This window comes from Trachypithecus francoisi, unplaced genomic scaffold (assembly GCF_009764315.1).
Source record: "Trachypithecus francoisi isolate TF-2019V2 unplaced genomic scaffold, Tfra_2.0 Contig00291, whole genome shotgun sequence".
NCBI classification, from domain to species: Eukaryota; Metazoa; Chordata; class Mammalia; order Primates; family Cercopithecidae; genus Trachypithecus; species Trachypithecus francoisi.
The window spans coordinates 1-135,733 of NW_022680547.1; the positions used below are offsets into that span (position 1 = coordinate 1).

Here is a 135,733-nt window from a genome sequence, read left to right on the forward strand (position 1 = left end):
ACATATGCTGGTCATGGTGACCCAAGATCTGAGACCTGGAGCCTTAGACCCTGGTCCCTGGTCTTCAAGACAGAGAAGCCCGTGGCCATGTCAAATGGATGTTGCTTGCTTCCCACAGGCAGTCGACTTGAGGGCTGATCAAGAAGCCAAATGCAAGCATATAATCCACCTGGTCCACCCTAAAGCCTACATGTGGTGCTCGGGGATGGAAGCAGTCAGACCCAGTTGGAAACTCATCACATAAAACCGGCCCACCTTTGAGGCCATCTAACTCTGAAGATCTGCCAGCCATTCCCCCACGGTCCACTGGGGGACCAGGGCAGGGCAGAGGAGGAAAAACACAAGGGTGCTGACTGGCAAGTTTTCATCCCCGCGCACCTGGCACGTGGAAACGGACTGTGACCCCAACGTCCACCCACGGGCACGCGCGAGCACTACTCGGACAGGGACTGCAGGATCACAGCCTCCAACACCCGCGCCTCAGCTGTTCTCACCAGGCTCAAGGAATTCGGTCCCAGCTAATGGAGCAATTCCCAGAGGGCTGGTGGGAAAGAAACTCATTCAGAGAAGTGGAACGTCCAGCAGGGGCGCCAACTCTACCTCAGCAACCCCCCGCACTGCATCCTGGAAAGCCCGCGGGTTTCGACCGGCGCCTCCCAAATGCACAGTGGGCACAGAAGAACTCTCGAGCAAGACACCCAATACATGCTCCAGGGCTCGGGGGCGGGTGGGCATGAGCAGTCCCGGGAACGAAGTTCCCACGGGCAAAAGGAAGGAAGAAGGAAGGTTGATGTTGAGGGCTCAATTACACAGGACAGGTCACAAAGCCAGGTTTCCCTCACACTGGTTGGGGGACCCTTGTGTGAAGGACTGACTTTCAATACGTTGCAGTAAGGGAGCTGCTCTGCTCCATAGGAAACTCTGACCCAGAAGCAGGGCGTCTGCTAATAGTTTAGCATCAAATTCCCCATAAACGCGCTACGTGATGGGCAAAGGGGCAACCGCCTTTCTAGCCGCAGTCCTTTTTGAGGACTAGAGGCTATCTGCACCGGAGCCTGGTCTCCGGGCGCAGCGGGGCGGAGCCCCGGGCCAGTAGAAACAGTGGGGGACCAGCTCTCTGAGGCCAACCGAGGCTGGGCAGGGCTGCCACATCCTTCCTCCTTGGTAAGATTCTGACTTAGAGGCCTTCAGTCATAATCCCACAGATGGTAACTTCACCTCATTGGCTCCTCAGCCAAGCACATACACCAAATGTCTGAACCTACAGTTCCTCTCATACCGAGCAGGATTACCATGGTAGCAACACATGGGTAACAACACATGGAGAACACACGCAGTAAAACTCACCTGTCTCATATGGGTCAAACCATGATGCTTTCCAAGGCATGCACTCCACTTTCGAGTGAATCCATTCCACCTTGCCTTGCCCTGCACAAAGAAAAGAGAACTTGCCTGGCGTCGTGGCTCAAGCCTGTAATCACAGCACATTGAGAGGCTGAGGCTGACAGATCATCTGAGGGCAGGAGTTCTAGTCCAGCGTGGCCAGCATGGTTAAACCTTGTCTCTATGAAAATACAAAAATTAGGCGGGTATAACGGCGGGTGCCTGAATCCCACGTAGTTGGTAGACTGAGGCAGAAGAATTGCTGGAAGCCAGAAGCTGGATGTTGCAGTCAGCTGAGATCGCTCCATTGGACCCCAGCCTGAGCGACTGAGTGAGACTTCATCTCACTCATAAATCAATAAATAATAAAACAAAAGAGAATAGGGAGACAAGCGACATCAGCCAATCGATGCAAGATGTACATTGTTTTGGTATGCAAAGGTGGGACAACTTAGCAAAGGCGGGAAGACTCAAAGTGAGGCGGGCACTTCCCAGTCATAGGTAGTTAATAGACAAATGGTTGCATTCTTTTGAGTTTCTGATTAGCCTGCAAAGGAGGCAATCAAATATGCATTAACCGCTGTGAGCAGATTGACTTTGAATAGAATGGAAGGCAGGATGGCCCTAAGCAGTTCCCAGCTTGACTTTTCCTTTTGTGGAGTGATTTGGAAGCCCCAATATTTATTTTTCTTTCACACAATTTTTAAAACACAGATAGAAGTGTTCATGTTAATTTAAAAAACAAAGAGAAAAAGAAAAACAAATGATAGGTCAGGTGCTCTGGCTTCTGCCTGTAATCCGACTACTTTAGGAGGCCTAGGTAGGTGGATCACCTGACGTTAGGAGTTGGAGACCTGACTGGCCAACATGGTGACACCAAGTCCCTAGTAAAAATACAAAAATTAGCTGGGAGTAGTGGCGGGTGCCTGTAATTCCAGCTACTGGGGAGGCTGAGGCATGACAATCCCTTGAATCCGGGAGGCAGAGGTTGCAGTCAGCCGAGATGGCGCCATTGCACTTAAACCTGGGCAACAAGAGGGAAACTCCTTCTGAAAAATGAATAAATAAATAAATCAGGCCCAGCCAGGGTGAAGGTTTCCTAGGCAACAAGGCATTGGGGGAGGAAGGGAAGAAGTGTCTCTGAGATCTGGGAGGGGCCAGAGAGAAACCAGTTTTCCCTGGCTGTTCGCAGGTAGCCAGAAGTTTGGGTGTGATGCCTACATGTTCAATAACAGTGACCGCTAGGTGACGCCAAATGACAACCGAACGACATGTCAGCCTGCAATGAGTAGGATCCCTGGTTTAGGGGTTGTGGAGGAAGGAGAGGGAGATGGTGGAACATGGGGTCGTCGGTCTTCTGATCTCTCCTGGATTACCTTTCTGGGCCCAGGGCACCCTCCCAGACAGTACCCACAGCTCTTCACCCAGTGCCTCTGGGAAAACATTATCACTTCTCAGAAAACACTCAGACACGCACGTGCGCTCATTAAACACAAAATATGCACAAAAGTTTATATCATGATAGTGAGCTGTCTTTTGCAAAATGCCTCTGTGATGCATTTCATTAGATAATATTGTTGAAAATATCCAATTATAGGACTCAGCACAGTGGCTCATGCTTGTAATCCCAGGACTTCTGGAGACCAACGTGGAAGGATGGATAGAGGCCAGGAGTTTTGGTCCAACCTGGAAACCACATCGAGAGAGATTACCACTACTTAAAAAAAATTGCCGAGCATTGTGGCACTTGTCTATATTCTCAGCTACTCAGGAAGCTGAGGCAGGAGGATTGCTTAAGCCCAGAATTCAACGTTTCAGCGAGTGAGCTATGCGCGGGGCGACCAGAGCTTTTCCTGTTCTGTGATGTTTATATTTTCAATAACGGTCGTCGCTAGGTGTCGCCCAACGACAACCAAAACACGTGTCATCCTGGAATAACTGTGATCCCTGATGGAGGAGGGGTAGGAGAGGAAATGGGATGGACACGGGGTCACCCGTTTTCTCGTGATTCCCCTTGTACAACATTTCTGTGTGCAGAGCATCCTTCCAGAAAGTTCCCAAAACTATTCAACCAGAGCCCCTGAGAAAAACAGTCACACTCTCTGCCCATCGGATTGGATCATCTGGAACTTCCATTTATCCAGAGAGGAATTCTCCACTGGACTGTGGCACAGTTTACGGGTAGAGGCAGGGGCTACCTCAGACAGAAATCCAGTCTATAGAGTTTCACAGTAGACCCTAGGTTCAATCTCTCACAAACTCAGAGTAGCAATATCTATCACTGTAGAATGAAAGGCATGAAATGCGTGCTCTGAACAACGACATTCACAGAAAAGATGATTTACACACTCATTCTTGTCCCTAGGGCAGTTGTTTCTTCCAAAATACCCATTACTCAATAGTTCACGGTCTCGTGAACCAGTTAGGAATCTTGTTCTATGAATCCTGGGGTCTCAATGTTTCACATCATCAGAAGAACATGAATGTTATCCTAGCCTGAAAGCAATGAGGTACCATTTCTCGGAAAACACACACCTGTGCAAACAAGCAAGCATGTATATACACACATGCACACATCATATCTACAAAATTTTACACTGTGATAGTGAGCTTTCTTTCCCTAGAGAACTTCATAATAAGTTTCGCTAGATAGTACTGTTTAAAATATCAACTTATAGGTGCTCAGTGTGGTGATTTATGCCTCTAATCCCAGCAAGATGCAGGCCAAGCTAGGAGAATTGCTTGAGGTGGGGAGCATGAGACCAGCCTGGAAAACAGGAAAATCTGATCTCTACTGAAAATAAAACAAAATTAGCTAGGTGTTGTGGTTGTGCACCTATTGTCTTAGCTACTTAAGAGGTTGAGGCAAGGATTGCTTAAGACAAGGAGTTTGAGATCCTATGATACCCATTCCCACAACGCTGCTGTGGCTCATGGATTTGCTACATGGTCAGTGAATCAGAAGGTACATGATTACAGAATTCATGGCAAAAAAAGAAAAAATTTGTGGATAAACCTCTCTCACTGGGTAAATTACAAAAATATATGTATGTTCTATATGAATGCCCACCAAGGGTTAACAGCATCAGAGCAGAATTTTGATAATCATGTGGACAAATGACTTGTTCTGTGAGTATTGGTCATTCTTATTTCCCTGCCACCCTCATCATCACCCGATGGACTTATAAACAATGTAAACATAGTAGCAGAAATAGAAGCAATGCATGGGCTAAGCAACATAGACTTTGAATCCCAAAGGCCAGTCTGGCTACAATCAATTCTGAATGTTTAATTTGACAGCAGCACAGATGAACACTGTGCCTTTGATATGACATCATTTCTAGGGTGATTCACCATGCACATGGTAGTAAAATTATTACATTGAATAACTTTTATAATATAGGGGGCAACAGTTTGTACTCACTGCAGTAGGCTCGTACCAAGGATAGAAATTTGCTTTCCTGGCATGGAATTCTTCAGTCTAAACTACCCTCCATGGACTCACAGAATCCCTCATCCATCCCCATGATATTCCACATAGTATTGTTCAGACCAAAAAACTCACTTCACAGTCAAACTGTAGCAATGTGCTCATTCTTATGGAAGTCGATGGACTTTGCGTGCTTTCCATTACCCTGAAGTAACCGACTTAAAAGAATGATGAAATTACCTTTTGAAATGTTGGTTACAGCACCAAGTAGACGACAAAACTTCTTTTTTTTTTTTTTTTTTTTTTTTTTTTTGAGACGGAGTCTCACTCTGTCACCCAGGCTGGAGTGCAGTGGCCGGATCTCGGCTCACTGCAAGCTCCGCCTCCTGGATTTACGCCATTCTCCTGCCTCAGCCTCCCGAGTAGCTGGGACTACAGGCGCCCGCCACCTCGCCCGGCTAGTTTTTTTTTTTTTGTATTTTTAGTAGAGACAGGGTTTCACCGTGTTAGCCAGGATGGTCTCGATCTCCTCACCTCGTGATCCACCCGTCTCGGCCTCCCAAAGTGCTGGGATTACAGGCTTGAGCCACCGCGCCCGGCCGACAAAACTTCTTAACAATGAAACCAGGTTCTTCGGAAGGTGATACGTGCTCTGCATCAGCATTCAACCTATGGTACCATTTCTCCCATAGTCAAGATTTATGAGCCTAAAACCGAAGAGGTAAAAATGGGGGTGGCATCACATAGTTCTCATGTCATGGTTTTCATCAATATCAGTTCGTTTATGGCCTTCTCTGCATTGATTATTCTACTTATCCATTTATCCTTTCTTTTTTCAAGGTTTTTAGTTTCTTTGCACTGGGTATATAATTCTTCCTTTAGCTCTGAGAATTTTGATCGACTGATGCCTTCTTCTCTCACTCATCAAAGTCATTCTCCATCCAGCTTTGTTCCATTGCTGGCGATGACTTGCATTTCTCTGGAGGGGGAGATGCGATCTGGTTTTTTGAATTTCCACCTTTTCTGCACTGCTTTTTCCCCATCTTTGTGGTCTTATCTGCCTTTGGTCTTTGATGATGGTGACGTACTGATGGGGTTTTGGTGTGGGTGTCCTTTCTGTCTGTTAGTTTTTCTTCTAACAGTCAGGACCCTCAGCTGCAGGTCTGTTGGAGTTTGCTTCAGGTCCATGCCAGACCCTATTTGCCTGGGTATCAACAGCAGAGGCTGCAGAAGATAGAATATTGCTGAACAGTGAGTGTTGCTGTCTGATTCTTGCTCTGGGAGGTGTACCCTGCTATGTGAGCTGTGAGGTGTCGGTCTGCACCTAGTGGGGGATGTCTCCCACTTAGGCTACTCAGGGGCCAGGGACCCACTTGAACAGGCCGTCTGTCTGTTTTCAGATCTCAACCTCCATGTTGGGAGAACCAATGCTCTCTTCAAAGCTGTCAGACAGGGACTTTTACATCTGCAGGGGTTTCTGCTGCTTTTTGTTTAGCTATGCCCTGTCCCCAAAGGTGGAGTTTACAGAGGCAGGCAGACCTCCTTGAACTACAGTGGGCTCCACCCAATTTGAGCTTCCTGGCAGCTTTGTTTAACTACTAAAGCCTCAGCAATGGCAGGCGCACCTCCTCCAGCCTCGCTGCTGCCTTGCAGTTAGATCTCAGACTGCTGAGCTGGTAATGAGGGGGGCTCTGTGGGCGTGGGACCCTCCAGGACAGGTGTGGGATATAATTTCCTGGTGTGCCATTTTCTAAAACACTTGGTAAAGTGCAGTATTAGGGTGGGAGGTACCCGATTTTCCGGATGTCGTGTGTCTCAGTTTCTCTTGGCTAGGAAAAGGGATTCCTTTCCCCCTTGCACTTCCCAGGTGAGGCGATGCCTCACCATGCTTCGGCCCTCACAGGTTGGGCTGCACTGGCTGAACAGCACCATCTGTCTGACATGCCCAGTGAGATGAACCCAGTACCTCAGTTGAAAATGTAGAAATATCCCATCTTCTGTGTCGCTCACACTGGGAGCTGGAGTCTGGAGATGTTCCTATTAGGCCATCTTTGGCGCTGCTTGTTCTCAGTCCAGCCCTATGTTCTCATGAACTGTGACCCTGGGGTATCCAGGTTCCAGTTTGCCTGCTGTGGAAAAACTGCACAGTTTTATAAGCTGGTCACATATCTCCACATTTAATGTACATTGTCTTTTTAAAGCAATGTTCAGACATTTATATATTCTTTCTTGCTGAGGTTTAAGCACCCCAAGGAGCAGTCACATAACGGAGAGATTCTCAACAACAGAGTGAGTCTCTGCCATAATTGGATTTATTATGTGTTAGAAACAGCAGTTACATACTAAATGTTTTACAAAGTGTTTTTAATAATTTTTGTTTCATTAAATATTGCAATTTAGAAAATTTAGAGGTCAAACATTTATTTAAAATTTGGCTCTTGTAATTTGCAAACAATGGAAAGCTTATGTGAGTATCTATCTTTAAAAAAATTAATTAAAAATGCACTGGGGTTAACTGAGCACCAAAATATAAGAAAATTTTAGTTCAGTGAGAAAGTCTAAGTAAGGACTAGTTAAGAAAATAAAAAGGAAATTATACTTTCAACCCCTTTCCCCCGCAATTCCTCTATTTTTTATTGCCATGTTGTACAATTTTCTTTTTGTCCTTGTTAATTGTGCTTTATTTTAATGTGACTAGATTTTATTTTATTTTATTTTATTTTATTATAACTACATTTTGCCACACTCCAGACTGGAGTACAGTGGCATGATTATAGCTCACTGTAACCTCAAGTTCCTGAGCTCAGGTGATCCTCCTGTCACAGCCTCCCAAGTAGTTGAGACTACAGGTACGTGCCACAATGCCGAAATAATTTTTAAAACATTTTTAGTGACAGAGTCTTGCTTAGGCTTGTCTCAAACTTCTGGCCTTAATTGATTCTCTTGCCCCAACCTGCCAAGTAGCTGAAATTTCAAGTGTGAGCCACTGAGCCCAGCTCTTTATTTTTATAAAAAGTGATGTATTTAGTTTTTTCTAAAGCATTTTCAACACCTTCACCTGAACTGTCAGGCTTTTGACTCACAGTTGATTTCATCCATTTTGCTATTCATCCCATTTCTATTGCTTATATACTTTTGTAACATATTTAATATTTTGAGTCTTCAATTCTTGCTACTTATATGTGTGTATGTATTTTTAGCTGGGTCTTTTGCAAGGCCTTGTGTCTGCGATTCTCTCCAGATAAGAGAATGGGCTCTATGCTTTCTTGAGAAAAGCATTTTTAAAACATGAAACTAAAACCCTGTGGAAAATTAACAAAATAAGAGGCATTTTAATCATGATTTTTTATAATTGCTATCTGGGAGACACAAATTTAGCAAGAAGCTATATCATGTTCCATTCAGATGAGGTCAGGGAGGGGCTTATAAAGTTTTACTGTGAGTTTACTCAAGTGAAAGATTTTAGCACAGTCTGAGATGGACAATGGTTGGTTGCCAGCTTAGAATGTATCTAGGCAATCATCAGCTTAATTTAGCACAGCTGTCTCTTGAGGAGGTGTGTGATCAGGATCAGTATAAATAATTCAAGTCAAATGCAGCTGTTTTTAGGACATCTGTAATTTTCCCAGTTCAAACAGGTTAAATTCCACCTGGGCGTGTATGAGTATTAATTCAACTCCTCATGCCATCTGCCATCCTAGTTTGTCTTTAGATACTTTTCAAATAACTATCTCCATTTTGGATTTCTTTTAATCAAAAATAAAGGGTACAGGGATTATCACTGGTGAGGAATATAGAAAAATATTGCTCACTTGTGATTCATCGGACCCCAGCCAGGAAGAAAAGGCCAAGATGTGCCTGACAAAAAGGCTTGAGGACTTTCTGATAATTCATTCCTTGGAAACAATTGGTTCACACCTGTAATCCCAGCACTTTGGGAGGCTGAGGTGGGCAGATTACTGGAGGTCAGGAGTTGAAGACCAGTCTGACCAACATAGTGAAACCGAAAATACAAGATTTAATAAACATGCAAAAAGTACATAAAGTAGCTGAGCATGAAGGTGGGTGCCTGTAATCTCAGCTACTCAGGAGTCTGAGGCAAGAGAATCTCTTGAACCTAGGAGGTGGAGAATGCAGTGAGCTGAGATTGCACCAATGCACTCCAACCTGGGTGACACAACAAGACTCCATCTCAAATAAATAAATAAACAAACAAATAAATAAAAATAAGAATTGGATAAAGAATTGTCCTAATGCTGGGAATTTTACTTCATAGATGGCAAACATGTTTACAGAATAAGGCCCAGGTGTAACCATAAAGTGGCATTACAATTCTTTCATCCTAGATAAGAAACAAGCTTAAGAAAAGAATAGAAATTCTAAGATAAGAGACACAACTCTGGGAGGATTTACATCTAAGGTAAAGGCTCAATCAGAGGTGCCCAGAAGAAAATTGAGAATGCAGTTTTGGTGAGAATTCTAGTGTGTTCCTACATTGAACAGAAATTAAAGGAAACTAGAGTGTGTAAGCAGAAACTCAGTTGTATGTAAGAAAACCCAGGTCCCCCTAAGAAAGAGAAAGAGCTGGAGTCCTTTAAAAACTAACTGTGGCTAGTGAGCCTTATTTCTCCTCCCTTCCCAGGCATTGTGAAGACCCTGTTTCCCTAGGTGTGCAGCTGCAAGGTCACTAGACAGATAAACTCAAGTTGCAAAACATGTTTTTTTTCTTGAAAAGTAAGGAAAGATGTAATGCATATCTCAATTGAATAATGGTCTTTGTTTCTCACTTCTGTAGTATTATTCCCCCTGCACAAAACTCCCCCAATCCATGAAATGCTTAAAAGGTAACTTAACTCTTTGCTCAGGACTCACTCCTTTGGATGTTAATCCGAGTGGGCCGGTGGACCTAAATAATTAATAAGTATCCTCCTGAACCCCATCAATCTCTCTAATTCCTTAAAACTCTGCTACATTTCTGGAATTGGAGACAAAAGATTTACTTTCTCCTTTGATTGCAAGACTAGAGCCCTGGGGCTGGGAGACAATCAGCAACCTATCCAAGGCAGGGGAGCTTCACCCAGATGGAAACCAGCTCTTCCTGAAACCCAGGCCCTGCCTGGCACTGCAAAGGAACCAGGGATGGGGCTGCTAGATGATACCAGCACTTCGGGAATCACAGTAAGGAGTACGGACCAAAGACAGGAAAGCCTGTCCCATAAGAACAAAGGGGAACTTGATCACCTCCCAGGGAAAATCCAACTCAGAGTGACGGGGGTGGCAGGAGTGACTTGCCAATTTGGATGAACCTCGTGTCCCCACTAACACTGGAACTGGTAAAAGGGAGGAAATGGGCTGACAGAGGAGCAAGTGCAGCAAGGTAGAGCTTGCTGGCAAGGTGGCAAGAGTGACTTGCCACCCCAACTGGGAGTGTGTGGGTGCATGTGAACCTACCTGGGACATGACAGAGGCTCATTTCATCTGATGCGGAGTCCTGGGGCAGGGGAGGTGTATGAAAGTGTGTGAAAGAGGCAGTCTTTCTAGAGGCCAATGCTGAGAGTGACGTGGGGCAGCACAGATCCCTTAGTGCCGGCTGTATCCTCTGAGTTGAGTGTGGGGGAAATCAGATCTAGGATGCTGCATATGGCTGATAGCACCAGCTTTGCAGCTGCAGCAGGCTGTGACAGGGGAAGGCACGTTTCTGGCTAAGCAGCATCTGAAACTCCCGTAATAGGACCAGTCTGGTGGACCCAAAAGTGAAAGTAAGAGTGAAAGTGCACCACAATGGAGGAAATGAGAAGGAAAGCATCAAAACCAACTCCTTTGAAATGCATAATAAAGAATTTTTACAAAGAATTGAGGTGATTATAGGATGAAACTGAATGTTCAAAAATTAAGGACATACTGTGAATTAGAATAGCCCTCTTTTAGTGTCAGATGGCTTGCCAAAGGCATTATAGAGAATTTGGCCATATGTTTTAAGATGATGACTAGGATCAGAGAACAACCAGGGCATTCAGACCTAGTCTTTTATATTGACTCATGGCTAAATGAATGCAGCCCTCCCTAGCAGTTTATTGAAGAATGCTCACAGCTCATGCCAAGAGAAATGAGCTGCGCTGGCAGATACAGAGTTAAAGGAGTCACAGAGGCTTGTAGCACCTCCCTCCCAGGCAAAACTGAAAGTAAAAATCAGCTGCCCCAGAAGCTATGGAGACAAATAAAGAGTCTCAGAAAAGGCAGAAAAACTGGCTTTGCAAGAATCACAGAAGGGAATAGAAACCCCTCCTCCTTACATTCCAATCTACCCCCTTTACCAAGGCTAACTGCCCCTAAGGAGTTAAGTTCAAGTGGATACATGCTCCCAGTCTCATCCAAGAAGGTGAAATCAAAGTGAAAAATCTGGCAGGCTGTCTTAGGTCTGGTCATGCCCGAGTTGTGCTCATGCCTCTTAAGAGGACAGGAGGACTCCCACTAGGACCCAGATGATGCAGTTCAACTTCAGCACCTGCAAAGGTACCGAGAAGCACTTCTGCAAAGGTTAAAGGATGATAAAAGAAAAAGGCAATCAATATTTTAAAAATCTCAGAAACTTCTTCAGGGTGCAGATAAAAGCACCAGCAAGTTCTATGAAAGAATTTGTGAGGCATTTTTTTTTTTTTTCGGTTTCAAGAATTAATAGAGTGAAATAAAGTGAAAACAGAGCTCCCATACAAAGGCATGGGACCCAAAGAGGGTAGCCATTGCCAACTCGAATGCCTGGGTTTATGACCAGATCATTGTCCCTCCCACTGTGCTCTCAGGCAACAGATGATTGGCTATTTCTTTACCTCCTGTTTTTGCCTAATTAGCATTTTAGTGAGCCCTCTTTACTATCTGATTGGTTAGGTGTGACCTAAGTTGCAAGCCCCATGTTGAAAGGTGGAAGCAGTCACCTTCCCAGCTAGGCTTAGGGATTCTTAGTTGACCCAGGAAATTCAGCTAGTCCTGTCTCTCAGTCCCTCCTCTCAACAGGAAAATCCAAGTGCTGTTGAGGAGGTTGGCCGATGACTGCTTTAACTGCTTCCTGCTGAATTAGGGCATAGAAGGGTTTGTGCAGTTGAGATTTCCTCAGGAGGGGTGCCTTTGATAACATTAACATCGGAGCATGGACTAGTAGGCCGGTCCAGGGGTCCATGGTAGATCTTAATCATGGACTGCATCTGGGGCACCATTTGAAGAATATTTGTAGTTTTACAGCTTCAATTCTGGAAGAGACAAACTTAACAAGGAGGTTAAAGACACAGGGATTGAAATATACAGCCTGCAGTGCAGGGGATTATTTCTTTGGCAGACTTCACAGGCCCTGACTATTTGCTTGATAGCTTTGAAAAGGCCTGGTCCAGTATATAATAATTTGGCCATCTGATAGGCTCTATCAATGCCTCTGTTGAAGGTTTGGCGAAGGGTTTTAAGTAATTTCTATTGGATAACTGCAGGCATGGGTATTTTTCCTTCTTTGGTGGTTAGCCATCCAGAGGGGAGGAATCTGTGTCCTCATGAGGTTCCTCATTCTATTTCTTCTGCTGAATACTGGGGCTTGGTTTCCCGGAGGGGATTACCCCATACTAGGGGTTCTTCTATAAGCATTTCTAATGGAGGATCCTGCCTTGTGGCTCTTTCAGCTTCAATATCCGCTTGGTGATTCCCTTCTATTTCCCTTTCCTTTCCTTTCTGATGACCCGGCAGTGTAAGACTGCTACCTCTTTAGGTTTCTGTACAGCTAATAATAATCTCCTAATGGCTTCCTGATGTTTGATAGGCATTCCCTCGGAAGTTAGGAATTCCCTTTCTCTCCATATTGCTGCGTGGGCAGGGAGGACTAGGTAAGCATACTTAGAGTCTGTATATATATTTACCCTTTTTTATTCTCCTAATTCTAGTGCCCGAGTGAGGGCTATTAGTTCTGTCAGCTGAGCATTAGTTACTGAAGTGAGGGGATTATTTTCAAGTGTTCCATTATCACTGACCACTGCCTACCCCACTGTTTGAAGTCCTTTTTCTACAAAGGAACTTCCATCAGTATACAAGTTGAGATATGGATCAGACAAAGGAACCTCTAGAAGGTCTCCTCGAATGATGTAGGTTTGAGCAATTACTTCTTGACAGTTATGTTCTATCTTTTCTTCATTGTCTGGAAGAATTGTGGCTGGGTTAAGAGTTGCACAATTGTGCAGTCACAGCACTGGCCCTTCAAGTAATAGAACCTGATGTTTAAGTAAACGGTTGTCTGACAACCACAAGTCTCCTTTAGCAGTGAGTATGCTGTTCACATCAAGAGATGTCCACACAGTAAGATCTCTTCCCTGTATCATTTTAACTGCTTCAGACACTAAGACTGCTACTGCTGCAACTACTGTAAACAATGAGACCAACCAACCCTTTGCCACTACATCAATTTCTTTACTCAAGTATGCCATGGGTTGCAAGCTCATCCCTCAGACCTGTGTAAGGACTCCTAGTGCTATTCCTGTTTTTTTCTGTGACATATAAAGAAAAGTCTTGCCCCATTGGCAAATTTAACACTGGGGCTTGGGTTAGGGCCTTCTTTAGGACCTGGAAAGCTGCTTCTGCTTCAGGTGTCCACCTTACTAAATGGGTATTGGCTTTCTGAGTTTCCTTAATTAGTATTTATAATGGTCTGGCTATTTTGCTGTACCTGGGAATCCATATTCGGCAGAAACCAGTTATGCCAAGGAATCCTCTTCGTTGCTTTAGGGTTTTGGGATGAGGATAAGCCAGTATAGGCTGGATACATTCTTCACTGAGGGCACTGGTGCCTTTGGATAATTTAGCCCTAAGTATTTAACCTGCTGTGAGCAGAGCTGAGCCTTTGGTTTGGAAACCTGTAGCCACAGGTGGCGAGGAAGTTAAGAGCACTTTGGTGACTTGATGGCACAAGGTTTCTGAACGGGTGACTAAAAGCAAATCATCCATCTACCGAAGGACAAGAGTGTCCAGGTACGAGAACTAGCTCAAGTCTTGGACTAATTCTTGGCCAAATTGTTGGGGGCTATCCCTGAAACCTTGGGGTAAAACAGTCCAGTTGAGTTGAGATGTTGGGTTCAAAGGATCTTCAAAGGCAAACAAGAATTGAGAGTCAGGATGTACAGGGCTTCAGAAAAAGGCATCCTTAAGGTACAGAACTGTAAACCACTCTGCTTCCTCTGGTATTTGGGAAAGCAGAGTACAGGGGTGAGGTACAGCTGGGCATAGAGAGACAACAGCCTCATTGATAATCCTGAGATCTTGCACTAACCTCCGCTGACCATTGGGTTTTTGTACTCCTAAAATTGGAGTATTGCAGGGGCTACTGTATGGTTTTACTAGGACTTGGGCTTTTAGGTACTTAACAATTTTTGGAGACCTTGTTGGGCCTTGGGTCTAAGAGGGTACTGCCTCTGGTAGGGAAAGGAGGTGGAATTCTTTAGCTTAATTTGAACAGGATGGGCATTTTTTGCTCATCCATATTGTCCTTCTGTTGCTGAGACTTCAGGATTAATTCCTTCCTCAAGCAGGGGACAACAAACGGGTGTTCCTTCTGTTATGTTCAGGTGTATACGGCCCCTGCTTTTGCTAGAATGTCTTTCCCTAACAAGAGAATGGGGCTTTCAGGCATAGTTAGAAAAGCATGTGAAACGAGTAAAGTTTCCCATTCACAACTTAGTGGCTGGGCGAGGTATCTAGTGACTGGCTGTCAGCTGTCCTAGAATTCCTCAGATACTGATAGATCTGGAGAAGAGTTTCCGGGACAGGAGAGTAAGACTGAGAAGACCACGCCAGTGTCCAGGAGACAGTTAACATCCTGGCCCTCAATGGTCAGGCATACCCAGGACTCTGGGAGGGTGATGGCATGGGCCGGTGCTTGCCCCCGACACCCTCAGTCCTGCTGCTGGATGATCTGATTAGTGGCTTCTGACTCAGAGGACCTTTGTACCCTGGGGCAGTGGGCCTTCCAGTGATTCCCTTGACATAAGGAGCATGGACAAGGGGGCAGCTTACTTCCACTTGGGCAGTCTTTCTAAAGTGTTCTTGTGGACTGCACTGGAAGCAAGCCCTATTAGGAATTTGATTTGCCCAGCTTTTCCCTTTTCCAGAGCCTCCAAAGTCCGCTTGCCTGAGGGCCATGAATAAATTGGTGGCCTTTTTAAAAATTCTGTTTCTCCCTTTCTGCCTGCTCCTTCTGATATCTATTATAAAAAACAAAGGTTGCCAAGTTCAATAGGGTTTCTAAGTTTTGCTCCAGGCCTAAGACAGACTTTTGTAGTTTTTTCCTAATGTCTGCAACTGACTGAGTGATAAACTTATCCTTTAATATTAGTTGGTCTTCAATAGAGTCAGGTGACAGAGAGATAATCTTCCTCAATGCCTCCCTTAGTCTCTCCAGAAAGACAGTAGAATTTTCTTCCTTTCCCTGAGTTATAGTGGACTTCATTGAATAAGTCATAGGCTTCTTCCTAGTTGTCCTTAGTCCTTCTAGCACGTAAGTTAGCAAATATCTGCACCACCAATCTCCATGTTATGATTCTGTGTCCCAATGAGGGTCTACACTTGGAACTTCCTGATGGCCTGTGAGGAATTGTTCTCTTTCCTCTGTTGTCATCCTGTCATTGACCTGACTGAGATACCAGAGATCACCAAACTCTCAGGCTGCAGTTATGATGGCACTTCTCTCATTTGGAGTTAGTGTCTAATTTAGCAGTAACATTATATCTCTCCATGTCAGATCAAAGGATTGTCCTAACCCCTGTAAAACATCAATATAGTCATCAGGGTTATCTGGGAATTTACCTAGGTCTACTATAATTTGCTTTAATTCTGAGACAGAAAAAGGTATACGCACTCTGGCCGGACAGAATTCTCCTCCTCCCATTGCTTGCAGGGGGCATAATCGGGGAATATTGGCACTCTTTGGTTCATTGTGTAACCCTTTGTATATCTCCTTTTGGACTGTTTGGGTTGAAGGGGGATCCTTATTAGTTGGAGAAGGAGTTGGGGGGACGCTGGTGTAGGGAGGTAGACTCTGAGGGCTACCTGTAGGGCATAAATCATACTTTTTACATAATTGCGAGTTGTCTCTTAACGAAAAGGAAGTTTGTGCATATGGCACTTCACTCCATTTGCCTTTTTTTCCTACAAAAGATGTCTAGCTGTAAGATGGTGTTATAATTTATACTTCCCTCAGAAGGCCAGATTTCTCCCCCTTGAAAAAGATATCGTGGCCAAGCAGCACTGCAGAAGAATATAAGTCATTTCTTTCGTAGCCTCTGAGGGTTAAATTGGTTCCAGTTCTCCAGAATACATCTTAGGGGTGTTTTTGCCTTGGGGGGAACATTTCCCATCTGAAAAAAGAACATAGGGATGTCAGCACTCCTAGTCATTTTCCAATGAGCATTAGTCTTAGAGCGTCCTCTATGGTCCTAATGCTTATTCCTTTCCAGGGTGCGTAACCACCCATGGACCTCTCCTTATCAGATTAGTTATGCTCACCAATGTAGCAGTCCTGCACCCCTTTCCCCACCTTTCTTGACCACAAAGAAAGGGGACTGGACTGCTGGATTCTAATGGTCCTTTACCAGCATGCCCAACATTGCCTTTGCGTTCAGAAGTGAGTTGCTTTCCAGGGTGCATAACCACCCATGGACCTCAGCTTATCGGATTAGTTATGCTCACTGATGTAGCAGTCCTGCATCTGTTTTCCCACCTTTCTTGACCACAAAGAAAGGGGTCCAGGATGCTGGATTCTAGTGTTCCTTAACCAGCGTGCCCAACTTTGCCTTTGCACTCAGAGGTGAGTCCTAGAGCTGGGCAGTAGGAGAAACAACCTGCTTAGGGAAACAGTATTATGATGAGACTAAAAACAAAACTCTATGGAGAAATGTCCGAACGACTCCTACTTATCAGATCCAAACTCTTTCTCCCCATTCTCTACTCTAAGCTACACTTGGCATCAGCTAGAAACTCCAAATGCTTGAAAGGCACCTCCTGGCCTATATTGGATCTGTGGATCATGGGCGTATTGGCAACTGCTGGCTGGCTAAATGGACAGCGGCATGTGTGTTGAAAACAAAGACGTCAACCTTCTTTCTAATTCCTCTGAAGCAAGGGGAACCCTTAGAATATCCAGTTTATAATAAAAATAAAAGAAGAATTTTAAAAAGCATAATGACAAAAATAAACCCAAATATCAAAAAAAGATGTGGACATAGGAGACTAAAAGGATAGTATATGGCCTCCTGAAAGAATCATTAAATGCTATGGGCCAGCTACCTGGGGGCCAGACAGGTCATGAGGGTACCACACCCCAATCTATATCCTCGACTGCATCATAAAGTTGCAGGCAGTCCTTGATATCATAATCAATAAATCATCAAGGGCATTAGATTTATTGGCAATACAAGCAACACAAATGAGAAATGCTATATATCAAAATAGGCTAGCTTTAAATTACTTCTTTGCCTTAGAAGAAAGAGTATGTGGAAAATTTAATTTAACCAATTCTTGCCTAGAAATCCATAGTAGTGACCAAGAAATTCATAATAATGATCATAGAAATCACAGCTAGAATGCGTAAGCTGGCTCATGTTCCAGTTCAGACTTGGTCTAGGTAGTCCCCGGATTCCTTGTTTGGAGGATGGTTCTCAGTCTTTGAAAACTTCAAAACTCGTATTAGTAGGTTATTGCTTGTTCTTGGCACTTGCCTCTTCCTCCCTTGCCTTTTGTCCGTGTTTGTTAGGAGTATTCAGTAAACTATGGAGGCAATAGCTGCCCAACACACTGCCACGAAGTTGATGGCATTAACCAGCTATCAGCCACTGCCAGTAGAAGAAGCAGCTCAGCTCCGCAAAGAGGTGGCAAATAGTGGTGCATTCTATTAACATCTCTGTTTGAAAAAAACACTGAAGTGGAGAATGAAATAGGAATCAAAAGAAATTAAAGAGTGTGTAAGCAGAAACTCAGTTGTATGTCAGAAAACCCAACTCACCATGAGAAAGAGAAAGAGCTGGAGTCCTTTAAAAATGAACTGCTTGTTTTTCTGTGGCCAGTGAATCTTATCTCTCCTTCCTTCCTATGCATTTTGAAGACCCTGTTTCCCTAGCTGTGCAGCTGCAAGGTCACTAGACAGATAAATTCAAATCACAAAACAGGTTTTTCCTTGAAAAGTAAGAAACGATGTAATGCATGTCTCAATTGAATAGCTGTCTTTGTTTCTTGCTTCTGTAGTATGATTCCCCCTGCAAAAATCTCCCCCAACCCACAAAATGCTTAAAAGGTAACTTAACTCTTTGTTCAGGTCTCAGTCCTTTGGATGTTAATCCAACTGGGTTGGCACACCTAAATAATTAATAAATATCCTCCTGAACCCCATCGGTCTCTCTGATTCCTTAAAATCCTGCAACATACAGACTTCTCAACTATTGACTCACACATTCTTTTCTTGCACACAGGAAGTCCACATGTAAAACTGTGCTTGAAACTATTCTATTTGAAGGGTATCTCTGTGCCCTAGGATCCAGATAATCCCTTACTTTTTAAATTCTTGCTTTTTTTAATGGCTCGCAGTAAGATGTTATCAAAAATTGGGCAAATATTCTCATATTTTCTAAATTTTACAAGGGGAGAATTATTGTCCTCATATCATTATATTCTGGAAAGACAATGAGCCCCTCTGGACCTGATTGATTGTTATTTTGGGGTCCACTGCAGGGCTGCATACTAAGGGACAGTGGTCATTCTGAGTTCACAGAAAAAACCTGACACGAAAGGGGACATTTTGCTAGATATGCGATCTGGTGAACAGGGCTAAATAATGAGATCTGCTGATGACTTTCTCATCCAGCTTAGGGTCTTGATGGCTCTTTTTAATCAGAGCTTTAAAAGCTGGCGTCACATCCTGAGTTCAGAAAAACCAAAATTGTTTATTTCCTATAGACTTTCTGGTGGAAAATCTCTTTTTCATTGACTTTTAAGCTAATTATTTACTACACATACACCATGTCTTGTAATAAAGGTGTCAGCCATCTTCAAAATGTGTTTTTACAAATACAGTATTTTTAAGCTGTATTAACTAAGGATATATTCATTAATATTCACTTTGAGTCTCTAGGATAAATATTAGACTTAAATTGTTATTTCTCATAAAGTCTCAGTGTTTGCTAAATTCCAGTGTTTTGCACATAAAAAATCAAGAAACTGTTTAAAATAATATTAGGAAATATTTGTATTTAATTAGATTTTATAGTAATATTTTTCTTTTTCTTTTTATTTCTTAGATATAGATACTGAAATTTCTATAAACTGAAAAATGTAATGTACTTACTTTAAAATACTACCAGAATAATTGAAGTTGATAGTTAAAAATGAAAAATAAAAATATGATAATTGCTGAAGCCTTGTGATGCTATGTATGATAAATGTTAGTGTATAATTCTTGTTATGTTTGCTAAAAGTTTTTATTTTTATAATAACTTTTAAATAAAAAATTTAATAATTTTATGGAAACTTTCACATACTGTATATTAGCCATATTTTTTAATAAAAACAAGTCATACATCTTCTCACATGTTTTATCAATAAATTTAGGAGTTCAATAATGGATTCAAGTGCTGAAATTGGTTACAAATGAGGCGAAAAAGCACAGCTTTCTAATTGGCCTTACACTAAAGGTAGCTGCAACTATGGACATGGGTGCCACCAACACACTTTACTTAACATTTTTTCTCTGAGTCATTTTTGGTAAGGATATTTTAACCTTATGATGACATCATTACAAATTTCTGATAATCTGTGACTCACTCAGAGTGATCTTCTATAAAGTACTATTATTTAATTCACATTTCTGGCCTGGAAAATTGAACCAGATAATTTCTATCTATTAATGCCTTTTACAAACTTAAATTTTTTCTTATAACTATTTGCTATGAACATTTTAATGTTATAACTATATCTTTGTCTTTTCCTCTTTATTTAACATGCATTGAGATGAACAATAAATGGGTTTGGTTTTTAGAGTCTGTGACTTAGTTCTCCAAAAGTCAACAGTAGTACATTTTATTTTTGGCATGTTTCCTTTGGAAACATTTTACTGGGATATGATTTTATAACAGAATCATCACATATTTTAAGTGTACAATTCCAAGTTTTCAAAGTATACTTACAGACAGCCGTAATCACAATCTAATTTTGAAATAATTTTATTAATATGGAAAAATAAATTCAGCACTTTTGTACTTACCGATTTTATTACCCTGGTCACAGGCAATCATTAATCTGTTTTCATATATAATCCTTGTATTAAAAGTTATTTTAAGTGAAATCATAAATTGTCTGCTCATTTGGGTATGGTTTCTTTTAACTTACTTTGATAATTTTGAGGTTTGTTCCTGACATGGCAGGTATCATTACTTCATTTTATTAAATTTGGCAAATAGTATTTTATTGCATGGACACAAGCACATTTTTTCTTTTACTATTGGATGAATATTTTGCTTTTATTCCTTTGGGGCTATTATAAATACTACTGCTTCGATCATTTACATTTGATTCTTTGTGTAGTCATAGGCTTTCATTTCTTTTGAGTACATAACAGAGAGTAAAATTTCTGAGTCATATGGTGATACTATTTATAACATTTTGAATAATTGATAGTTTTTTTTATTATTATACTTTAAGTTCTAGGGTACATGTGCATAACATGCAGGTTTGTTACATATGTATACTTATGCCATGTTGGTGTGCTGCACCCATCAACTCGTCAGCACCCATCAATTCATCATTTATATAATGTATACCTCCCCAATGCAATCCCTCCCTCCTCCCCCCTCCCCATGATAGGCTCCAGTGTGTGATGTTCCCCTTCCCGAGTCCAAGTGATCTCATTGTTCAGTTCCCACCTATGAGTGAGAACATGCGGTGTTTGGTTTTCTCTTCTTGTGATACTTTGCTAAGAATGATGGTTTCCAGCTGCATCCATGTCCCTACAAAGGATGCAAACTCATCCTTTTTTATGGCTGCATAGTATTCCATGGTGTATATGTGCCACATTTTCTTAATCCAGTCTGCCACAGATGGACATTTGGGTTGATTCCAAGTCTTTGCTATTGTGAATAGTGCCGCAATAAACATACGTGTGCATGTGTCTTGTAGTAGAATAATTATAATCCTTTGGGTATATACCCAGTAGTGGGATGGCTGGGTCATATGGTACATCTAGTTCTAGATCCTTGAGGAATCGCCATACTGTTTTCCATAATGGTTGAACTAGTTTACAATCCCACCAACAGTGTAAAAGTGTTCCTATTTCTCCACATCCTCTCCAGCACCTGTTGTTTCCTGACTTCTTAATGATTGCCATTATAACTGGTGTGAGATGGTATCTCATTATGGTTTTGATTTGCATTTCTCTGATGGCCAGTGATGATGAGCATTTTTTCATGTGTCTGTTGGCTGTATGAATGTCTTCTTTTGAGAAATGTCTGTTCATATCCTTTGCCCACTTTTCGATAGGGATGTTTGTTTTTTTCTTGTATATTTGTTTGAGTTCTTTGTAGATTCTGGATATTAGCCCTTTGTCAGATGAGTAGGTTGCAAAAATTTTCTCCCATTCTGTAGGTTGCCTGTTCACTCTGATGGTAGTTTCTTTTGCTGTGCAAAAGCTCTTTAGTTTAATGAGATCCCATGTGTCAATTTTGGCTTTTGCTGCCATTGCTTTTTGTGTTTTAGACATGAAGTCCTTGCTCATGCCTATGTCCTGAATGGTACTACCTAGATTTTCTTCTAGAGTTTTTATGGTATTAGATCTAACATTTAAGTCTCTAATCCATCTTGAATTAATCTTCGTATAAGGGGTAAGGAAAGGATCCAGTTTCAGCTTTCTACTTATGGCTAGCCAATTTTCCCAGCACCATTTATTGAATAGGGAATCCTTTCCCCATTTCTTGTTTCTCTCGGGTTTGTCAAAGATCAGATGGCTGTAGGTGTGTGGTATTATTTCTGAGGACTCTGTTCTGTTCCATTGGTCTATATCTCTGTTTTGGTACCAGTACCATGCTGTTTTGGTTACTGTAGCCTTGTAGTATAGTTTGAAGTCAGGTAGCGAGATGCCTCCAGCTTTGTCCTTTTGACCTAGGATTGTCTTGGCAATGCGGGCTCTTTTTTGGTTCCATATGAACTTTAAAGCAGTTTTTTCCAATTCTGTGAAGAAAGTCATTGGTAGCTTGATGGGGATGGCATTGAATCTATAAATCACCTTGGGCAGTATGGCCATTTTCACGATATTGATTCTTCCTATCCATGAGCATGGTATGTTCTTCCATTTGTTTGTGTCCTCTTTGATTTCACTGAGCAGTGGTTTGTAGTTCTCCTTGAAGAGGTCCTTTACATCCCTTGTAAGCTGGATTCCTAGGTATGTTATTCTCTTTGAAGCAATTGTGAATGGAAGTTCATTCCTGATTTGGCTCTCTGCTTGTCTGTTACTGGTGTGTAAGAATGCTTGTGATTTTTGCACATTAATTTTGTATCCTGAGACTTTGCTGAAGTTGTTTATCAGCTTAAGGAGATTTTGGGCTGAGATGATGGGGTTTTCTAAATATACAATCATGTCATCTGCAAACAGGGACAATTTGACTTCTTCTTTTCCTAACTGGATACCCTTGATTTCTTTCTCTTGCCTGATTGCCCTAGCCAGAACTTCCAACACTATGTTGAATAGGAGTGGTGAGAGAGGGCATCCCTGTCTTGTGCCAGTTTTCAAAGGGAATTTTTCCAGTTTTTGCCCATTCAGTATGATATTAGCTGTGGGTTTGTCATAAATAGCTCTTATTATTTTGAGGTACGTTCCATCAATACCGAATTTCTTGAGCGTTTGTAGTATGAAGGGCTGTTGAATTTTGTCAAAAGCCTTTTCTGCATCTATTGAGATAATCATGTGTTTCTTGTCTTTGGTTCTGTTTATATGCTGGATTACGTTTATTGATTTGCGAAAGTTGAACCAGCCTTGCATCCCAGGGATGAAGCCCACTTGATCATGGTGGATAAGCTCTTTGATGTGCTGCTGAATCCGGTTTGCAAGTATTTTATTGAGGATTTTTGCATTGATGTTCATCAGGGATATTGGTCTAAAATTCTCTTTTTTTGTTGTGTCTCTGCCAGGCTTTGGTATCAGGATGATGTTGGCCTCATAAAATGAGTTCGGGAGGATTCCCTCTTTTTCTGTTGATTGGAATAGTTTCAGAAGGAATGGTACCAGCTCCTCCTTGTACCTCTGGTAGAATTCAGCTGTGAATCCATCTGGTCCTGGACTTTTTTTGGTGGGTAGGCTATTAATTGTTGCCTCAATTTCAGAGCCTGCTATTGGTCTATTCAGGAATTCAACTTCTTCCTGGTTTAGTCTTGGGAGAGTGTAAGTGTCCAGGCAATTATCCATTTCTTCTAGATTTTCTAGTTGATTTGCGTAGAGGCGTTTATAGTATTCTCTGATGGTTGTTTGTATTTCTGTGGGGTCAGTGGTGATATCCCCTTTATCATTTTTTATTGCGTCTATTTGATTCCTCTCTCTTTTCTTCTTTATTAGTCTTGCTAGCGGTCTGTCAATTTTGTTGATCTTTTCAAAAAACCAACTCCTGGATTCATTGATTTTTTGGAGGGTTTTTTGTGTCTCTATCTCCTTCAGTTCTGCTCTGATCTTAGTTATTTCTTGCCTTCTGCTAGCTTTTGAATGTGTTTGCTCTTGCCTCTCTAGTTCTTTTAATTGTGATGTTAGAGTGTCAATTTTAGATCTTTCCTGCTTTCTCTTGTGGGCATTTACTGCTATAAATTTCCCTCTACACACTGCTTTAAATGTGTCCCAGAGATTCTGTTATGTTGTATCTTTGTTCTCATTGGTCTCAAAGAACATCTTTATTTCTGCTTTCATTTCGTTATGTAGCCAGTAGTCATTCAGGAGCAGGTTGTTCAGTTTCCATGTAGTTGAGCGGTTTGGATTGAGTTTCTTAGTCCTGAGTTCTAGTTTGATTGCACTGTGGTCTGAGAGACAGTTTGTTACAATCACCAAGACACGTAAGTATCAGATTCTTCAAGCCTGAAATAAAAGAAAAAATGTTAAAGGCAGCTAGAGAGGAAGGTCAGGTCAACCACAAAGGAAAGATCATCAATGTAAAAGTAGACCTCTTAGCAGAAATCCTACAAGCCAGAAGAGACCAATACCAATATTTAACATCCTTGAAGAAAATAAATTCCAATAAAAAATTTCACAGTTGGCCAAACTAAGCTTCATAAGTAAAGGAGAAATAAAATCCTTTTTAAACAGGCAAATTCTGAGGAAATTCATTACTGTAAGACATGCCTTACAAAAGCTTCCAAAGAAAGCAGTAAATATAGAAAGAAAAAACCATTATTAGCCACTAAAAAAGTGCACTGAAGCACACAGACCAGTGACACACAAGCAAGTCTGCATAATAACCAGCTACCATTATAATGACAGGATCAAATGCACACATATCCAAGCACCCAAATTCATAAAGCAAGTTCTTAGAGGTCTTCAAAAAGACTTAGAGTCCCACACAACAATACTGATAGACTTCAACAACCCATTTACAATATTAGATTATTAAGGCAGAAAATTAATTAAGATATTCAGAATCGGAATGCAACACTGGATTAAATGGATGTAATAGACACCTACAGGACTCTTCACCAAAACAACAATATATACATTCTCATTGCCACATGGCACATCCTCTAAAATCAACCACATATTCAGACATGAAACAATCCTCAGTAAATATAAAAGAATTCAAATTATGACAATCACTCTCCCAGACCACAGTACAATAAAATTGGAGATAAAGGTTGAGAAAACCAAGACTCAATACCACATGATTACATAAATATTAAATAACTCACTCCTGAATAACTTTTGGGTAAATAATGTAATTACAGCATCAACCAAAAGTTACTTGAAACTTTTGAGAACAAGCACAAAACATACCAGGATCCCTGAGACACAACTAAGTCAGCGCTGAGAGAAAAATTGATGGTGCTGAACAACCACCACAAAAAGTTATAAATATCTCAATTTAGCCACTCAACATCACAACTGAAAGATCTAGAGAATGAAAAACTAGCCAACTCCAAATCTAGCAGAAGAAAGAAATAAGCAAAATCAGAACTAAACTGAAAGAGATTAAGACACACAAAACAATCTGAAAGATTAATGAATCCAAGAGTAGGTATTTTTTTTAAAGCTGGACTACTAGTTAGACTAATAAACAAGAAAAAAGAGAAGATTCAAATAAAAACAATCAGAAACAACAAAAGGGATATTACCACTGACTTCTCAAAAATTCAAATAAACATCAGAGAATATTATGAACAGCTTTATGCAAAAAAACTAGAACACCCAGAAGAAATAAATAAATTCCTGGACATATACACCTTTCCAAGACTGAACCAGGAAGAAATTGAATCCCTGAACAGACCAATAACAAGCTCCAAAATTGAATCAGTAATAAATAGGCTACCAATTTTAAAAAGCACAGGAAGAGATGAATTTACAGCCAAATATTACCAGATATACAAAGAAGAATTTGGTACCATTCCTACTGAAACTGCACAAAATTTGAGAATGAAAATCTCCTTCCTTATTCATCCTATGAGGCCAACATCATTCTGATATCAAAACCTGGAAGAAACACAACAAAAAGGAAAATGTCTTATCTTTTATGAACATCAATGCAAAAATTCTCAATAAAATACTGGCAAACCAAATACAGCAGCACATCAAAAAGCCTATCATGTAGGATTTTTCCCTGGGATGCAAGGTTGGTTCAATATATGTACATCAATAAACGTGATTCATAATACAAAGAGAACTAAAGACAAAAATCTCATGATTATCGCAATAGAAGCAGAAAAGGCTTCTCTTAAAATTTAAAATCACTTTATGTTAAAACTCTCCATGTACTAGGTATTGAGGAAACATGCCTTGAAGTAATAAAAGCAGTCTATGACAAACCCACAGCCAACATCATACTGAATGGACAAAACTGGAAGCATTTCCCTTGGAAACTGGCACAAGACAAAGATGTCCTCTCTCACCACTCCTATTCAACATATTATTGAAATTCCTGGCCAAAGCAATCAGAAAAGAGGGGAAAAAAAGAGCATCCAAATAAGAAGAGAGGATGTAAAACCACTCATTTGCAGATTGTTTTAGTCAGTATTCTGTGTTTACAGAATGGAAGAATCAATATTAAAATGTTCATGCTACACAAAGCAAGCTATGGATTCAATGCAATTTCTGTGAAAATAGGCTTGACATTCCTCACACAAATAGAAAGAGCAGGTCTATAAAACAGTCTTAAATTTGTATAAAGGCATAAAAGACCTAGAATGGCCAAAGCTATCTTGGGCAAAAAGAATAAAACTGGAGGAATCCCATTACCTAACATAAAATTATACTACAGATCTATAGTAACCAAAACAGCATAGTACTGACATAAAAACAGAAACACAGACAAATGGAACAGAATACAGAACCCAGAAACAAATCCATACATCTACAGTGAACTCATTTTTTACGTAGGCACCAAGACAATACATTAAGAAAAAAAATCTCTTCAATAAATGGTGCTGGTAAATCTGCATATATGCAGAAGAATAAAACTAGATCCCTATCTTTTGCCACATGCAAAAATCAAATCAAAATGGACTAAATGTTTAAATGTAATACCATAAAACTTATGAAAGAAAACATTGGGGAAACTCTAAAAATTCTTGGATTAACAAATATTTCTTGACTGATACCTCACAAGCACAGGCAACCAAAGTAAAATGGAAAATTGGGATCACACTGAGTTAAAAGAAGCTTTTGCACAGCACAGAAAACAATCAACAAAGTGAAGAAACAACCCACAGAATGAAAGAAAATATTTTCAAACTACCTATCTGAAAATGGATTTGTAACCAACATGGAGCTCAAATAACTCTATAGAAAAGAAAATCTAAAAATCCTATTTTAAAAATAGACAAAATATGTAAATAGACATTACTAAAAAAAACTAATGGCAAATAGGTATATGAAAAGATGATCAACATTATGAATCATCAGAGAAATGCAAATCAAAACTACAATGAGATATTACCTCAGCCCAGGTAAAGTGGCTTTTATCTAAAAGTCAATAACAAATGCTGACAAGCATGTGGAGAAAACGCAGTTCCTATACACTGTTGGTGGGAACATAAGTTTGTAGAACCACTATGGAGAACAGCTTGAAGTCTCCTCAGAAAACTAAAAATAGAGCTACGACATAATCCAGCAATCTCACTGTTAGGTATATACCCAAAAGAGACAAAAATCTGTGTATCGAAGTGCTCCTGTGTTTATTGCAGCACTATTCACAATAGCCAAGGTTTGGAAGTAACATAAGTGTTTATCTCAGAAGAATAAACAAAAAAGTGGTACATATACACAATGTGGTACTATTCAGACATAAAAAAAGAATGAGATCCTGTCATTTGCAACAACGTAGATTAAACTGAAGGTCATTGTATTAAGTAAAATAAGCCAGGCATAGAAAGACAAACTTCATATGTTTTCACTTATTTGTTAAAGCTAAAATTTAAAACAATAAAATTAATGGAGATAGAGAGTAGAATGATGGTCAACAGAGGCTGAGAAAAGTAGTAAAAGATTGGAGGTAGGGAGGTGGAAATGGTTAATGGGTACAAATATATAGTTAGGAAGAATGAATCAGTTCTATTTAGAAAGAATGAATCAGTTCTAGTATTTGACAGCACAACAAGGTGACTCTAGTCAATAATAATTAACTGTGCATTTTAAAATAACAGAAATAGGCTGGGCGCTGTGGCTCATGCCTCTAATCCCAGCAGTTTGGAAGGCCGAGGCAGGCTGCTCATGAGGTCAGGAGATCGACACCATCCTGGCTAACACAATGAAACCCCGTCTCTACTAAAATAAAACAAAAAGAAATTAGCTGGCCATGGTGGCAGGCACCTCTAGTGCCAGCTAATAGGGAGATTGAGGCAGGAGAATGGTGTGAACCCAGGAGGCAGAGCTTGCAGTGAGCCAAGATCGCGGCACTGCACTCCAGCATGGATGACAGAGTGAGACTCCATCTCAACCAACCAACCAACCAACCAACAAACAAGCAAAAAAACAGAAATAGTATAATTGGGTTATTTGAAATCCAAAAGTAAATGCTTGAGGTGATGGATACCCCATTAACACTGACGTAATTATTACACATTGTATGCCTGTATGGAAATATTCCATATACTTCATAAAGGTATGCACCTATTATGCACCCACAAAACTAAAATTTAAAAATTAGGATATACTTTAAGACAACAAATACTATTACTAGAGATTATGACAGATTATAATTACAAGGGTAAATTCATGAGAAAAATAAATTATTAACATATATGAATGTAACAAAAGGGCACAGAAATACATAAAGCAAAACTGACAGAAATAAAGGTAGAAATAGTTGCAACAATAATAGTTGCAGGCTTCACTTCCCTACCTACACTATTCAGTAGAAGAACTAGCCAGAAGAGAAACAAGGAAATAGAAGACATGAATAACCTTATAAGCCAAATAAAACTAGATATATGCAGAACTCTTCACCCCAAATCAGAATATATATTCTCCCCAAATGCACATAGAACATTCCATAGACTAGACAATATACTGCATCATAAAACAAACATCAATAAAATTGAAAGATTGAAATAATACAATGAATATTTTCTAATCAAAAAAGAGAAAATCAGAGACTTAAAAAAGCAAGAAATTTGGAAATGCGAACATGTTAACATTAAATGACAAACTCCTAAGTAATTAATGAATAAAAAAATTAACAAATAGGGTCAGAAAATATTTTAAGATAAATAGAAAAGTAGACAAAACATAAAATTTATGAGACTTAGCAAAAGCTGAGAACTGAGGGAAACAGAAGAATTACTTTATAAAAACCAAAGAAATCTTAAATTAATAGCTTCATGCTTATTGAAGTATTTAAATGAAAATGAACTACCCAGTTCACAAGAGGCAAAGACTATCAGTGGGGTCAAAAGATAGTCATGCTGACAATTGCTAGGAGGAAATACTTGTAGACAAGAGACTGAGAATTGGGTTTGTGATAGTACTCCTTAGAATCTAGAAAAAAATGGGGATGTTCTGGGCTAGATAGATACTCAGGAAAACCCCTAAAAACCCTAAGCTCCCACCTCTGTCTTTTAAACTCTACAGAAGCAGAAAGTATAGGAACAAGCAGAGTTAGAAATTTATGGCTGATTGGTAAAGGCACAACCCAACATACACACACAGATTCCAGATGAAGGGTTCAGAAGATTTATATTTTGAGAGGGCTAAAATACCTAGAGTCTTGCTGTCCAATTAAGGTTTAGTGAAACTATATTGCAGATTTGCATTGCTCACTTCTTAAAGTAATCCAGTAAAGTTTGATTTTGCCATTTGAATCCTCTGATGAAAGAAGGCAGCCTCTACCTTGAGGTACTTTTTGGGATGCTGGAGTTATGGCCACCATGATATTACTATTGGTTTCACTAATTTGTAAGTCAACGATGAGCTTGTTACAGAATTTCTGTGAAACTGAATTCTGATCCCTGTGGGAGCTCTTTAGCTTGATCTTTCTGTTTTGAGATTAGTTGATTTGAACTCTGTGAAAGACCTCAGAAAGTCACTTGGTAAATAGAAATAACATTCTAGAAGGAAATTAGACTAAAATAGAAACAGCACTAAAGTAAAAATTAAAATTCATATTTGGTTGAAATTTTATGCCACCCACCACTATCTCAAGCAAGCCTTCTGCCTCTATGGGACTCGCCAATTCACTGAATATTTCCTAAATATCTGTTCCTGGTTCACTCATGAGCCAGGGAAGATGGCACCTCGCAGTGTTCACTGGGCTGCTGTGGGTGTTTGATCTCATTGCCAGTCAATGAAGAACCTGAATCAGGGGTGGTTATTTCACTTAATTGTCAGAACTGAGAGTTCTGGGTCATTGCCACATTCTATGTGTTTAGGCTTCCACATTGAAAACTATCAACTGCCTAATTAAGAACGTCTTCTTTGGGGCTGCACTTTGGGAGGCCGAGACGGGCGGATCACGAGGTCAGGAGATTGAGACCATCCTGGCTAATACGGTGTAACCCCGTCTCTACTAAAAAATATAAAAAACTAGCCGGGTGAGGTGGCGGGCGCCTGTAGTCCCAGCTACTCGGGAGGCTGAGGCAGGAGAATGGTGTAAACCCGGGAGGCGGAGCTTGCAGTGAGCTGAGATCCGGCCACTGCACTCCAGCCTGGGCGACAGAGCCAGGATCCGTCTCAAAAAAAAAAAAAAAAAAAAAAAGAAGTTCACAATTAGGGTTACATCTCTGAAGAAATAAACCACAATCAAACTTAAATCCATGTCTACTGCAGAGATCATCACTGAATTCCAAGTTGGTAGTTCTTTGTGAAAGGTGATCTATGTTTCTCATGGTTAGGGAAGTCCCAGACCATTTCTGGCACAATGACTGCCTTAGACTTTTGACCCATGACTTGAAGTATTGGTCATTACTGTTGACACCTTCAGCATAAAGATCAGCTGACTCCAGCCACATTATGTGTTTCTTGAAGCTAATCCATGTCATCTTTTAGGTTCTTGAGACCACTTAAATTCTGTCTTTTTTGGGGGTGGGGCTTTTATCACCAAATCTGTTAAAATGAGTCTACAGTCTGATTTTAACTTATTTTCCTTATCTAGGTCCACACCTTTTTGTTAGGTAATGCATTAATTAAACCGTTTATTAGTCACCTTCTTTCGTCCCAAAAGAGATTATCTCCTGTTGACTGCCTCTAAGGTATAGATAACATTGTTAATGAGTAAAAGGAGCTTACTTCTTGAAGTGCTGGAAGTTAATACTATGACACCAAGGTTTTAAGAGAAAACAATTTTGTCTCTCTGTGTTGGCTTTATGGTAATAATATTATTAGAAAAGACTTCCGGGTGAATTCTGAGGTTAGTAGGTGATTGGTGGAAGGAAAAAGAAAGTATGGAAGGTTCTCAGGCAACAGGACTGATCTCTTCTTGCCTCCTCATGGATCTCATGTGCAAACTGAGGTGGAGTTGCAATAATACATGTAGTGAAAACTCAGGATGTGACCTCAGCAAGGTCATTACTGCAGAAACACCATTTGGCCATATTGATTTCACCAATTTAAGCCAGTTTATTCATCTCATGAGTGGAAGGACTTTCAGTGTTTTGGCAAGTTGAGTTTTTTTTTTTTTCTTGTATGTTATCCTGCAAACTCAAGACTTTCTGTTAGATACTGTCTTTCTTTTAACTCTGTAGAACAGTTGCAAAATGATTGGGGCTGTAGGAATCTATTTTCCAAATTTGAGGCTCCACAGTAACATCCTGGGCAAGATGTGTTTTCTCCTAACTGTAACCCCCAGTCAGCCTGGTTTGTATGCTTTCTGAGTAGCAGCCCAGTCAAAAAAGGGGGTTATGGAGCTCCAACTTAGTTCTGACTTTGTTGTATTTAACCTTTTTTTGGTCTCTATTACAACTGGCTCTACTACATAAAATGTCTAGAATAAAATAGGAGGGGATTAGATAAAAATACAATTATAAGTATTCGAATGGATCACATTAATTCTGAGGATATAGAGGGGACCAACAACCTGAAACCTGGGAAGAGAAGACTTAGACCTCATGTGCTATGGGAAATGGAGAGGCATGAACAACCTCTTTTCTTTCTGAATTACCCCTGGCACACTCCAAAAAAGGGTCTGGCAATAATTTTGGGACAGGATGAGAGTAGAATTAGTTAGATCACATGGAAGGGAAAAGACTGGGTTTATTTTCTTCATTCACTCCCCCGTATCACCCTTAAGAATCATTTGGGCTGGGTACAGTGGCTCACACCAGCAATCCCAGCACTTTAGGAGGCCAAGGCTGGTGGATCACGAGGTCAGGAGACCAAGACCATCTGGCCAACATGGAGAAACCCCGTCTCTACTAAAAATACAAAAATTAGCTAGGTGGGGTGTCATGTGCCTGTAGTCCCAGCTACTTGGGAGGCTGAGGCAGGAGAATCGCTTGAACCTGTGGGGCAAAGGTTGCAGTGAGCTGAGATCATGCCACTGCATTCCATCAGGGATGACAGCAACACTTCATCTCAAAAAAAAAAAAAAAAAAAGGATCCTTTGGAATTATCCTATTTCTCTACAATGTAGTAATGAAATTCTAGTGAGGAGCATCCATTCTCAGTGCCCAGGTGTCCAAGGCGACAGTTGAGTTGCTTCAGGAAACAAACAAACAAAAAAACCAAAAAACAAAAACCCAAAACAAACAAACAAACAAAAAAAGCTATTACTTGTTTTTCTTAAAAAATTCAATACCCTATGGTTTAGATTAGGCTGGAGCTACAAAGCATTGAATTCATCTTTTATTTTCTCTGTGGGCAGTGGCTTCTCCTGTTTTTCTACCATTTAGAGATAAATCTGTATTTGTCAGTATTTACATAAAACAGAGACACAAATCACGTAAGAACCCTAGACACGGCCTCCAGAATAATGTGACTCTTGCCCATTTCTCTTCTCAATTATGCGGTCAGAGAGAAAAACCTGAGATGAAATCTCTCAGGAATGGTTAGAACATTACACTTCTAGAGAAACTGGTGAGACAGAGCAGGACTCACAGTGAGAATTAAAGCTTCTTCTAAGTCTTCCAGTGCATATGTTTGTGTAGATGAATCCGGAAAAGATTCCAGAGCAAGGGAAGAGCTATTTAAGAGAGTAGAATCCCTGCAGATCAGAGTACTAGGTCAGATGTTTATTAGTCACCTTATTTGGTCAAATTCTCATTGCTAAGCCTCTGATAGGGCTTCAGAGTACTGCATGCCTGTGAAAACCTCTAATTCTATTTGAAAGATGAAGCTCTGGCTCTGGGAGAAGTCTCCTATCTGACAGAACATCATGCTTCTGTGGGTGTCAGATTCTGTGCCTTTCCTCAGCAGACACCACGGACTCAATAATTATTTAAGAATCATGCATAAATAGGCCTCCTTTATTATGAATTTCTTAAATAATAAAACAGAGAAAACATATTTATCCATGTTCAAATTGAGTAAGAGTGTGAGAAACTTCACAGGAAATGTCATAGAAGGAAACTCTTGGGCTCTGTCCATCCCCACAAAATTTGGACACAACCTTTTATAATTAGTCTTATCAGAGCTTGATTTTTTTTTTTTTTTGCTATATATATTTACCTTTAGTTGGACCTTAATTTTGTAATGGGCTTTGTTTTCTTATTTTTATTTTTTTTACTGAAGTTTTCTTTTTTTTTATTATACTTTAAGTTCTAGGGTACATGTGCACAACATGCACGTTTGTTACATATATATACATGTGCCATGTTAGTGTGCTGCACCCATTAACTCATCATTTACATTAGGTATATCTCCTAATGCTATCCCTCTCCCCACTCCCGACCCCAAGACAGACCCTGTTGTGTGATATTCCCCTTCCTGTGCCTACGTGTTCTCATTGTTCAATTCCCACCTTTGAGTGAGAACATGCGGTGTTTGGTTTTTTTGTCCTTGTGATAGTTTGCTGAGAATGATGGTTCTCATCTTTCCAGCTTCATCCATGTCCCTACAAAGGACATGAACTCATCCTTTTTTATGGCTGCATAGTATTTCGTGGTGTATATGTGCCACACTTTCTTAATCCAGTCTATCATTGATGGACATTTGGGTTGATTCCAAGTCTTTGCTATTGTGAATAGTGCCGCAATAAACATACCTGTGCATGTGTCTTTATAGTGCATGATTTATAATCCTTTGGGTATATACCCAGTAATGGGATGGCTGGGTCAAATGGTATTTCTAGTTCTAGATCCTTGAGAAAATGCCACGCTGTCTTCCACAATGGTTGAAATGGTTTACAGTTCCACCAACAGTGTAAAAGTGTTCCTATATCTGCATATACTCTCCAGTACCTGTTGTTTGCTGACTTTTTAATGATCGCCATTCTAACTGGTGGGAGATGGTATCTCCTTGTGGTTTGATTTGCACTTCTCTGATGGCCAGTGATGATGAGCATTTTCTCATATGTCTCTTGGCTGCATAAATGTCTTCTTTTAGAAGTATCTGTTCAAATCTTTTGCCCACTTTTTAATGGGGTTGTTTGTTTTTTTCTTGTAAATTTGTTTAAGTTCTCTGTAGATTCTGGATATCAGCCCTTTGTCAAATGAGTAAATTGCAAAAAGTTTTTCCTATTCGGTAGGTTGTCTGTTCGCTCTGATGGTAGTTTCTTTTACTGTGCAGAAGCTCTTTAGTTTAGTTAGATCCCATTTGTCAATTTTGTTGCCATTGCCTTTGGTGATTTAGACATGAAGACCTTGCCCATGCCTATGCTCTGAATGATATTGCCCAGGTTTTCTTCTAGGGTTTTTATGGTTTTATGTTTTAGATTTAAGTCTTTAATCCATCTTGAATTAATTTTTGTATAACGTGTAAGGAAGGTATCCAGTTTCAGCTTCCTGCATATGGCTAGCCAGTTTTCACAGCACCATTTATTATATAGGGAATCCTTTCCCAGTTTCTTGTTTTTGTGAGGTTTGTCAAAGATCAGATGGCTGTAAATGTGTGGTATTAATTCTGAGGGCTCTGTTCTGTTGCATTGATCTGTATCTCTGTTTTGGTACAAGTACTATGTTGTTTTGGTTATACTGTAGCCTTGTAGTATAGTTTGAAGTCAGGTACTGTGATGCCACCAGCTTTATTCTTTTGGTTTAGGATTGTTTTTGGCAATACCGGCCTTTTCTTGGTTCCATATGAACTTTAAAGTAGTTTTTTCCAATTCTGTGAAGAAAGTCATTGGTTGCTTGATGGGAATGGCTTTGAATCTATAAATTACCTTGGGCAGTGTGGCCATTTTCATGATATAGATTCTTCCTATCCATGAGAATGGAATGTTTTTCCATTTGTTTGTGTCCTCTTATTTCATTGAGCAGTGGTTTGTAGTTCTCCTTGAAGAGATCCTTCACATCCCATGTAAGTTGGATTCCTAGGTATTTTATTCTCTTTCAAGCACTAGTGAACGGGAGTTCACTCATGATTTGGCTCTCTGTTTGTCTGTTTTTGGTGTATAAGAATGCTTGTGATTTTTGCACATTGATTTTGTATCCTGAGACTTTGCTGAAGTTGCTTATCAGCTTGAGGAAATTTTGGGCTGAGACGATGGGGTTTTCTAAATATACAATCATGTCATCTGCAAACAGGGGCAATTTCACTTCCTCTTTTGCTAATTGAATACCCTTTATTTCTTTCTCCTGTCTGCTTGCCCTGGTCAGAACTTCCAAAATTATGTTAAATAGGAGTGGTGAGAGAGGGCATCCCTGTCTTATGCCAGTTTTCAAAGGGAATACTTTCAGTTTTTACCCATTCAGTATGATATTGGCTGTGGGTTTCTCATAAATAACTTTCATTATTTTGAGATACATCCCACCAATACCTAATGTATTGAGAGTTTTTAGCATGAAAGGCTGCTGAATTCTGTTGAAGGCCTTTTCTGCACGTATTGAGATAATCATGTGGTTTTCGTCTTTCATTATGTTTATATGCTGGATTACAATTATTGATTTGTGTATGATGAATCAGCCTTGCATCCCAGGGATGAAGCCCACTTGACCATGGTAGATAAGCTTTTTGATGTGCTGCTGGATTCAGTTTGCCTGTATTTTATTGAGGATTTCTGTGTCAATGGTCATCAGGGATATTAGTCTAAAAATCTTTTTTTGTATGTGTATCTCTGCCAGGCTTTGGTATCAGGATAATGCTGGCCTCATAAAATGAGTTAGGGAGGATTCCCTCTTTTTCTATTGATTGGAATAGTTCAAAAGGAATGGTACCAGCTCCTCTTTCTACCTCTGGTGTAATTCAACTGTGAATCCATTTAGTCCTGGACTTTTTTTGGTTGGTAGGCTATTAATTATTGCCTCAATTTCAGAGCCTGCTATTGGTCTATTCAGGGATTCAACTTCTTCCTGGTTTAGTCTTTGAAGAGTGAATGTGTCCAGGAATTTATCCATTTCTTCTAGATTTTCTAATTTATTTGCATAGAGGTGTTCATAGTATTCTCTGATGGTAGTTTGTGTTTCTATGGGATCAGTGGTGATATCCCCTTTATCATTTATTATTGCTTCCATTTGATTCTTTTCTCTTTTCTTCTTTATTAGTCTTGCTAGTGGTCTATCAATTTTGTTGATCTTTTCAAAAAACAAGCCCTTGTATTCATTGATTTTTTTGAAGGTTTTTTTGTGTCTCTATCTCCTTCAGTTCTGCTCTAATCTTAGTTATTTCTTGCCTTCTGCTAGTTTTTGAATGTGTTTGCTCTAGCTTCTCTAGTTCTTTTAATTGTGATGTTAGGGTGTCCATTTTAGATCTTTCCTGTATTCTCTTGTGGGCATTTAGTGCTATAAATTTCCCTCTACATACTGCTTTAATGTGTCCCAGAGATTCTGGTATGTTGTGTCTTCGTTCTCATTGATTTCAAAGAACATATTTATTTTGCCTTCATTTCATTATGTACCCAGTAGTCATTCAGGAGCAGGTTGTTCAGTTTCCATGTAGTGGAGAGGTTTTGCTTGAGTTCCTTAATCCTGAGTTCTAGTTTGATTGCACTGTGATCTGAGAGACAGTTTGTTATAATTTCTGTTCTTGTGCGTTTGCTGAGGAGTGTTTTACTTCCAACTATGTGGTCAATTTTTGAATAAGTGTGATGTGGTGCTGAGAAGAAGGTATATTCTGTTGATTTGGGGTGGAGAGTTCTGTAGATGTCTATTAGGTCTACTTGGTGGAGAGCTGAATTCAATTCCTGGGTACCCTTGTTAACTTTCTGTCTCGTTGATCTGTGTAATGTCGACAGTGGGGTGTTAAAGTCTCTCACGATTATTGTGTGGGAGTCTAAGTCTCTTTGTATGTCTCTAAGGGCTTGCTTTATGAATCTAGGTGCTCCTGTATTGGGTGCATATATATTTAAGATAGTTAGCTCTTCTTGTTGAATTGATTCCTTTACCACTCTGATTTTTTGAATTTCCAGCTTTTCTGCCCTGCTTTTTCCCCATCTTTGTGGTTTTATCTGCCTTTGGTCTTTGATGATGGTGATGTACTGATGGGGTTTTGCTGTGGGTGTCTTTTCTGTTTGTTATTTTTCCTTCTAACAGTCAGGATCCTCAGCTGGAGGTCTGTTGGAGTTTACTTGAGGTCCATGCCAGACCCTGTTTGTCTGGGTATCAGCAGCGGAGGCTGCAGAAGATAGAATATTGCTGAACAGCGAGTGTTGCTCTCTGATTCTTGCTCTGGAAACATCATCTCAGAGGTGTGCCCAGCCGTGTGAGGTGTGATGTGTCGGTCTGCACCTAGTGGGGGATGTCTCCCAGTTAGGTTACTCAAGGGTCAGGGACCCACTTGAGCATGCAGTCTGTCCATTCTTGGATCTCAACCTCTGTGCTGGGAGACCCACGGCTCTCTTCAAAGCTGTCAGACAGGGTCATTAACATCTGCAGAGGTTTCTGCTGCTTTTTGTTTAGCTATGCCCTGTCACCAGAGGTGGAATCTACAGAGGTAGGCAGGCCACCTTGAGCTGCAGTGAGCTCCAACCAGTTTGAGCTTCCTGGTGGCTTTGTTTACCTACTCAAGCCTCAGCAATTGTGGGCGCCCTCCCCCAGCCTCATGCCACCTTGCAGTTAGATCTCAGACTGCTGTGTTAGCAATGAGAGAGGCTCTGTGGGCATTGACACTCCAGGCCAGGTGTGGTATATAATCTGCTGGTGTGCCATTTGCTAAGACCCTTGGTAAAGCGCAGTATTAGGGTGGGAGTTACCTGATTTTCCAGGTGTTGTGAGTCTCAGTTTCCCTTGGCTAGGAAAAGGGATTCCCTTCCCCCTTGCGCTTCCCAGGTGAGGTGATGCCTCGCCCTGCTTCACCTCTCACTGGTCGGGCTGCACCAGCTGACCAGAACCAATTGTCTGGCACTCCCCAGTGAGATGAACCCAGTACCTCAGTTGAAAATACAGAAATCACCCATCTTCTGTGTTGCTCGTGCTGCGAGCTGGAGGCTGAAGCTGTTCCTATTTGGCCATCTTGCTCAGGATCTCTCTCTTTTCCTTTATATATACTTGCATTAAGACTTTTGTTCAGCTGTCTTCACACAGTTCTTCCCTCGGAGGGGCATGCAGGCATGATGTAATCATTTTCTGTACCACATGTTGGGCCCACCATGGTAGCTGGCAAAGGGTGAGTGTAAGGGAAAAAAGACTGGCTAAGTGGACATTGTGGAAATCATTGATAATAACACGAGGTGTGTGACTCTTACTTTCTCCAGCTGCTCCAGCGAAGCTCAATAGGCACCAGAAACACAACAGGCTGTAATCACCTCAAGGCCATCACTAACACTGCAACCTCATGCAGGAACATCATGGAACAAATCAGCTACCATTGTTTTTGTGTACTCAGGACACAGGCTTTCTAGAGTTCCAGGGGGCAATGGAGCAGAATCTGAAGGCTGAAAGTACAATGAGTGACCATGGAATCCGCCATTGTCCTCTCTTTGCCTCCACCCTTTGGAGTGTGCTATTTACTCATGAGGCACTCTCCCATTACCCAGGGAAATTATTTAATACCACTTTCAGGCCGGGCGCGGTGGCTCAAGCCTGTAATCCCAGCACTTTGGGAGGCCGAGACGGGCGGATCACAAGGTCAGGAGATCGAGACCATCCTGGCTAACACAGTGAAACCCCGTCTCTACTAAAAAAAAAAAAAAATACAAAAAACTAGCCGGGCGAGGTGGCGGGCGCCTGTAGTCCCAGCTACTTGGGAGGCTGAGGCAGGAGAATGGCGTAAACCTGGGAGGCGGAGCTTGCAGTGAGCTGAGATCGGGCCACTGCACTCCAGCCTGGGCGACAGAGCAAGACTCTGTCTCAACCAAAAAAAAAAAAAAAAAAAAAAAAAAAAAAAAAAAAAAAAAAAAAAATACCACTTTCAAATGAGGAGCTCAAAAACCCAACAAGAGCTGGCATTTTCCTGTGACTTCAGACTCAGAGTCCAGTGCTCTGGCTCATTTTGCTCTATCCCATCTTTATCTACCCAAAATGCCTCTGAAGTGGCCATGCCTCACTCCAATTTGAAGGGTCTCCAGGGAGTAGAAGTATTTTTGCAGAATCTCAGAGCAAAGAGTCTTAGTTCACCAATGAAGAACCAAGACTGGCAGACACTTATGAGTATGTGAAACCATCAAGGTCACCGACTTAAAGCAATCCTATTTATGAGGAAGAAAACAGGTTTTCCTGTAGCCCTTGTCTACATTAGGCTGAGGTGGAGCATAGCTCATTTTGCTTCCAGCTGTCCACAGAGGTGGATGGCAGAACCCCATTCCTGTCTTCTTGAAACCGACCTGAAGAGGACCCCAGGTGAAGCAGAACCCTGGCTCTGCTCATTCTCTGTGCCCCTGGATAAGTAGCTAGGGAAGTGGGTGCCCCTGCCTTATGGCAGAGCTGCCTGCCCAGCTATTCATTTGTAATACATGGCCTCTAATGCATTGAAGTGAATTTATTTTATACCTAATTTGTTGAGCGTTTTTATCATAAAGGGATATTACATTTTTAAGAATGAAAGTTTTCTGCATCTATTTAAATGTTATGCTTTGTCCTGGGTCTGTCGTTCTGATCAGAAGCTGAGAGGTTCATCCATTCCTAGAGGAGAGCATGAGAACATCAGATCTTACATTCTGTGAACATGATCTGCTTACGATGTCTGCTTTGAGCATCTGACTCCCTAAAATAAGTTGTGGCTCAGGAACTGTCATCTGCTTTCTTCACTGAACTATGCCAAGTGTCTGGAAAAGTGCTATATATATATGTTATATATGTATAATGAATAAATAAACCCTAACTACAACATTTTTAGCTATGTCTGAGTGAACCTGGGGCCCCTTTCTCAGCATGCAGGGGCACAGAATCTCTCTGTGTGAAAGACAAAGTCCAGCTACCAGGAAGCTCGAGTGCCCTTTAGAAATGTAAGAACAGGTTTGTTTTCTATATGCTTTTCCAATCATAGAGGGACATGAATCATTGTGACATGAAAAAGCTTCTGGGGTGAAAGGAGAAAAAATATAAATATGAACAACCAGAACATACTCCAGTAGCACAGGAGAAGATCTTGTGAACACAGAGATAGCAGATGATCATCTATAAGCCAAGGATGGAGACCTCAGAGAAACCACCCAGCCAGTAGCTTGAGGTTGTATTTCTAGCTTCTAGAATTGTGAGAAACTCAATTTTTGTTGTTTAAGCACTTCAGCCTGTGGTACTGTACTATGGAAGCCATAGCAAACTGTCACAGCCTATTAGGACACACATAAGATGTTCCCTGTAGCATGGTTGAAATGGAAATAGAATTTATTATGTCAGGCTCCGCCAGTATTAAAAGGCTAAATTACTGAGGGAAAGGCCCCATTTATGGAATCTTATGAAGACATGAGGGCACAGCTCCTGTCCTGTTGAGGCTATAGAGATGAGCTCTGTGAGATACATATATAGAGTCACATTAGGCCCTTTTGTGTAACTCCCACTTTTTGGGTAAAAGCCCTCTCTAGTAACAGTGTGAACCTCTAAGTCTTAGAGAAGGTCTGGCAAGGCAGTGAAGTTGCCTGCTACAGGAGGTATCTGAGGTGGGTAGTTGTAACAATAAAAATAGCACCAACATGCAAGGATACTCACAGCCTAATGTAAAGTAAAAACAACACAAAAGTGTTTCTTTTTATATTCCTGCAAGCATATGACTGGTGACTGAACACCTAACTAAGATGCCGTTATGGACTAATGGAGGCCATATTCCTCTGTGAAGGGACTGTAGGTCCTTAATTGAGAAAGCTCTAAAACACTTTCCAGGGAATCCTCATATTTGGGTCTGGGTCCTGGGCTTCCCTGGTCTTTTTCCATTTGGAGACCTCACTGTGCCCACCTTGCCTCCAGACCAGCATGGGCCATGGTTACTGGCATGTTGCACCTGATTTTTGTTCAATGAAATGGAGTAGTTGGACTCATCAAACAGTTCCTCAGGGATCTCCTGCACAGAGTTCTGCAAAGAGAGCACCTGGAGGGCCGGCCAAGAGTAATCAATGGCATGCCTGGCTTTCACCACAGGGGAAATCCCCATTAGAAAGTCTGCTCCCCAGATCAGGGACATAGGAGCATTTGGGTAGACCTCCAGCCAGGGAGAAAACAAGATGACAGCTTGAACTCGTAGAATAAATGTCTCAACAGACAAAGGTGACCCCTGGTACTCACCTTCCCCTTATGCCAGCTGTAACCTGCAGTATAAATTTGATAGACCTTTAGCCTCCCAATACCTGGAAACATGCTCCTGTCAAGAAAGGACCCATTATCTCTTTCTTTCCCACAAAACATCATCATGAGGACAGGTGTGTGGCTGCCCAGATGATATCAAATGTGAGGCCTGGCCAGGATAGGCCTGCCAAGAGTGGCCTTGTTTTATCTATGGGCAATCCCTTCCAAATGACCAGAAGAGCCAGTGGTGAGGAATGAGCCAATGTCTCCATCATAAGAAAAGTCTCTCAGTTTAAGCCTTCCTGAGATGAGAGCCCCAGAAATTCAAGACACAACAAGAGAACATCTTGCTGTCTTTAGAGTCTCTCAGTAAATACAGGCTGCCTCTAGAATGGGTGTTCCAGATTACAGAATTCTAAATTGTCTTTGAGTCTTTAACTAAGGAAGTGGGGTCATTTTGAGATTTCATCACCTGGCCTCCTATGCAGGAAATGCATAAGGGGAAAAGAAAAGACACACACAATACTTTTAAGGGTAAACAGCCTTTATTCCAAGTATATGGCAATACAGATATAATAAGTAAATAATATAATAAGCAAATTATAATGGAAAAGACAGACAGGAAAAGATTTTATATATATATATATATTTACACTCTCCAGATTGTGGAGGATTCATCGCCAGACTGGGAAGCAACAGCCTGGGCTCCAGAGTCGGCCACCTGTCCATGTACAGATGAGGAGAGGTCTCATGAAGCTTCAGCGAGGTCTGGGACCCTAACTCTTTTTGTAATGAGTTGTTTGGCAAGAGGCCCATTCACAAGTGCCCTTCACAACTGGGCTCAAAGAACACAGAAAGGTCAACTTGATTTTGCGATTGTCTGTTTTATTTAAATAACTAATGTATAGGAATAGATCGAAATAAAGATTTCTCTGAAACAGCACTGGATGAATGCCTTAAGGGCCTCATGCAACCTGTTCCAGGACTTGGTGGCCATTGTTTGTGTCCATTTTCAATTGACTTCATATTTAATATTTAAGTTTTCCTCCACATTAGATTCCCAATTCTCAGAACCATGTCCACTGCCATGGGCCTTGGCTGGGGATATTGTCATCCATAGAGTTTAGACAATGGAATGCTGATCAGTGGTGATGCTGGGGAATTAGGCGAAGGCAGTTGGGACAGGCCCTCCAGGCTGAGGGAGGAGTTGGCCTGTCCTATGGGGTCCTGGGCAGGTAATTGCCCCCTTTGGGCCTCTGTTTTCTTATCTGGACAATTTAGGAATGATAAGCCTGTTTTGCAGGCCTCACAAGGTGATGATGGTGCTCAGGGAGAAAGAGAATCTGAGGGTGCTTGTGTCTGGTTCATCCAGAGAGGGATGATGGTGAAGGCAATAGTGACAGCCACATGAAACTGAGGTGTTAAGAAATGCTCTGAGGTAGTTTGGTTCCCACCACACTTTTCAGTTGAGGAAACAGCTCAGGGAAACCCTACTGCATGTCCAAAATGACACATCCAGTGAGTGTTGGAGCTGGGAGTGAGTCTAGAATCAGAGATCACTGGAGGTTGTCAGAGCATTGGATCAGCTGACTCAGGCCACTTATCCAGTGTCCAAGGTTAGTGTGGCTGAGGTATAACTGAAAGAAGCATATTTTCACTAGCCTTGTCCCTCATCCTAGCAGGTTGAGACCTGTAAGTTGTCTGCCCTGTAGAGGAGCCCCAGAGGGCCCAGATGAAGCTGTGGCAGCAGAAGGTGAATGTGCCTGTGCTGGGGAAGGGCTGCAGGGTTTCAGAGAACAGAGCTCTTCTCTCCCAGCTGGAGACCTCCAAATCAAAAGAGCAGAGGACCTTTCTACTCCAGCTCTTTCCTCCTGGGGCCACAGTGCCTAAAATGCCTTCATCAAAGAAACCAGAGCAAGGGTCTGGGAGAGCTGGGCTCCATGTGGGTTTTAAAACAGGTGGAGCCAGGGACCACATGACCTTATGGCTTCTTAAAATCCCACCAAGGAAGTAATTATGGAGTTCTTGGTGGCTATAGAGGCCAGCTAATAGGAAGACACAGAGAATTGGGAAAAGGCAGCTGAGGGTTCTCAACTACTCCAAGTAGGACACCTAGGTAGATGGTTCCAGGAGGCAGGGGTTTATGAGATTTCAGGGAACAGGACTTGGGCGGGCACGTGAGAGTATGTGCTGCTCCCCACTACCACTCTGACAGTCCAGGTTTTATGCCCTCTCTGGGACATTCCTCACTGACCTGGTGATGCTGGACATTGCCATGAAGGATTGTGTGGATGCGAGTGAGCCTGGGGCAGACAGGTCAGGGACTAGAATCCTGAGGCCTGGGAAAAGAGATTCTTGAACTGAGCTCCTAGATCTCAGTCCTTGCCAAAATTTCTCTTCTGAGGGCCTCACAGCCCTCCCCACCTCGAAAACAGGGGTATCTTACACGTGAGTGATGGAGGCTTCACAGCAGCCATCAGTCCCACTCCCTATGTGGTGAAGCTGCAGAGCTGCAAGGCCCCTTTTGTGCACATCCCCTGACACTGGTGGCCCTGGTCGTGGTGATGCTTGGAAAGCGTTGGAAATGGAGGCTACTTATGGACCAGGGGGCCTTTCTGATGGTCTTTGGTTTTCTGTCTTCCAGAGAAATATGATCCATACCCAGAAAAACAGAAAGGCGAGCAGTAGCTGGAGTCCTCACTTTGTGGGAGGGTGGAGGTGGAAATCAGAAATCAACCTGGGCAGGACATTCTCTTGTCCCGTCCTCTGCATCTAAGATTTATTGGAAGGGAGTAATACACAGAGAAGGAGGAGACCTATTCTAATGCAGGGTACAATTAGCGGAGTGGAGTTGATGACAAGTTCCTAGAGGAGTTGCTGTTTACATTCAACTCTGAGAACAAGTTAGGGTTGCATTATATTGGAGGGGAGGTGAGAGTCCCTTAAAAGAAAAGCCCCAGAGACCAGCCCTGTTCCCTTCTTCTACAAGGCCCCTACATAATCTTCCACCCAGGTCCTGTCAGCATCCGGTCCTTCCCTCTGGCTCCAGAAGATTAAAGTCCACGAGGAGATGCAGCTGTTCCAGATAGCTGGAAACAATCATCTTCTTCAGACTCAAGAGGAATTTCGGGTATGGTTCCAGTGCCTGGAGCAGCACAATCAGAATAAAAGGCAAAGACCTAGCAGATGAGCCAAGGGTAGGAGGAAACCCTCTCTTGTGGCCAGCTTCATACAGCCTGTGACCATGGTTCCCTGACTGGCATCAGGTTCTTCCCCAGCAGCTGTTTAGTCCCACCTGGACTCCAGCTGCTAGACTGGACTCCAGCTGCTAGGGAGGAACCTGGGACCTGAGGTGTGGCTCATGGAACCGCACAGCTGTCACTCTTTCCTGAAGCTGCTATCCAAGAACAGGCTGTGATAAAATATCAGAGCCATTAAGTGCCTGTTCTTGGAACTGCTTTCAGGACTCATTGAAGTTTGTACCAAGCATGGGCTCTGGAAGTCAGGCAGCTCGAACAGGCTGTCAGCCCCACCACTGACCAGCCCTGCGAGTGGGGTAGAAACCTCACTGCTCTGATACTTGAGGCACCACATCACAAATTTAATGCACCCAATCCCCTTTTCACTTTTTACCTATCTTTCTCTGTAATCACCATGAACTGATCTCTGCTAGCATTTTTATTCAAATGGATAAGTATATGTTACATAGTATATATTATTATTCCTCATGTTCCTTTTTTGCTATACTGTATGTTTCCACTCATATGAGGTACTTAGAGTAGTTAAGTTCATACAAACACAAAGCAGAAGAGTAGTTCCCAGGGACTACAGAAAGGGTAATAGGAGGGGGGGTTGTTTACTGGGTACAGAGTTTCAGTTTTGAAAGACTGAAAAAATGTTCCCTATGAACATGGACAATGGTTGCAGAAGATGTGAATGTATTTCATTTCTTTAAACTGCACACAAAAAATTACTAAAATGGTTAATTTTATGTATTTTTTTATAAAATTAAAAAAATACTTTTTAAAATGAGCAGACTACAATTATTTGCAACAGGTAGCTGAATATCACAAATGTGATGTTGCATAAAATAAAGTACGTGTGCCAACTTGGGCAACATGGTGAAACCCTGTCTCTGCCAAAAATACAAAACAATTAGCCGGGTATGGTGGTGCATGGCTACAGTCCTGGCTACTCAAAAGGCTGGAGTGGAAGGACGTCTTAAGCCTGGTAGGCAGAGGTTGCAGTGAGATCATGCCACTGCACACCAACCTGGGGAAAATAAAGAAAGAAAGAAGGAAGAAAGAAGGAAGGAAGGAAGGAAGGAGAAAGAAAGAAAGAAAGAAAGAAAGAAAGAAGAAAGAAAGAAAGAAAGAAGAAAGAAAAGAAAGGAAGAAAGAAAGAAAGAAAGAAAGAAAGAAAGAAAGAAAGAAAAGAAAGGAAGAAAGAAGGAAGGAAGAAAGAAAGGAAGAAAGAAAGAAAGAAAGAAAGAAGGAAGGAAGAAAAAGAGAGAAAAAAGAAAAGGAAAGAAAGAAAATAGATGTACAAGTATACATACTATATAATTTCATTTATATGAAATACAACAATCAAATAAAACTGAGGTTCTGACTTCCACTAATGGTGGAGTAGCTTGTTGAACTGTCACATTGTTAAATGATGAAACTTGAATAAAATATATTATCGTAGAAAAAAATCTGTGCACAGTACATACATAATATGTGTGTATAAAAACTGAATGAGGATTTCAGCTACGCCCACTGCAGGGGAGATAAGTATTGGCTTAACACTAGCCCAATGAACCCTGTTTATAAAACAAAACTCTTAAGGTAAAACAACAAAATCCAGAGTTTCTATTCTATAATTATCATTTATAGTTTCTAGTACACAATTTTAAAATTCATAAGACATGTAAAGAAATGTGAAAATGTAATCCATACACAATATCAAAAGCAGGAGGAAGAAATCCCAAGATGTTGCAATCAACAGACAAGAATTTGAAGGCAGTTTTTGTGAATATGTTCATGGGGAAAAATAAAATATTCTCATCATAAACAGATGTGGAACTTCAGCAGAGAAATAGAAGTTATGTATAACAACAACAACAACAAACCTAACAGAAAGATAAGGAAATGAAAAAAAAACTTTTGAGTTTATCCACAGATTTAAAACAGAAGACACAGCAATAGAAATTGTTCAGTCTGGAAAAAAAGAAAAAAAAAAGTACAAAAAGTTTAAAGGAAATGCACAGAGCTTTCGAGACCTGTGGAATGACTGAATCTGAGGAGACAAAACAATTAAAAAGGGAACAAAAGTAAACCACAACTGATAGCGGAATACTTCCAAAAACTGTCCAAATACCTAAATATTTATATCCAAAAGGTCAATAAATACAAAACAAAATACAAACAAAACCACAGCAAGGCCATATTGTGGTTTATGAAACTGGCAGGGCAGGGCTTTTGCTTGACTTGCTGTGATTTCTAACTGCTACTATTTATGGATATTATGGAAATAAATAGTAAATAGAATGGAAGATAGATTATTCTCGGAGTGTTTTTTGTTTTGTTTTGTTTTGTTTTGTTTTGTTGCAAAGATGACTGTTATCAAAGACAGAAGACTTTCCGGCCTTCAAAATTTTTCATTTCTTACTTTGAAAAATCTTTAAATTTGTTCTTTCCAAATCGTGTAGTAATATTGATGCTTCAGAAAGACGTCTCACAGATATTCTACCCTTGTGCATCTTCCTTGCACATAGCAGAGGCTGTGCCTAACGCAGAATAAGAAGCGTGTAGCAGTGGAGTACTACTTAGAATTAATCTGAAAAACTAAACGAAAACATAAATTGAGAATTCTCACTGTTAAGTTTCATGGAAAATTATAAAAAGTGCTTCTAAAAAGGCATTTTAAAAGGAAAATTAAGAGTTTCCAAGGGAGCTTTATTCAGGGCAGAAATGTAGACATTGTATACTACCTCACTACATAAACTTCATAAATGTTTTGAGAAGGACCAAGGGGCTTGGTTCTGTTGGCTTGTATTAAGTATGGCCAAGAGGTCCACACTAGAATATCAAAGTCCTGGGTTTCCTAGCTGTAGAAAGAAGGGGTCAGGTCTTTCCCCTGTGACGTTTTCTCTATTAAGTTGGCAGGAGCATCCCTCTGAAAGGTTTGACCCAGGTATGAGCCATACAGCCACTCCGGGGGTCCAAGGAGTGAGAATAGAAGAAAAGGTGGCTTTGAAAAAGCAAGTACCAGACTACTAGGGACCAGGTATTTTCTTTTTTTTTTTTTTTTTTATTTTTTATTTTTTTTTTATTTTTTTTTTTTTTATTATACTTTAAGTTCTAGGGTACATGTGCATGACGTTTATATCATGTATAACTCCCCAATGCAATCCCTCCCTCCTCCCCCCTCCCCATGATAGGCCCCAGTGTGTGATGTTCCCCTTCCCGAGTCCAAGTGATCTCATTGTTCAGTTCCCACCTATGAGTGAGAACATGCGGTGTTTGGTTTCTCTTCTTGTGATAGTTTGCTAAGAATGATGGTTTCCAGCTGCATCCATGTCCCTACAAAGGACGCAAACTCATCCTTTTTGATGGCTGCATAGTATTCCATGGTGTATATGTGCCACATTTTCTTAATCCAGTCTGTCACAGATGGACATTTGGGTTGATTCCAAGTCTTTGCTATTGTGAATAGTGCCGCAATAAACAAACGTGTGCATGTGTCTTTGTAGTAGAGTAATTTATAATCCTTTGGGTATATACCCAGTAGTGGGATGGCTGGGTCATATGGTACATCTAGTTCTAGATCCTTGAGGAATCGCCATACTGTTTTCCATAATGGTTGAACTAGTTTACAATCCCACCAACAGTGTAAAAGTGTTCCTATTTCTCCACATCCTCTCCAACACCTGTTGTTTCCTGACTTCTTAATGATTGCCATTCTAACTGGTGTGAGATGGTATCTCATTGTGGTTTTGATTTGCATTTCTCTGATGGCCAGTGATGATGAGCATTTTTTCATGTGTCTGTTGGCTGTATGGATGTCTTCTTTTGAGAAATGTCTGTTCATATCCTTTCCCCACTTTTTGATGGGGTTGTTTGCTTTTTTCTTGTATATTTGTTTGAGTTCTTGGTAGATTCTGGATATTAGCCCTTTGTCAGATGAGTAGGTTGCAAAAATTTTTTCCCATTCTGTAGGTTGCCTGTTCACTCTGATGGTAGTTTCTTTGGCTGTGCAAAAGCTCTTTAGTTTAATTAGATCCCATGTGTCAATTTTGCTTTTGCTGCCGTTGCTTTTGGTGTTTTAGACATGAAGTCCTTGCCCATGCCTATGTCCTGAATGGTACTACCTAGATTTTCTTCTAGGGTTTTTATGGTATTAGGTCTAACATTTAAGTCTCTAATCCATCTTGAATTAATTTTCGTATAAGGGGTAAGGAAAGGATCCAGTTTCAGCTTTCTACTTATGGCTAGCCAATTTTCCCAGCACCATTATTAAATAGGGAATCCTTTCCCCATTTCTTGTTTCTCTCAGGTTTGTCAAAGATCAGATGGCTGTAGATGTGTGGTATTATTTCTGAGGACTCTGTTCTGTTCCATTGGTCTATATCTCTGTTGTGGTACCAGTACCATGCTGTTTTGGTTACTGTAGCCTTGTAGTATAGTTTGAAGTCAGGTAGCGTGACGCCTCCAGCTTTGTCCTTTTGACTTAGGATTGTCTTGGCAATGCGGGCTCTTTTTTGGTTCCATATGAACTTTAAAGCCGTTTTTTCCAATTCTGTGAAGAAAGTCATTGGTAGCTTGATGGGGATGGCATTGAATCTATAAATCACCTTGGGCAGTATGGCCATTTTCACGATATTGATTCTTCCTATCCATGAGCATGGTATGTTCTTCCATTTGTTTGTGTCCTCTTTGATTTCACTGAGCAGTGGTTTGTAGTTCTCCTTGAAGAGGTCCTTTACATCCCTTGTAAGCTGGATTCCTAGGTATTTGATTCTCTTTGAAGCAATTGTGAATGGAAGTTCATTCCTGATTTGGCTCTCTGCTTGTCTGTTACTGGTGTATAAGAATGCTTGTGATTTTTGCACATTAATTTTGTATCCTGAGACTTTGCTGAAGTTGCTTATCAGCTTAAGCAGATTTTGGGCTGAGACAATGGGGTTTTCTAAATATACAATCATGTCATCTGCAAACAGGGACAATTTGACTTCTTCTTTTCCGAACTGGATACCCTTGATTTCTTTCTCTTGCCTGATTGCCCTAGCCAGAACTTCCAACACTATGTTGAATAGGAGTGGTGAGAGAGGGCATCCCTGTCTTGTGCCAGTCTTCAAAGGGAATTTTTCCAGTTTTTGCCCATTCAGTATGATATTAGCTGTGGGTTTGTCATAAATAGCTCTTATTATTTTGAGGTACGTTCCATCAATACCAAATTTATTGAGCGTTTTTAGCATAAAGGGCTGTTGAATTTTGTCAAAAGCCTTTTCTGCATCTATTGAGATAATCATGTGGTTCTTGTCTTTGGTTCTGTTTATATGCTGGATTACGTTTATTGATTTGCGAATGTTGAACCAGCCTTGCATCCCAGGGATGAAGCCCACTTGATCATGGTGGATAAGCTTTTTGATGTGCTGCTGAATCCGGTTTGCCAGTATTTTATTGAGGATTTTTGCATCGATGTTCATCAGGGATATTGGTCTAAAATTCTCTCTTTTTGTTGTGTCTCTGCCAGGCTTTGGTATCAGGATGATGTTGGCCTCATAAAAAGAGTTAGGGAGGATTCCCTCTTTTTCTATTGATTGAAATAGTTTCAGAAGGAATGGTACCAGCTCCTCCTTGTACCTCTGGTAGAATTCAGCTGTGAATCCATCTGGTCCTGGACTTTTTTTGGTGGGTAGGCTATTAATTGTTGCCTCAATTTCAGAGCCTGCTATTGGTCTATTCAGGGATTCAACTTCTTCCTGGTTTAGTCTTGGGAGAGTGTAAGTGTCCAGGAAATTATCCATTTCTTCTAGATTTTCTAGTTGATTTGCGTAGAGGTGTTTATAGTATTCTCTGATGGTAGTTTGTATTTCTGTGGGGTCGGTGGTGATATCCCCTTTATCATTTTTTATTGCGTCTATTTGATTCCTCTCTCTTTTCTTCTTTATTAGTCTTGCTAGCGGTCTGTCAATTTTGTTGATCTTTTCAAAAAACCAACTCCTGGATTCATTGATTTTTTGGAGGGTTTTTTGTGTCTCTATCTCCTTCAGTTCTGCTCTGATCTTAGTTATTTCTTGCCTTCTGCTAGCTTTTGAATGTGTTTGCTCTTGCCTCTCTAGTTCTTTTAATTCTGATGTTAGAGTGTCAATTTTAGATCTCTCCTGCTTTCTCTTGTGGGCATTTAGTGCTATAAATTTCCCTCTACACACTGCTTTAAATGTGTCCCAGAGATTCTGGTATGTTGTATCTTTGTTCTCATTGGTTTCAAAGAACATCTTTATTTCTGCTTTCATTTCGTTATGTACCCAGTAGTCATTCAGGAGCAGGTTGTTCAGTTTCCATGTAGTTGAGCGGTTTTGATTGAGTTTCTTAGTCCTGAGTTCTAGTTTGATTGCACTGTGGTCTGAGAGACAGTTTGTTATAATTTCTGTTCTTGTACATTTGCTGAGGAGTGCTTTACTTCCAATTATGTGGTCAATTTTGGAATAAGTGCGATGTGGTGCTGAGAAGAATGTATATTCTGTTGATTTGGGGTGGAGAGTTCTATAGATGTCTATTAGGTCCGCTTGGTGCAGAGATGAGTTCAATTCCTGGATATCCTTGTTCACTTTCTGTCTCGTTGATCTGTCTAATGTTGACAGTGGAGTGTTGAAGTCTCCCATTATTATTGTATGGGAGTCTAAGTCTCTTTGTAGGTCTCTAAGGACTTGCTTTATGAATCTGGGTGCTCCTGTATTGGGTGCATATATATTTAGGAGAGTTAGCTCTTCCTGTTGAATTGATCCCTTTACCATGATGTAATGGCCTTCTTTGTCTCTTTTGATCTTTGATGGTTTAAAGTCTGTTTTATCAGAGACTAGGATTGCAACCCCTGCTTTTTTTTGTTCTCCATTTGCTTGGTAGATCTTCCTCCATCCCTTTATTTTGAGCCTATGTATGTCTCTGCATGTGAGATGGGTCTCCTGAATACAGCAGACTGATGGGTCTTGACTCTTGATCCAGTTTGCCAGTCTGTGTCTTTTAATTGGAGCATTTAGTCCATTGACATTTAAGGTTAATATTGTTATGTGTGAACTTGATCCTGTCATTATGATATTAACTGGTTATTTTGCTCGTTAGTTGATGCAGTTTCTTCCTAGCCTCGATGGTCTTTACATTTTGGCATGTTTTTGCAATGGCTGGTACCGCTTGTTCCTTTCCATGTTTAGGGCTTCCTTCAGGGTCTCTTGTAAGGCAGGCCTGGTGGTGACAAAATCTCTAAGCATTTGCTTATCTGTAAAGGATTTTATTTCTCCTTCACTGATGAAGCTTAGTTTGGCTGGATATGAAATTCTCGGTTGAAAATTCTTTTCTTTAAGAACGTTGAATATTGGCCCCCACTCTCTTCTGGCTTGTAGAGTTTCTGCCGAGAGGTCTGCTGTTATTCTGATGGGCTTCCCTTTGTGGGTAACCCGACCTTTCTCTCTGGCTGCCCTTAAGATTTTTTCCTTCATTTCAACTTTGGTGAATCTGGCAATTATGTGTCTTGGAGTTGCTCTTCTGGAGGAGTATCTTTGTGGCGTTCTCTGTATTTCCTGAATTTGAATGTTGGCCTGCCCTACTAGGTTGGGGAAGTTCTCCTGGATGATATCCTGAAGAGTGTTTTCCAACTTGGTTCCATTTTCCCCCTCACTTTCAGGCACCCCAATCAGACGTAGATTTGGTCTTTTTACATAATCCCATACTTCTTGCAGGCTTTGTTCATTTCTTTTTCTTCTTTTTCTTTGGTTTCTCTTCTCGCTTCATTTCATTCATTTGATCCTCAATCGCTGATACTCTTTCTTCCAGTTGATCGAGTCGGTTACTGAAGCTTGTGCATTTGTCACGTATTTCTCGTGTCATGGTTTTCATCTCTGTCATTTCGTTTATGATCTTCTCTGCATTAATTAATCTAGCTGTCAATTCTTCCACTTTTTTTTCAAGATTTTTAGTTTCTTTGCGCTGGGTACGTAATTCCTCCTTTAGCTCTGAGAGGTTGATGGAGTGAAGCCTTCTTCTCTCATCTCATCAAAGTCATTCTCTGACCAGCTTTGATCCGTTGCTGGCGATGGGCTGCGCTCCTTTGCAGGGGGAGATGCACTCTTATTTTTTGAATTTCCAGCTTTTTTGCCCTGCTTCTTCCCCATCTTTGTGGTTTTATCTGTCTCTGGACTTTGATGATGGTGACGTACGGATGGGGTTTTGGTATAGGTGTCCTTCCTGTTTGATAGTTTTCCGTCTGACAGTCAGAAGGACTGTCTGTTGGTCTGTTGGAGATTGCTTGAGGTCCACTCCAGACCCTGTTTGCCTGGGTATCAGCAGCAGAGGTTTCCGAAGATAGAATATTGCTGAACAGCGAGTGTACCTGTCTGATTCTTTCTTTGGAAGTTTCCTCTCAGGGGTGATGCCACCCTGTGAGGTGTGGGGTGTCAGACTGCCCCTAGTGGGGGATGTCTCCCAGCTAGGCTACTCAGGGGTCAGGGACCCACCTGAGCAGGCAGTCTGTCCGTTCTCGGATCTCAACCTCCGCGTTAGGAGATCCACGGCTCTCCCCAAAGCTGTCAGACAGAGTCGTTCGCGTCTGCACCGCCCCTGCTCTTTCCCCTAATGGGCTGCAGCTGTGCGCTGTCCGCAGCGGTAGAGTCTACAGAGACAGGCAGGCTTCCTTGAGCTGCTGTGAGCTCCACCCAGTTCGAGCTTCCCAGCGGCTTTGTTTACCTACTTAAGCCTCAGCAATGGCGGGCGCCCCTCCCCCAGCCTCGCTGCTGCCTTGCGGATAGATCGCCGCAGATGGCTGTGTTAGCAGTGAGGGAGGCTCCGTGGGCGTGGGACCCTCCCGGCCAGGTGTGGGATATATTCTCCTGGTGTGCCTGTTTCCTTAAAGTGCAGTATTGGGGTGGGAGTTACCCGATTTTCCAGGTGTTGTGTGTCTCAGTTCCCCTGGCTAGGAAAAAGGGATTCCTTTCCCCCTTGCGCTTCCAGGTGAGGCGATGCCTCGCCCTGCTTCAGCTCACGCTGGTCAGGCTGCAGCAGCTGACCAGCACCGATTGTCCGGCACTCCCTAGCGAGATGACCCCAGTACCTCAGTTGAAAACGCAGAAATCACCGGTCTTCTGTGTCGCTCGCGCTGGGAGTTGGAGACTGGAGCTGCTCCTATTCGGCCATCTTGCTCCGCCCCCTCCGGGACCAGGTATTTTCAACCGTGGCAGTGAACTGATGGTTTCAGACAGAAGTCAGCTTCCCGCAAGGGATCCCGAGAGGCTCTGGGTCCCTACCACCGAACGGTTGCACCCTGCATGTTCAAAGAGGCGTGGCAGGAGACAGGTGATGAGAAGGGGCGGGGCTGAGGAACGGGCCCTGCAAAGGGCTGGGCGCGCCCAGCTCCCCGAGGGCAAGCGTTATGGCAACACTGGGTAGACTGTGAGAGGCTTCCGGGATCTCTCTTGTCAGAGGGAAATCAAACTTCAGGCACAATTAGTCACGCAACTGGCACCTGGGGAGACTGTCACAATTAAAAGTGAGCCCACCTGCCCTGGCCAAGCTGTCTCCTCGCAGGCAGAAGAAGTTTGGGAAGAGATAGGCTCCTCTCAGCAGGGAGGAATTGCACTGGAAACATAGAGAGGGGAGGAGAAGACGAGATTTTCCCCGGAGAATTGGAACTGTAGTCTCAGATCCACAACCAGCCTTCTGGTCGCGACAGTCGGACTATAATCCCTGCGTGCGCTGGGCTTAGAGGCGGTGCCAAGACCTAGAGGAAGGGTCAAAAGGGTGGGTCCCTTGCAAGGCATCCTGGGAGTCATAGTCCTTAAACGGTTTCCAGCACATTGGTCGCAGGGCTACTGAACTACAATCCCAGCATGCATAGGAATGGGGGCGGTGTGTAACGGCTGGAGGGAAGGATTGAGAGGCACGTCCCTGGCCAGGGATGCTGGGAGTTATGGTCTCTTAATGGTTTCCAGCGATTGGACCCCGGCCTGCAGACTGTAATCCCAGCATGCACCGGGCTTCCGGGCGGTGTGTAGCACTGGAGGGAAGGATAGGGAGGTGCGTCTTTAGCCAGGCATGCTTGGAGTTATGGTCTCTTAACGATTTCCAGTGATTGGACCCCGGCCTGCGGACTGTAATCCCAGCATGCACCGGGCTTCCGGGCGGTGTGTAGCACTGGAGGAAAGTATAGGGAGGTGTGTCCTTAGCCAGGCATGCTTGGAGTTACGGTCTTTTAACAGTTTCCAGTTCATTGGTTACAGGGCTACCAGACTACAATCCTATAGAATGAGACCACCACTTCTCCTGCTGTCTTTCCCGGCTTTTCCCTGTCTCCCCTTTTCCCTAGTTTATAAGACAGGAGAAGGGGGAGAAAGCAAAAAGTTGGAAAGAAACAGAAGTAAGATAAATAGCTATATGACCTTGGCACCACCACCTGGCCCTGGTGGTTAAAATAATAATGATAATATTAACCCCTGACCAAAACTACTAGTGTTATCTGTAAATTCCAGACATTGTATGAGAAGGCACTGTAAAACTTTTTGTTCTGGTAGCTGATGCATGTAGCCCCCTCGTCACGTTTTCCACGCTTGCTTGATTTATCACGACCCTTTTACATGGATCCCATGAAGATGTAAGCCTTTAAAAAGGCCACATATTTCTTCTTCAGAGAGCTCGGCTCTTAAGACGCGAGTCTGCTGACGCTCCTGGCTGAATATAAAACTTCTTCCTTCTTTAATCCAGTGTCTCAGGAGTTTTGTCTGCAGCTCGTCTTGCTATATTTCTTGGCTCCCTGACCGGGAAGCAAGGTGATTAGCGGATGGTCGAGGCAGCCCCTTAGGCAGCTTAAGCCTGCCCTTTAGAGCATCCCTGTTGGGACTTTGGCCAGCTTGAGTGATGCAGATCCTGAGAGCGCTCCTAGGTAGGCAATTGCCCCAGTGGAATGCCTCATCAGAGCAGTGCACAGCAGGCCCCCGCAGAGGATCAACACAGTGGCTGAACACCGGGAAGGAACGGGCACTTTAAGTCCAGACATCTGAAACTTGGTAAGACTAGTCTTTGGAATTTGCCCACTCCATTTGAGTGGAAGTGAAAGAAATCAGGCACATTCCTCAGTCCTGGGCCCAGTACAAACAACATATATCTCTCAATTTCCTGGGCCCAGTACAAACAACATATATCTCTCAATTTCCTGGGCCCAGTACAAACAACATATATCTCCCATATCTCTCAACTTCCTGAGCCCATTACAAACACGTCCCACCATATATCTCACCTTTAGAAAAACACCACCTGGCAAAATCCCTGATAACGACACAGCTGTTTGTAGTTTTACTGAAAGCATGGGAACCAATTGATCACTGCTAAATGTATAACTTAAAATGTTAACCAATTGTAATGCTGTAACCCAAAGAATTCCCTTGTTTCTCTGTAACCTTACATATCCTGTTTACATCGGGCTATAAAAAGTGAGCGCATGCATCGTTCGGGGCCCTCTTGTATGTTGTGGAACGGAGGGACCAAGTTCGAACTTGCAGTAAAGATCCTTGCCGCTTGGCTTTGACTCTGGACTCTGGTGGTCTTCTTCGGGAAATAAACGGTCTGGGCATAACAGAAGCATGGCCTGATCACCCATGGCATGCCTGTACCGGCATTTGGTTTTTGTTTTTGACTTGACTTGAATTGTTTGATACTTTGGTTTTGGTTTTGACCTGGCTCGGATTTCCGGATACTCTGATTTTGTTTTTGATTCTGGTTTGGTATAAACTGAAAAGGTGTGTGTGCGCCCTTTTTACCTGTTCTTTGTTTTGTGGTGTGCGTGTGGTGTGAGCGTGGTGTTTTGTCTCGTAGGAAACATGGGTCAGACACAAAGTGAGCTCACTCTGCTAGGAACTATGTTGAAAAATTTTAAGAAGGGATTTAATGGAGACTATGGGGTTAGGACACCAGGAAAACTTAGAACTTTGTGTGAAATAGATTGGCCAACATTAGAAGTGGGTTGGCCATCAGAAAGAAGCCTGGACAGGTCCTTGTTTCTAAGGTATGGCACAAGATAACTGGTAAGTCAAAGCACTCAGACCAGTTCCTATACGTAGACACTTGGTTACAGCTGGTGCTAGATCCCCCACAGTGGCTAAGAGGGCAGGCGGCAGCAGTGCTAGTAGCAAAGGGACAGATAGCCAAGGAAGGATCCCGCTCCACTCGCAGAGGGAAATCAACTCCTGAAGTTCTGTTCGACCCAACATCAGAAGATCCATTGCAGGAGATGGCAGCAGTGATCCCAGTGGTGCCCTCCCCTTACCAGGGAGAGAGACTCCCCACTCTTGAGCCCACAGTGCTTGTGCCTCCACAAGACAAACATATCCCTAGGCCACCCAGAGTAGATAAGAGAGGAGGTGAGGCCTCAGGAGAAACCCCTCCCTTGGCAGCTCATTTGCGACCCAAAACTGGGGTACAGATGCCCCTGAGAGAGCAGCGGTATACTGGGATAGATGAGGATGGTCACATGGTGGAGACGCGTGTTTTTGTGTACCGCCCTTCACCTCTGCAGACCTTCTCAACTGGAAAAACAATACCCTGTCCTATACTGAAAAGTCACAAGCTCTAATTGATTTGCTCCAAGCTATTATCCAGACCCATAACCCCACTTGGGCTGATTGCCACTAGTTGTTCATGTTCCTCTTTAACACAGATGAAAGGCAGAGAGTGCTCCAAGCAGCAACCAAGTGGCTAGAGGAACATGTACCAGCTGATTACCAAAACCCCTAAGAGTATGTAAGGACCCAGTTACCAGGAACCAACCCCCGGTGGGAGCCAAATGAAAGAGAGGGTGTGCAAAGGCTGAACTGATACAGGGACGCTCTCCTGGAAGGATTAAAGAGGGGAGCCCAGAAGACCACAAATGTTAACAAGGTCTCTGAGGTCATTCAGGGAAAAGAAGAAAGTCCAGCACAATTCTATGAGAGACTGTGTGAGGCCTATCATATGTATACTCCCCTTGATCCCGATAGCCCTGAAAATCAGCGCATGACTAACATGACTAACATGGCTTTAGTTAGTCAAAGCACAGAAGACATTAGAAGAAAACTGCAGAAACAGGCTGGGTTTGCAGGGATGAATACATCACAGTTATTAGAAATAGCTTACCAGGTGTTTGTAAACAGGGATGCAGTAAGCCGTAAGGAAAATCACAAAGAGAATGAACTCCAGACCCTGTGAAATGCCGACCTGTTAGCTGCAGCAATTAGAGGGGTCAAAGAGGCAAGGGAAGGGTGGCCCCGGGAAAGAAACTCAGCCTGGCTGTCAGAGTCTGCAGCGTTACCAGTGTGCTTATTGTAAAGAAATGGGACATTGGAAGAACAAATGCCCTCAGCTAAAGGGAAAACAAGGAGAATCAGAGCAGGAGGCCCCAGACAAGAAGGAAGGGACCCTGCTCAACCTGGCAGAAAGGTTGTTGGACTGAGGGGGACAAGGCTCATGTGCCCCCAAAGAGCCTATGGTCAGGATGACAGTCAGGGGTAAAGACATTGATTTTCTTGTAGATACCAGTTTTGAACATTCTGTAGTAACCACCTCAGTTGCCCCCTTATCCAAAAAGACTACTGACATAATCGGAGCCACGGGGGTTTCAGCAAAGCAAGCTTTCTGCTTGCCTCAGACTTGTACTGTAGGAGGACATAAAGTGATTCATCAGTTTTTGTACATGCCTGACTGTCCGTTGTTGGGAAGGGACTTGCTTAGCAAGCTGAGAGCCACTATCTCTTTTACGGAGCATGGCTCTTTGCTGCTAAACTTACCTGGAACAGGAGTCATTATGACCCTTACGGTACCCCGAGAGGAGGAATGGAGACTTTTAACTGAGCCGGGTCAAGAGATAAGACCAGCTCTGGCTAAGCGGTGGCCAAAAGTGTGGGCGGAAGACAACCCTCCAGAGTTGGCAGTCAACAAAGCCCCTGTACTTATAGAAGTTAAGCCTGGGGCCCAGCCGGTTAGGCAAAAACAGTACCCGGTCCCGAGAGAAGCTCTTGAACGTATCCAGGTCCATCTCAAGCGCCTAAGAACCTTTGGAATTATAGTTTCTTGTCAGTCTCCATGGAATACTCCCCTCCTGCTGGTTCCCAAGCCAGGGACCAAGGACTACAGGCCGGTACAGGATTTGTGCTTGGTTAATCAAGCTACAGTGACTACATCCAACGGTACCTAACCCATATACATTGCTGGAGTTGCTGCCAGCTGAGGACATCTCGTTCACCTGCTTGGACCTGAAAGATGCTTTCTTTAGCATCAGATTAGCCCCTGAGAGCCAGAAGCTGTTTGCCTTTCAGTGGGAAGATCCGGAGTCAGGTGTCACTACTCAGTACACTTGGACCCGGCTTCCCCAAGGGTTCAAGAACTCCCCCATCATCTTTGGGGCGGCATTGGCTCGAGACCTCCAGAAGTTTCCCACCAGGGACCTAGGCGGCGTGTTGCTCCTGTACATTGATGACCTTCTGCTGGGACACCCCACGGCAGTCGGGTGCGCCAAAGGAACGGATGCCCTACTCCGGCACCTGGAGGACTGTGGGTATAAAGTGTCCAAGAAAAAAGCTCAGATCTACCGACAGCAGGTACATTTCCTGGGATTTACTATCCCACAGGGGGAGCGCAGCCTGGGATCAGAAAGAAAGCAGGTCATTTGCAATCTACTGGAGCCTAAGAGCAGAAGGCAGGTGAGAGAATTCTTAGGAGCTGTGGGGTTTTGCAGACTGTGGATCCCAAACTTTGCAATATTAGCCAAGCCTTTGTATGAGGTCACAAAGGGGGGACTGGGAACCTTTTGAATGGGGATCCCAACAACAGCAAGCCTTTCCTGAGTTAAAGGAAAAACTTGTGTCAGCCCCAGCCTTGGGGCTACCTGACCTGACAAAACCTTTTACATTGTATGTGTCAGAGAGAGAAAAGATGGCAGTTGGAGTTTTAATCAAAACTGTGGGGCCCTGGCCGAGGCTTGTGGCCTACCTCTCTAAACAACTAGATGGGATTTCTAAAGGATGGCCCCCATGTTTGAGGGCCTTGGCAGCAACTGCTCTGCTAGTACAAGAAGCAGATAAGCTGACTCTTGGGCAAAACCTGTTCATAAAGGCCCCCCATGCTGTGGTGACTTTAATGAATACTAAAGGACATCATTGGTTAACTAATGCTAGACTCACCAAGTACCAAAGTTTGCTCAGTGAGAATCCCCGCATAACCATTGAGGTTTGTAATACCCTGAATCCTGCCACCTTGCTCCCGGTATCAGAGAGCCCTGTCAAGCATGACTGTGTAGAAGTGTTGGACTCAGTTTACTCTAGCAGACCTGACCTCCGGGACCAGTAGACTGGGCATCAGTAGACTGGAAACTATACGTGGATGGGAGCATCTTCATCAACCCACAAGGAGAGACATGTGCAGGGTATGCAGTGGTAACCCTGGACACTGTTGTTGAAGCCAGATCGTTGCCCCAGGGCACTTCAGCCCAGAAAGCTGAACTCATTGCTTTAATTCAGGCCTTAGAACTCAGTGAAGGTAAAACCATAAACATTTACACTGATTCTCGGTATGCCTTTTTAACCCTTCAAGTACATGGAGCATTATATAAAGAAAAGGGCCTATTGAACTCTGGGGGAAAGGACATAAAATATCAACAAGAAATCTTGCAATTATTAGAAGCAGTATGGAAATCCCACAAGGTGGCAGTTATGCATTGCAGAAGACACCAGCGAGCTTCCACCTTGGTGGGTTTGGGGAATTCGGGCGCTGACTCAGAGGCTTGAAAAGCAGCATCTGCCCCCTTCTGGGCATCAATCACAGCCCCCCTGCTCCCTCAAGCACCTGATCTTGTACCTACTTATTCTAAAGAAGAAAAGGACTTTCTCCAGGCAGAGGGAGGACAAGTGATGGAGGAAGGATGGATTCAGTTACCAGATGGGAGAGTAGCTGTGCCACAGCTGCTAGGAGCTGCAGTTGTACTGGCTGTGCATGAAACCACCCATCTAGGTCAGGAGTCACTTGAAAAGTTGTTAGGTCAGTATTTCTACATCTCGCATTTGTCAGCCCTTGCCAAAATGGTGAGGCAGCAGTGTGTTACCTGCCAACAGCATAATGCCAGACAAGGTCCAGCCGTTCCGCCCAGCATACAAGCTTATGGAGCAGCCCCCTTTGAAGACCTCCAGATGGACTTCACAGAGATGCCAAAGTGTGGAGGTGACAAGTATTTACTACTTCTTGTGTGTACCTACTCTGGGTGGGTTGAGGCTTATCCAACACAAACTGAGAAAACTCGTGAAGTAACCCGTATGCTTCTTCGAGATCTTATTCCTAGATTTGGACTGCCCTTATGAATCGGCTCAGATAACGGGCCGGCGTTTGTGGCTGACTTGGTACAGAAGACAGCAAAGGTATTGGGGATCACATGGAAATTGCATGCTGCCTACCGGCCTCAGAGTTCCGGAAAGGTGGAGCAGATGAACCGGACTATCAAAAATAGTTTAGGGAAAGTATGTCAGGAAACAGGATTAAAATGGATACAGGCTCTGCCTATGGTATTATTTAAAATTATATGTACCCCTTCTAAAAGAACAGGATATTCCCCTTATGAAATGTTATATCATAGGCCCCCTCCCATATTCCAGGCACTCCCCGAGAGTTGGGTGAAATTGAGTTACAGCAACAGTTACAGACTTTAGGGAAAATTACACAAACAATCTCAGCCTGGGTAAATGAGAGATGCCCTGTTAGCTTATTCTCCCCAGTTCACCCTTTCTCCCCAGGTGATCAAGTGTGGATCAAGGACTGGAACGTAGCCTCTTTGTGCCCATGGTGGAAAGGACCCCAGACTGTTATCTTGACCACTCCCACCACTGTGAAGGTAGAGGGAATCCCAGCCTGGATCCACCACAGCCGTGTAATTCCTGCAGCGCCTGAAACCTGGGAGGCAAGACTAAGCCCAGACAACCCTTGCAGAGTGACCCTGAAGAAGACAACAAACCCTGCTCCAGTCACACCCGGAAGCTGACTGGTCCACGCACGGCCGAAGCATGAGGAATCTCTTGTGGGATTCATTTTTCTTAAATTTTGGACTTATACAGTAAGGACATTTGTGTCATGTTGTCAGACTCCATGCTCTTCCTCTCCAGTGGAATTTGTTGAAGAAGCATAGTTACCTGTAATATCCTCAGTCTAATGCTGCTGGGATTGGTTATGAAGCTGGGCATGTTGTGCTTGGCCTCATTGACATTTTTCAAAATATCTTTCCCATATTTTGAAGTTTGATACTGCTTTCTTAATGTGAACACTTGGATCTCTGCCTTCACAGTGTGTAGGCTTACCTCCTTTTCTATTTTGTTCATCTCTACTAGCATCTGCAAGGGCACAAGTTTTATTCTTAGTCCATCTTCTACTTCGTGATAGGAAATTTGCCAAATAGGTCCTTAGTGGGAAAGAAAACTCACTGGCATTTTTCCTTCTCTCTGTTCCTTCTGACCCTGGCAGGTGTGAGAGTTATCGAGTGAGATGGAGCAATGGTAGATCGTGACCAGCCCTCACCTGGAATATTGGTTATAATAAAAAGATAATCCTCTCACTTTTTGCAAGCATAATTTATTTGCCTTAGAGTTTTTCTGGGCTTTCCCTTACAGGTTTCTACTAATGAAGTGCAAATATTGATGAAGACAATACTACTGCCTTGATACCAGACAGTAACAATCGCCTTTTTTTTTGTATCTACAATTATAAATGAAATGTATACTGTAAAAAGAAAAGAACACGTCATAAATATCTTTATAAAGTAAAAGTCTTAGTTGGTGGCTGGGAGTGGTGGCTCATGTCTGTAATTCCAGGACTTTGTGAGGCCGAGGCAGGTGGATTATGAGACCAGGAATTTGAGACCAGCTTGGCCAACATGGTGAAACCCCGTCTCTACTAAAAAAATACAAAAATTAGCTGGGCGTGGTGGCGGGTGCCGGTAGTCCCAGCTACCCAGGAGGCTGAGGCAGGAGAATCGCTTAAACCCAGGAGGCAGAGGCTACAGTGAGCTGAGATCATGCCACTGCACTCTAGCCTGGGCAACAAAATGAGACTCCACCTCAAAAACAAAACAAAACAAAAATCCTTGGCTGATTCAGTGGCTTAATCACAGCACTTTGGGAGCCCAAGGCAGGTGAAATTTTTGAGCCCAGAAGCTCAAGACCAGTCTGGGAAACATGGTAAAGCCCTCTATCTATAAAATATACAAAAATCAGCCAGTTGTGGTGATGTACACCTGTATTCCCAGCTACTAGGGAGGCTGACGTGGGATGATTGTTTGAGCCTGGGAGGCCAAGTTTGCAGTGAGCTGTAATCACACCACTGTGCTTCCATCTGGGCAACAAAGTGAGATCCTGCCTCAAAAAATAAAAACATAATAAACTGAAAGTCTCCCCTTTATTCCCTTCTCTTCAAACTCACTTTTTTTTTCTTTGAGAAAAACTGTTAAGTGGTTGTTTTTCATTCCTCTGGCTATGTTCTAGGTATTTATTTTTTCTTTTCTTTTCTTTTCTTTTTTTTTTTTGAGATGGAGTCTTGCCCTGTTGCCCAGGCTGGAGTGCAGTGGCACAATCTTGGCTCACTGCAAACTCTGCCTCCCGGGTTCATGCCATTCTCCTGCCTCAGCCTCCCAAGTAGCTGGGACTATAGGCTGCCACCACCACGCCCAGCTAATTTTTTGTATTTTTAGTAGAGACGGGTTTTCACTGTGTTATCCAGGATGATCTCTACCTCCTGACCTCGTGACCTGCCCACCTCAGCCTCCCAAAGTGCTGGGATTACAGGCGTGAGCCACCACGCCCAGCCCGTTCTACAAATTTCTAAGTGATACACATAAAGTTTATTTTAAAAATTATGTCATACTACGTTGTTTTTTAAATTTACTCTTTCTCTACCTGTATTTTATCTATCTATCTATCTATCTATGACAAGGCCTTGCTCTGTCACCCCAACTGGAGTTGAGTAGTTCAATTATGGCTCCTTGCAGACTCAAACTCCAGGCTCAAATGATTCTCTAACTTCAGCTTCTGAAGTAGCTGGGAGTACAGGTGCATGCCACTACACCTGGCTAATTGTTAGTTTAGTTTTGTTGTTTTAAACAGGGTCTCACTGTGTCGCCCAGGCTGGAATGCAATGGCACAATCACAGCTCACTGTAGCTTGACCACTCAGATTCAGCCAATTCTCCTGCCTCAGCCTCCTGAGTAGCTGGGACCATAAATGTATATTAGCTCACTTGGCTATTTTTTATTATTGTTATTTGTAGATACAGGATCGCGGAATGCTGCCCAGGTTTGTAGTGAACTCTTGGGCTTAAGCAATCTGCTACCTCAGCCTCCCAAAGTGCTGGGATTACAGGTGTGAGCGACCACAACTTACTCAGCCTTTTTATTTTGTGTAAGAATGGCATCAGTATGTTAAAAATATAACAGAAATTATTTATGGTGTCTTTTCAATTCTTATGCATTAAAATTCTCTTATTAGAACATTTTATTAATGGTTATTGTATATTTTCTGTAAAATTTTACTGTCATACACTACATGTCAAAGATTCAAGACACCCAAACTTCATGAATGCAAAGTCATGGTAGAATATTGTATTTGTCTAAAAAAAAGTTTTATAAATGATACATCAAGTTTGCATACAAGGTAGCCAAGTGTAGTGGCAGGCACCTGTAATCTCAGTGAAGGTTGAGGTAGGAAAATGACTTGAACCCAGGAATCAGAGGCTGAAATGAGCCGACATTGTGCCACTGCATCTCAGCCTGGGTGACAGAGTGAAACTGTCTCAAAAAAAAAAAAAAGTTTGCATACAAGATTTTGTTAGGAAATGTTTTTCTTATTTTTCTTTACAATTCCATATTACTGTCTTAATTATCTTAATTATTTAGAATAGGTTCCAGGGCAGCAGTTGATTTTATTTTGGGTTTTACCTATGTGTTATAATTTTGGATGTTATAGTTTCCAAATCTGCCTGTACACTTCAAGTTAATGTGGATTTTTAAAAATTTTTAATAGTGCAATCTATTCATAGATTAAACTTTGTAAAGTTAAAAGCAGGGGCAGCTCCTATTTTAAAAAGGGATTAGTGGAAGGCAGCATGCCATTTTATTTAAAACCACAAGTTAGGTTTTTCAGATGGATAATAGTTAAGATCATTAAATCCCATTTCTGCTTCTAAGTTTTACACAAAATAGCACATTAAATCCTCAGTCCTAAGCAATCACCACAGAGATTCCAAATTTCCTCTCAATGTCAAGGTGAACAGCGCAGTTTCTTCTCTTGCAATAAAGGTATATCATTTGATACACAAGGGAGCGTGGCAGTCAGATACTTACAGATTGAGTTGTAGAAATAACTTTCGTGTTTTCATCCACAATGTGTATCCTCACCTCTGTCTCCCATTCAGTAACACTGTCAGTTTCCTCATCTCTCCTTTCTGCTTTCTTTAAAAGAGGATGTTGATTGCAGACAACACATGACAGAGGGATTTCAAATCAGGAGAGTTTCTTGAAATATACATGATTTTAGTTTTAAGTAGAATCTCCTGAAGAGTTTTAGTTACAATACCACATTCAAGAGGATGATGGTGAGACTGAGAGTAAACATTTAGCAAAACATACGTTATGGGGCAGCCATCTCCTAGAAACCCTTCATCGGAGTTTATATATGAAATGTGAAGTATCGCAGGTTTAATCCTGGCACAGAACCAAAACTGAGTGCATTGCACTTGAACAGCTGACCAATCCCCAGCACAGGTCCATATCAAGAAACAGAGAACAAAGAATCCATTTAACCCCAGAAAGATCTTCATTCACCCAAATTGAAAACTAAATTTCACTCAGGAAACTAATGTTGGTTTTAATTAAAATACAAATCGTTCATATGTTTTCCAAATTAAATTATATATGTGTTTGTCTCTATGAATATGTCTCCAACTTTGCTTATGGCATATCTTGTGTATTTTTGGCTGATTTTCAATGATTGTCTTATCTTGTGTAGTTAAGTAGTCATTGAAATAGTCTTAATTTCACCACGTGTTTAATTATAAATCTATATTTCCTTTGTGTGAGATAACATTTTTTGTGAACAAAATTTAATTTTTGGAAAGCTTTATAACTCTTTATTTTTTCTTTTAAACATTGTAATTGTGGTAAAAACACATAATGTAAAATTACCCTCTTATTTTGAAGTGTATATTTCATTAGTGTTAAGTACATTCACATAGTTATGCAAAAGATCTGCAGAACTTCTATGTCTTGCAAAACTAAAATTAAATGCCTTTTAACACAAGTGCCCATTTCACCATCCCTTCAGCCCTTGACCATTCTAATTTTTGTTCCTATGTGTTTGTCTACTTACAATATCTGATTATGAATGGAATCATACACTGTCACTTTGTTCCTGGCTAATTTCAATTAACATGATATTCTCAAGAATTGTCATATAATGTGACTTTTTAAAGACTGAATAATATTCCACTTTGTGTATGTGCCATTTGTTATTAATCTGTTCATTGGTCAAGGGACATCTGGGTTGTTCCTGCCTTTTGGCTTGTGTTAATAATGCAGCAATAAATTTGGGTGTCCAAATATCTCTTGCAGATCATGTGTTGCATATTTTAAATACATACCCACAAAGGAGTTGCTGGATTATATAATAATCTCATTTTAAATTTTTTGAAGAGCTTTCATACCATTTTAAAAATAGGTTTGAGGTGATAGGTTACTGTGTCTTTGCTTTGCATTTTTCTAGAAGAGTAATGTCGAGTATCCTTTTAAATGCTAGCCATTTGTATGTCTTTGGAGAAATGTCATTTCAAACATTTGCCATTCTAAATCAAGTTATTAATTTTTTGTTGTTGTTGAGTTTTAGGAGTTCGTATATTTTGAAAATTAACACCTATGAAATATGAGATTTGAAAACATTTTTACTCTTTTTTGTTATATGTATGTATGTATGCACATATATAACACTATACAAGATAGGGTCTTGCTATGTCTTCATGGCTAGTCTTAAATTTGGGGGCTTAAGTGATTGTTCTGCCTTTGCCTCCTAAAGTTCTAGAATTACAGACCTGAGCCACCATGCCCAGGTTTCACCCGCTTATTAGGTGATATTTGTATGCCACTAAATGTTTGATGTGTAGAATACTTGAAGATTAATGTAGTCCCCCTTTTTTTTGTTCTTTTCCATGTTGTTTATGCATTTGATGTCATACTTAGGCAAATAGTTTTAAGACTTATGTCATAAACTTTTCTCCTATGTTTACTTCTAAGAATTTTATTAGTTTTTATGTTTAAGTACTGAATCCATTTTTAAAAACTTTTCTTTTTATATATGGTACAAAGGAAGCATCCAACTTTATTTTTCCTTTGTAAATATTCAATTTTGAAAATTCTTTGTTAAAGGGATTCTTATTTTTCTATTGTGTGGTCATGAAAAGCTTACGGAAGATTATTTTATCATGTATGTAAGGGTTTATTTCTGGGATGTCTGTAATTCTGTTTCATCATCTATGTATCTGTTTTTGTGGCAGTAGCATATTGTTTTTATTTTTGTAGCATTGTATCATGATTTTAAATCAGAAAGTGTAATGCCTCTTTGTTCTTTTTAAAGGGTGTTTGGCTAGTCACAGTTCCTAAACAACTTTTAGAATTACACACAAAAATTCTGCAAAAAAAAAAAAAAAATTGTGATTTTGATAAAATTACATTACACTTTAATATCATCATGAGTAGTACTGACAACTTTTTTTGGGGGGGGTGGAGTTTCAGTCAGTCACTTAGGCTGAAGGGCAGTGGTGTGAGCTGTGCTCACTGCAAGCTCCACTTCCCAGCTTCAAGCAATTCTCCAGTCTCAGTCACCCGAGTAGCTGGGATTACAGGCATCCACCATCAAGTCTAGCAACTGTTGTGTTTTTAGTAGAGGTGGGGTCTTACCATGTTGGCCAGGCTAGTCTCAAACTTCTGACCTCAAGTGATCCACCCACTTTGGCTTCCCCAAATCCTGGGATTACAGGCATGAGCCACCGCACCAGCCCTGACATCTTAACAATATTAAATCACCTGATACTTGAGGAAAACTATATGTAAGATTTTGCTTGATTTTCTCTTTATATATTTGCCACTTTTTCTTGTTTTGATTTCTAGTTTCATTTACATTCTATGACTTCAGTTTTCTTAAATTTAGTAAGACATGTATCCTAACAGAATGTACCATGTATGATTCAGAATATTGCTTATTTTTGTGCTTTCCATTGCAGAGTTCTGTAAATGCTGTTTAGGTCTATAATGTTCAGGTTTTGCTTTCTTACTGATATTATATCTGACTATTCTAGTCATTATTGAAAGTGGAGTCTTGAAGTCCACAATTGTTGTGTTGCTATATGTTTCTTGCTTCACTTCTGTCAATATTTGTTTTACATAGTTGAAAGACGAGAATCAGTTGAACCTGGGAGGAGGAGGTTGCATGCAGTGAACCAACTGTGAGATTGTGCCACTGCCCTCCAGCCTGGGAGAGAGAAACTCTGTCTCAAAAAAAAAAAAAAAAGAAAGAAAGAAAAAAGAAAGAAAGAAAGAAAGATGTCAGTGCTATTTATAGCAATACAAAAATTTAATTTTTATCAAAATCCCAATGGTATATTTTTGCAGATTTTTCAAATTATATAAATATGATTTATAAATTATTGTTATAGATTCCTTGCAAGTTAATCCATCCCATCGTTACATAATACCAATCTGTCTCTTGTTAAAATTTGTGACTTAAAATTTATTTTAATATAATTATGCCCACATCCCTCCAATTGTAGCTACTCTTTGCATAAAATATATTTTCTTTATACTGTTACTTTCAACTTATTTGGGTCCTTAGAGCTAAAGTGACTCTTGTAGAGAGCACATTGCTGAATCTTCTTTGTTCTTAATCCATTAAATCATTTTATTCATTTTCTCTAAGGCATTTAACTTTTTATATTTGAAGTAATGACTGCAGTTAATGAAGTTACTATTATTATTTGTAATTGTCTTCTGTGTTTCTTTTAGATGTGTTATTTATCATTTTTTCTCTTACTGCTTTATTTTTGTTTGTTGGATTTGTAGTGACATGATTCAATTTCTCATTTGCTTTTGCATACCTTCTACAGGTTTTTTTGTAATCATCTTGAGAAATAAAGACTTCATAAAACATCTTAAAGTTATGACAGTATGTAACAACTATATTTTGATGGAATACAAAGCTGTACCTCTTTATACCCTCACTTTGTTATTAATATCACATATTATGTTTTCTTATTGAGTATCTATGAACACACATTTATGCAGATTTATGCTTCATTTTTTAAACTCCATAGCAAAATTTTGAAAGTTTTCTGTACTGTCATTATGACAGTAGAGATTTCTATACCTGTTTATATATTTACCTTTAATAGAGAGCTTTCTATTTTCATTTACTTTTATGATGCTGTGCAGCATCATTTCATTTTTGTCTGTGATAGACTTTCTTTTACATTTCCTTTAGGACTGTTTCATTTCATTTTCATTCAGTGCTAAAGGACATTTCATTTATTTTGGAACATTTATTTTATTTTATTTATTTTGGAAAGGCTTAGGATTTTTTTTATTTTTGAAGTGAAATTATTCCCGTTGAAGGCTTTTGTTTGGCAGTATTTCTTCTTGTTTAGTTACCTTGTCATCTGGGGAGTTCTCAGCTGCTTTTTAAAAATAACCTGTTCATTACTTTTCTCCTATATTGTTTTTCTAAGACTCCTTTTATAAATACAATGGTCCACTTGGTAGTGCACAGTAAGTCCCATATTTCATCTTTTTTTCTCTATTCTGTTAAAAAAATTTGTTTTTCACGACTCAGTATTGATAAGTACAATGTCATCAATTGTCTATTTTTTTCCACTTTATTAAGTCTGCTTTTGTGATTGTTGATTAAATTTTTAATATAGTTATTGTGTTCTTCAGATTCACAATTTCTGTTGGTTTTAAAAAGTCTTTTTATTGATATCTCATTTTCTTCATGCATCACATCTTCTAATATTCTTTTTTTATCTATGTTCTGTTTTGTTCATTAAGCAGCTTTTTCTAATTACATTTGATTGAAAACTGCACCGAATGCTAAATGTCCATCTCTATAATAAACAAATACAGTAACAGTAACTTACATTAAACAAAACATACTTCTGATAGCCATTATTTTTCTGATTGGGACAATTTTATAGTTTTTATTTTGTCACAAAAATAGGAATGTACATATGCAAAGGCTCAAAATAGGCTATCTTTTTAAGCAAAAAGGCAAATGATTCACAAAAGACTATGAATAGAACATGTAACTAATTGATACAAATCTAATAGGATTTGTTAAAATCAGTCACATCTAATACATCTGAAGTGTTCTTGTATAAAAAACCACGTGAAGAAAAGAAGACTTTATCAGTGTCTAAAAAAGTGGGTTTTTTCATAGACAATCTGACAAGTTGCCATTAAAAGTGTTTCCTGTGACATTAAGAAATGCAATATTATTTTCCTTTTTTTTTTTTTTTTTTTTTTTTGAGGCGGTGTCTCGCTTTGTCGCCCGGACTGGAGTGCAGTGGCCGGATCTCAGCTCACTGCAAGCTCCGCCTCCCGGGTTTACGCCATTCTCCTGCCTCAGCCTCCCAAGTAGCTGGGACTATAGGCGCCTGCCACCTCGCCCGGCTAGTTTTTGTATTTTTAATAGAGACGGGGTTTCACCGTGTTAGCCAGGATGGTCTCGATCTCCTGACCTCGCGATCCGCCCGACTCGGCCTCCCAAAGTGCTGGGATTACAGGCTTGAGCCACCGCGCCCGGCCAATATTATTTTCCTTGAACGCTTTTAGCGCAATACTTTCACTCAATAAAATAGCAGAGGATCTGAAACTGAGAAACTATACTTGATTACAAACAGCTTGTGAAAATTAACACATTTTTTTCTTGCATTATCGGATGCTTTTACTGAACTTACAACCAACTTGCCCACTCAGTATGCAGTTCAGATGTGAGAGACGTTTCTCTGTACAGGAGCCGGTACTGTCTTCAATCCTATGAATGCAAGTGTCTACCGCAGGCAAACAGCTTACTCCACATTTTCTAGTAATGTAATCTTCCTATTAGCAAAAAGCGGCAACCAGTCCCTGTAGACTGAAGGGACTCTAGTCACAGGATGGGGATTTCCTCTTCATGGTTTTTATTTTGATGTTTGAACTCTTGATGCAACATTCTAAGCAAGGTGTTCAGGAACTGCTGTGGCCAAGGGACTGATAAAGGAAAAAGTTCTATTTATTATTTGTGATTTGATGCACAGGCGAAAAACTTAACACACAATAACAGAAGTTGGTCGTTAACAAATCACACCCTAGTCGTTCAGAGCTTCCCTAAGCAGACGATATCTTCAGTTTTCCAGCTCTTGCAGTTTTAACACTGCAACATCAATGATGCATATTTCCAGAATCAGCTAAAAAGACCGTCAGATTCTTTTTCTCTTAGTTCATCTATTTGTCACTGTCTCTTTTTCCCAAGTGTATCTGAATGATTACCTTCCGGCATTCTCTGCTATTTCTCGTTGGGGTGCTCTCGATTGTCCCCGTGTTTTGTGGGCTGGTTGGGAGAGGGCGGTGGGAAGGATGTGCCACTGTTGGGAGGTTGTGAGTCACTGGGATGCCTCTAGGGATGATCCTTCCATGGCTGCAGGAAGTCCTCCTGAAGCCACGCCCACGATGCCTGAATGAATTGCTTGCTGGTCTGTTACTGACCAAAACGCTGATGTGACAAAGAATTCCTTGTTCACACAGTTTCTTAAGCTTCCTGGCAGGCGACCTGTGATGGCCCGGTGGATCTCGGTGGCAGCTGCCTCCGTCATCTCCAGTGACACTTGCTCACTGTAGCAGGCAGTGTGAGGAGTGCAGATGAGATTTGGGGCGTCTTTCAATGGACCCTGAGCAAAGCTAAAGGGCTTCGACTCATTCACGTCCAGGGCTGCCGCTTGTAACCTGCCCTCCTTGAGGGCCTGTGCGAAGGCTTTCCCGTCTACCAGCCCACCACGGACTGCATTCACAAGGAATGCTCCCTGCCTCATCTGCTTTATGGTAAAGTCATTGATGAGGTGGTGGTTATATTCGTTGAGATTGCAGTGCAAGGAGACGCAGTCACTCTGACACAGCAAATCCTGCAGGGTGTAGACCCTCTGCACACCCAGGGACCCCTCGATCCCATCCTGCAGGTAGGGGTTGTAAAATATGACGCTGAATCCAAACGCCTTGGCTGGAACTGCAAAAGCCTGCTGCGTGCCACTGAAGCCGATGAGGCCCAGTGTCTTCCAACGAACACGGGCCGCTCCCGAGGCCACCTCTCCGATCTGCTCCACTCCCTGACCCCACGTGCCTTCCCGCAGTGCCTGGTACAGCCAAGTGTTCCTCCGGTACATATTGAGGATGTGGCAGATGGTGGAGTCCGCTGCTGTGTCTTCCATGGCTGTGGACGGGATGTTGCACACAGCAACTAACGAGCTCACCAGCAGCCTTAATGTCCACATCATTGTGTAGCAGACAAAACTCCTCAGACACTGGATTAAAGAAGGAAGAGTTTTTTTATTCAACCAGGAGCGTTGGCAGACTCGCATCTTAAGAGCTGAGCTCCCCGAAAAAGAAATACTTGGCCTTTTTAAAGGCTTACAACTTTAAGGGGTCCATGTGAAACGGTCGTGATAAATCGAGCAAGTGTGGGAAACGTGACCGGGTCCTACGTGCATCAGCTAACAGAACAAAAAGTTTTACAATGTTTTGTTTTGTTTTGTTTTGTTTTATACATTGTCTGGGATTTACAGATAACACAAGTAGTTTATGTCAGGGGTTGATGTTATTATTATTACTTTTATTAACTCCTAGGGCTAGGTGGTGGTGCCAAGGTTGTCTGGCTACTTATCTTACTTTTGTTTCTTTCTCTCTTTCCTCCTGTCTTGTGAACTAAGCAAGGTGGTGGGCGGGGGGAGGGCAGTAGGAGTAGTAGTGGTCTCCTTCCTTATCCCCCACTTTGAGAATTTTCACTAATTAGTGGGAGTTCTCAATTTTATTTTTACTTCCTGAGTCTCTTTGCGAGACAGAGCAATAGTGTTTTATGTAATACCCTTGTGCTGAAGTTTTCTGATGAACCGTGGTAGCTACAATACCTTTTATTATTTGAAGGAACAAGTGTAATACACAGGGGAGCAGCAAGCAAGTGTCTATTACCAGTGATATACTTATAATGAGGGTTTTAAATTTTTATAGCTGGAAACTATTTTCTAAATGAAGGCCTAGGATCAAACCTGTGTTAAACCTGTACAGGCACATGTATCAACTTTGTTATGTTCTAAGCAGGTTAGTTTTGTCACTGGGACTTAAAAGCTTTTTCTTAGCAAGTAACACAGTATTTTTTAATAACAGAAGTTTTTAAGAGCCAGATGCTTGAACTTGGGGCATCTGTTTGGGGAAAGAGTTAGTTAAAGTAATCTTGAGGCATTAACTCTTTTGCTTCTCAAGGCCATTGGTCTCTTATGTTAGCCTTGTTATAAACATAACATGAAGAAACATCCAGGCTGCCAGCAATGTTTTCAGCCAACTGAGCAAATAGGCTTTTTCTGTTTTTGCTAAAGGAAGAGTTTCTGGTAACTTCTGGTTTATATGTTTAAAGAATGACTGTAAGAATCAGAATTGTTGCTGGGCTGGATGGGTCTGGGTTTCCTAAGTAGTATATGTACAGTGGGGACACCTTATATAGGTGTTTCTTCTAGCATGGTTATGGGGGATAACAACAATAAAACAATGTACAGCATATTCATATCCTGCAAGGACAAAAGAGGTCCTTACCTGGGAACAAGGTTGAATACAGCGACAGAACAATAGGAAAAGAGTTAGTATTGCAGGAAAACTATTAAGATTTTTTTTTTTTATTATACTTTAAGTTCTAGGGTACATGTGCATAACGTTTATATCATGTATAACTCCCCAATGCAATCCCTCCTTCCTCCCCCCTCCCCTGATAGGCCCCAGTGTGTGATGTTCCCCTTCCGAGTCCAAGTGATCTCATTGTTCAGTTCCCATATGAGTGAGAACATGCGGTGTTTGGTTTCTCTTCTTGTGATACTTTGCTAAGAATGATGGTTTCCAGCTGCATCCGTGTCCCTACAAAGGACGCAAACTCATCCTTTTGATGGCTGCATAGTATTCCATGGTGTATATGTGCCACATTTTCTTAATCCAGTCTGTCACAGATGGACATTGGGTTGATTCCAAGTCTTTGCTATTGTGAATAGTGCCGCAATAAACATACGTGTGCATGTGTCTTTGTAGTAGAGTAATTATAATCCTTTGGGTATATACCCAGTAGTGGGATGGCTGGGTCATATGGTACATCTAGTTCTAGATCCTTGAGGAATCGCCATACTGTTTTCCATAATGGTTGAACTAGTTTACAATCCCACCAACAGTGTAAAAGTGTTCCTATTTCTCCACATCCTCTCCAACATCTATTGTTTCCTGACTTCTAATGATTGCCATTCTACTGGTGTGAGATGGTAGCTCATTGTGGTTTTGATTTGCATTTCTCTGATGGCGAGTGATGACGAGCATTTTTCATGTGTCTGTTGGCTGTATGATGTTGTCTCTTTTGAGAAATGTCTGTTCATATCCTTTCCCCACTTTTTGATGGGGTTGTTTGTTTTTTCTTGTATATTTGTTTGAGTTCTTTGTAGATTCTGGATATTAGCCCTTGTCAGATGAGTAGGTTGCAAAAATTTTCTCCCATTCTGTAGGTTCCTGTTCACTCTGATGGTAGTTTCTTTGGCTGTGCAAAAGCTCTTTAGTTTAATTAGATCCCATGTGTCAATTTTGCTTTTGCTGCCGTTGCTTTTGGTGGTTTAGACATGAAGTCCTTGCCCATGCCTATGTCCTGAATGGTACTACCTAGATTTTCTTCTAGGGTTTTTATGGTATTAGGTCTAACATTTAAGTCTCTAATCCATCTTGAATTAATTTTCGTATAAGGGGTAAGGAAAGGATCCAGTTTCAGCTTTCTACTTATGGCTAGCCAATTTTCCCAGCACCATTTATTAAATAGGGAATCCTTTCCCCATTTCTTGTTTCTCTCAGGTTGTCAAAGATCAGATGGCTGTAGATGTGTGGTATTATTTCTGAGGACTCTGTTCTGTTCCATTGGTCTATTTCTCTGTTGCGGTACCAGTACCATGCTGTTTTGGTTACTGTAGCCTTGTAGTATAGTTGAAGTCAGGTAGCGTGACGCCTCCAGCTTTGTCCTTTTGACCTAGGATTGTCTTGGCAATGCGGGCTCTTTTTTGGTTCCATATGAACTTTAAAGCAGTTTTTTCCAATTCTGTGAAGAAAGTCATTGGTAGCTTGATGGGGATGGCATTGAATCTATAAATCACCTTGGGCAGTATGGCCATTTTCACGATATTGATTCTTCCTATCCATGAGCATGGTATGTTCTTCCATTTGTTTGTGTCCTCTTTGATTTCACTGAGCAGTGGTTTGTAGTTCTCCTTGAAGAGGTCCTTTACATCCCTTGTAAGCTGGATTCCTAGGTATTTTATTCTCTTTGAAGCAATTGTGAATGGAAGTTCATTCCTGATTTGGCTCTCTGCTTGTCTGTTACTGGTGTATAAGAATGCTAGGGATTTTTGCACATTAATTTTGTATCCTGAGACTTTGCTGAAGTTGCTTATCAGCTTAAGGAGATTTTGGGCTGAGATGATGGGGTTTTCTAAATATACAATCATGTCATCTGCAAACAGGGACAATTTGACTTCTTCTTTTCCTAACTGGATACCCTTGATTTCTTTCTCTTGCCTGATTGCCCTAGCCAGAACTTCTAACACTATGTTGAATAGGAGTGGTGAAAGAGGGCATCCCTGTCTTGTGCCATTTTTCAAAGGGAATTTTTCCAGTTTTTGCCCATTCAGTATGATATTAGCTGTGGGTTTGTCATAAATAGCTCTTATTATTTTGAGGTACGTTCATCAATACCGAATTTATTGAGCGTTTTTAGCATAAAGGGCTGTTGAATTTTGTCAAAAGCCTTTTCTGCATCTATTGAGAAATCATGTGGTTCTTGTCTTTGGTTCTGTTTATATGCTGGATTACGTTTATTGATTTGCGAATGTTGACCCAGCCTTGCATCCCAGGGATGAAGCCCACTTGATCATGGTGGATAAGCTTTTTGATGTGCTGCTGAATCCGGTTTGCCAGTATTTTATTGAGAATTTTTGCATCGATGTTCATCAGGGATATTGGTCTAAAATTCTCTTTTTTTGTTGTGTCTCTGCCAGGCTTTGGTATCAGGATGATGTTGGCCTCATAAAATGAGTTAGGGAGGATTCCCTCTTTTTCTATTGATTGGAATAGTTTCAGAAGGAATGGTACCAGCTCCTCCTTGTACCTCTGGTAGAATTCAGCTGTGAATCCATCTGGTCCTGGACTTTTTTTGGTGGGTAGGCTATTAATTGTTTCCTCAATTTCAGAGCCTGCTATTGGTCTATTCAGGGATTCAACTTCTTCCTGGTTCATTCTTGGGAGAGTGTAAGTGTGCAGGAATTATCCATTCTTCTAGATTTTCTAGTTGATTTGCGTAGAGGCATTTATAGTATTCTCTGATGGTTGTTTGTATTTCTGTGGGGTCGGTGGTGATATCCCCTTTATCATTTTTATTGCGTCTATTTGATTCCTCTCTCTTTTCTTCTTTATTAGTCTTGCTAGCGGTCTGTCAATTTTGTTGATCTTTTCAAAAAACCAACTCCTGGATTCATGGATTTTTTGGAGGGTTTTTTGTGACTCTATCTCCTTCAGTTCTGCTCTGATCTTAGTTATTTCTTGCCTTCTGCTAGCTTTTGAATGTGTTTGCTCTTGCCTCTCTAGTTCTTTTAATTGTGATGTTAGAGTGTCAATTTTAGATCTTTCCTGCTTTCTCTTGTGGTCATTTAGTCCTATAAATTTCCCTCTACACACTGCTTTAAATGTGTCCCAGAGATTCTGGTATGTTGTATCTTTGTTCTCATTGGTTTCAAAGAACATCTTTATTTCTGCTTTCATTTCGTTATGTACCCAGTAGTCATTCAGGAGCAGGTTGTTCAGTTTCCATGTAGTTGAGCGGTTTGGATTGAGTTTCTTAGTCCTGAGTTCTAGTTTGATTGCACTGTGGTCTGAGAGACAGTTTGTTATAATTTCTGTTCTTGTACATTTGCTGAGGAGTGCTTTACTTCCAATTATGTGGTCATTTTGGAATAAGTGCGATGTGGTGCTGAGAAGAATGTATATTCTGTTGATTTGGGGGGAGAGTTCTATAGATGTCTATTAGGTCCGCTTGGTGCAGAGCTGAGTTCAATTCCTGATATCCTTGTTAACTTACTGTCTCGTTGATCTGTCTAATGTTGACAGTGGAGTGTTGAAATCTCCCATTATTATTGTAGGAGTCTAAGTCTCTTTGTAGGTCTCTAAGGACTTGCTTTATGAATCTGGGTGCTCCTGTATTGGGTGCATATATATTTAGGAGAGTTAGCTTCCTGTTGAATTGATCCTTTACCATGATGTAATGGCCTTCTTTGTCTCTTTTGATCTTTGATGGTTTAAAGTCTGTTTTATCAGAGACTAGGATTGCAACCCCTGCTTTTTTTTGTTCTCCATTTGCTTGGTAGATCTTCCTCCATCCCTTTATTTTGAGCCTATGTATGTCTCTGCATGTGAGATGGGTCTCCTGAATACAGCAGACTGATGGGTCTTGACTCTTTATCCAGTTTGCCAGTCTGTGTCTTTTAATGGAGCATTTAGTCCATTGACATTTAAGGTTAATATTGTTATGTGTGAACTTGATCCTGTCATTATGATATTAACTGGTTATTTTGCTCATTAGTTGATGCAGTTTCTTCCTAGCCTCGATGGTCTTTACATTTTGCATGTTTTGCAATGGCTGGTACCAGTTGTTCCTTTCCATGTTTAGGGCTTCCTCAGGGTCTCTTGTAAGGCAGGCCTGGTGGTGACAAAATCTCTAAGCATTTGCTTATCTGTAAAGGATTTTATTTCTCCTTCACTGATGAAACTTAGTTTGGCTGGATATGAAATTCTGGGTTGAAAACTCTTTTCTTTAAGAACGTTGAATATTGGCCCCCACTCTCTTCTGGCTTGTAGAGTTTCTGCCGAGAGATCTGCTGTTAGTCTGATGGGCTTCCCTTTGTGGGTAACCCGACCTTTCTCTCTGGCTGCCCTTAAGATTTTTTCCTTCATTTCAACTTTGGTGAATCTGGCAATTATGTGTCTTGGAGTTGCTCTTCTGGAGGAGTATCTTTGTGGCGTTCTCTGTATTTCCTGAATTTGAATGTTGGCCTGCCCTACTAGGTTGGGGAAGTTCTCCTGGATGATATCCTGAAGAGTGTTCCAACTTGGTTCCATTTTCCCCCTCACTTTCAGGCACCCCAATCAGACGTAGATTTGGTCTTTTTACATAATCCCATACTTTTGCAGGCTTTGTTCATTTCTTTTTCTTCTTTTTTTTTGGTTTCTCTTCTCGCTTCATTTCATTCATTTGATCCTCAATCGCTGATACTCTTTCCTCCAGTTGATCGAGTCAGTTACTGAAGCTTGTGCATGTGTCACGTATTTCTCGTGTCATGGTTTTCATCTCTGTCATTTCGTTTATGATCTTCTGTGCATTAATTAGTCTAGCTGTCAATTCTTCCACTTTTTTTTCAAGATTTTTAGTTTCTTTGCACTGGGTACGTAATTCCTCCTTTAGCTCTGAGAAGTTTGATGGGCTGAAGCCTTCTTCTCTCATCTCGTCAAAGTCATTCTCTGACCAGCTTTGATCCGTTGCTGGCGATGGGCTGCGCTCCTTTGCAGGGGGAGATGCGCTCTTATTTTTTGAATTTCCAGCTTTGCTGCCCTGCTCTTTCCCCATCTGTGTGGTTTTATCTGTCTCTGCTCTTTGATGACGGTGACGTACTGATGGGGTTTTGGTGTAGGTGTCCTTCCTGTTTGATAGTTTTCCATCTGACAGTCAGAAGGACTGTCTGTTGGTCTGTTGGAGATTGCTTGAGGTCCACTCCAGACCCTGTTTGCCTGGGTATCAGCAGCAGAGGTTGCCGAAGATAGAATATTGCTGAACAGCGAGTGTACCTGTCTGATTCTTCCTTTGGAAGTTTCCTCTCAGGGATGACTCCACCCTGTGAGGTGTGGGGTGTCAGACTGCTCCTAGTGGGGGATGTCTCCCAGCTAGGCTACTCAGGGGTCAGGGACCCACCTGAGCAGGCAATCTGTCCGTTCTCGGATCTCAACCTCCGCGTTGGGAGATCCACGGCTCTCCCCAAAACTGTCAGACAGAGTCGTTCGCCTCTGCACCGGCCCCCGCTGCTTTCCCTATTGGACCTCTGCTGTGGGCTGTCCGCAGAGGTGGAGTCTACAGAGACAGGCAGGTTTCCTTGAGCTGCTGTGAGCTCCACCCAGTTCGAGCTTCCCAGCGGCTTTGTTTACCTACTTAAGCCTCAGCAATGGTGGGCGCCCCTCCCCCAGCCTCGCTGCTACCTTGCGGATAGATCGCCGCAGACTGCTGTGTTAGCAGTGAGGGAGGCTCCGTGGGCGTGGGACCCTCCCGCCAGGTGTGGGATATATTCTCCTGGTGTGCCTGTTTCCTTAAAGCGCAGTATTGGGGTGGGAGTTACCCGATTTTCCAGGTGTTATGTGTCTCAGTTCCCCTGGCTAGGAAAAGGGATTTCCTTCCCCCTTGTGCTTCCAGGTGAGGCGATGCCTCGCCCTGCTTCAGCTCACGCTGGTCAGGCTGCAGCAGCTGACCAGCCCCGATTGTCCGGCACTCCCTAGAGAGATGACCCCAGTACCTCAGTTGAAAATGCAGAAATCACCGGTCTTCTGTGTCACTCGCGCTGGGAGTTGGAGACTGGAGCTGTTCCTATTCGGCCATCTTGCTCCGCCCCCCTAAGATTTTTAACTACATTTACTTGCTAGATGAGTTCTCAAGCTTCAGCTGTGCATAGACTGGTCAGCCTTCAGAGTGATGAGAACAGGGTTGTCGCCCTCAGCAGCAGCTTAGTCTCGTCTCAGGATCAGTCGGGTTGGATGATCTGTGTCCTGCTGGCTGGTTCACTTGTCCTAAGCTGCCAGTGTTAGCTGACTGTGGTGGATCCAAGGCACAACACCAGCAATTTTAACAGCAGTGGAAGTGGACAAGGTTACAGTATAGGGCCCATCCTATATGGATCCTAGAAAAATTAAATTTTACTTTAAACAGAGTCACTAGATTTAAGGGGTGTCAGGCTTATAGGCATTTTCATTTATTTAATTATGAACACTATGGCTATTTTTTAAAACCTGCATTTGCTTTCTTAGGTTAATTTCTATAGTTTCTGGAGGTCACCTTTAACTTGACTTATGATTTGGGGGTGGCTGACCAAACAAAATCTTATAGGGCAAATACCTGGTTTGTTTGGTGGGGGTGCACCTGACTTGGAGGAGGACCATAGGAAAAAAACTGATTTTATTTTAAATGAGCAAACAAGCACTAGCATGTACCGATAGCCTCCAGCATGTGGCAGTTCTGTAAAGTCTATAAGCAAGTTTTCACAAGGTATTCCTCTTTTTCCTGTTTAAGTTTTTTAGAGGAGGGGTTCTTCTCCCCCTGAACCCCCTTTGTAACTCTATTTAGTGGCTTAGCCTTCAGTGAGAAATTGGAATCCAGATACAGCAGAATCTTACTGCTTTTAACTTCTAATGTGACCATGGGCTCCTGGGAGCCTAATGAGAAGGTGCGTAGTCTGCCCTAGTCTTTACATTATTCAGCTTCTGTCTGTCTGATCAGATCAGTATTTGGTTCCTCCAAGGTGCGGCAGCCCTTGGCCGATGGCCTATTTTCCTTGTGGCCTTGGCCATTTCCTTTATTGCCTTTTTGAACAGTAACCCTTCTAGTGTCCTTTCTTTTTGCATCTCACACATTAATCTCTCTCTAGCCTTGTCCGGCTCTTGAATCCTTGCCTAACTTGACTTCTTTCTTATCTATATCCATGTCCATGTCCTCTCACATTGCTAATTTCTCTTTTTTTTACACTTACTCTTAGTCTTTTTTTTTTTTTTTCTGTTGCTCTGTCCCAGTTTTGTTTCTTTGTTACAGTTAACATACACCTCGATGGCCACTTTTATATACTAGGTGCTATTCATGCTTGCAGCTTCTCCTTGATGTTACCATGGGCTTACTTTACAAATGAAGTATTCACTATATACTGATTTTCAGCAGCCTCAGGGTTAAATGGGGTGTAAAGCCAGAATGCTTTATAGAGTCTCTTATAAAACTGACTTAGGCTCTTGTTAGCTGCTTTTAGCATTCCTAGAATGTTTTTTATATTACTTGTTTCTTTCTACCAACTCTTAGCCTCTGCAGGAGTGCTTCTCAGTACTTCTGCAAATGCTGAAGCTGAGTTGCATTCTCTGGGTCTTTTTTCCCCTTTTTCCTACAGTTTAACAGGCTTTTTTCTTTATATAATTCTCCATGCACTTGGGGGGTTACACAGGCATGCCGAGAGTCAGTGTAAATGTTTACACTCTTACCTTTACTGAGTTCTAAGGCCCGAATTAAAGCAATGAGCTCAGCTTAACGACAGTGTTCTAGGTTACCACCTCATATTCTGCACACCTCTCTCCTTGTGGGTTGATGAAGCTGTTCCCATCCACGTATAGCTCCTAGTGTACTGATGCCCAGGGCTTGTACCAGAGTTCAGGTCTGCTAAAGTAAACTTGAGTCCAACACCTCTACACAGTCATGCTTGACAGGGCTCTAGCTGCCAGGAGCCAGGTGATAGGTTTAGGGTGTTTCCAGTTTAGTAAATCAATGGTTGAAAAGGGCTGATAGATGAAAGTCTGTTGCCACCCCCCCCCCCCGATGTGTGCCTGGTCATTATGATAGATAGGTCCTCGCATCTCCCTGAGAGGCATTTGCATAGCTCGTGCAAGATCAGATCTGAGACAGCCCACTTGACTATCTTAACTTCCTTCCTTGGCCTCTCAAGACTCCAATCCTCCCCTTTGAGGTGAAACCTGGGGCGTGTTAGCTCTTGAATCTCATTTCTGAGGGGGCTGTTGGCTTCAGTAAAGTGGGGTAGGCTGGGATATATGGAGAAAGAATTTCTATGATCTCTGGCAGCTCCTGCAAAACTAGCTTCTCTTGCTGTTTCTGGGACGCCCTTTTAAACTCTGTGTCTGCTGGCAAAGCTGCTGTTACTTTTCCTTTTGGCTTTTTTGCAATAAGCTGTTAAACAGGTCTAAATTTATGCTGGTTTTGTCTATATTATATTTAACCATGAGTCAATACAAAGGAATTTGATCTAGGAACCCTGGTTGTCCTCTGGCCCCTGTCAACACCTTAAATACATGGCCAATTGTTCCTTGTCTGTAGTTCCTTCGGTGGGCCATCCAACACCAAAAGAGGGCAGTTCTAATTCACACAGAGATCTTAACCTCTAAGGGGTTAACTTAACTCTATAATCTCCTGCAAAACCTTTCTTAAGGTTCTGTAACCTGCATTTTAATAGAGTAAGTTTTGATGATTTGATGACTTTCCTTTTATTTTTTTGAAATTTTTCTTTTTGAAATGTTTTAACACAGTTCCTAGCGGAGTAGGCTTACTTTGTGTCTGACCTATTTTTCTCTTGAGACAAAACAACATTCACATTACCAGAAGGAAAGGGTAAAAAGTCACTCACTCATCTAATTGACAGTAAATCAAAATCAAAACTAAAGCCAAAGTGTTGTTAAAGGCACATCTGTTTGTCAAGCAATTTAAGCCAAGTCAAAATCAGAACCAAAACCAAAGTGCCAATAAAGGCATGCCTGTTTATCAAGCAATTCAAGTCAAGTCAAAATCCAAACTAAAACCAAAGTATCTAGCAATTAATTCAAGTCAAGTCAAAAACAAAAACCAAAGTGCCAGTACAGGCACGCCGTGGGTGATCAGGCCACGCTTCCACTCAAATGGAGTGGGCAAGTTCCAAACACCAGTCTTACCAAATTTCAGATGTCTGGACTTAAAGTGCCAGTTCCTTCCTGGTGTTCAGCCACTGTGCTGATCCTCCATGGGGGCCTGCTGTGCACTGCTCTGAGGAGGAGTTCCACCAGGGCAAATGCCTACCTGGGAGCGCTCTCAGGATCTGCATCACTCAAGCTGGTGAGAGTCCCCCGCAAGGATGCTCTACAGGGCAGGCATAAGCTGCCTAAGGGGCTTCCTCCACCGTGGGTTAATCACCTGCTTCTGGATCAGGGAACCAAGAAATGTAGCAGGAGGAGCTGCAGAGGTTTTTTATTTGGCTGGGAGTGTCGGCAGATTCACATCTTAAGAGCAGAGCTCCCCAAAAGAGAAATACTTGGCCTTTTTAAAGGCTTACAACTTTAAGGTGTCCACATGAAAGGGTCGTGATAAATCGAGCAAGCATGGGAAATGTGACTGAGGCCTGCATGCATCAGCTAACAGAACAAAAAGTTTTACAGTGTTTTGTTTTGTTTTCATACATTGTCTGGGATTTACAGACAACACGAGTAGTTTATGTCAGAGGTTGATGTTATTATTATTACTTTTTTTAATTCCTAGAGCCGGGTGGTGGTGCCAAGGTTGTCTGGCTATTTATCTTACTTTTGTTTCTTTCTCTCTTTTCTCCTGTCTTGTGAACTAGGCAAGGTGGGGGGAAGAGGGCAGCAGAAGTAGTAGTGGTCTCCTTCCTTAATCGTAGCCACTGTCCACCCACACGATCACTCTCAGGACCTTGAACTTTTCCAGGCCCTCCCTGGTGAGGGTGAGGGTGTGGTACATCATGGCACCCACAGTTCCATTTAGAACCTTCTCGTGAATCTCTTGCGTGGACTGTGCATCGCAGAAGGCCACAGTGGCCAGGTCCTTCAGGATGAGCATGTCCACAATGTAGTCACAGCCTTGCAGCAGCGCCACAATGGGGGGGGGGGCGGTGTGATGCAGGGGGCCTTTCGTGATCTGGGGATGAATTCCTTCACAAATTCTGTCCAATCGCTCTCTCTTGATTTTGTGCTTATCCACAAGGGCCATTCTTTACCAAACATTGCAACTTTCAGATCAAAAGGCAAAGCAGTCCTCTAAGAACTTACAGGAACTTGCAGGAGTCTGCGTGCATGATGCCACTATAAACCCAATCTAAATTTGTTCACAAACTCTATAGTTCACATGATGGGCTGTCAGTCTTTTTAAGGGAATACAGCTTCATTGGTTGAAAACCATTTAAGGTGATGAAACCCATTTGCTTGCAACTCAGCCACCATCGTGCAATCAACAAATCTCATCATGACCCCAGTTCTGGAGCGCCCAGAGTCCGCCACCACTGTGGGTGGAGGCGGCTTTGGTCCGGTGCAGCCAGGTCCCTGCTCCTGCTCTGAGCTTCGGGCATGGGCTGGGAGTCCACCTGGGTGTCCCGCACGGTCTCGAGTCTCCTCCCTTGCCAACGCCCCAGGCACTGGAGGAGTGCCAGTCTCATTAAGGAGCTTTGATAATTATTTTGATTTTTAAAATTATATAATGTAACAACAACAACAAAAGAATAAACCTACAAATTTTGACTTTAAAGGTCAACAAAGATTTTTAAAGCTAAATATTGTAGGTTTACTTTATTTCTTCAATTGGGACATGTTTTCTGCCTTCTCTGTATGCCTCCCAATCTTTTGATGGTACTCAGAAATTTATAAAACAACTGTGTAATGTAGTATGTATGAATTTTCTTACTATAAGATAATACAGCAATCAGTGAGGCTGTACATTTTGGTGCTTCATTAACAGGGTCTTCGATGTGTCTTCTCTGGGCCTGTGTGTGTATTTTTAAGGTACAGATATTTTTCCCATTGTTTTCCAGACACTGTAGTCCTTTGCTTCTGCAGTTGATTGCAGTGTTTGTTTCTCGGATGCTGTGATAAGCATGCAACTTCTTTTCTCAGCAGTCATCAATTGTCATTCTCACTATTCTGCCATTTCCTTTAGCACTCCCTGTTGGAGGAGACAGAATCTAGTCATCAGCAGTAGCCCAAAAAAGCCAAACCTTCGAAGATATGTTTCACTGTTCTCATTCTATACTGAGGGAAATACTAAAAGTTGGACATTTTCTCTTGAGCCCAGTTGCTGTTTTGGGAAAGAAGAAGGGATGTGGTAAATATAAGCCAGACCTGGTAGCCTTGCATAGCAAGCTTTTCCAACCCATCTTATTTTGTGGTTGTTATGGTTCTGTTTTGTTTTAGGCTTTTAGCAGCCTGCAGTCACACATTTATGTTCTGTCTCTAGTAATAAGTGGAAAACGGGGATGAGGAAAGGGCCTTACTGGCTTACTCAGCGGCTGAGTGACACTGGTGTTATCAGTGATGCCGGAGACAGAAATTAACAACTCATGGCTGTATTCTCCCTTGGATGCCCCTGTTCCACAGTAAAGGAAATATCTTTGGAATGTAAAAAGAGAGAGAATAATAGGTATCACCCCAATAGGAAAGAATGAACAAATAACAAAGATGAGAGGTGCAAAGGCCAAGGGGGAAACTTTAAAAATGTGGTGTTGGAGGTTCCGCTTCAATGAAATTGGTTCTAGAAAATCCTAGATTTGCTTCTTTTGCTGCCACAGATGGAAATTTTCTGCCCTATGCTTACTATGCTCTTCAATATTCTAAGTCTTCCTCCCTGCCTCCACTAACGTTCCAGGGCATTCACAGTGAGAGCCAAAGTTCTCCTCTTCTTTCTGTTATTCTGGTGAAGGTCTTGTGGTCTGAGTGCTTTTCCATTGTTTTGGGGGATCCAGGGAAATCTGCACATTTTGCAAGATTTCCATATTAAGTTATTTTGTAAAAATCTGTGCCTTATGTCAGAAGTTTATGAGAGTAAAAGTGCAGATATTGGGGTTTGGTTCACGTATTTCAGAAACACCAAGGACAAATGTTTCTGCTTCATAATTTTCAGTCCTATGATTTCAAATGTGATACTGCAAAAAAATCAGAAAAAACTTTTGTCAGAGCCCAAAGCACCTCAGCACATGTGATAAAGTTGAATCTTCTATTTCACTTTACTCTTTTTTTCATCTCTGGTAATGTAGGTCAAAAAGTTTTCTTTCCTTAGTAGGAACTAACTTAGAAATGTGAACTCTCTAGGCCAAGCACCTCACCTATGGAATAGTTTATTGTCTCTACCCATCTCAAAGAATTTTTAAAGACCTTAATGCCATAGAGAAACTTAGAAACTTGCCAAGAATAGAATAAATTCTTAATTGTTACATTATTTCTTAATGAGTTATTTTATTAATTAATTGTATATAAAGTTTAATGGGACTACTATCTGTACCTTTTGCCTGTCCTATTTTTATTTATGCCAAGTTAGTCCATAATTTTAGCTTCAGGGGTTTCAGAATAGCATACTTGAATTTATGTGTTATATAAAAAGTGAATTAGATAGTATACACATCACATTAAGAAAAGTTTTTGTTTGTGTGTCCATGTTTACTGCATAGAAAAACTTATCATTAGTGTTTCCATTTACTTTCCTTAGCATTTATCTGAATGACAGTATAATTTACTTCTAATTGTTTATTATATAGTAGTGTTCCATAGCACATTTTCCAATATTCATGTTATTCCCATGTTTTAAAATGCAAGGCTTTTCTTTGCTTTTAAAAAAATAAATTATAGGCCAGTGTAGTGGCTCATGCCTGTAATCCCAGCACTTTAAGAGGCTGAGGTGAGTGGATCACGAGGTTAGGAGTTCAAGACCAGCCTGGCCAACATGGTGAAACCCTGTCTCTACTAAAACTCAAAAAAAAAAAAAAAATTGCCAGGTGTGGTGGCGGGCGACTGCAATCCCAGCTCCTTGTGAGGCTGGGGCAGAGAATTGCTTGAACCTCCGAGGCAGAGGTTGCCGTAAGCTGAGTTCTCACCACTACACTCCAGCCTGGGTGACAGAGTGAGACTCTGTCTCAAAAAATAAAATAAAATAAAATAATAAAATAAAAAATAAATCATAGCCTTTCCATTTGTAAAAAAAGAGGAGTAATATATTAAGAACATAATAAAAAGTGTCTGTAATATCATTGAAATCTTTTTTAAAAATTTTCTTCTAAATGCTCTTTATGGGAGATTATAATTCATTTGTTGTGAAATTTTGTTACTCTAACCATATGCTAATAATTCAAAATCTGCTCTTTATGGGTACCCAGTTATGATTGAACATTGTAGTTATCTAGAAAGAGTCTTCTTCACTTGTATGCTTTTTTAAATTTGGTATTTCACAGGTTAATGTTTATTTAATTTTGTTTTGTAATATTTTATATTCCTGTATTTCCTTGTTAGGATAGGCTGCCTTACATCATTTAACTGTATTTTTAGATTCTGCCTATATATTATAATTTTGTATGACTATATCCAACTGTGTACACTTTAAGAGGATATAGAAAAAAAGTCAAAATGAATCAACCATATGTCTATTGCCAACATAATTCTCTATTTGTCTGCCTGTATAAACATTGCTAAGACTTTATTTATTACTTGTGTATTTGTTTTATTAGTTGGTAGTCAATTTTTTAAAAATCCTCTTTGGGTGAGTAGTTGTGGAAATTGTCCTAATTTCCACATCTATGTATTAATGAATCTCTATTACTTTTGTGTGAGGGAAACACTTCTGTGATTTGAAGGTAAGTTTTTTTGACCTCTGAACTTTTTATTGGCCTCCTGCTCCCCAAAGGGACCTTGCTTCTGCTGGCTCAGCACCTCAAAGTGGCGGTGTTGTTGGTCTCAGACACCACTTTGCTCTCCACTATCCTGCAGGTGGTGGTCTTTTGGATGCTTTGCAAGTATTTGCTGCTGTCCAGAGCATCGCCAAGACTGAAGTCCTCCCCGTCTTCTAGCAGGTGGCAGTAGGTGGCAATCTCAGCCTCCAGCTTGACCTTGATGTTCCGCAGGGCCTCCTGCTCCTGGACCTGGTGTCCTTCTTCCTGGCTCTGTGCCAGCTCTGACTCCAGGTGCAGCATGATCCTGTTGAGCCGCTCCATCTGCATCTACCTTCCTCAGGCTGTTCTCCAAGCTGGCCTTCAGATTTCTCATCGAGTCCAGGTCGATATCCAAGGACTGGTCTGTACATCTCAGCTCCCTGAGCATCATCTCAGCAGCTCCGATCTCAGGGGACTGCATGGCGACCACTGTGGTCCTCTCCTCAGTCTGCTGGGACCAGTACTTGTCAAGTTCCTCTCAGTTTTTCTGAGCCATCTTGTCATATTGGGCCTGCATGCCTGCCATGATCTTGACAAGATCCTGAAACTTGGGGACATCTACCTCCATGGTCAACCAAGAGCTGGAAATAAGGGCTTGTAGACCTTTAACTTCCTCCTCATGGTGCTTCATGAAGAGCAGTTCTTCCTTCAAGGCCTCGATATCTGTCTCCAGCAGCGGCTGAGTGACACTGGTGTTATCAGTGATGTTGCTCTCCACAGACTGGCACATGGCCAGCTTTGTCTCACACTTTAAAGTCATCAGGAGCAAAATGGTTATTGTCAGTCTGAAGGATGATGAAGGCACTGTCCACGGAGTTGGAAAAGATCTGAGTTCTCAGGTCCTCAATGGTCTTGAAGTAATGCCTTCAGTCTCTTACCTGGGGACACTTCTTCTCCAGGTGCTCCCTGATTTTGTTCTCCAGCTTCCGATCCTCAGTTTCCAGGCTCCTCACTCTGTCCAGGTAGGAGGCCAGGCAGTTGTTCAGGCCTTGCATGGTCTCCTTCTCATTCTGGATACCCCTCTTACTTGCCAGACCCCTGGCAATCGCCACAGCTAGGACCACAGACTCCAAGTTGTCGTGGAAGCTGGTGGAATGGGACACAGAGATCCAGGAGCCCCAGCCCCCAGCGCCTGTATAGAAGCTGGCCGCACTGATGACCTGCTGGGCGCTTTAGCTGGGCAACTGGACAGATCCCAGGGACCCGTAGTTGATGGAGAAGGTGCGGAGCGAGTGGGGAAGCTCGCACTATCTGGGGAGGAAAGCGAGAGGAAAGGACTCAGGTTTTCCTGAGGACCTGAAGGTAATTATTGAAATGCATTGTAACTCTGTCTCCCTTAAGTATTATTGTTGTTTACATTGTTACAAGAAACACATAAAATTGACAATTATTTGCAATTTTACAATAATTTACAATGACAATAATTACATAGTTTAGACTTGTTAAGCATATCGACATTATGCGAGGTATCTCTAGAACATTTTTATCTTACAAAACTAAAACTCAGTACACCTGAAAACACTGCCCATTTTCTCCTTTGTTCAGCCCTTTACAAATGCCATCTTATTCTGTTTCTTAAGGCGTTACTACTTTAGACATTTCATACATGTGGATTCACACAGTATCTGTCTTGTAGCTGGCTTAGTTTATTTAGCATAATGTCATCAAGATTGTATTTTTATTGTATATAAAAGGTTTTCTGCTTTTCAAAAACTGAGTAATATTCTATTGTTTTTATATTCCAAATTGTATTCATTCATTCATTAGTTAAAGGAAGTATGGATTGCTTTAGCCTATTGATTTTTGTAAGTGAAGCTACAATAAATATGTGAGAGTTTACATCATTTTGCACTTTTATTAGTCTAGTTGTCTGTCTTTATGCTGGTAACAAACTACTTTGATTACTGTAGATTTATAACATGTTTTGAAATCAGGAATTATAATGCTTCCAACATTTTTCTGTGGTCCCTTGAAATTCTGTATACTTTGGGGAGTCACATTTTCTGTTTCTGTCAAAAATAAAATTAAGAATTTCATAGGGATTGTGTTAAATCTGTAGGTCACTTTGGGCATTATGGACAAGTTCAAAATATTACATTTTCTAACTCTTGAACAAAAGCATGTTGAAGAGTAAATTGTTTAATTTTCATGTATTTATGAACTTTATGAATTTTCTTCTGTTATTGATGTCTAGTTTAATCCATTTTGGCCAGAAATTATAGTATGCAACATTCAATATTATCTTATACTTTAAGGTCTAGGGTAAATGTGCAGAATGTGCAGGTTTGTTACATAGGTATACGTGTGCCATGTTGGTTTGCTGCATCCATCAACTCATCCTTTACATTAGCAGTTTCTCCTAATGCTATCCCTTCCATAGATTCCCACCCCCAAACAGGCCCCAGAGTTTGACGTTCCCCGCCCTATGTCCATGTGTTCTCATTGTTCAACTCCCACCTATGAGCGAAAACATGCGATGTTTGGTTTTCTGACCTTCTGATAGTGTGCTAAGAATGATGGTTTCCACCTTCATCCATGTCCCTGAAAAGGACATGAACTCATCCTTTTTTTAAGGCTGTGTAGTATTCCATGGTGTATATGCACCACCATTTCTTTTTTTTTTTTTTTTTTTTTTTTTTTTGAGACGGAGTCTCCCTCTGTCGCCCAGGTTGGAGTGCAGTGGCCGGATCTCAGCTCACTGCAAGCTCCGCCTCCCGGGTTTAGGCCATTCTCCTGCCTCAGCCTCCCGAGTAGCTGGGACTACAGGCGCCCGCCACCTCACCCGGCTAATTTTTTGTATTTTTAGTGGAGACGGGGTTTCACCGTGTTAGCCAGGATGGTCTCGATCTCCTGACCTCGTGATCCGCCCGTCTCGGCCTCCCAAAGTGCTGGGATTACAGGCTTGAGCCACCGCGCCCGGCCTGCACCACCATTTCTTAATCCAGTCTATCATTGATGGACATTTGGGTTGGTTCCAAGACTTTGTTATTGTGAATAGTGCCACAATAAACATGTGTGCATGTGTCTTTATAGTAGCATGATTTATAATCCTTTGGTTATGTGCCCAGTAATGGGATTGCTGGGTCAAATGGTATTTCTGGTTGTAGATCCTTGAGGAATTGCCACACTGTCTTCCACAATGGTTGAGCTAATTTACACTCCCACCCACAGTGTAAAAGCTTTTCTATTTTTCCACATCCTCTCCAGCATCTGTTGTTTCCTGACTTTTTAATGATCCCCATTCTAACTGGCATAAGATGGTATCTCATTCTGGTTTTGATTTGCATTTCTCTGATGACCAGTGATAAGCAATTTTTCATATGTCTGTTAGGTACATAAATGTCTTCTTTTGAAAAGTGTCTGTTCATATCCTTTGCCCACTTTTTGATGGGATTGTTTCTTTTTTCTTGTAAATTTGTTTAAGTTCTTTGTAGATTCTGGATATTAACCTTTGGTCAGATAGGTGGATTGCAAAATTTTTCTCCCATTCTTTAGGTTGCCTGTTCACTCTGAGGATAGTTTCATTTGCTGTGCAGAAGCTCTTGAGTTTAATTACATTTCATTTGTCTATTTTGGCGTTTGTTGCCATTGCTTTTTGTGTTTTAATCATGAAGTCTTTGCCCATGACTATGTCCTGAATGGTCGTTGCCTATGTTTTCTTCTAGGTTTTTATGGTTTTACATCTTACATTTAAGTCTTTAATCCATCTTGAGTTAATTTTTGTATACAGCATAAGGAAAAAATCCAGTTTCCGTTTTCTGCATATGGCTAGCCAGTTTTCCCAGCAACATTTATTAAATAAGGAATCCTTTCCCCATTGATTGTTTTTGTCAGGTTTGTCAAAGATCAGATGGTTGTAGATGTGTGGTGTTATTTCTGAGGCCTCTGTTCTGTGCCATTGGTCTATGTATCTGTTTTGGTACCAGTACCATGCTGTTTTGTTTACTGTAGCCTTGTAGTATAGTTTGAAGTCGGGTAGTGTAATGCCTCCAGCTTTGTTCTTTTTGCTTAGAATTGTCTTGGCTATGCAGGCTCTTTTATGGTTCCATATGAACTTCAAAGTAGTTTTTTCCAATTCTGTGAAGAAAGTCAGTGGTAGCTTGATGGGGATAGCATTTAATCTATAAATTATCTTGGGCAGTATGGCCATTTTCACAATATTGATTCTACCTGTCCATGAGCATGGAATGTTCTTCCATTTGTTTATGTCTGCTTTTATTTCACTGAGCAGTAGTTTGTAGTTCTCCTTGAAGAGGTCCTTCACATCCCTTGTAAGTTGGATTCCTAGATATTTTATTCTTTTTGTAGCAATTGTGAATGGGAGTTCACTCATGATTTAGTTCTCTGTTTGTCTGTTATTGGTGTATACAAATGCTTGTGATTTTTGCCCATTGATTTTGTATCCTGAGACTTTCCTGTAGTTGCTTATCAGCTTAAGGAGATTTTGAGCTGAGACAATGGGGTTTTCTAAATATACAATCATGCCATCTGCAAACAGGGACAATTTGGCTTCCTTTTTTCCCTAACTGAACACCCTTTATTTCTTTCTCTTGCCTGATTGTCCTTCCAACACTATGTTGAATGGGAGTGGTGAGAGAAGGCAACCTTGTCTTGTGCTGATTTTCAAAGGGAATTCTTTCAGTTTTTGCCCATTCTGTATGATATTGGCTGTGGGTTTGTCATAAATAGATCTTATTATTTTGAGATAGGTTCCATCAATACCTAGTTTATTTACAGTTTTTAGCATGAAAGGTTGTTGAATTTTGTCAAAGGCCTTTTCTGCATCTATTGAGATAATCATGTGGTTTTTGTCGTTGGTTCTGTTTATGTGATGGATTATGTTTATTGATTTGTGTATGTTGAACCAGCCTTGAATCCCAGGGATTAAGCTGACTTGATTGTGGTGGATAAGCTTTTTGATGTACTGCTGGATTTGATTTGCCAGTATTTTATTGAGGATGTTTGCATCGATGTTCATCAGGGATATTGGTCTAAAATTATCTCTTTTTTGTTGTGCCAGGCTTTGGTGTCAGGATGATGCTGGCCTCATAAAATGAGTTAGGGAAGATTCCTCTTTTTCTATTGATTGGAATAGTTTCTGAAGGAATGGTACCAAGTCCTCTTTATACCTCTGGTAGAATTCAGCTGTGAATCTGTCTGGTCCCGGACTTTTTTTGGTTGATAGGCTATTAATTATTGCCTCAATTTCAGAATCTGTTATTGATCTATTCAGAAATTCAACTTCTTCCTTGTTTAGCCTTGGAGAGGTGTATGTGTCCAGGAATTTATCCATTTCTTCTCGATTTTCCGGTTTATTTGCTTATAGGTGTTTATAATCGTTTTTTATTGCATCTATTTGATTCTTCTCTCTTTTCTTCTTTATTAGTCCTGCTAGAGGTCTATTTTGTTGATGTTTTCAAAAAACGAGCTCCTGGATTCATTGAGTTTTTGAAGGGTTTTCTGTAACATTTAAGTTTTTAAAAAGTCTGTTAAAAATTGTTTTTTGGCCTAATAGTTATTTTTAGGACAATGTTTTATGAACTTTCGAGAAGATTGTGAGTTTTGTTGTTGTGTAGAGTCGTCTCTATGCATCTGTTACATCTAACTGCTTTACAGTATTTTCATGTCCTCTGTTTTCTTTTTAATATTCTATCTGGCTTATGATTAATTACAGATCTCATGATTAAAATATTGTACTCAGTATATTGCTGATTTTTGCTTATGTTCTGTCAAGATATTACTGATATATTTTAAAATCCTCTTGTGAGGTGCATATATGTGTTTGTGTATACATAATTAGATATATACACACAATTATATAAATGTACGTAATTGTCATAGGTTTCCAGTGAATAAACTAGTTTATTATTTTGTCCTTTATTTTCTTTGACAGTTTTAATTTATAGTACATTTTATAAACTAAGACAATTATTTAAAAAGTATTTTTTATAATATAATTGTGACATGGTCTGTCCTCATTTGGTTATGATTTGCATAAAATTTTTTTTGCTGCATCTTGCCACTTTTCATCTGTTTTTCTTACTATATAGTACGATGGCTTATATCTGTAATCCTAGCATTTTAGGGGATTGAAGTGGGAGGATCACTTGAGCCCAGGAGTTTGCGACCAGCCTGGGAGACAAAGCAGTACCATGTCTCTAAAATAAGTAAATAAATAAATAAATAAACAAGGTCCCCTGCAGACAGATGTAGTTAGATTTTCTTTTCTTTTCTTTTAAATCTCTGTACTCGATTTATGAATTTTGGTTGAGAAGTTTAGTTTGTGAGTAGTTACATAATTTCCTGCATTTGAAGGGATTACTTTTGACAATTTGTGGAGTAAAAGGTAAATATTAAATTTTAATTCAATTGAACATGGACATGAACAATGGTCACCAAGTCCCGGAACAGGTTGTATGAGACTCCTGAGGTGTTCATCCAGAGCAGTTTTGGATAAATCTTTATTTCAATTTATTCCTACATGTTAGCTATAGAAAAACAATAGACAATCACAAGAAACAAGTTAACATTTTTGTGTTTTTTGAGTCCAGTCATGAAGGGCCCTCCTGACTGGACTTCGTGTCAAATAACTCATTACAAAAAGAGCTAGGGTTCCAGACTGCACCAAGGTTTCATGAGATGTCTCCTCGTCTGTGCACGGACAAGTGGCCACCTCTGGAGCCCAGGCTGCTGCTTCCCAGTCTAGTGGTGAATCCTCCATAGTCTGGCGAGTATAAATATATATCTCTCTTTTCCCTTCTCCCCTTCCAATTGCAATTTGCTTGTTGTATCATTTGCTGATTATATCTGCATTGCCATTTACGTGGGATAAAGTTTGTTTTATCCTACATATTGTGTGTGTGTGTCTTTTCTTCTCCTGTTGCACGTTTCCCTCACAGAACATTTTTGGCGTCACGAACAGGATCCGAAAGTGAAAGCACGCCATTTTTTGGTCACAGGGCCCAGACTGAAAGCTTGGGGACTTCCCATATCCTAGGATGGAAAGTCCCCCAGTTCTCCCTCTTGGTCTTTGAGTGGTCCAAGGGAACTGGCCTTTGTCAAAATTGGAAATCTAAGTTAGTGCATTTTGAACTACTGGCTGCATGTGAGGTGCTGCAGAGAATCCCAGTTGGTAAATGGGATGCTGAGGGAATTTCCCAGTATGAATGGCAGCTGGTTACTGCTTACAAGTTAATGTGTCAAGACAGGGACTGGTTGCTACAAGAGAAATATAAGCCAGAAAATGAAAATGCTAATATGACTTCCAGACTGGCCCTGGCACAATGGTGAGCCTACGTCTTGACTGACCAGGATCACGGCTATCAGCCTATTGCTGAAAAAAGCAGCTGTCTGAGTGGTTCAGTTAGGGTAAAACTGAAGAACTAGTTAGTCGGGGCTTGGAGTGGGTAAAAATCCAAATCCTATCTCAAAGATGGGAAGTTAACCCTAGTAAAATTCAAGGACCTGCACAAACTGTAAAGTTCCTTGACATCCTATGGAATGCAGGGAAACAGTCCATTTTACCAAAGGCTAAGGCTAATACTAGAATTTGCAAACCTACCATTGAAAAAGAGGTCCAAAATTTTGTTAGCTTCTTTGGATTCTGGAGACATCATATTCTCCACTTGGGTAACATTTTACAACCTCCACATGCAGTCACTAGAAAATGCTGTGACTTTCAGTGGAGAGAGAAAGAGAGCATGGCTTTTCAACAAGCCAAACAAGCAGAGCAATTGGCCCTGGATCTATGGCCCTCATGGGATTGGCCAGTAGAACTGCAAGTAACTGTCCTAGATCAACATGCTAACCTTAGGCAGAAACAAAATGGGAAGAGGGTACCTTTGGAGTTTGAGACCCAGAAGCTGCCTGAAGCTGGCACAGCTTATACTCTCTTTGAGGAGCAGCTGTTGGCCTGCTACTGAACTTTACAGGAAACAGAACACCTTTGTTTTAATCATGATGTTTCTATGAGGCCCAAAATTCCTGTTATGACTTGGGTCATGAGCTCTCTCAAAACTCATTGGATAAGGTACACTCACGAAAGTAGCATCATACAGTGGAAATGGTATGTACAAGACCATGCTAAGTCAGAACAAAAAGGGGTATCATGTTTACATGAAGATGTGAAAAATCTGCCAACTCAGGAAACCACCGAGCAAGTCCTGTAGATGTGGAAGGAAACCTCCCATGCTCAATGGGGCAAATCCTTTAAAGAACTAAGCCCAGAGTATCAGAAACATGCTTTGTTTACTGATGGTTCTGCCAAATACATTGGTGGGACCCAATGCTGGGAGGCTGTGGCTTATAATCCTGATAAAAACATAAACATTTCTGATGAAGGCAAGGGTGGAAGCAGCCAGCTGGCTGAACTAGTAGCCGTCCTCTAAGCTATTCAGGAGGAGGCCAGAGGGATTTGTTACTTGTATAGTGACTCTTGTTCAGTAGCAAATGATCTTACTACCCAGATGTTCGAATGGCAATGAAACAAATGGTTAATTGGGAATAAAGAGGATTGGAGAAAACACTACTAGGAAAATATCTGAATCCTGGTGCACACTACCATTATCGCTGTTTTCCATATTGATGCTCATGCATCTCTGCTTTCTCTTGACAGACTATTCAATCAGCAGGCAGATCGACAGGCCAAAATTTCCACCATAAATGCAAACTTGAGTGTGGATGAATAGATTACATCACGTTCAAGCCTGGCAATTAGACACATTGTAATGTACGGTGGTATAATTGATAGTGATTATAGGGGACAGTTAAAGTTCATTTTATACAATACCACTCCAGATTCTTTTGCTGCAAGACCACAGATGCGGGTTGCTCAATTGTCAGTGGTACCTTACTAACAATTAACCCCTGAGAAAATCTCTGCCTCAACAGAGGCTACACACAGAACTGAGAGATTCAGATCCACTAGTACAGGACACTTAAATCCTGCAGCAAAAATATGGATACAGCATCCATCACATCCAACCCCTATGGCTGGTGACCTTGTAGCTATGGGAGCAGAAAACAAAGGGGTAGTACAATTTCCTAAAGATGAAAAACAATATCACGTCCCCCTCCATTTTTGTTATTACAGAGAATAAACTGTCTGCTAGTAATCAGTACCTGGATCATCACTTCTGAGGCCGAGAATGAGCTCATCAACTGGGTAGCCACCGCTGCAACAAAAGCCAACCTCAGTCAATGCTGGCTATGCATCAAATTGCCAGAGGCCACAGGAAATGGACTACCTTGGAGAACTGTCCCTGCCAACATTTCTGAATGGCTATGTCGCTACCAATGAGGCCACAACAACAACACTTGCAATCCAACCTGGACTTCCTTTGTGACTTTAATAACATCTTCATACACTATAATTATAGTGTAACCATTGCTGTCCCCTGGGGGGCCCTCTGGGTATGCAGATTCTATAGGTGCCCAGAGATATTTAATAATGCCACCTGTAGATAGGGCTCAGGAAGAAGAGGAGAGTCACTTAACCTAGAAGCTTGGCCCAGCCATGTGTAATAATCACTCTAGTGGGCAGGACCAAGGCATGAGATGAGGGTCACATCACATATTTCCTGGGCCACAATCTGCACTCGGGACAGGTCCCAGGAAGAAAAAAGTGACATCATCTAAATTCTGGGAATAGAGAGATGTCACAGGAAACATTGTGAGGTGAAACCAGGTAGAAGATTCACATCACCTGTGTGCTGCTGTCAAGGAGGTTACCCTTCTTTCCATGGGCATTTCTCAGGCCAAAGTGGAGAATCACATCACCTAAGTGGTGTGCCCAGAGATATGTTATAATCTTTTTTATGGGCAAAGCCCAGGTAAGAGAGAAGAGTCACATCAAATGATGGATGTGCTCAGAGATATCTCACAATACTGCTTGTGGGCGGAATGCAGGCAGAAGACTCGCATCACCTTGCTGAGCAATATGTTATGATGTCATAATACCCTCGTTGGCAAGATCTATGCTATGCAGAAGAGTTACATCACCTATGTGTTCAACCCAGACATATGTCACCATACACCATGTATGCAGGGCCCAGGCAAGAGAAAAGGCCACATCACTCAGTTCTGGGCACAGCAATATATCACAATATCCCCTAAGAGGAGGTAACAGATGGGAGAGTTACATCACCTAAGTCAGAGGAGCAGAGCTATGTGACAATGCCTTGTGTGTGTGGGCCCAAAAATAGAGGAGAGTTATATCACCTGAAGACTGTACCCAGCTATAAGTCACAATGACCCCTGTGGGCAGCACCCAGGTACGAGGGGAGAGTACCATCATGTAGGTGCTGTGTCAGGCTGTATTTCACAATGTCCACTACAGATAGGTCTCAGGGAGAAGAGGAGTGTCACATCATCTAGGTGATGGGTCTAGAGATATGTCAAAATGACCCCTCTGGAGAGAGGCCAGGATGCAGAATCACCTGAACTGTTTGCTGGGCCTAGTAACTCATTCTCCCTTCTGTGAACATGGCCAAGGCAGAAGATGTGGGTCACATCTTTAAGGTGATGAACACAGAAATATTTCACAAGGCTCCCTATAGGCAAGACCCAGGCAGGAGATTTCCTTCCCTCAGGTGTTGGAACCAGGAATATGTCACAATGTGGGGCTCAAGCAAAAAACAGAAGAAACATCACCTATTTTCTGGGTTCAGAATTATGTCACAATCTCTCTTACGGGCAAAGCCTTGCTTGAAAAAGAAGAGTCTTGTCAAATAGCTGACAGGCTCAGAGACATGTCACAATGCCATATGTTACAAATTGCTGTGGGCAGGGTTCAGGCAGGAGACTCACTTTGGTGTTGGGTCCAGTAATGTGTCACAATGCTTTCTGCTTGCAGGGCAAAGTCAAAAGAGTGATGTCACCTAGGAGTTGGACCAATGTATCACAATCTCCTTCCAAACAAATCCTAAAAAACAAAAGATGAGTAACATGAGCTAGGTGCTGGGCAGAGTAATGTGTCACAACCCCTTCTTTAAGCAGGGACTAGGCAGGAGAAGAGAGTCACACCATATGGGTGATGGGCACATAGATATTTCACAATGTCCCCTTAGGCAAAGCTCAGGAAGGAGAAGTGGAGCATCTAGGTTTTGGATGCAGCAATATGTCACAATGGCCATTGCGGACAGGGCACAGGAAGAAGAGTCACATAACCTGGATGGGGGGCCCAGCAATACATCACAATGCCCCTGTGAGTAGCACTAATGCAAGACAGAAAACTTACATTACTTAGGTGCAAGACCAAGCAATATGTCCCAATGTCCCCTGTGGGCAGCACCAAGGCAAGAGATAAGAGTCACATCGCCTAGGTTCTGGGTTCAGTGATATATCAGAATCCCATTCATGAGCTGGGCACAGGAAACAGAGCTAAAACACTCAGGAGCTGGGCAGAGATGTATGTCACAATCCAACCTGCAGAAAGCTACAGAGATGAGATGAACAATTTCACACATGTCCAGATTCCAGATATGAGAATTTGTATGTTGGGCCTAAGTACACCTGTCCCGATCTCAACAGTGAACTGGATTCATAAATGTGTCTTCATTGGCTGACTGTGTCCCTTTAGGAGAGTTTCAGTCTCACAGATGTAATGAATTTTGGTTTGAGAGTCACCAACCCACCTGTGGACAAGATCCGTATATGAGAGTCGATTTTCTTTCTTTTTTTCCCCCCTTGAGATGGAGTCTCACTCTATCACCATGCTGGAGTGCAGTGGGGGCAATCTCAGCTCAATGCAACCTCTGTCTGCTGGATTCAAGTGACTCTCCTGCCTCAGTTTCCCAAGTAGCTGAGATTACAGGTACACTCCACCATGCCCAGCTAATTTTTATATTTTTAGTAGAAACAGGGTGGCCAGGTGCAGTGGCTCATGCCTATAATCCCAGCACTTTGGGAGGCCAAGGTGGGTGGGTCACCTGAGGTCAGGAGTTCGAGACCAGCCTGACCAATATGGTGAAACCCCGTCTGTACTAAAAATACAAAAATTAACTGGGTGTGGTGTCATGCGCCTGTAGTCCCAGCTACTCGGGAGGCTGAGACAGGAGAATTGCTTGAACCTGGGAGGCAGAGATTGCAGTGAGCCTAGATTGTGCCACTACACTCCAGCCTGGAAGACAGAGCAAGAGTGTCTCGAAATAATAATAACAAATAGTAGACAGACGGGGTTTCACCATGTTTGCCAGGATGGTCTCAAACTCCTGACCTCGTGATCCACCTGCCTTGGCCTCCCAAAGTGCTGGGATTACAGGCTTGAGCCACCACGCTCAGCCAGTTGTGTTCATTTTTGAGGATAATAATCTTTATTGTCATCAGAATGTGCATGAGTGTTGCAATCTCACCTGTCTGCTGGGCCCTGTTAGGACACTATGTACCTCCTGAGGGCCTTGTACACTATAAGTGAGACATAATCCACTCTGAGGTCTTCATGCTGACATGAACCTATGACCATACCTGTGGCCATAAGCCCAGGTATGAGAGTTAACATTTTTCCAGCTGGGTGGATCCAGATAAGAGGATCTTTACTTGGCTATAAACTGGGTTCAGAAATAATCCACTATCCTAACTGTGACTGGACGTTGACATATGATAGTTACAATTCCAACTGTGGACTGTGCTCAGGTATGAGATTTAGGACCTCCCCAATCACCTCTGTTCCTCTGTAAGAATGACAATCCTGATGATTGATGGGTGTGCATACAAAGAACACAATCTCACCTGTGTTCTGAGGCCTGTGATGACACTGTACCATCTGAGTGCTTTACATGATATGCAAGAGTGCTTATTTTCTCTGACCTTCATAGTAAGAGAAGACCCATAATTTTGCACTTTTTTTTAAACCTGGCTATGAGAGAAAGTATCTCTCCTATTGGTTCGTTTAAGGTATGAAAGTCATTTTCACACCTATGTGCTAGGCCATAATATATGTCGCAATCTCACATTTGGATAGTCAGCAAGCAGGAAAGTCTCATCATCTGGGTCTGTGTCAGGGATATGTCACAGTCTTCCCTGAGGACAGGGACAAAGCAACAGAGTCACATACCTAGTTATCTTAGTGCAGTCACAGCTTCACAAGAGTTTTGGATCTTGGTCAGGGAATCACAAATCCACTTGTGGACAATATTCACTTATGAGAGCCAGTTTTCCCAACTTTTGACTGCCTCTGGGCATGCGGTTCAGAATCTCAGTTATGGGCTGTGTTGATGTGTGGGAGAATGACAATTTTAACTGATGGCTGGGCTCAGGCAGGAGCCTTTCATCCTGCAGGTTTGAGATAAATGACATGCCACAATACCCAAAATATGTTGGGTGCAAGCAAAAGAGGAGACTCATATCATGGTTGCTAGGTCCAGTTATATGTCACCACTTCCCTTTTTGGCAGGGCTAAGGCAAAAGAGGAGAGTCAGAACTAAAGAAATGTCTTAATGTCCCTGTGGGTAGGGCCTAGGCATAAGAGTTACATCACCTAGCCATTGAACCCAGCCATATATTACAATACACAATGCATACAGGGCCCAGACAAGAAAGGAGAGTAATATCACATAGGTACTGGGTCCAGCAATATGTCACAATATACCCTGAAGGGAGGCTCCAGGCAACAGGGTAACATTACCGAAGCGAAGTGCCCAGAGAAATGTTTCAATGTCACTGGTGGGTAGGATTTTGAAAAAGGAGAAGTTATATAACCTAGGGGCTAGGCCTAGCTATGTGTCACATTCATCTCCAAGATGGAGCCCAGACATTAGAGAAAAGTCACATGATGTAGGTACTGGGCAAAGTAATATGTCACAATCCTTACCGTGAGCAGGCCCTAGGAAAAAGTAGAGAGTCACATAGTCTAGATGATGGGCCCAGAGGTATTTAACAATGACTCCTGCAAGTAGGAACCAGGCAGAAGAATCACATCACCCATGTGCTGTGCCCAGTTATAAGTCACACTTCCTTCTGTGGGCATGACCTAGGCAGGGAGAAGAGTCACATCCTCCTGGTGCTGGCCCAGGGATATGTCACAATCTCTCTTATGGGCAATGCTCAGGTAAGAGAGGAGAGTCATATCAAGTAGGTGATGGACGCAGATGTATATCACAATGCCTTCTGTGAACTTGATCCAGGCAGAAGATTCACAGCAACTTGGTGCTAAGCCCAGCAACATGTCACAATCCCTTCTGTGTAAAGGGACCAGGCAGGAGAAGAGAATCACATTACCTGACTGATGAGTGATTTGCTTTAATGCGACCCCCAGAGCAAATGCCAGAGAAAAGGCAAGTAGGCAAGGCAAAAAAACTTTATCTACAAGCCAATGTGTGGGAGGGGTGAGGTTCACCGGCCTCCGGCGGTGGAGGCCGACGAAGTCGCTCCGGCATTCTCGTTCGAGGTTCCCAGGTCTGCACAGGAGCAGGGGCCAAGGAAGTTCCGGCATTCTCGGGCGAGGTTCCTGGGTCCCGCTTACGAGGAGGGGCCAGGGAAGTTCGCACCGCGGCCCGCCGGGAGCGGCTTTTATGTCCTGGGCCAGGGATTGGGAGGGCAGTGGGCGGGACATAGGCGGGTCGGGGGCTTGTAGGTAGGCGTGGCTAGGCGGGTTCCGGTTCTTCTCTGTCGGAGGTCAGGTTGCGCCTGCGCAGTCGACCCCTGTCTTTCCCGGGCACAGCAAAGTTGACGGTGAAGACCTGGAACTGTGCCATCTTGCCTCCGTTTGTCCAAACAGTCCAACCTTTTATTGATAATAGTGATAAGGAGCACTGTGGTCTGTCTGGCTACTTCCTGCTGTTAAGGGACATCGTTAAGGTTGGGGTCTATGGTTGGTATTTGGACGTACGGATGAAGAAGCATCTGGTTGAAGGTGACGCACGTGATCTCTTGAACTTTGGCTTGGAGAAATTTGATTAAAACAGGAGCGAGACATAAGACAAAACAGAGGATTAGTATGGGAATTAGGAACGGGAGCATCTGCTGTATTATGGGCAGCAGCCATACCAGTGGTCTGGGGGTGAAGGGGGTATTGTAGGTTTTTAATTCTGCTTTAATCCTGTTTAGGGTTTGGATGTTAGTGTCTACTAGGCCTGACTCGTTTACGTAATAGCAGCATTCTTCTCCTAAGAAGAGACATGTTCCTCCTTTTTCGGCAGTAAGTAAATCTAATGCTCACCTATTTTGTGCTACTACCTGGGCCACTGAGGTAATTTGATGCTGCAGAGAGGCCAGGCTTTCAGCTGAAGCCTCTATGGCCTCTCGGATTTGAGTTGCTAGAGATTGGGTAGACTGTACCGAGTGGGCAAGTGCCCCAGTTCCAAGCCCTGACGCCACTAAGGAGGCGGCCAGGGAGACTCCGATGACTAGGGGAAGGAAGACAGCCCGTTTTTGGAGATCATTAGGAGGAGGGTTAAATTGTATGACGAGTTCAGCTACTTCTGCTTTGCTATATAAGGTTAAACTAGGTACTAGGGACACTGGGACACAAAGGGATTGACCAATGGATGTGTGATTAAGGACCTTGAAGAGGGTTTTGTTGCACCAGAAATAACCTCCGATGGGAGCCGTCTGGGTCTTAGCGGGTGGCTGGGTATAGTTACACCAGGAGGTGTTTGGGGTAGAGTAGCAGAAAGGAAGGATTGGACTTTCTGGGCTTTCATATAGTGGGACTTGGAGTAAGAACGGTTTTTAGGAGGTGCCTATGGAGTTAGTTGTAGCCCTGAAAGCAGTAGGTAAGGGGACTGCCACTAAGGGGGCTCTTTCAAGGGCCGCAGAGAGGAAACAGTGGGAGAGATTTTTTAGGTTGGCTGCCCATGTTAGGTTTAACCCTTGACGGACTAGTTTTAACCATGAGAAGAGGTCCTTATTGGAGGAGTGTAATTGATCTTGTAAGGCCTGTTCTTGTGCTTGTATGGCTAAGGTTAAATTCTGTAGGGCTTGTATGTTTTGAGGAAGGGATTTTTGCTGGACAAGTGTTCTTTTTATCAGGAGAGTAGCCATGGGATATGAACTAAGGATTGTGTAGCCTGTGTAGAGTCCACCTTTGACTCTGTCTGCCCATCAGTGGTCCCATGGGTCTTTGATATTTAATTGGTATTGAAGGGGGGTTCGTTGATTCGCAATGGTGAAGAGAGCAGTGGGTTTCTTCTGTCTCAAGGTTGCATAATGGATCTTACAATAAATATAAGGGCATCCTAGGTTCTTCTGTTTCCAGTAAGTCTTACAATTGTAATGTGTCTGATCGTGCAGGAAGCAGAGAGCCGTAGCTCCGGCTGCACTGCAACACGATAGGGTGAAATTTATAGTAAGATGGGGTTGGCAGCCTGAAGGGGGGCAGTCAGCAGTGCCTTGTAGCTGTGAGTGCTGTTTATTTTTGTGTGACCAAGTTTCAACTATAGAGAATCTCCATATGAAAGTTGGGTTAGTAATAGAGATTGAAATGCAAGAAAAAGATAGTAATATAAGTATGAAATAGTACTTCATCTTCAGTGTAATCACAGGGTACACCTTGTCACTGAAGATGCTCTATAAAAGTAAGCCGGAGAACCACTGTGATGGGCTATTATCTGGAGGCAAGTAGGGATCTGGGGTAAGATACTGGAATTCTGTTATGTTTATATAGAGTATGGTGAGAAATCGGGATAAGCACAAGGGGTCAGGGAACATGTGGTGGTTGGGAGAGTTTGGTGAATTTGAGACGGGTAGGGGTAAGTCTAGTAGATGTCCACTGATTGTCTTCTGTGGGAGCCTTTTAAAATTGTGATATATGGACCCAGTGTGTGTGTCCTAGAAGTTTGGTTGCTGTGTATGTGGATAGGAGGACAGTATAGGGGCCTTTCCACCTGGAAAAATTCCCTTTGAAAACTGGCACAAGACAGGGATGCCCTCTCTCACCACTCCTATTCAACATAGTGTTGGAAGTTCTGGCTAGGGCAATCAGGCAAGAGAAAGAAATCAAGGGTATCCAGTTAGGTAAAGAAGAAGTCAAATTGTCCCTGTTTGCAGATGACATGATTGTATATTTAGAAAACCCCATTGTCTCAACCCAAAATCTCCTTAAGCTGATAAGAAACTTCAGCAAAGTCTCAGGATTCAAAATTAATGTGCAAAAATCACAAGCATTCTTATACACCAGTAACAGACAAACAGAGAGCCAAATCAGGAATGAACTTCCATTCACAATTGCTTCAAAGAGAATAAAATACCTAGGAATCCAACATACAAGGGATGTCAAGGACCTCTTCAAGGAGAACTACAAACCACTGCTCAGTGAAATCAAAGAGGACACAAAAAAATGGAAGAGCATACCATGCTCATGGATAGGAAGAATCAATATTGTGAAAATGGCCATACTGCCCAAGGTTATTTATAGATTCAATGCCATCCCCATCAAGCTACCAATGACTTTCTTCACAGAATTGGAAAAAACTGCTTTAAAGTTCATATGGAACCAAAAAAGAGCCCGCATTGCCAAGACAATCCTAAGTCAAAAGAACAAAGCTGGAGGTATCACGCTACCTGACTTCAAACTATACTACAAGGCTACAGTAACCAAAACAGCATGGTACTGGTACCAAAACAGAGATATAGATCAATGGAACAGAACAGAGTCCTCAGAAATAATACCACACATCTACAGCCATCTGATCTTTGACAAACCTGAGAGAAACAAGAAATGGGGAAAGGATTCCATATTTAATAAATGATGCTGGGAAAATTGGCTAGCCATAAGTAGAAAGCTGAAACTGGATCCTTTCCTCACTCCTTATATGAAAATTAATTCAAGATGGATTAGAGACTTAAATGTTAGACCTAATACCATGAAAACCCTAGAAGAAAATCTAGGTAGTACCATTCAGGACATAGGCATGGGCAAGGACTTCATGTCTAAAACACCAAAAGCAACGGCAGCAAAAGCAAAAATTGACAAATGGGATCTCATTAAACTAAAGAGCTTCTGCACATCAAAGGAAACTACCATCAGAATGAACAGGCAACCTACAGAATGGGAGAAAATTTTTGCAATCTACTCATCTGACAAAGGGCTAATATCCAGAGCCTACAAAGAACTCAAACAAATTTACAAGAAAAAAACAAACAACCCCATCAAAAAGTTGGCAAAGTATATGAACAGACATTTCTCAAAAGAAGACATTCATACAGCCAACAGACACATGAAAAAATGCTCATCATCACTGGCCATCAGAGAAATGCAAATCAAAACCACAATGAGATACCATCTCACTCCAGTTAGAATGGCAATCAGTGAAAAGTCAGGAAACAACAGGTGCTGGAGAGGATGTGGAGAAATAGGAACACTTTTACACTGTTGGTGGGATTGTGAACTAGTTCAACCATTATGGAAAACAGTATGGCGATTCCTCAAGGATCTAGAACTAGAGGTACCATATGACCCAGCCATCCCACTACTGGATGTATACCCAAAGCAGTATAAATCATGCTGCTATAAAGACATGCACACGTATGTTTATTGCAGCACTATTCACAATAGCAAAGACTTGGAATCAACCCAAATGTCCATCAGTGACAGACCGGATTAAGAAAATGTGGCACATATATACCATGGAATATTATGCAGCCATAAAAAAGGATGAGTTTGTGTCCTTTGTAGGGACATGGATGCAGCTGGAAACCATCATTCTTAGCAAACTATCACAAGAACAGAAAACCAAACACCACATGTTCTCACTCATAGGTGGGAACTGAACAATGACATCACTTGGACTCGGGAAGGGGAACATCACACACTGGAGCCTATCATGGGGAGGGGGGAGGAGGGAGGGATTGCATTGGGGAGGTATACATTATATAAATGATGAATTGATGGCTGCTGATGAGTTGATGGGTGCAGCACACCAACATGGCACAAGTATACATATGTAACAAACCTGCACGTTATGTACATGTACCCTAGAACTTAAAGTATAATTATAAAAAAGAGAGAGAAAAAAAATTTTTGTGTTCTTTGAGAACATTGACTATATTACCATTGTCCCTTCTGCCGGCAAGCTTCTTGCAGTTAGATTCACTGATAGTATCAAAGAAGCACCCTTATAAATAACTCATTATTTCCTTTTTTGACTTTCAAGATTATCCACTAGTCTGTGACTTTCAAAACTTTGCTTATGATTTTTCTCATTATGAATCTTTTTGTGTTTATCCTAGTTAAAATTTGTTGAACTTTTTAATTTTTATTTTTTTCTTAATTTGATAAATTTGCGGGCATTATTTATTTTGATATTCTTCAACTCTGTAATTTGTTTTTTACTACTTTTTATCTTATTGTGTATGTTCTAATTTTTTTTTTTTACTTTAATTGTCTGTGCTCACATTTTGCTCATTGAGTACCATTTAGATAATTACTTTAAAAAATTTTAGGTAACTTATACATCTCCATTTCTTTAGGGTAGATTTCTGGATATTTATCTTGTTTTTCTTATTGGGCCATAATACCCTAATACTTTGTATATATTGTAATTTTTAGCTGATTATATTGTATTATGTTATATATGTCCATTAAACTTGGACGTTTAAAAAAAATTACCAGTCACAGTTTCTACATAGTGGCTTTGTCCAGAGGGAGTCTGACACAATCTGGTTGGCCTAGAAATTCTGAAGGTCTCTCAAATCTTTTCTCAAGTTCATTTTCTTTTATTACCTTTGGTCTCAGCCAAACCAAACTGTCATTGAAGTATACAACCATGTCTTTGAGTATTCCGTGTCATGGCAGACAGAAACCACTCTTTGGAAAAGCCCCGAAAGTCAGAAGCATGAGCATATGTTCTACTATTCTTTTCCTTCTTCTTCTTTTTTTTCAATGGAGTTTCACTCTCGTTGCCCAGGTTGGAATGCAGTGGTGCAATCTCAGCTCACTGCAACCTCTGTCTCTTGGGTTCAAATTATTCTCCTGCCTCAGGCTCCCAAGTAGCTGGGATTAGAGGCATGCACCACTACATCTGACTAATTTTGCATTTTTGGTAGAAACGGGGTTTCTCCATGTTGATCAGGCCGGTCTCAAACTCCTGACATCAGGTGATCCACTTGCCTTGGCATCCCAAAGTGCTGGGATTACAGGCATGAGCCACCACACCTGGCCACAAACATTTCTTCTTGTGAATGTGGAGGACATACATGTGCCTGACAAAAAAAGTTTTAGACTTTTAAAAAAATTTTATATGGGGGTGGGTGATAATCTAACCACTGAAATTCTTGAGAATTCAATAAATTCTCATGAAATTTTGTCAGCTGTGAAGTAACAGCACCCATGAGTATTAATAGCCTGTATGAAGTGCTTTTTCCCACTGAGTTCTCCAAAAATGTCCTCAGTGCAGAGATGAGAACACACAGGCTTTGCAATTCAAATGGCTGCTGAACAGCACATGGGTCAGAACTAAGAACCTTCCACAGAGAGGACTGCATGACATTCCCTCTAAATTACCTGAAACACAGTGGCTTCTGGCATTGAGTGCAAGAACCTGGAGAAGACTTTTTTCTTCTCCATTTTGGAGACAGTGAACAGGGCAAGACAGGCAAGACAGATAACTTGAGGAACAGAAAACCCAAATCCATATTTAAAATAACAATGAAAAGGTGACTCAAACATACCAGTTGGAAAACTAGAAAGAAAAGGAACAATGTGTTTTTATTTGCCCCACAGACATGAGATGGTCAAAAAATTCAAAGAATGTTAACATCAAAGGGAGGCTGTGTCCAGAGAAGCAGCTATATTCAGGGACTACTGATAGCAATGTACTTGCCACAGACCTTGTGGAAAGTCATCTGCCTGTAGCTATAAAAATTTTACATATGTATATCCTTTCACCCAGTTATCACTTTCCTGGGAATCTACCATCAACAGGGGATTAATGCAGATAATGTTCTAAATTGTCTCTTCTCCCTAATTTATATGTTGATATTCTAATATTTATATGTTGATATTCTAAGGCATATATAATGTAATCAACCTCAAATTGTGAGAGAGTGTTTGGACATATGGTCCCTAAAAAGGTGACTATGATTCAGTAAGTTAAGTAAAGTGGACCCTAATCTAATATGACTGGAGTCCTTTTAAAAAGAGTAAAGACACAGAGAAGCTCAAGGTAAGACCCTTTGAAAATAGAAATAGAAGGTGGTCATCTCATCTCAAGTAGAAAGAGGCATTAAAGAAACCACTCCAGCCAATAGCTTGATGTGGAATGTCTAGCCTCCAGAATTATGAGACCTTCAGTCCATGGTATTGGGTTATGGATGCCCAAGCAAATTGTTACAGCCAATCATGACATACGTAATGTTTTCTACATTACAGCTAAAATGAAAATAGAATGTTACTATGGCAGGCTCCAGCAGCATTGAAAGGCTAAACCACTCTGGGAAAAGACCTCCTTTTATAGAACACTACAAAGACATGCGAAGGCATGGTTTATGCCCTGATGAACTACAAGGATGAGTTCTCTGAGATGACACATTGCGGACAAATGCATGGAACAATGTGAACTATTTTTCATGTAACCTCTTCCCTATTTTTGTGTACAAACCTCCCTAGTAGTAGTGCTGGCTTTTAAGTCTCGGAGAAGCTCTGGCAGTACAATGAAGCTGCCTGCTACAGAAGATACCTGGGGCAAATAGTTAAAACAGTACAAACTGTAGCAACATGAATAAATTCAGCCTAGTGTAAAGTAAAGACAACGCAAAGGCCTTCTTTGATATTTCTGCAAGTATGTAAACAGGGATTTACACCTAACCAAGATGCCATTGGGACTAATGAAGGCCAGATTTTTTGGGAGTAAAACTTTTGGTCACGCATAGAAAAAAGCTCTAAGACAGAGCCAAAAGAGTCCATATTTGGGACTGGGTCCAGGGCCCATCCTGGTCTTGTCAGGCCCCTGTCTGTAGAGACTCCCATGTGTCTGCTCTCACCATAGTGTTATACCCTACTTTGTTTTAACCTGATTGTCTCTCTTAGCTGAGAAAGCCAGACAGACTCCATTTTAGTTCCTTCACTTACAGCCCCCCTTTACCTCCCTCCCTTAATGACATAACTAGTGCAAGTTGACTCCAAGCACGTCCAGGAATGCACTTACTGATAAGATATTGAGGCAAGCTGAACCAGCAGCTCCTGGGGTGCACTCGGTGGATGGTGCCTAAAGCCCATGCATTTATCTCTTGTGATCGTTTAAGTCTCTGCACCTGGAACTGTTTATTTTTTGTAACTGCCTTTGTAACCAATTAATTTTTTAACTTTTTGCCAGTCCTGCTTCTGTAAAAATTGCTTCAGCTAAGCTTCCCCTCCCCTATTTAAACCATGGTATAAAAACGAATCTAGCCCCTTCTTCGGGGTAGAGAGAATTTTGAACACTAGCCGCCTCTCAGTTGCCGGCTAATAAAGGACTCCTGAATTCACCTCAGAGTGTGGCCTTTCGCTATACCTCACTCGGTTACATTTGGAGGCCCCAGTGAGCTAATCGCCACCGGGTGAGTGCGGGACTCGCTCCGGGCTCCCCCAGACAGATGGTGGGCTTATTGGGGGGTGCCACCTGAAGACTTTCCAGGGCCCCATAGGCCACCGTCTTCCGGAGGGGAATGGACCGACTGCAGGTGTGTGCCCACCAAAATGAACTCCTGAGTCCTCCGTTTCTGATCCTGAGAAGGTAAGTCAGATCTGACTCTTTCTCTGGGAGGGAAGCAGCCCTGACGAGGGCATCCCTCTGACTCTGCCCATATTCTAGGATGCTGGAAGACAGAGTCCTCGTTTCTGGTTTCTGTCTCACTCTGTTTCTCTGGGAGGGAAGCTGCCCTGATGAGGGCATCCCTCTGACTCTGCCCACATTCCAGGACACTGGAGGACAGAGTCCTGGTTTCTGTCAGGCTTCTCTGTAAGACTAGTCACTCTCTCACCCTCTCTTTCCCTTCTCCTTCTCTCATTCAGGTCTACAGGAGACTTCTGTTTTAGAACAGGAATAAAGAACTGTAATAAACTCTGTGTGAGTGGGTGTGTGAATGTGGAGTTCAAGGGCTTGTGTCTGAATTTCCAGTTTGTAACTCCATGGTGAAAGCTACAGAGTTCGAGTGGGCCCTCACCTGCGGTTCCGTGGCGACCTCATAAAGCTTAATGCAGCATCGGGCATAGCTCGATCTGAGCCAGGGTTTTATACTGGCCTGCCAATGCCAAAAGGAGCCTAAGTTCCCTCTGGGGGAGCGGCCACGTGGGTATCTAACTGATCCCATCACGGGATCCCCTCCCCTTGTCTGTCTATAAAAATTGTCATGGTTGTTTGTATACCCCAGTGTCTCTTGTCCTGTCTGGTGTCTGTCTAAGTTTCACATGTCAGGTCATCGATATTGCCCAAGGCGACTGGGCAAGTACTTCTTCAAAGTCCTGAGTGCAGATTTTCTAACACAGGAGGTCAAATTTCTCATCAGTCATTTGTGCTGGCCTTCCCAGTCCTGCCTTTTCTGTCAGAAAGAAATCAGATGTTGTTATGGGGAGGAGTGTGGGAAACATTCGCCCATGTGGGATTTCTGACGTTGTAAAGATTGCTGGCATTTGGATTGCCACACCGCACGCCCCAGTGACTGGACTACCTCCTCTTTAGAACAGTTGTGGATTCAAAATAGCCACCCTGCAGACCTCCTTGCTCACCTTTTCTGTCATCCGGTAACTTTTCCCATGCCCTTAGGTAAGCCACTGTGCAGAGAAACCTGTGCCTGTACCGCCTTGCTCCACCTGGTCTCTTATTCTATCCCTCTGTGGCTACTGTCCTACCTTAGGGGAGATTCGAGTGGCCCCTTTCCTCCTCATCCCCATTCCCTACCCCACACATCCTGTTTTCCTGTGTCACAGCAAGTCCAGCGCCTCCAAGACTTGACTCTACTCTCCCTCCTAAACCCTTAAAAGAAAGGGCCGAGTTTGAACATTTTGCCTTTGAGTCATGGAGACACCAAAGATATTTGGGCTATAAGTCAGAAAGGAGGGGGGGGATCACGTAGGTCCCATTGGCCTCAGACTCACCTCTTTTCCTCACCCTAGATCTCAAAGCTTAAAGAAACAGATCTTATGAGGCCAGAAGTGTTGGCTATAGTTGTTTTCCTACTTCTTCTGGCTATAATACTTCTGTTCTACCAGTACTACAGCTCCCCAGATCATGAATTTCTCTGTTCATGCTGGGTTTAATATTTCTGCTTAGAACTTGTTAATTGCCTCCAGAATGGGGAGCTCTTCTTCCCAGCCCCGTAAAGATTGGAGCCCTCTCCAATATATATTACAGAATTTCTCTCTCGGTTTCTCAGAGGATTACGGAGTCTGCCTTAAGAAAGCCAAACTCTGGACACTCTGTGAAGTAGAATGGCCACAGCTTGGAAATGGGTGGCCCCCAGAAGGGTCACTGAACCCCACAACTGTTCAGTCTGTGTGGCAGGTCATTGCTGGAACTCCTGGTCATCCCAATCAGTTTCCCTGCATGGCTCCGCTCATGCACCATTCATGATCCCACCTCCAAGGTCCTTTTGAGCCAGATTGCACTTTTGCCCCAACCCTCAATTCCCTCATCTCCTCCTGTACTGCCTCCTTCTAAAGAAGAGGAAAATTTTCCTCACCCATGTCCGCCCCCCTACAACCCTACTGCTCTCCCAGAATCTTCCCTAGTCTCTTCGACTACATCCCCTGTGACCTCTCTGTCTCTAGCCTCCTGATTATGGCCTCGGCAGGAGGGGTACCACCCCTCCTCCCGCTGAGAGAGGCACAAATCCCTCGGGGCAGTGAGCGCTCTGCTCCATTTTTAGTTTATGTCCCCTTCTCTACTTCTGATCTGTACAATCAGAAAGGTTACAATTTTCCCTTCTCTGAAAAGCCCCAGGTCTTGACCTCACTGATGGAGTCTGTGCTACTGACTCACCAGCCCACCTGGGATGACTGTCAACAACTCCTTTTAATCCTTTTCACCTCTGAAGAGAGGGACCATATCCAGACGGAGGCTAGGAAGTATTTCCTTACATCAGCCAATAGACCAGAGGGGAAAGCCCAAGACCTCCTTGAGGAGGTTTTTCCCTCGACCCAGCCTAACTGGGATCCAAACTCCTCAGCGGGGAAGAGAGCCTTGGATGGTTTTCCCTACTATCTCCTTGCAAGTATCAAAGGAACTGCTCGAAAACCCATAAATTTATGGAAGACAACTGAAGTTGCCCAGGGTCCTGATGAGTCACCGGGAGTGTTTTTGAAATGCCTCCAGGAGGCCTATTGGACTTACACCCCTTTTGATCTGGAGGCTCCCAAGTATAGCCATGCTATTAATTTGGTATTTGTGGCTCAGACAGCCCCTGATATTAGAAAAAATTTTAAAAATTAGTGGGATTTGCTGGAATGAACATCAGTCAGCTTTTAGAAATAGCCCAGAAAGTTTTTGACAATCAAGAGTTTCAAAAGCAAAAACAGGCAGCTATAACTTCTCCTCTTCTCTCTTTCAGGCTACCTTTAATAAGTCTGTACTTACTTCCTTAAACACCTCAGTCTCCTACCAGGCACCCAACAATACCTGGCTGACCTGCACTTCAGGCCTCACTAGCTGCATCAATGGGACTGAACTGGGGCCTCTTCTGTGCATGTTGGTTCATGTGCTCCCCCAGGTCTACGTGTACAGCAGGCCAGAAGGACAACTTCTCATTGCTCACTCTGAATTACATTCCAGGTTTCGCCGAGCTGCCCCACTCCTTGTGCCCCTTCTGGTAGGCCTTAGCATAACTAGATCAGCAGCCATTGGCATGGCTGCCTTGGTTCAAGGGGAAACTGGACTAATGTCCCTGTCTCAACAAGTAGATGCAGACTTAAGCAATCTCCAATAAGCCATGAATATACTGCATACCCAGGTAGGGTCTCTAGCTGAAGTAGTCCTTCAAAACCACCAAGGCTTAGATCTACTATTTCTCTCCCAAGGAGGGTTATGCGCGGCTGTGGGAGAGAGTTGTTGTTTTTATGCCAATCAGTCTGGAGTCATAAAAGATACTCTCCAAAAAGTTCAAGAAAATCTGGATAGATGCCAACAGGAGCGAGAAAATAACACCCCCGGTACCAAAGTGTGTTTAACTGGAATCCACGCTAACTATTCTAATTACTGGATTGGCACGACCCCTTCTCCTCCTCTTGTTAGGTTTAGCCTTTGTGGCTTATCTATTAAATTGATTTCTTAATTTTATAAAGCAGCGCATAGCTTCTATCAAACTTATGTATCTTGGAACCCAATATAACCCCCTTGTTATAACCAAGGAATCAATGATTTGATTTCCCCAAAACACGAGAGGAGAATGTGATACCCTATCTTGTTTTAAGCTGATTGTCTCTCTTAGCTGAGAGAGTCAGACAGACTCCATTTTAGTTCCTTCACTTACAACCCCCTTTTCCTCCCTCCCTTAAGGGCATAACTAGTGAAAGCTGACTCCAAGCACATCCAGGTATGCACTTACTGATAAGATATTGAGGCAAGCTTAACTAGCAGCTCCTGGGGACACACTCGGTGGATGACACCTAAAGCCCATGCATTTATCTCTTTGTGATAGTTTAAGCCCCTGCACCTGGAACTGTTTAATTTTTGTAACTGCATTTGTAAACAATTAATTTTTTAACTTTTGCCAGTTCTGCTTCTGTAAAAATTGCTTCAGCTAAGTTCCCCCTCCCCTATTTAAACCATGGTATAAAAACAAATCTAGCCCCTTCTTGGGGGCAGAGAGAATTTTGAACACTAGCCATCTCTCAGTCACCAGCTAATAAAGGACTCCTGAATTCACCTCAGAGTGTGGCATTTCTCTTTACCTTACTCAGTTACAACAATAGCTCCCTGAGGGCCATACTTGGTGGTGTAGTAAGCCTGCCCCTTGTAAAAGGAGATGAGGGAGTTTAACCCATCAAACAGCTGCTCCTTGATTTTAATACAGCTCTGTAAAGAGAGTGCCCAGCAGTTAGGCCAAAAATAAAAAAAATTAATGATCTGCCTTGATTTTACCACAAGGTGACATCCCCATTAGAAATTCTGGCCCCCGGATCAGGCACATAGCATTTGCATAGACCCCCAGCCAGTGAGGAAACCAGAGAACAGCTTAAGCGCCTTGGATTCACATCTGAGTAGACAAACTTGGTCCCTAACACTCAAACGTTTATTCCACCAGCCATGACCTGGATGTGAACATGACAGACAGATCCTCCAGGATTCCAACTCCTGACAACCTGACCCTGTCAGGAAAAGCCGCCTCTTTTCCTGCTCCCCCAGCATCACACGGTTATGGTGGGACAAGTGGGGTTGCCTAGTGTAGATGATAAGAGAGGCCTGGCATGGACAGACCGATAGACCTGCCCTGGGCTACACTGTGTTACCTGTGGGTGCCTCTTGCCAAATCGACAGAGGCATGAAGGATGTAGGCTGAGCCAATGTTTATATTATAAGAAAAGGCTCTCTCTTTGAGCCTTTCTAAGGCAACAGCTTAGGAATGTCACCATGCAATGAGAACACAGTGCTCTCTTAAGCATCTCCCATGAAATGAGCTAGGTATGTAGCAGGACAAGCTGCAGACAAAATCCCTCAGACAACGAGTTAAAGAAGGAAGTAGTTTATTTGGCCAGGAGCATTGGCAAGACTCCTATCCCAAGAGCTGAGCTCCCTGAGTGAGCAACTCCTGTCCCTTTTAAGGGCTCACAACTCTAAGGGGGTCCGCTTGAGAGGGTTGTGATTGATTGAGCAAGCAGGGGGTACATGACTGGGGGTTGCATGCACCAGTAATTAGATTGAAACAGAACAGGATGGCGATTTTCACAGTGCCTTTCTACACAATGTCTTTAATCTATAGATAATGTAACCAATTAAGCCAGAGGTTCATCTTTAACTACCAAGCCCAGGATGTGGTGCCGGGCTGTCTGCTTCTGGATTTCTTTTCTGCCTTTTCGTTTTTATTTCTTTCTTTGGAGGCAGAAATTGGACATAAGACAATAGGAGGGATGGTCTCCTCCCTTATTGCCCCCCACTGGCTTTGAGAATCTCACTCAATAGTGGGAGTTCTCACTTTCATTCTCACTACCCATGTCCTCTTTCAGGACAGATTGATAGTGATTCATATAGTACACCTGTGCTGAAACATTTTGGTGAACTAAGGTAGTGATGAAGCTTTTTATCATTTGGAGAAGTACAGGTAGCAAACAAGGGAGCAGTAAGCAGATAAGCAGGTTCCTATTACTAGTATAACTCCTATTATAAGAGTTTTAAATCCTCCTAGCACCGGGACCCATTTTCCAAACGTGGCCCCAGGATCAAATCCATGCCACACTTGCATGGGCACATGTGCCAGTTATGTCATATCTCTAACTGTGTCTTCAACTACTTGCCCTTGATCATCTATGTGTAGACAGCAATTAGTAAGGTTAAATTTCCCACAGACCCCTCCTTCAGCTGCTAGCAAGTAGTCGAGGGCCAGTCTATTTTGATAGATAGCATTTCTCATCTGAGTTTCTTGCTAGGCCAGAATAGTCAAGGCTCTGCCAGTTTTACTAGTGATTATTTCTAAGACAACTTGTAACTGTATGATTCTGTTGATCATGTAATGGGGGTCTGGTACCCCCACGAGCTGTCTTGTGCCCAGGTAGCAGGCCCATAATATTGTACGATTCTCTCAGAGGGCCATTCATCATCTTTCCAATTTCCTATAGCTATGCTTCTCTTTTCTTGGGAAGTATAGACAAAGAAGCCCAGGAGTTTGCCTGTTTTTATGGGCAGTAGGAAGAAAGATGGTTTAATAGTGTCAGTAACACAACTACCTGCCCACTGGTCAGGTAATTTGGCATAAGCTCTTTGCCCACATATCCAGTATAATCCAGTGAGGGCTGTCCAGTCCCAGTGGGACTCTGAGTGGGTCCACATGGTTTGCAACTTGGGTAATTTACTAACTGGATTTATCTTTGTGTGATTTGAACTCCACCAAGTGAGTGTTTTCATGGTACCATCATACAGTTTCCGTCCCAAACAACTAAGTAGTCCTACGAGGTCAGCGAATTCTTTTCCTTCTCTAACTATGCAATATTGTCCAATAATTGAGGCTTTTAGGACCCAGAAATTACCAGGGTGATTCTTTTGAGCTGTGAATTCATCAGGAACTGGGTCTGTAGGTACTAATTCTCTGGATTCCCATGGCCATTGATTTCCCATTACAGTTCCTCCACATACATAACATAAAGTGACATTGTGAGACTGGGCTACATGATCAGCTAATTGCAAAAACAAATGTCTTGTTTTTTCCTGGAATTTCAGGTACTGGCACATTTAGTTCATTATAGAAGGTTTGAAACACTGGCTCAGGAGAGGGTTTGTAAACTTCTCCTTACTCAAGGATCCAGTCTGGCCCCATCAATTCCTAAGGCCACATGCTCCCCCTTTTTTAGCAGGGATTAAGAGGATTGGTTATTACTAGCTCTAAGGGGTTACATTGTCTTTTAGTACAGGAAGGGCCATTTTTTCCTTCCTGAAGGTGGACTGGGTCCTTTTCATTTTTTATCCAAGTGGCCCAAATGATACAAGACCAGTATCCACATTCATTTCCACACAGTCCTAATTCATGACAAATGTACTTATTTTTGGTCATATAGCCTTTTTCTCAACTAAAAGAGCCACATCCCGTTCCCAACTTATTGCTGTTAATGACAGCACAGGCATCAAATTTCAAGATTATGTGTTTGCGCACCCCTTTTTCTTCTGTTCTGTCTAATACTTTACTTGTATCATTTAGAAGTCCTAACCAGTCTCCAGTCCTTAATCTTATTTCAAAAACTGTGGACATGGGAGGCTCAGAGGGGTCATAACACACATATGGTCGGTCGTTTCCTGGGCTACATACCTTGTACTGAGTGTCATTATATAAACATGCTCCTTTTAAAGTTCCTAGGCATTCGTAGTAACCCTAGAACAGAAAGATAGTTTTAACTTGTTGCCCTAGCTTGGTAACCTGATGTATACACTGAGAGCAGTCCTCCATGCAGGGAAAATCAGTAGAAGTTTTTATGATACCAGTCCAAATTATAAGGAAAATTAGTCCCATGATGATTCTCCTCATGCTTCAGCCATGCGTAGACCAGTCAGCTTCCGGGTGTGACTGGAGCAGGGCTTGTCGTCCTCCTCAGAGTCACTTTGCAGGAGTTGTCAGGGCTCGGTTTTGCCTCTCAGGTTTCAGCAGCTGTAGGTTTCACATGGCTGTGGTGGATCCAGGCTGGGATTCCTTTTACCTTTACAGCCATGGGGGTGGTGAGGAAGACGATCTGAGGTTCTTTCCACGGTGGCCGCAAAGGGGCTACGTTCCAGTCCTTGATCCACACGCGATCTCATGGAGAGAAAGGGTGAACTGGGGAGAATAAGCTGATGGGACACCTCTCATTTACCCAAGTTGAGATTGTTTGTGTAATTTTTCCTAAAGCCTGTAGCTGTCGCTGTAATTCAATTTTACCTAACTCTTAGGGAGTGCCTGGAAGCTCCCATAGTATAGGAGGAGGCCTATGATACAGTATTTCATAAGGGGAGTATCCTGTTTTCTTAGAAGGAGTGCATCTAATTTTAAACAATACCATAGGAAGGGCTTGTATCCACTTTAATCCTGTTTCCTGGCATACTTTTCCTAAACTATTTTTGATAGTCTGATTCATTCACTCCACCTTTCTGGAACTCTGAGGTCAGTAGGCGGTATGTAGCTTCCAAGTGATTCCTAATGCCTTTGCTGTCTTCTGTACCAAGTCAGCCACAAACGCCAACCATTATCTGAGCCGATTTGTAAGGGCAGTCCAAACCTAGGAATAAGGTCTGGGGGAAGTACACCATCAAAACCTAGGAATAAGGTCTTGGAGGCCTTTTCAGTTCATGTGGGATAAGCCTCCACGCCCCCAGAGTAAGGACACACAAGAACAAGCAAATACTTGTTACCTCCACATTTTGGCATTTCTGTGAAATCCACCTGAAGATCCTCAAAAGGAACCATTCCATAAGCTTGTATGCCGAGCGTAACAGCGGGGCCTTGCCTTGCATTTTGCTGTCGCCAAGTAACGTACCGTTGTGCTACTGCTTTGGGGAGGGCTGGCAAGTGTGAGACGTAGAAGTACCAGCCTAACAATTTTTCAAGTGACTCTTGTCCCAAATGAGTGGTTTCATGCATGGCCAATACGACTGTGGATCCCAGCAACTGCGGCACACCTACCCTCCCATCTGGCAGTATGATCCATTCTCCTTTTATTACTTGCCCCCTTCTGGGTGGAAGAAGTCTTTTTCTTCCTTAGAATAGGAAGGTACCAGGTCAGGTGTTTGAGGGAGTAACGGGCCTGCTACCAATGCCTGGTAAGGGGTAGATGTTGCTTTTCAAGCTTCTGAATCAGCTCGAGAGTTTCCTAAGGCCACTGAGGTGGAGGCTCGCTGGTGTCCTATGCAGTGCATGACTGCCACCTTCTGAGGTTTCCACACTGCCTCTAATAATTGTAGAATTTCTTCTTGATATGTTATGTCCTTTCCCCCAGACTTTAACAGGCCCTTTTCCTTATATAATGCTCCATGAACTTGGAGGGTTAGAAAGGCATATCAAGAGTCAGTGTAGATGTTTACAGTCTTACCTTCACTGAGTTCTAGAGCCCAAGTTTAAGCAATGAGCTCAGCCTTCTGGGCTGAAGTGCCCTGTGGCAATGGTTTGGCTTCAATGACAGCATCGAAAGTTACCACCACCACATATTCTGCACATCTTTCTCCTTGTGGGTTGATGAAGCTGCTCCCATCCGTGTATAACTCCCAGTCTACTGATGTCCAAGGCTGGTCTCAAAGGTCAGATCTGCTAGAATACACTGAGTCCAGCACCTCTACACAGTTATGCTCAACTGGGCTCTCTGATTGAAAGTATTACAGACTTCAGTAGTTATGCAGAGATTTTCACATAGCAAGCTTTGGTACTCGGTTAACCTAGCATTTGTTAACCAATGAGGTCGTTTGGTATTCATCAAAGTTACCACAGCATCGGGGGCCTTTATATTCAGGTTTTGTCCAAAGGTTAGTTTATCTGCTTCTTGTGCTAATAGGGCTGTTGCCGCCAGGGCCCTTAGACATGGTGGCCAGCCTTTGGAAACCCCATCTAGTTGTTTTGCGAGATAGGCCACTGGCCTTGGCCAGGAGCCCACAGTCTGGGTTAAAACTCCAACTGCTATTTTTTCTGTTTCTGACACATAGAGTGTAAAGGGCTTTGTCAAATCTGATAGTCCTAGGGCTGGGGCCAACATAAGTTTTTCCTTTAACTTACAAAAGGCTTGCTGTTGTAGAAGCCCCCATTCAAAACACTCCCAGTCGCTCCCCTTTGTAACCCCATACAAAGGTTAGGCTACTACTGCAAAGTTTGGAATCCATAATCTGCAAAACCCCACAGCTTCTAGGAATTCCCTTACTTGTCTTCTGGTTCTAGGTTCCGATAGGCTGCAGATGACCTTCTTTCTTTCTGACCCCAGGCTGCCCTCACCTTTCCGAATAGTGAATCCCAGGTAGCATACCTGCTGTCTGGAGATCTGAGATTTCTTCCTGGACACCTTATACCCGCAGTCCTCCAGGTGTCAAAGCAGGGCATCCACACTTTTGCACACCCGACTACCATGGAGTGTCCCAACAGAAGGTCGTTCACATATAGGAGCAAGACACAGCCTAAGTCTTTAGCAGGAAACTTTTGCAGGTCTCAAGCCAGGGCCTCCCCGAAGATAGTAGGGGAGTTCTTGAACCCTTTGGGAAGCCGGGTCCAAGTGTGCTGAGTAGTGACACCTGACTCCAGATCTTCCCACTGAAAGGCAAGCAACTTCTGGCTCTCAGGAGCTAGCTTGATGCTAAAGAAGGCAACTTTTAAGTCCAGACAGGTAAACCAGCTGTCCTCAGCTAGCAGCCTTAACCATGTGTAAGGGTTAGGAACTTTTGGGTTCAGAGTCACTGTAGCTTGGTTGTCCAAGCGAAAGTCCTGTACTGGCCGGTAATCCTTGGTCCCTGGCTTAGGGACAGGCAGGAGGGGGATGTTCCATGGAGACTGGCAAGGAACTATAATTCCATAGGCTTTCAAGCACCTGAGATGAACCTGGATTCCGTCGAGAACTTCTCTGGGAGCCGGATGCTGCTTTTGTCTAATTGGTTGGGCCCCAGGCTTAACTTCTATGAGTATGGGGTCTTGGTTGACCACCAGTCCTAGAGGATTGTCCTCTGCCCATACTCGGGGCCATCACTTAGTTAGAGCTGGTTTTATCTCTTGGCCTGGCTCGGTTAGAAAAAGTCTCCATTCTTCTTCCTGGGGAACCATGGGGCCATGATAACTCCTGTTCTGGGTAACTTTAACTGTAACGAGCCCTGTTTTGTAAAGGAGATGGTGGCTCTCAGCTTGCTAAGCAAGTCTCTTCCCAGCAAGGGCAAGGGACAGTCAGACGTGCAAGAACTGATGAACTATCCCACCAAGCAGGTCCGTGTTAGACAGAAAGCCTGCTTACTGGAAACTCCTGTTGCTCCGATTATGTCAATGGTTTTCTTGGATAAAGGGGTGACCAGGGTAGTTACTACTGAACGTTCAGCACCAGTATCGACCAAAAACTTAACATCCTTGCCCCCAGTTGTAATCCTGACTGTGGGCTCCTTGAGGGCGCTTGAGCCCTGTCCCCTTCAGTCCGGTAGCCCTTCAACCAGATTGAACAAAGCTCCTTCATCTTTATATGAGGCCTTTTGTTCTGAATCACCTTGCTTTTCCTTCAGTTGGGGGCACTTAGCTTTCCAATGTTCTATTTCCTTACAATAGGCACATTGGTTATGTTGCAAGTGTGGGGGATTAGACTGGGTATTCCTCCCAGAACACCCTTTCCCTCTCCTTTCAGGAGAATTCCCCTAATGGCTGTGGCCAGTAAGTTGGCGTTTCACCTAGCCTGGCGTACACCTTCCTTACGGCTTTCTCTGAGGCTTGTTGCATCTTTATTCACAAACACTTGATTGGCTATTTTCAGTAACTGTGAGGTATCAAACTGCTTTGTGATGTGTGAATTCAGCTCACAGTTAAACCTATCTTTTGATTCAGCAGGTTGGAAACACTATGTAGAATCTGTGAAGGGACATTTTGGAAAACACTGAGACCTAAAGTGAACAACCAAAAATACTGCAATAAAAACTAGAAAGAAACTATTTATGAAATTGCTTTGTGATGTGCGGATTCAGCTCACAGAGTTAACCCTTTCTTTAGATTCAGCAGTTTGGAAACACTCTTTTTCTAGAATCTGTGAAGGGACATTTCAAAACGCAGTGAGGCCTACATTGAAAAACCGAATAATCCTCAATAAAAACTAGAAAGAAGCTATCTTTGAAACTGCTTTGTGATATGGGGATTCAGCTCACAAAGTTAAACCTTCCTTTTGATTCAGCAGTCCGGAAACACTGTTTTTGTAGAATCCACGAATGGACATTTTGGAGGACATTGAGACTTATAGTGAAAAATCGAATATCCCATTATAACATTTAGAAAGAAGCTATCTGTAAAACTACTTTGTGATGTGTGGATTCAGCTCACAGAGGTAAACAACTGTTTTGATTTAGTAGTTTGGAGATGCTCTTTTTGTAGAATCTGTGAAGGCACATTTTGGAGGGAATTATGGCCTTAGTGAAAAACCAAATATCCTGAGATAAAAACAAGAAGGAAGACATCTGTGAAAATGTTTTGTGATGTGTTCATTCAGTTCACAGAGTTAAACCTTACCTTTGATTCCTCAGAATTGAAACACTTTTTTTGTAGAATCTGTAAGGTGACATTTCTAAGTGAATTGAGTGAATTGAGGCCTAGAGTGAAAAATTGAATATCCCACGATAAAATCTAGAAAAAATATGTCTGTGAAATGGCTTAGTTATGTATGTATTCAGCTAATAGAGTTAAACCTTTTTTTTTTTGATTCAGCAGTTTGGAAATACTCTTTTTATAGAATATACGAAGAAAGTTTCAGAGCCCACTGAAGCCTATAGTGAAAAATTGAACATACCATGATAAAAACTAGAAAAAAGCTTTCTGTGAAACTGCTTTGTGATGTTTGGATTCAGGTCACAGAGGTAAACTTTTCTATTTATTCAGAAGATTGGAAGCACTCTTTTAGTAGAATCTGTGAAGGGACATTTCAGTGCACATTGAGGATTACAGTGAAAAAATAAATATTCTGCAATAAAAACTAGAAAGAAGCTACCTGTGAAACTGCTTTGTGATATTCAGCTCACAGAGTTAAACCTTACTTATGATTCAGCAGTTTGGAAGCCACCTTTATGTAGAATCTGCCAAGGGACATTGGGAAGGACATTGAGTCCTATAGTGAAAAATAGATATCCCATGATTAAAACCAGAAAGAAGCTGTCTGTGAAGCTGCTTTGTGATGTGTGGATTCAGCTCACAGAGTTAAACCTTTCTTTTGATTCAGCTGTTTGAAAATACTCTTTTTGTTGAATATGCCCTGGGACATTTCAGAGTGCAGTGAGGCCTATAATAAAAAACAGAATATCCCAAGATTAAAAACTAGAAAGAAGCTCTCTGTGAAACTGCTTTGTGATGTGTAAATTCAGCTCAGAGAGTTAAACCTTACTTTCAATTTTGCAGTTTAGAGAACTTCTTTTTTTAGAATCTGCAAAAAGACATTTTGGAGGACACGGAGGCCCAGAGTGAAAAACCAAATATCCTGTGACAAAAACTACAAGCAAGCTATCTGTGAAACTTCTATGTGATGTCTACATTCAGCTCACAGAGTTAAGCCTTTATTTTGATTCAACAGATGGGAAACACTGTTTTTGTAGAATCTGTGAAGGGACATTTCAGAGCGCAGTGAAGACTATAGTTAAAAAGCAAATATCTTTCAATAAAAACTAGAAAGAAGGTAGCAGTGAAACTGCTTTGTGATGTGTGCATTCAGCTCACAGAATTAAACTTTTCTTTTTATTCTGCACGTTGAAAACACTTTTTTTTTTAAGAATCTGTGCAGGGACATTTCCGTGCCCACTGAAGCCTAGAGTGAAAAACTGAATGTCCCGAGATAAAAACTGGAAAGAATCTATATGTGAAATTGCTCTGTGATGTATGCATTCAGCTCACATAGTTAAACCTTTATTTTGATTCCATAGTTTGGAAACTCTCTTTTTGTAGAATCTGCAAGGTGACATTTTGGAGGGAATTGAGCCCTAGAGTGAAAAATGAAATATCCCATGATAAAAGCTAGAAAGAAGCTATCTGTGAAACTGCTTTTTGATGTGTGGGTTCTGATCACAGTGTTAAACCTTTCTTTTGATTCAGCACTTTGGAAACACTCTTTTTTTTTTTAATTTTTTTTATTTTTGAGATGGAGTCTTGCGCTGTCACCCGGGCTGGAGTGCAGTGGCCGGATCTCAGCTCACTGCAAGCTCCGCCTCCCAGGTTTATGCCATTATCCTGCCTCAGCCTCCCATGTAGCTGGGACTACAGGCTCCCGCCACCTCGCCCAGCTAGTTGTTTTTTTTTTTTTTTTGTATTTTTTAGTAGAGACGGGGTTTCACCATGTTAGCCAGGATGGTCTCGATCTCCTGACCTCGTGGTCCACCCGTCTCGGCCTCCCAAAGTGCTGGGATTACAGGCTTGAGCCACCACGCCCGGCCTGGAAACACTCTTTCAGTAGAATCAGTGAAGGGAAATTTCTGAGTGCAGTGAGGCCTATAATAAAAAAACCTGAATATCCCACGATGAAAAATAGAAAAATGCTCTCAGTTAAACTGCTTTGTGAAGTGTGCATTCAGCTCACAGAGTTAAACATTTGTTTTGATTCAGCAGTTTGGAAACACTCTTTTTGTAGATTCTCCAAAGGGATATTTCAGAGCCCATTGAGGCCTGTAGTGAAAAACAGAATATCTCTAGATAAAAACTGGAAGGAAGCTACCTATGAAACCATTTTGTGATGTGTGGATTCCGCTCAAAGAGTTAAACTTTCTTGAGATTCAAATGATTGGAAACACATGTTTTTGTAGAATTTGCTAAGGGACATTTCGAATGCACTAAGTCCTATAGTGAAAAACTGAATATTCTGTGATAAAAACTGGAAAGAAGCTATCTGTGAAACTGGTTTGTGATGTGTGCATTCAGCTGACAGAGTTAAACCTTTCTTTTGATTCAGCAGGTTGGAACACTCTTTCTGTAGAATCTTCAAAGGGACATTTCACATCCCACTGAGGCCTACACTGAAAACCCAAATATCCCATGATAAAAATTAGAAATAGTCTATCTGTGAAACTGCTTTGTGATGTGTGGACTCAGCTCACAGAGTTTAACCTTTCTTTAGATTCAGCAGTTTGGAAACATTGTTTTTGTAGAATCTGCTAAGGGACATTTCAAACACACAGAGTCCTGTAGTGCAAAACAGAATATCCTGCATTAAAGACAAGAAAGAAGGAATTAGTGAAACTGATTTGTGATTTGTGCATTCAGCTCAGAGTTAAACATTTCTTTTCATTTAGCAGGTTGAAAACACTCTTTTTCTAGAATCTCTGAAGGGACATTTCGGAGCCTACTGAGGCCTATTGTGAAAAAAATGAATATCCCGAGATAAAAACTAGAAAGAAGCTATCTGTGAAATTGCTTTGTAATGAGTGCATTCAGCTCACAGAGTTAAACCTTACCTTTGATTCAGCAGTTTGGAAACACTCTTTCTGTAGAATCTGCAAGGTGACAATCCAAAGTAAATTAAGGCCTAGAGTGAAAAACTGAATATCCTGTGATCAAAGCTAGAAAGAAGCCATATGTGAAACTGCTTTGTGATGTCTACATTCAGCTCACAGAGTTAAGCATTTCTTTTGATTCAGCAGTTTGAAAACACTCTTTCTGTAGCATCAGCGAAGGGACATTTTGGAGCCAGGTAAGGCCTATAGTGAAGAACCGAATATCCCCTGATAAAAACTAGAAGAAGGCTATCTGTGGAACTGCTTTGTGAAGTGTTCATTCAGCTCACAGAGTTAAAATGTTTTTTTTGATTCAGCAGTTTGGAAACACTGTTTTTGTAGACTCTCTGAAGAAATATTTTGGAGCCCACTGAGGCCTGTACTGAAAAACCAAATATCCCTAAATAAAAACCAGAAAGAAGATATCTGTGAAACTGCTTGGTGATGTGTACATTCAGCTCAGGGAGTTAAACCCTTGTTTTGATTCAACAGGTTGGAAACACTATTTTTGTAGCATCTGCAAAGGGACATTTCACATCCAACTGAGGCCTGTAGTGAAAAACTAAATATTCTGAGATAAAAACTAGAAATAAGCTATGTGTGAAACTGCTTTGTGATGTGTTCTTTCAGCTCACAGATTTAAACCTTACTTTTGATTCTGCAGTTTGGGACCCCTCCTTTTTTTTTTTTTTTTTTTTTTTTTTTTGGTAGAATCTGCTAAGTGACATTTTGGAGGGCATTGAGGCCTAGAGTGAAAAACCAAATATCCCGCGATAAAGGCTAGAAAGAAGCTATCTGTGAAACTGCTTTGTGATGTGTGGATTCAGCTCACAGAATTAAATCCCTCCTTTGATTCAGCAGTTTGGAAGCATCCTTTTTGTAGAATCTGCAATGGGACATTTCAGAGAACATTGAGAACTATAGTGAAAAACAAAATTTCCTCAGATAAAAAATACAAAGAAGCTATCTGTGAAACTGCTTTGTGATGTGTGGATTCAGCTCACAGTTTGACCTTTCTTTCTAGTCAGCAGTTTGGAAACACTCTTTTTGTAGAACCTGCTAAGGGACATTTGGAATGCACTGAGGTCTATAGGGAAAAAGGAGAATATTCCACAATAAAAACTAGAAAGTAGGTATCAGTGAAACTGCTCTGTGATATGTGCATTCAGCTCACAGAGTTAAGCTTTTCTTTTGATTCAACAGATTGGAAACACTCTTTTTCTAGAATCTGTGGAGGGACATTTCATAGCCCACTGAGGCTTACAGTGAAAAACTGAATATTCCACAATAAAAACTAGAAAGAAGCTATCTGTGAAACTGCTTTGTGATGTGTGCATTCAGCTCACAGAGTGAAACATTTCTTTTTTATTCCTCAGGTTGGAACTCTCTTTGTGTAGAATCTGCAAATGAAATTTTGGAGCCCACTGAGGCCTATAGTGATAAACCTAATATCCCTAGATAAAAACTAGAAAGAAGCTGTCTGTGAAACTGCTCTGTGATGCGTGCATTAAGTTCACAGAGTTAAACCTTGTTTTTCATTCAGCAGTTTGGAAACATTCTTTTTTTTTTTTTTTTTGAGGCAGAGTCTCGCTCTGTTGCCTGGACTGGAGTGCAGTGGCCAGATCTCAGCTCACTGCAAGCTCCGCCTCCTGGGTTTACACCATTCTCCTGCCTCAGCCTCCCGAGTAGCTGGGACTACAGGCGCCCACCATCTCGCCCGGCTAGTTTTTGTATTTTTAGTAGAGACGGGGTTTCACCGTGTTAGCCAGGATGGTCTCGATCTCCTGACCTCGTGATCCGCCCGTCTCGGCCTCCCAAAGTGCTGGGATTACAGGCTTGAGCCACCGCGCCCGGCCTGGAAACATTCTTTTTGTAGAATCCATGAAGGTACATTTCACAGCCCACTGAGGCCAATGGTGAAAAACTGAATATCACAAAATGAACCTAAAAAGAAGCTATCTGTGAAATTTCTTTGTGATATGTGTATTTAGCTCACAGAGTTAAACCTTACTGTTGATTAAGCAGTTTGGAAACACTCTTTTTGAAGAATCTGTAAAAGGACATTTCAGAGCCCACTGAGGTCTATAGTGAAAAACTGAATATCTTGTGATAAAAACTACAAAGAAGCTACCTGTAAAAATGCTTTTTGACCTCTGCATTCAGAAAACAGAGTTAAACCTTTCTTTTGATTCAGCGGTTTGGACATACTCTTTTTGCAGAATCTGCTAAGGGACATCAGACACTGCACCGAGGTCTATAGTGAAAAACCAAATATCTTGCAATAAAAACTACAAAGAAGCTGTCTGTGAAACTGCTTCATGATATGTGCACTCAGTTTACACAGATAAGCCAGATAAACCATACTTTTGATTCAGCAGTTTGGAAAAACTCTTTTTGTAGAATCTGCAAAAGACCATTTTGGAGGGCATTGAGGCCTGTGATGAAAAAGCAAATATCTCACGATGAAAACTAGAAAGAACCTATCTGTGAAAATTTTTTCTGATGTGTGGATTCAGTTCACAGAGTTTTAACCTTTCTTGTGATTCAGCAGTTTGGAAACACTCTTTTTGGAGAATCTGTGGAGCAACATTTTAGGGCAAATTTAGGCCTGTAGTGAAAAACTGAATATCTCGCAATTGAAAACTATATATAAAGAATCTATCTGCGAAACTGCTTTGTGATGTGTACATTTAACTCAGAAAGTTAAACCTTTCTTTTCATTCAGGACGTTGGGAACACTCTTTTTGCAGAATCTGCAAGGAGACATTTCAGAGCCCACTGAGGCCTGTAGTGAAAAGCCAAATATCTTGCCATAAAAAGTAGAAAGAAGCGATCTGTAAAACTGCTTTGTGATGTGTGCATTCAGTTCACAGAATGAAAGCTTTCTTTTGATTCAGCAGTTTGGAAACACTCTTTTTGTAGATTCTGTGGAGAGACATGTCAGAGCACATTGAGGCCAATAGTAAAAAACTGAGCATCCCAGAATAAAAAATAGGAAAGAAGATATCTGTGAAACTTCCTTGTCAGTATGCATTCAGCTAACAGTGTTAAACCTTTGTTTTGATTCAGCAGGTTGGAAACACTCTTTTTGCAGAATCTGCAAAGGGACATTTCAAAGCCCACTGATGCCTATAGTGAAAAACAGAATATCCCATGACAAAACTAGAAAGAAGCTATCTGTGGAACTGCTTTGTGATTTGTGCATTCAGCTCACAGAGTTTGACCATCCTTTTGACTCAGTAATTTGAAAACACTCTTTTTATCGAATCTGTGAAGGGACATTTTGGAACCCACTGAGGCCTGTAATGAACAACTGAATATTTCTATATAAAAACGAGAAAGAAGCTATATGTGAAATTGCTTTGTGACGTGGCATTCAGTAAGAAGAGTTAAACTTTAGTTATTTCTTGCCTTCTGCTAGTTTTTGAATTTGTTTGCTCTTGCTTCTCTGGTTCTTTTAATTGTGTTGTTAGAGTGTTGATTTTAGATCTTTCCTGCTTTCTCTTGTGGGCATTTAGTGCTATAAATTTCTCTCTACAGACTGCTTTAAGTGTGTCCCAGAGATTCTGCTACATTGTGTCTTTGTTCTCATTAGCTTTAAAGAACATCTTTATTTCTGCCTTCATTTCGTTATTTACTCAGTAGTCATTCAGGAGCAGGTTGCTCAGTTTCCATGTAGTTGTGTGGTTTTGAGTGAGTTTCTTAATCCTGAGTTCTAATTTTATTGTACTGTGGTCTGAGAGACAGGTTGTTGTGATTTCTGTTCTCTAATTTTATTGTACTGTGGTCTGAGAGACAGGTTGTTGTGATTTCTGTTCTTTTACATTTGCTAAGGAGTTCTTTACTTCCAGTTATGTGCTCAATTTTAGAATAAGTGTGCTGTGGTGCTGAGAAGAATATATTTTCTGTTGATTTGGAGTGTAGAGTTCTGTAGATATCTATTAGGTCTGCTTGGTACAGAGCTGAGTTCAAGTTCTGCATATCCTTGTTAATCTTCTGTCTCATTGATCTGTCTAATATTGACAATGGGGTGTTAAAGCCTCTCATTATTATTGTGTGTGAGTCTAAATCTCTTTGTAGGTCTCTCAGGACTTCCTTTATGAATCTTGGTGCTCCTGTGTTGGGTGCATATATATTTAGGATAGTTAGCTCTTCTTGTTGAATTAATCACTTTTCCATTATGTAATGGACCCCTATGTAGCCTAACTGGGATATACCTCCCATTAGGGGCCAACAGACACCGCATACAGGTGGCTGCCACTTTGGAATGAAGCTTCCAGAGGAAGGATCAGGCAGAAATATTTGCTGTTCTGCAATATTTGCTGTTCTGCAACCTCCACTGGTGATAGGAATAGCATCAATAACAATAAAAAGGATATCCACACCAAAACCCCATCTGTAGGCCACCAACATCAAAGACCAAAGGTAGTTAAAACCACAATGATGGTAAGAAACCAGAGCAGAAAAGCCAAAAATTCTAAAAACCAGATGGCCTCTTCTCTTACAAAGGATTGCAACTCCTCACCAGCAACAGAACAAAGCTGGACAGAGAATGACTTTGGTGAGCTGACAGAAATAAGCTTCAGAAGGTTGGTAATAACAAACTTCTGTGAGCTAAAGAAGCAAGCTCTAACCCATTGCATGGAAGCTAAAAACCTTGAAAAAAGGTTAGTCAAATGGCTAACTACAATAAACAATGTAGAGAAGACCTTAAATGATGTGCTGGAGCTGAAAACCATGACACAAGAACTTCACGATGCATGCACAAGCTTCAACAGCCAATTTGATCAAGTAGAAGAAACGATACCAGTGATGAAAATCAAATTAATAAAATAAAGTGAGAAGACAAGTTTAGAGAAAAAAGAGTAAAAAGAAATGAACAAAGCCTCCAAGAAATATGGAACTATATGAAAAGACCAAATCTACGTTTGATTGGTGTACCGGAAAATGATTAGGAAAATGGAACCAAGTTAGAAAACACTCTTCAGGATATTATCCAGGAGAACTTTCCCAACCTAGCAAGGCAGACCAACATTCAAATTCAGGAAATACAGAGAACACCACAAAGATACTCCTCGAGAAGAGCAACACAAAGACACATATTTGTCAGATTCACCAAGGTAGAAATGAAGGAAAAAATATTAAGGGCAGCCAGAGAGAAAGGTCAGGTTACCCACAAAGGCTGGCCCATCAGACTAACAGCAGATCTCTCAGCAGAAACCCTACATGCCAGAAGAGAATGGGGACAAATATTTAACATTCTTAAAGAAAAGAATTTTCAACCTAAAATTTCATATCCAACCAAACTAAGTTTCACAAGTTAAGGAGAAATAAAATCCTTTACAGACAAGCAAATGCTGACAGATTTTGTCACCACCAGGCCTGCCTTACAAGAGTTCCTGAAGGAAGCACTAAACATGGAAAAGAATAACCAGTATCAGTCACTGCAAATACATGCCAACTTGTAAAGTCCATAGATGCTATGAAGAAGCTGTATTAATTAATGAGTAAAATAACCAGCTAACAATATAATGACAGGATCAAGTTCACACATAACAATATTAACCTTAAATGTAAATGGGCTAAATGTCCCAATTAAAATACACAGGCTGGCAGATTGGATAGAGTCAAGACCAATCAGTGTGCTGTATTCTGGAGACCCATCTCACATGCAGAGACACATATAGGCTCAAAATAAAGGGATGAAGGAAAATCTCCCAAGCAAATGGAAAGAAAAAAAAAATCAGGGGTTGCAGTCTTAGTCTTTGATAAAGCAGACTTTAAGACAATAAAGGTCAAAAGAGACTGGAAACACTCTTTTTGCAGAATATGTGAAGGGACGTTTTGGCATTCATTGAGGCCTACAGTGAAAAAAGGAATATCCCATGATAAAAACTAGAAAGAAGCTATCTGTGAAACTGCTTTGTGATGTGTGCATTCAGCTCACAGAGTGGAATCTTTCTTTTGATTCAGAAGTTTCAAAACACACTTTTTGTAGAATCTTCAAAGGATATTTCAGAGCCCACTGAGGCATATAGTGAAAAACCAAATTTCTCTAGATAAAAATAAAATGAAGCCATCTGTGAAACTGCTTTGTGATGGGTGCACTTTGTGCACAGATTTAAATCTTACTTTCGGTTCAGCAATTTGGAAACACTCTTTTTGTAGAATCTGCCAATGGACATTTCTGAGCCCACTGAGGCTTACAGTAAAAAATCGAATATCCAGAAATAAAAACTAGAAAGAAGCTATATGTGAAACTGCTTTGTGATATGCGCATTCAACTCACAGTGTGAAAACTTACTTTTGATTCAGCAGTTTAAGAACACTGTTTTTGTAGAATCTGCAAAGGAACAATTCAGAGAACATTGAGGCTTACAGTGAAAACCTATCTGTGATAAAAACTAGATAGACCCTATCTGTGAAACTGCTTTGTGATGTGTGGATTCAGCTCACAAAGTTAAACCTTTCTTCTTATCCAGAAGTTTGGAAACACTCTTTTTGTAGAATCTGCAAAGGGACATTCCAGAGCCCACTGAGGCCTGAAGTGAAAAACTGAATATCCTGAAATGAAAACTAGAAAGAAGCTATTTGTGAAACTGCTTTGTGATGTGTGCATTCAGCTCATAGAGTTAAACCTTTCTTTTCATTCAGCAGTTTGGAAACATTCTTTTTGTAGAACCTGTGAAGGGTCATTTCAGACAGCATTGAGTCCTATAGTGAAAAATTGAATATCCTAAGTTAAAAACTAGAAAGAAGCTATCTGTGAAACTGCTTTGTGGTGTGTGGATTAAGCTCACAGAGTGAATCCCTTCTTTTGATACAGCAGTTTGGAAACACTGTTTTTGTAGATTCTGTGAAGGGACATTTTGAAGCCCACTGAGGCCAATAGTGGGCCTAGAAAACCAAATATCCCTAGAAAAAAACTAGAAATAGTCTCCCTTTGAAACTGCTTTGTGACATATGCATTAAGTTCACAGAGAAAAACTTTACTTTTGATTCAACAGTTTTGAAGCACTCTTTTTCTTAGAATCTGCAAAGGGACATTTCAGAGTCAAGGGAGGCCTATACTGAAAAGCAGAATATTCCACAATAAAAACTTAAAAGAAACTATCTGTGAAACTGCTTTGTGATGTGTGGATTCAGCTCACAATGTTAAACATTTTTTTTTTGATTCACCAGTTTGGAAACACTCTTTTTGTAGAATCTGTGAATGGACATTTCAGGATGCAATAAAGCCTATAGTGAAAAACAGAAAATTCCATAATAAAAGCTAAAGAGAAGCCATCTGTGAAACTGCTTTGTGATATATGCATTCAGCACACAGAGTGAAACCTCTCTTTTGATTCTGCAGGTTGAAAGCCATGTTTTTCTATAATCTGTGAAGGGACATTGTGTAGCCCACAGAGGCCTACAGTAAAACAATGAATATCTCTACATAAAAACTAGAAAGAAGCTATCTGTGAAACAGCTCTGTGACGTTGGCATTCATTTCACAGAGTTACACCTTACTTTTGATTCAGCAGTTTGGAAACACTCTTTTTGGAGAATTTGTAAAGGGAAATTTCAGAGGGCATCAATGCCCACGGTGAAAAACTGAATATCCCTTGATAAAAACTGGAAAGAAACGCTGTGAAACTGCCTTGTGATATGCGGATTCAGCTCAAAGAGTTAAACATTTTCTTAGATTCAGCAGTTTGGAAATAATCTTTGTGTAGAATATACAAAGAGACATTTCGGAGCCCACGGAGGCCTATTGTGAAAAAATGGATACTCCAAAATAAAAACTAGAAAGGAGCTGTCTGTGAAACAGCTTTGTGATGTGCGCATTCAGCTCATAGATTTGAACCTTACTTTTGATTCAGCAGTTTGGAAACACTTTTTCTGTAGAATCTGCAAAGAAACATTTCAGAGTGCATTGAGACCTATAATTAAAAACGGAATATCCTGTGATAAAAACTAGCAAGAAGCTATCTATGAAACCGCTTTGTGATGTGTGGATTCAGCTCACAGAGGTAAACCTTTCTTTTGACTCAGCAGTTTGGAAACACTTTTTCAGTAGAATCTGCGAAGGGACATTTCTTTGAAATATATAGTGATATACCGAATATCCATGACAAAAGCTAGAAATGAGCTATCTGTGAAACTGTTTTGTGATGTGTTCATTCAGTTCACAAAATAAAACCTTTCTCTTGATTCAGCAGTTTGGAAACACTCTTTTTGTAGAATCTGCAAAGGGACATTTCAGAGCCCACTGAGACCTGTAGTGAAAAATCGAGTATCCCACAATAAAAACCTGAAACAAGCTATCTGAAACTGCTTTGTGAAGTGTACATTCAGCTCAGAGAGTGAAACCTTTCTTTTGATTCAGGAGGTTGGAAACAATTTTTTTGTAGAATCTGTGAAGAAATATTTCAGAGCCTACTGAGGCCAATAGGTTGGAATCAATCTTTTTGTAACATTCATGAAGTGACATTTCAAAGCCCAGTGAGGCTTATAGTGAAAAACTGAATACTTCATGATTAAAAGCTAGAAAGAGGCTGTCTCTGGAAATGCTATGTATTTGTTAATTTATCTAACAGAGTTAAACCTATTTTTATATTCAGCAGATTGAAAAACTTTTTTTTTTTTTTTGTACTTCTGGGGAAGGACATTTCTGAGCCCACTGAGGCCTATAGTGAAAAAAAAAAAAAGGAATGTCCCATGATAAAAACCAAAAGGAAGTTATGTGTGAAACTCTTTTGGGATGTGTGGATTCAGCTCACAGAGTTAAATCCTTCTTTTGATTCAGTATTTGGAAACACTTTTTTTGCATAATGTGTGAATGGACATTTCAGAGTCAACTAAGGCCTATAGATTGGAAACATTCATTTTGTAGAATCTGTGAAGAAACATTTTGAAGCCTAATGAGATTTTTGGTTATTAATGGCATATCAAGTGACAAAACCTAAAAAGAAGCTATGTGTGAAACTGCTTTGCCATGTGTGGGTTCAGCTAACAGATTTAAACCTAGATTTTGATTTGGCAAGTTGGAGTCAATCTTTTTGTAGACTCTGCAGAGTTACATTTCAGAGCTGACTGAGGTCTATAGTGAAAAACACAATATCCCTAGGGAAAAACTAGAAAGAATCAAACTGTGAAATTGCTTTGAGATGTGTGGATTCAGCTAAGAGAGTTAAACTTCTTTTTGATTCAGCAGGTTCAAATAACTCTTACAATCAGAGAGAACACCCCTCATATTGCCTTATGCCCAATTTTTGCTTCCAAAGAAAGAAGAAGTAAAACCTAAAAGACAGAAATGAAATCCACAGGCAGACAGCCTGGTGCTGCACCCTGGGTCTGGTAGCTAAAGATCAACCCCTGACCTAATCGGTTATGTTATCTATAGATTACAGACATTGTATAGAAATGTACGGTGAAAATCCCTATCTTGTTTTGTTCCAATCTAATTACCAGTGCATGCAGCCCCCAGTCATGTACCCCCTGCTTGCTCAATCAATTACAACCCTCTCACATGCACCCCCTTAGAGTTGTGAGCCCTTAAAAGGGACAGGAATTGCTCACTCAGGGAGCTCAGCTCTTGAGACAGGAGTCTTGTCCATGCCCCTGGCTGAATAAACCCACTTCTTCTTTAACCCAGTGTCTGAGGAGTTTTGTCTGCTGCTTGTCCTGTTACATTTCTTGGTTCTCTGGCTGGGAAGCGAGGTGAATGGTGGATGATTGAGGCAGCTCCTCAGGCGGCTTAAACCTGCCTGTGGAATATCCCTGTGGGGGACTCTGACCAGCCCGAGTGATACTGATCCTGAGAGTGCTCCTGGATAAGCAGTTGCCCTGGTGGGACGCCTCACCAGAGCAGTGTGTGGCATAATCCCATGCAGGATCAACACAGTGGTTGAACACCAGGAAGGAATGGGCACATGGAGTCTGGACATCTAAAACTTGGTAAGACTAGTCTTTGAAGCTTGCCCACTCCGTTTGAATGGAAGCATGGCCTGATCACCCATGGTGTGTGCTTTTATCAGCACTTTGGTTTTGGTTTTGGTTTTGATTTGGTTTGAATTGCTTGACAGGACCGGTCTTGGGAACTTGTCCACTCCATTTGAGAGGAAGTGTGGCCCCATCACTCATGGTATGCCTGTATCTGCACTTTGATTTTTGTTTTTGACTTGACTCGGGTTGCTTAGTACTTTGGTTTTGGTTTTGATCTGGCTTGGATTTCTGGATACTCTGATTTTGGTTTTGATATTGGTTTGCTGCAAACTGTAAAAATGTGTGTGTGCTCTTTTTACCTGTTCTTTGTTTTGCAGTGTGCTTGTGGTTTGAGCGTGGTGTTTTGTCTTGAAGAAGCATAGGTCAGGCACAAATAAGCCCACCCTACTAGGAACTATGTTGAAAATTTTCAAAAAAGAATTTAAGGGAGACTATGGAGTACTATGACACCAGGAAAACTTAAAAACTTTGTGTAAGATAGACTGACCAGCATTAGAAGTAGGTTGGCCATTAGAAGGAAGCTTGGACAGGTCCCTTGTTTCAAAGGTATGGCAGAAGGTAACATGTAAGCCAGGGAACCCAGACCAGTTCCTGTACATAGACACTTGGTTACAGCTGCTTTTAGAGCCCCCACCCCAATACACAGTGGTTGAGAGAACAGCAACATAAGCATCTGGCCGGGGCAAGGAAAGACAAGCAGAAAGAGAGAAAGGAAAGAAACAGAGAGGAAAAGAGGCAAAGAGAGAGAG

At 41.7% G+C, this 135,733-nt stretch overlaps 1 long non-coding RNA gene and 2 pseudogenes across 1 annotated transcript; 1 reads left to right on the plus strand and 2 right to left on the minus strand.

Annotated features, from left to right (window-relative positions):
• The first annotated feature begins 36,808 nt into the window (after positions 1-36,808).
• LOC117083089 lies at positions 36,809-61,566 on the plus strand. The gene is made up of 3 exons (XR_004436934.1): positions 36,809-36,819; positions 47,658-47,663; positions 60,596-61,566. It is a non-coding gene; the product is annotated as an uncharacterized LOC117083089 (long non-coding RNA).
• A 9,461-nt stretch (positions 61,567-71,027) lies between these two features.
• On the minus strand, positions 71,028-83,815 carry LOC117083094 (annotated as a pseudogene).
• Positions 83,816-87,288: 3,473 nt separating this feature from the next.
• Positions 87,289-88,380, minus strand: LOC117083099 (annotated as a pseudogene).
• Positions 88,381-135,733: the final 47,353 nt, after the last annotated feature.